Raw genomic sequence first — 134,100 nt, 5'->3', positions numbered from 1 at the left:
TATATTTTATCTTTCTACTGTGAATACTTCTAGTAGTTAACAGTACATATCACGCCAAGCTGCAAACACCTGAATAATCGCCTGCGAGTACTTATTCTTACAGTTAATGTCTAGATACACTGAAGACAGATCATGAAGATTGCACTTCAGAAGTGACTGTTGATTATATACTTGATATTATCACTGAGATATCTTTTTGTATTTTTCTGCCGGGGATGAGCCAGATTAGAAAGAGTGATACGAGGGTGAGACTTGGTGTTAGTGTTTTGAAACATCAAAGATGGACAGGGTTTTCATGAAGGTTGCTCCTCAGATATCTTCACAACTACAGATCAGAGATCTTCCAAAATCAAGAAGATTGATGCATATGGCTAGGTCTCTTCACCTTACAATTTGTATGGCAATTTGGCCCGGGGTTGTGGTGTGATAGGGGAGAATGGGGGATAATCCCACACAGGAGTTTTGAACAACATCTGGTTCATGTTTGACTGGATAACTCCACCACCACACGGGGTATGCAGTCGGCGATGGGGTCAAAATGCTCATATGATCGAGGGCTTTTCAATGAATCTATCGGCGGGTTCTTATTCGAAAGATTAAGCGAGTTCGTGGTGAAGCGGTTGTCTGTCATGATAATTAGAAGCTTCTTATAATAGTGAAATTCTTTCATCACTGATGTTACTACTTTAAGAGTCTCATGATAGTGATTACTGTTAGAACTGATTATAACAGCTTATAACAGTTTGCTTCAATTAAGAAACTCTCACAGTGATAGATTCACTGAGCTCAGAGACTGAGTAAGTTCTGATTCAAGATAGAACATATTAAGAGAACTAAGAACTCAGCAGACAGACTCTCTCACAGATCAGAATATGTTAAGAAGATCAGAGCAACAGATATAGAGAAATTAGAGAAGATAGAAAAGCTTCATAAAATACTCAGACTGAGTGTTGTAAAGAGATTGACTGAAGAGTCTCTCAATTCTCTATAAGAGAAGAGAGAAAAGAAAGAGAAGAAGTCTGTATAACTACTCTCTACAACACTGAGAGTTAACACTCTGAGAATCTCTGCAAGAATTCTTGAAGAGAGTATCTATAATCTGAAGAATTTATGAACTTTGAGAAGTACTGTAGAAGATCTGATATAAGAAGAAACAGAGTATAAGTCTTTATAAGATCTTCTATTCAGATTGTCTGAACTGCAACTGAAGAATGAATATACTCAGTATATTCAGAAACTGCTCACAGCAGAGATCAATTCTGCAAAAATAAAGAATTAAAGAGACTTAAATAATCTCTTATAAAGAGAGAGTCAGATTTATATATCTATAAATGAGTTTCTATATATAGAACTTATTAAAAGGTATTATGACTCTTCTCTAGCAGATCATTTTATAGACACTAAAACTTCTGAGTTACTTATAAGAAAATACTTCTGACTGAAGATGTGAGAACTTATGAAGAAGATAGTGAATTCTTATACTATTTATCAGAGTTCATAGATAGTGCAGTTCAGACTATATAAAGAACTTACTTCTCTACTCATTTCATAGAAACCTTGAAAACAGCTAGAAATAAATAATCTTATAAGCCTCTCTGAAAGTAAGAACATATATGATGCCTGTTTTAATAGTGTGCTGATAATAGTGAATTACTTTATTAAGATAACACACTTTATACTCATCTGCAAGAACTTGAAGTTAAAGAATTTAACTTATATCTTCATTTATGATGTAATCTGATTGCATGAATTGTCTGCAAATATTATCTCAGACAGAGAATTAATCTTCACAGAAGAGTTCTGATCTGATCTGATAACTATACTGAAGATCTCATAAGATCTAAGCATGACTTTTTATTAACAGACAGATGATCAGATAGAATATCTGATAAGTATATTAAAACAGTATCTGCAGTGCTTTATCAATTATAATCAGAATAACTGAGTGTATTAATTATCACTTACAAAGTTTATATACAATAACTTAAAGCATGTCAGCACAGATAAAACCCTCTTTGAGATACTCACTGAGACTTATTTATGAATAATCTTAATGAATCTGTAAGAGTATACTATAGAGTGTAATGATATCTGTGAACAGGCTGAGAGAATTCAGAATATTCAGAAGAAAGCTTATAAATTCTTGAGAAAGACTCAAGAGTATCAGAAGAGATACTATAACTTTAAGCACATTATAAAGAGTTTTAAGAAAGATAATAGAGTCTGACTGAGTCTAGAAAAGATTATTATATAAAGATTTAATAAGAAGCTGAATCTCTTACAGACAGAGTCTTATAAGATTATGAAGAAAATTAGCTTATAATTCTATAGATTGAAACTGTTATCTGAGTTATAGATATATAATATTTTTCATATCTCTTTACTTTATAAATATAAGAAATTCTCAGAAGAGAATTCTGTGACTTATCACTCTGTCTGTAAAGTACTAGAGAGTGAAAGAGAATATCAGATCAAAGAAATTATTAACTTAGAGAAGTAAGATTACAAGCTCTGATTCAAGATTCAGTGATAAGAATATTCTGATAAGATGAATAAGTTCACTTGAGAATTATCTGAGTAGATAAGATATCTACAGAAGCTGAAACATAACTTTTATACTATAAATTCTGATAAGTCAGAATGACACAGTCTTCACTAAAAACCTGATTGTGATAAAGATATTAACACTGTTATTTACAAGTTCTAATCTATAAGATAATAAGTTTCTACTGAAATGAACAGTCTGCAGTATATACAAGAGAAGAAGAAATCATACTCTTATTAAAGCTAAAAAATAAGAAAATAAAAACAGGGCTGTGAACATAATTTAGAGATTAATAAAGAAAAAACAAAGAAAATTCATACTTATATTCTTAATATCTGTAATACTTAATCTTCTTATAACTATCAATTTCTTTCTTCAAAGAAGCAGAAAGCATTATGCTTATAATACAGATAATTATTATATTTGATACAAAGATTATCAGAAATGTACAGACTTCAGAGAAGTTGAATATCAGAGTATACATAGTTATAGCAGAGTCTTGAGAACTGACTGTCTGTATATATGATCAGATATCTCTTATAAAGCTGTGTTCACTTTCTCAGTTATGCTGAAGTATTCAGTCTGAAAATAATTGAGATATAAAGAGAGAGCTCATCTACTCAGACTAACTCTCATTACAAATTCATGACATTCACATTGTCTTGATTATCTGAATTTTACAGATACTCAGAGACTTATCTCTTATTAATAATAAGATTACAGAAATGCACTGCAGTGTGAGAATCATTGATAGAGAATCTAGACATATTTATATATACCTGATCAGAGATTGTACAGATAGAGAAGAGATGATCATAGATCTGTAAAACTGCAGAAGATACTGATAACATTAGAAGCTTTACAAGAACTGTCAGCTAAAGTCTGTAAGAAATTACTTATAAGAAGACTTACAGCAAAGAAAGAGACTGCACTGCTTGAAGTCAGAGACTAATCTGAGAGAGATATGAGATTGACTACTGATCTGAAGATTGAATGCAGTGATAAGACTGAGAAGAGTGAAAACACAGTTGTAAGCAGTAGTATCTCTGCTTCATCAGCTGATAAAAAGCAATCAGAGAAGTTGCAGAGATACTTATAAGAAGCTCAGTAGTAGTTAGACATCATTTGTAAAGTTATTGAAATTAAAAAAATTTTTATTCTTGAGAAGTTCTTAAATTAATATACAGATATTATCAGAAACACTCTCTCTCTATTATCTGAGTAAAAACTCTTCACAGATGAATAAGAATACTCACAGTTTGTGAGAATAAAAGCTATTACAGAAAAAGAAAAAAGAAGATGAGATTCTGCAGACAGATCTGAAATATTTATACTACTTTAGAGAGATTTATTTATACTGTGAGTGATTCTATAAAACAGTCAGATTACTCTAGTAAATAAGAGTGATTATGAATTACAGGCCTGAATCTTTCTATATAACTATAAAGAGTAATTACAGACTGTAGATATCTTGATTCTACAATTCTACAGAGTTAATGAAAGAATGAAAAATTTCTCACAATTCTACAGTGTCAAAGAACAATGATTCATGAGAATGAGTGAAAGATTAATTCATGAATACTTCTCTTTAATAAGAATAATCTCACAGAGAGTGATTTATCTATGAGATAAATCTGTGTGATAATTATATAAGAATCTTATGAAAATGATTGAGAGTCAACTGAAACTCTTCTGTATAAAAGATGTGAGATGAATCTGTATAGTAGTCAGAGAAGAATCTGTAAATTATAAAGAATCTCATGAAATAAGAAACTGAGTAACAGACTCTTTTCTCTTTATAATAATAAGAGATTTTTCCTCACTGAGATTTTTTATAGATATAAAGAATTTTTAGTGAGTATTATTGCAGTGCTGAGCTGATTCTATGAAGTCACTCAGTGAAAGGCTTCACTGATGAAGCCTTAGAGAGAAAGAAGTATGTAAGAAATTTCACTTCTCACAGATTCTTTATCTCTATTTCTATCTCTTATATAACTAATAGAGCTAGTAGCTCTTGACTACACATAACTATATAGACTGAAGTTCACAAATACTATTTACAACTCAGCTTGAATACTATTATACATTTGATCTTTACATTTTATCTTTCTATCATGAATACTTCTAGTAGTTAACAGTATATATCACGTCAAGCTGCAAACACCCGAATAATCGCCTGTGAGCACTTATTCTTACAGAAAGAAAAAGATCAAGATATTAATTTAATCTGAGATTTGATATTATATCTGACTCTGACATTCTATTGAGTGACATTATAGATAAAGATAATGAGTTTAATACTATTCAACTTATAAATATCTATAATGAAAAATCATTGAAAGAAAACAATAATATCTGAACAATTGATAGAGAATTTTTGAATATAACTTTCTTAAAAAACTCTATAATTATAGAAGACTTCAATACACATCATCTCTGATAAAACTCAGAGTGCATAAGAGCAGTAAGAGCAGATAAACTGATTAAATGAACTTTTGAGCATTCAATGAATTTAGTTAACAAGTCTGATCAAGAAACATTCTTTAGAAAAGATATGAAACAGAAATCTATTATAGATCTAACTTTCATATCACAAAATCTAATTGAAAAAAGACTTATAAACTGATTTATTGATTCAAATGATACCTCAGAATTGAGTTATGAGATCATTCAATTTGATATTGAACTGAGTGAAAAATAAAGAAGTGAAAATCCTCTTCTCTCTAATCAGTATAACTTTGAAAAAGCTGATTGAAAAGCAGTTGAAGAAAGAGTAAAACAGCTAAAGTTTGAAAGACAGAGTGAGCTTTATTGAAATCAAAGTCAAGATATCTCAAATGAAATGCTTGAGAATAGAGTAAAGCTGATTACATCTATTCTTCTAATAAGTATTAAAGAAAATATTGCAAAGAAAAAGTCTTCTGAGTATTTCAAACCTTGATGAAATGAGAATATCACTTCTAAAAGAAAGCAATTAGTCACTGACTCACTACTAAGAGAGAGTGAAAGAATAACTTAATATCTAATGAAGAGTTCAAAGCTATTTAAAATGAATATTTTTCAGATATTAAAAAAGTTAAAACAGATTGCTGAAACAAATTTCTTGAAGAAGTATAAGAAAAAGAAGTTTTTAAAGCCTTCAACTATACTAAAACAAGAAGTGTAGCAAAGCTTTCAACCTTAGAATATAAATTTCAGAATGAATTGTATACAGTAAACTCTTTTGAGAAAAAATATCAAGCTTTTATAAGAATTCTCTTTCAAAACTCATCACATTTAGAAGAGAAGAATATGTCATTTCATGAATATATTGATGAAAATAACTGGGAATGATCTGAGCTTACAGGTGATGAACTAGAGTCAGTAATATTATCAAGTTCAATTAAAACTGCTGCAGGGCCTGATTCAATTAATCATTTAATTATTCAAAACATATATTTCTACTTGAAGAATGAATATTTTGAGCTCTTTTTCAATCTCTTAAGAAATAATTATCATTCTGAATGCTGAAGAGAAGCTACTGAAGTAATTCTTGTAAAATCTAATAGAAGAGCTTCAGTTTCTAAGTCATATAGAGTAATATCTCTGTTGAACTGTTTGAGAAAAGTTCTAGAAAAGATAATAGCTACTAAATTATCTTTTATAAGCTCTATTAGTGATTCTCTTCTATTTAATGAATAAATAACAGATAGAAAACAATGTTCTGCAATTAACACTGTTCTCTCAGTTCTTCATAATATTCAAGTAGCAAAGCATGAAGACCTGGTCTCAACTGCAGTTTTTATTGACATAAAGATGCATTTAATCATGTTTTAAAGTCTAAGATGATTCAAACTTTGAAGATGTTAAAACTGTCACTTTCTCTAATAAAATGAGTTGATTGTTTCATATCTAAAAGAATTATACAACTATTCTTTGATGAAAGAAAACAAGATAAAACTGAGATAAAAATAGAAGTATCATACGAATCTTCAATCTCACCTGTTTTATTTGTAATATACACTGCATATTTATTCAAGAATAGAGAGATGAAAATAGTGAGATCTTCAAGTTATATAGATGATATTGATCTTCTCTACAGTTCAAAGATAATCAAAGAGAATTTAGAAGTGATTGAGAAAGTAGTAAAGAAAATCTTTATTAGAGTAGATATCAATCTAATTCAATTTAATATGAATAAAACTGAGTTAATTCACTTTTTTTCAGATTTAATGAGAAAGAACTAAGTCTAACTCTTCTGAATAAAGAGATTAAACCCAGTTTGAATGTCAAATGACTAGAAGTATGATTAAACTTCAAGTTGAATTTTAAATATCATATTCAACAAAGAATTATCAAGGCAGAGAGACTACTGAATAGTATAATCAGACTATCAAATACTGAGAGAGATCTATCTTTTCAGACTATGAGACAGTTGTACACAGCCTGTATTATCTCAGTAGCTGATTATGAAGTTCAAGTTTGATGAAATAATCAAGATAACTTCACTGAACTGTTTCAAAGTCTATAAAATAGAGCTTTGAGAAGAATTCTGAGAGCATTCAAATCATCTTCTATTAAAGCAATGAAAATTGAAGCCTCAATTTCATCTTCTACTATTCAATTTGAAAAGACCTGTATAAACTATGCTCTGAGAGTCATAAAGATGAGCTCAAATCATATAATCAGAGAAAGAGTCTCTTCTTCATTTTCATCAGTTAACTCAGGAAATGAACTGAATTAAAATAGATTTCTTGATTGAAATGAGAATAATACTTTAAAGAAAATGTCCTCTCAACTGTATAGACTATGTTTACTTATTAAGAATCAATTTTCTTCATTAAATGTTGAGAAAATTGATCATGAAAAGATATCTCTCTGAAGAGAAAAGCTGAAATCTCTTATAGACTTATAAATAAGTGAACTATCTAAAGAGAGAGAATATGAACAGTATTTGAAGAAGATCTCTACAATTAATATAAAAGACTCTATTCTGATTTACTCAGATGACTCAAAAAATAAAAATTTGAATAGATTAGATGCAGACATTGCTTATACTGAAGATAATATCAATTTTATCTCAGATTTCTGAAATTTAAACTGTGAATCTGAAGTCTTTGATACTGAACTATTTATAATAGTGAAAGCTTTCAAACTCATTGAAATAAAATCTTATAAAAGAGGAAATAGTTTGAAAGAGACATGAATATTCTCTGATAGTCAAGCTGCTTTAAAAAGACTTAGAAATAGTCAGATTCATAATAATCAAATGTGTAAGAGGCCTGCACCGAATAGATCAGTATAATATTATAAGTCTTATATAACAAAGATAAAAACATTAGAGAAGGAAAGAAAGAGAAAGTGCAAGAATCAGTGATTGAGATGAATATTTATATGCGTATGTAGTGATGTACATGGTGGAGCTTCAGAGCAGAAGAATATACGCGCGTTTGTAGCAGCCAAGGATCAGTGATCAGAAATGGCCAAGAATCGGAGCATATGCTACGCGCGTTCATAGCAGCCGCAGATCAGCAATCAGGAGTGGCTGAGAATCAGAGTGTATACTACACACATTCATAGCAGCCACAAATCAGCGATTGGGAATGGAAGAATCTATGAAGTGTAATGAAATAGTCTATATAATTGATCAGGCACAGCCTGCCACATTAGCCCCCCCTTTCCAGAAGCAGTTCCCATTGATCAAGGGCTGCTGTTTCAGATAACACAGAACTCGGAGTCCAGGTCAGTTGATCATAGCCAATCCATTTCATCAGATATTGTCAGCCGCGGCCGCAGAATCTCTCATCAAGAATATCTTCAATCTCTCACTCAAGCTCATTATCTTCTCCTATGATGCCTGGCAGCTGCCAGTCAGAAGTCAGCTGAGAAGGAAACAGATCAGTGACAGCGCAGCAGAGCAAGCTCATGTGAAATACATCATGAATCTCTGATAATGTGTCAAGACAGTAGTTGTGACTATCTAGAACTTCTATCACTTTATACCTGACATAGTGGTAGTCTAGTGTACAAGATGAACATGTGGTTCATATGTTCTTGAGATTCAATCACACAAGATCTTCTATCTTATACTGCTCTGCAGAATCTTATCAAATATTGATTTAATCTTCTTAATCTTATTTCACAGTTGTTATGAAGGCCTCTGCTCAGTCATGAGTGTCTCAGAGCTTCATTACTATATTATCAGTGATCTGAATCAGACTGCAGAGGTTCAGTGTGCACTGTGTGATCTCTAGAAGATTCAACACTTTCATGTGATACTCATGTATAAAGAAGAACAGGCTTACATCTGTTGAAACAGCATCTCAATCATTGATAGCAACCTCTGCATGTAGAAGAAGATCATGTCAATCATCTTGTGAGTAGTTGCAGAACTTACAAAGATAATTCTTTACAGTCTGAATTGTTCATTTCAATACATCATCAGTCTCAGAGTGATAGACAGTTGACAGACAGCATATAATCTTGAGAACTTGACAGATTCTTGTCCAGAGAGTACTCACAAATTGACAGCTCTGATTCAATACTATCAATCTCAGTAATTCATGTATCTGATAGAATGAACTCTGTAAGAAGGCTTCAGTGACTTGTTCAGTATTCATCTTATCACAAGATTTTAATATTACATTCTTACTTAGTCAGTCAACAATGACCAGAATGTTTCTGCAGCTCTTGCTCTCAGATAGATCAACAGCAAAGTCAATCACTACATCTTATCAGATTCTATCAGAGACATCAAGTAGTTTCAGTAGATCTTTTCTACAGTTCTTTCATGAGATAACAGAAGAACAGTGATTGCAGTTTCAGACAAAGTATCTGATACTGTTTAATATCTCAGATCAGTAGAATTCTCAGAAGACTATTCTATACAGTTATTCACAGCTCAGATGATCAGTTATACATGAATCATACATCTCTTGCATTATTCAAGTGCATAAGAGTTCAGAGTGAGAGACTCAGTGTCATTCACAGAATTGTAGAGTGTTATTATCATTAATTAAGTATTCTGAGATATCAGTTCTGATATGTAGTTCTGAGGGAAATCAGAATGCTTCTTGATATACTGCTTCAGTGAGAATCTGAAGAAGTTCATCAGTCTGAGCTGTTATATATCATAGTTTGTTCAGTGTAGAGAAAGTGAAGATATCAATGTCAGTTCTAATTGAAGAAGCATGTATAATGCTGTGAGTCATTCTATCTTGATCAATTAATATCTTCAGATTCAAGAGCTGGTGCTCTTGATTCATTCAGTAAGTATCTGTTACATTAGATGGCATATCTTGCTCTCATTGTGAGAGGGCATCTGTCATTGAGTTCTGGCTGCCAGAACAGTAGTGTATTATAAAATGAAAGTGACTTAGAAACTCAGATCATCACATCTGTCATTCAGTAAGTTTACAGATAGTTGTGAAGTATTTGAGATTCTTATGATCTGTGACTATCTCAAATTCAGAGACACTTCAGAGTTCAGAGTTTCATTCTTCTAAACAGTGTACAATTGCAAGGAGTTTCTTGTCATAGATCTTATAATTGCATTCAGTGAGACTCAGTTTCTTAGACATGAAGACACATGATCATAGAACATCTTCATCATCATATTGCAATATCACTTCTTCTATCATGTAGCCAGAGAAATCAGCTTCAACAACTGTCTCACAATCAGAATCAAATGTTATCAGCAGAGAGGTATTAATGAACATCTTCTTCATCTGTGTAAATACAGCTTCAGTGTTCACTGATCATTGAAATATTGAGTCTTTCTTAGTGAGGTCTGTAAGTGATCTCACAATATCTGAGAAGTTTCATATAAATCACTGATAGAAGTTAACAAATCTGATGAAGCTTCATACATCTTTCACAGTACACAGAGCTTCTCATTCAAGAATAGCAGAGACTTTCTCAGGATTCATTTGAATCCCCTTACCAGCTTCTATAATAAAACCCAGATACTTGATACTCTTGACTTTAAAATCACACTTGTCAATATCTATCAGTAGTTCTGCTTCTCATAGCCATTGTAATACCTTTTGCACATGTTCTTGATATTCTTTTCTGAATTCATTGATAAAGATGAGAATGTCATCTAAATAAGTAGATGCAAACTCATCAAGAAAATCTCAGAGCACTCAGTTGATATACTTCTGAAATGTACTGAGAGCATTAGCCAGTTCAAAGAGTGTGACTATTCATTCAAAGAGGTCATAACATGTTCAGAATGCTATAAGTCATTCATCTCCTTCAGTGATACAAATCTTATGAAACACAGTGACAACATCTAGTTTTGTAAACTATTGAGCTTGCCTGATCCATGCTAGGGTTTCATTGATGAGAGATAAGAAATATCAATCTTTCTTTGTCAATCTGTTCAGATCTCAGTAGTTCACACAGAATCAAAATCCTTCATCTGATTTCTTTGCAAAGAGAATAGGGGCTGCAGTGAAAGAGTTGCTAATGTGTATGAATTCTTTATTCAACAGATTATTGAGTGTCTTTCAAAGAAGAAGAAGTTTATCTTGAGACATGCTATAAAGAGGGTCTCATGGCAGTTCAGAGTCCTTATCATTCTTTTTCTCTAACTTAATACTGTGATTCACTTCAGAACCTTATAAGAGAAGTATATTTGTAATATTATCTTATCAGAAGACATCTAGATATTCATGATATTGTTGAGAGAGTTTCATACAAGAATCTGTTGTTATAACACAGAATAACTTTTCTAGAGCCTTTTTGATATTGACCAGACTGACAGAATAGATTGACATATAATCTTGCTATCAGCAACTCTGTCAATGATTTTGATAATGACTTCTTTTTCAGAGTATTTTGTACATATTGGCAGAGATCTGTGTCAGGTTCATGATCTTGTGAATATCATTTTCATGGACTCTATCATTGTTAGAGAATATCAAGCTTCTGTTTCAAGTATTCAACAAGATGTCTTGTTCAGATAGCCAGACAAGTTCTAACATAAGATCATAATCAAGATTATCAACTTCATACACATAGACATCTTCACATTGATGTCCTTTTACATCTATGGTCAGCTTCATCATGTAACAGATACAAATGTCTTTTGAACCATCAAATTCTGCAAGGAGTCAGGGTTTTGATAGAGAGATACACTGAAGATTATGACATCTTATGACTGAAGATTTTATCATTGCATAGTAGCATAGATCACTGTCTATCATAGCCTTCATATTATACATATTATTAATCACAGTGAATACAAGAATCACATTCATTGTCATCTTCTCTTCAAATTGTTATCATCCAACCTCTTCAAGCTTCTGTTTGTGAATTTGAACAGAAGCTAATCTTTTCTCTATTTCACCAGAACATTCTCATAGTTATTCTCTGAATCTTCCTCTAATGCAATGTGGTTGGCGCGGACAGGCACTGATTCATTCTTTGAACAAGAAGGCACAAAGGTCAATCAGCAGTTGAAAGCAATGTGTCCTGATCAGTTACAGTTGATACACACTCTATGTTGATGTCAATCAGCGACTTCTTCAGGAGTGATCTCAGGGACTTGAAAGCCTGTTCAGACAGCAGAGACCCTTGCTTATATGTAGACATTTGAGTCTATTCAATTCATGGCATCTGCATCATTGTTATTCCTCAGTGCAGGTGTATGAGTCACTGAGGTGTAATGTCTTCTGCCACTGTTCTGTATATTCTTGAGCTTGATAAGACAGTCATTCATTGTTCAGAGCTGTGTGCAGAAGCCTTCATAAGTTGAGTCTTCATCTGTGCTTATAAGAGCCTGTAAGAGTTTGAAAGTCAATGTCTTCTTGAGCATGCTAATCTTCATTCAATTCTCTCAAGACTGATTATCTGCTTCTAGAATCTTGATGTTGAAGTCAGGAATGAATGTTATAAGAGAAGTGTTTCTCTGTCAGACACTCTGTAATCAATCTAATGCTTTCTATTATATAGCAGTGTCTCAGAACAGAACATCAAGATATTTTATAATGTTGTCAGGCATTCACAATGCTGATTTACATGCTTTCATCCATGAATGAAACTTCTGTTTCACACAATCCTTCAATTGTTCATTGATATACCAACCTTGATTGATTAATGAACTGATGAAATCTCCATCTACACTCAGTTTCACAAGCATTTCCATCCTCCATGATGAGTAGAGAGTGAGATCAAAAGCATCAAAATATGCAGAGACATCTAAGCATTCTTTCAGCACTTTTATATTCAATTCTGTAGATGTTGAGATTATGTGAGTTCCTTATTATGATAATCATTGAATCTCTTCATATTAGCATTATTGAGTTGCATGCATATCAGCTATTTATTATTGTTGTAGTTTCAACATTGCTCAGAGTCACTGTGACACTGTGTCTATGCTCATGTTCAAGGGTTTCATATTATTGTTAGACATGATTATATCAATTATCAGATATATGATATCTGTGAGATCTGAAGAAGTGTAATCATATTTTTATATATCTGAGTGTCAGAACTCTCAGGTCTTTTGCTGATATTCTCTTGTAAGATCTTATTCTCTTTGTAAGATCTTGTTACAGGGCCAGAGTGACTGATGAGCAAGCTTCTATCTGGGGACTATCTGGGAACTTGGTGTCTGCTTAACTGTTCAACTGTTTCTCTATTTCTTACACATTATTACATGTTCAGATATCTCTCAATGAATAATTGTTTCTAATAAGAAGATGATGAACATTTTTATAGTGTAAGGAACCTGCACCGAATAGATCAGTATAATATTATAGGTCTTATATAACAAAGATAAAAATGTTAGAGAAGAAAAGAAAGAGAAAGTGCAAGAATCAGTGATTGAGATGGATATTTATACGCGTATGTGGTGATGTACATGGTGGAGCTTCAGGGCGGAAGAATATACACGTGTTTGTAGTGACTGAGGATCAGTGATCAGGAATGGCTGAGAATCAGAGCATACACTACGCGCGTTCATAGCGGCCGCGGATCGGCAATCAGAAGTGGCCAAGAATCAGAGCATACGCTACGCGCGTTCGTAGCGGCCGCGGATCGGCGATCGGGAATGGAAGAATCTATGAAGTGTAATGGAATAGTCTATATGATTGATCGGGCGCAGCCCGCCACAAAATGAATCTTGATCTGATTTTAAACTCTGTTTTGAAAATTCAAAAGAGAAGAACATCTAAACTGATAATTTATCTGTATTGAGTTTCTGCTAATATAAATATTCATAGCAATGAATTGGCTGATTCAGCTGCAAAAAAGAGTTCAGAATTAAACAGATTTATTCAAAAAACAGTGTTCTGATCTTTCATAAAGAGAAAGATAAAAGAATCTTGTTTAAATAAGTGAAATGAAAGCTGGCAGAAACAAAAGAAGAGTATATATTATTCAAGATTTGAGATAAAATCAAAGTGAAAATCTTGTTCAATTAAATGCAAAAAGAAAATATTCTCATTCATAATTCAGCTAAAACTAGAACATGATTATTTCAAATTCTATATACAAAGATTTGATGATAGATTTAATTCAACAGAGTGCTCATTCTGCAATACAAATGAGAATTCTGAGTATATTGTAATGCATTGTATATTATACAATAGTCTCAGAGTCAGATTAAAAAAGAAGTATGATTTAAATCAATTAAATATAAGGTTCTTATTCTCAACTGAGATAGAACTTAAATACTTTAATAGACTTTCTATCAGAAACTCAAGCAGCTATAAGAAAATAGCTCAACTCAGAAGTATCTAAATATGAAGAGGTGAAAATTGATTAGATATAGTCTGTTAAAACAGCTATACACTATCTTTTAATAATTTTATTTTATTATAGTCTTTCTTTACTGTACTTGTTTCTTTCTGTTCTTTTCTATCTATCTATTTAATGTGTCTATCTTTAGAACTATGTTCTCTTTTCCTTTGTCATTATATTTTCAAATGATTTCAAAGTATTAATAGGTGTTAATATACTGCAATTTGTAAACAGTTTTTGTATTCTGAGCTGACATTTTCTGATTTTGCATATCTGAAATTGATAAGTGTATAATAGTTGACTCTATAGATATAGGAAAAACTCTGAGAACTAAAGATTCTCAGATAGATGTCATAGTCTCTGACTGCATACATCTATAATTGAAGAATAATAATAATAATAATAATAATAATAATAATTGTCACTTCTTTGTATTTTCTATGTTCTTGTTATCTTAATATAATCTTAATATCTGTATTTCCTTCTGTATAATCCACACTTGATCTGTATTTAACATCACGCAAGAACTCATTATAAGCTCCGCTTGCATATGAGTATAATGAAAGAATAATAATAATAACAGATTAATATAGTCTCACACACTTATACTGAGATCAATCTGACTTCACTCTCTGAAGAAAACTTCACATCATCTTCTAGAGTATATACATCTCTACTTTAGCAGAAATTCAAGATTTCTGAACTTACTGTATATTTTAATATGAGCTCTTTAATTACTCTATCATCACTGCAGCCTCTACACATCTACATCTATTATGAAAATAGAGAGATTAAGATCAGAGATTCTCTGAGATATAAGAGAAATACATTATCTGAATTTCACAGCTTTATCTGTACTCTTGAACAGAAATTTCATCTTAATCTGAGTCAGTATAATACTTATAAGATATAAGTAATATACACTGTCAATCTCCTTGAAGACATCTCTGCAACTACTTGAGCTATCAAGAAGAGAGAGTTTGAGTGTACTGATACTATAATAACTTGAGAAGAATTCAAAAACTTTCTACTGAATCAAATCAAAGATCACTGTAACTGCAGCTTTATAGCAGCACAGCAGTTTAACTTATTATATTAATGAGATGATGAGAATTCTTTCAATTTTAATACAAGATTTAAAGAATAGTGAGAGAAATTGATCAATGATTTAAATCAATTAAAAACACAGCTTTATCTTATAAAGCTGACTCACAAGATGCAGATAATAATATCACAGTATCAGAGTTTATCAATTAATCACACTGAGCTTGTAACATAGCGGAACTGAAGCGGTTACTAGTCAGCGGTGTCATGTAGAGATAGTTGTTGAGAAGCTGTATAAGTGAGCTTGACTATCTTGCTTAAATAGCGAGCTTATAGGCTACAGAGTTATTATGAGAATATCACAGATATAGTACTTAGACTGGCCGCTGAGATCATGAATTTCACATTTGATCTCATTTGATCTGATTTCATACATTTCTTGGCGTGAATTCTGCTGAGACTAGTCATTAAAAAAACATACAAAGTAACTATATATCAGATCTTAAAATGAAATCATGACTTGAAAAAAATGAGAAAGTGATCTCATTTGATTTCATTTAGTTTCATTCTTGACATAAAGTTACTATTTTTAGACATTTTAAGGTTTTTTTTAAACTATTTTTAATTTTTTAAAAAGTAACACTTTTTAATAACACTCAAATAAGATTTAAAGTTATTTAAAGTAATAAAAATAATTTAAATTGAGAAGTGAAAATCATGATCTTATTTGAAAAATATGATAAGAGTAGGCAGTAAGTCTCACTGAGATAGTATGAAACTACTATCTAATGTTAAAATCATGTAATAAGATCAGTTGATAATGAGACTATTAAAAAATCTGATTCTGATCTCAGACACGGTCACATGATTAGTCTAATTGTACTTAGTATACTAAGAAGATTGTATAAGAAATACAGTAACTCTTGTATATATTTCAGTAGAAGAAAAACAAATTACTGACTTCTTTAATGAAGAGTTAGTATCTAGCTATTCTATATAGATAATGAACAGATACTCTTCTCTCATCTCATAAGCAAGAATAGCTGAAGTGATACCTCAGCAGTGTCTTACTATTAAGAAAGAGTAATCTACTGACCTTGTATAGAAGCAGAATTCTCATATTCATTAATTGAATCTTTCTATGATATATTTAAATAATGTCATAGAGTGGTTGAAAACTGATTTAAACAGTCTGCAGAATAAATAAAATTATCTGTATGAAAGTGATAAGTTATATAGAACTGTAATAGAGTTTTAATACAGCTGAGAGTATGATAATACTCTTCTCTTTAAGAGTATAGTTCTGATGTTCTCAAGATTACTGAATTAGAAATTAGCTTTGTTATATAGTAACAGTTATTAACTGATTTAACAGTATATATACTGTATATAATATAAAGAAATAGATGAGTTTTTCTACTGACTGTGTAGATCTTTCTTTCTCATCTCTATTCAAATTAAACACATGATAAGTGAGTTTCTTATATATTAATTTAAAATATGAAAAATGTAGTTAATAAGTGACTTACAGATCTCTCATCATATTTCATTCTATATATGAAATTCTCTGTAAAAGTGATGTTATTATTATTATTATTATTCTTCAATTATAGATGTATGCAGTCAGAGACTATGATATCTATCTGAGAATTAAAAGTTCTCAGAGCTTTTTCTATATCTATAAAGTTAACTATTATACATTCACCAATTTCAGATATACAAAATCAGAAAATTTCAGCTCAGAATATAAAAACTGTTTACAAATTACAGTATTTTAACATCTTCTGATATTTTGAAATCATTTAACATGATAAAAGAAAAGAGAACACAGTCTTAAAGATAGACACATTAAATAGATAGATAGAAAAGAATAGAAAGAAAAAAGTAAAGTAAAATAAGAAGAGACTGTAATGAAACAAATTATTAAAAGATAGTATATAGCTGTTTTAACAGACTATATCTGATCAATTTCCTTCTCTTCATATTCAGATATTTCTGAATTCAGTCATTTTCTTATAGCTGCTTGAGTTTCTGATAGAAAGTCTATTAAGTATTTAATTCCTGTCTCAGTTGAGAATAAGAATCTCATATTTAATTAATTTAGATCATACTTCTCTTTCAATCTGACTCAGAGACTATTGTATAATGCACAGTGTATTATAATATACTCAGAATTCTCATTTATATTGCAGAATGAGCATTCTATTGAATTAAATCTATCATTAAATCTTTGTATATAAGATTTGAACTAATCATATTCTAATTTCAGCTGTATTATAGATGAGAATATTTTCTTTTTATATTTAATTGAACAAGATTTTCACTTGAGTTTTATTTCAAATCTTGAATAATGTATACTCTTCTTTGATTTCTGCTAGCTTTCATTTCACTTATCTAAACAAGATTCTTTTATTTTTCTCTTTATAAAAGACCAGAATATAATTTTTTGAATAGATCTGCTTAATTGTGAACCTTTTTTTGCAGCTGAATCAGTCAATTCATTGTCATGAATATTCATATGAGTAGAAACTCAGTGTAGATGAATTATCAGCTTTGATATTCTTCTCTTTTAAATTTTTAAAATGAAGTTTAAGATCAGTTCAAGATTTATTTGATTATTATAAATCTAACTATTTCTAAGTCTTTTTAAAGCAGCTTGACTATCAGAGAATATTCATGTCTCTTTCAAACTATTTTCTCTTTTATAAGATTTTATTTTAATAAGTTTAAAAAGCTTTCACTATTATAAATAGTTCAGTATCAAAGACTTCAGATTCACAGTTTAAATTTCAGAAATCTGAGATAAAATTAATATTATCTTTAGTATAAGCAATGTCTGTGTCTAATCTATTCAAATTCTCATTTTTTAAGTTATCTGAATAAATCAGAATAGAGTCTTTTATATTAATTGTAGAAATTCTCTTTAAATGCTGTTCATATTCTTTCTCTTTAGATAGTTCATTTATTTATAAGTCTATAGAAGATTCAAGCTTTTCTCTTCAGAGAGATAACTTCTCATAATCAACTTTTTCAATATTTAAAGAAGAAAATTGATTTTTAATCAGTGAGTATAGTCTGTACAGTTGAGAAGACATTTTCTTTGATGAATTATTTTCATTTCAATCAAGAAATCTATTTCAATTCATTTCATTTTCAGAGTTAATTGATGAAAATGAAGAAGAGACTTTTTCTCTGATTATATAATTTCAGCTCATCTTTATAACTCTCAGAGTATAGTTTATACAGGCCTTTTCAAATCTAATAGTAGAAGAGAGAATTGAAGTTTTAATTTTCATTACTTTAATAGAAGATGATTTGAATGCTCTCAGAATTCTTCTCAAGACTCTGTTTTACAGACTTTGAAAGAGTTCAGTGAAATTTTCTTGATTATTTTATCAAACTTAAACTTTATAATCAGCTACTGAGATAATACAGGCTATATATAACTGTCTTATAGCCTGGAAGAATATATCTCTCTCTGTATTTAATAGTCTGATAATGTTATTTAATAGTCTTTCTGCCTTGACAGTTCTTTGTTAAATATAATATTTAAAATTCAACTTGATGTTTAATCATACTTCTAATCATTTGATATTTAAACTGGGTTTAATCTCTCTATTTAAAAGAGTTAAAGATAGTTCTTTCTCATTGAATCTAGAAAAGAAATGAATTAACTCAGTTTTATTCATATTAAATTAAATTTAATTGATATCTGCTCTGACAAAGATTTTCTTTGCAGCTTTTTCAATTACTGTTAAATTCTCTTTGATAGTTTTTAAGCTGTAAACTAGATTAATATCATCTACATAACTCAGAGATTGTACTATTTTCATATTTCTATCTTTGAATAGATATGCAGTGTATATTATAAATAAAATGAGTGAGATTAAAGATTCTTACAGTACTTCTATTTTTATCTTAGTCTTGTCTTATTTCATTTCATCAAAGAAAAGTTGTATGATTCTTTTAGATATAAAACAGTTAACTCATTTTATTAGAGAAAGTAGCAGTTTTAATATCTTCAAAGTCTGAATTAACTTTGACTTTAAAATATAATCAAATGCTTCTTTTATATCAATAAAAACTGCAGTTGAGATCAGATATTCATACTTTGTTATTTAAATATTATGAATAACTGAGAGAACAGTGTCAATTGTAGAACATTATTTTCTATCTCTCATTTATTCACTGAATAAAAGAGAGTTATTAATAGAGCTAATAAATAATAGTTAAGTAGCTATTATCTTTTTCAAAACCTTTTCTAGACAGTTTAATAGAGATATTACTCTATATAACTTAGAAATTGAAGTTTTTCTATTAGATTTTGTATAAATCACTTCAGTGACTTCTCTTCAGCATTCAGAATAATATTTATTTTTCAAGAAATTGAAAAAGAGCTCAAAATATTCATTCTTTAAGTAGAAATATGTATTTTGAATAATCAAGTGATTAATTGAATCAGGCTCTGTAGCAGTTTTAACAGAACTTAAGAAGATAGCTAACTCTAATTCATCTTGTATAAGATCAGGTCATTCTCAGTCATTTTCATTAATGTAGTTGAGAAGTGATATATTCTCTTTCTCTGAATCTGAATCTGAATCTGATGAGTTCTGAAAGAGAATTCTCATAAAAGCTTGATATTTGTTCTCAAAAGAGTTTGCTGTATATAATTCATTATAAAACTTATATTCTAAGACTGGAAGTTTTGCTACACTTCTTATTTTAGTATAGTTAAAAGCTTTAAAAACTTTCTTTTCTTATACTTCTTCAAGAAATTTATTTCAGCAGTCTGTTTTAGCTCTTTTAATATCTGAAAAATATTCATTTCTGACAGCTTTAAACTCTTCATCAGATATTATATTATTCTTTCAATCTCTTCTAGCAGTAGCTAATTCTTTTCTTTTAGATGAGATATTCTCATTTCATCAAGATTTTAAATACTCAGAAGATTTTCTCTTTGAAATATTATCTCTAACACTTATTAGAATAATAGATGTAATAAGCTTCACTCTATTTTCAATCATTTCATTTGAGATATCTTGATCAGAATTTTAATATAGCTTACTCTATCTTTCAGATTTTAACAGTTTTATACTTTCTTTAACTGCTTTTCAATCAGCTTTTTCAAAGTTAAACTGATTAGAGAGAAGAGAATTTTCACTCATTTATCTTTCACTCAGTTTAATATTAAATTGAATAATTGTATGATCTGATTCTGATGTCTTATTTAAATTAATAAATCAGTTTATAAGTCTTTTTTTCATTAGATTTTATGATATGAAGATTAGATCTATAATAGATTTCTATTTCATATCTTTTCTAAAGAATGTTTGTTAATCAGATTTATTAATTAAATCTATTGAATACTTAAAAATTTATTTAATCAGATTATCAGCTCTTACTGCTCTTTTACATTCTGAATTTTATCAGAGATAATATGTATTGAAATCTTCTGTAATTATAGAGTTTCTTAATGAAGTTATGTTCAGAAATTCTCTATTAATTATTCAGATATTATTATTTTTCTTTAATAACTTTTCATTATAGATATTTATAAGCTGTATAATATTAAACTCATCTTCTTTATCTATAATATTACTCATTAGAATATCAAAATCAGATATAATATTAAATCTTAGATTAAATTCATATCTTAATCTCTTTCTTTCATAGATCACTACTCTTGACTTTATCTCAGACTTTTGAGATAGAAAGCAGTAGTAGCTTAAATGAGAAATAATGTATTTTTACTCAGTATTAAAATTCAGTTTCTGAAGCAGTATAAAATTAACTTTTTATTTAAATGCAATTTGAAGATAAGAATAAATATAATTTAGATTTCTATTCACATCATTTTAAATAAATTTGATTTTTGAAGAGTTTTTAAACTTTTTTTATTGTTTTTATTGTATATTCATACTAAAAGAGAGTAAAGATAGAGTAGAATCTAATCACTATCATCAGATAGTAGATTATAACTATTTTGAAAAGTAGGAATCTTAACAGCTTGTATTATATCTAGTTTATTATCAGAGTTATTTCTCAATTCTCTAATCTTAACAGAAGTTTGAGAATTTAAATTCTGTTTATATTTAGCTGAAGAATTGAAGTTTGAAGACTTAGATAGTTAAGAGTTTCTTCTTTTTAAGCTTATAGTTGTAAATTTACTGACTTGACTCTTCTCTTCAGTTTTAAATTAACTTTGAGCTTTATCTTTTCTTCAGTTCTTTTGAGTTCTTGAAGTAAATATACATTCTTTTGAGTTAAATGCATGTTTTTCTTTGCAATTAGAGTACTTAAGTAGAGTGTGTTGATATATTTCATCTGTTTTTAAGCATATTTCATATTTATACTCACTAGTTTTGTGATCTCTGATATAGAATGCACATTTTGAGTCTCTAAAATATGAGATTACAAAGTGTTCATATCTTTGACAGTTTAAACACTGTGTTTGAGCTTTGAGATTTATTCTTGAGTCTTTGTATTCATGAACTCTCATTTTCAAATCAGTTACTCTTACTTCAAAGATCTTTGACTGTTCAAGTGTTTTTATATATACTAGAACAGAGACATTTCTTCTACTTTATCTGAACTCAATTGAATTTAGTTATACAGACTCTTTTCTCAGTTGAATAGAGTTGTATTCTTTCAATTCATTTTTAAGAAGTAGTATTTCTTCTTCACAGTCAAAAATTTCAACTGAAATATTATAAAGAATGAATTTATCTTACTTTTCATCTCTCTTAGATAGAATTATTATATTCAGCAAAGATTCTACTGCTGACTTTCAGAGATTCTTATTCTGAATAAGGAATTCAGCACTGAATTCAGACATTATAGTCAGAATGATGAAGTTTTTAAAGAATAATAACTTAATTAAAGTTATAACTGATTTTTAAACTTTAATATCAGTTATTAACTGAGAAAAGAACTACTGATTGATTTCATTTCTAATTCTGAAAATGAGATTCAAGTTTAGCTTGTTTCTTTGCAGAATATTCTGATTTAAGACTTTGAGAATAAGTCTTCTATTTCTGAAGATTTGAAAGTTTTTCTCTTTTTATATTTTTTTCTTCACTTTTTCATGAATAGAAGTATGAGCAGTATTCTTCTCAGTTTTCTCAGAATTTTGAGCAGGTTTTGAGATAGCAGATTTAGAGACAGTAGATTCAGCTACTTAAGCATATATTTTCTTCTAATTCAAAGAAGAAGAAGAAGTAGGAAAAAAAGAAGAAGAGTAAGATAAAGAGTCAGTGATTATACTAGAAATTTTCAATATTTTTTAAACTGTGTTTGAAATTTCAAGTTTGAACTTGATCATCTTCTGTAGTTGTCTAGTCTGAGTATGAAGAATTAACAGAACTTCTTCATTCATCTCACTCAGACACTGCTTTTCAAGAATCTTGCTTACTTTTTCAAGTTTCTGTATTTTAAGAACTTGTTGTTTCTCTATTTCTTCTTTCTTTCTTCTCTTCAGAATTTCAATCTCAGAAATAGTATTTGAAAAAGCATCTTTTTTCACATCAACTGAGTGTATTTTTGAACTCATTGTTCTCACTCAATGAAAAGTTAATCAGACTGTTTCAATTAAGATATTTATTGAACTCTTTTGAAAAGTTGATCAGACTGTTTCAATTAAGAGATTTCTAAGTCTGTTTTCAATTGAAAAGTTGATCAGACTGTTTCAAAAGAAGAATATAAGACTTTTGTATATAAAATACCTGATTTTTTTCACACTAGTTCAGTAACTAGATTTAATTTTTGAAGAGAATCTAATAAACTAAAATTGATTTTTAAGATAAATTAATAAAATCTTTACAATCTCTTTCTTGAGATACAGTGAGAGAAAGTATGATATTAATTAATAATAAATCAGATAATATAACAGTTTTTAAGAGAAAAACTGATAAAAAATAAATTAATTTTTATTCTAAATCATTCAATTCTTCTCACACAACAAGTGTGCAACTCAAATCAGTTAATAAAGAGTGTAAAAAAGAATTAAGTATTAATAAAAGCTCTTCAGTCACTGAAAAAGTAATTCTTACTTAAAAGAATATAAAATTATAACAGAAAACAGCTCTGTTTTTAATTCTTGATAAGAATATTATATAAAATTCAGAGAAAAACATCTTACTTTTTCAAGAGAAGTAAAAAACTATTTCTAAGATCTTTTTTTTTGCATTAACTACTGTAGAAGAATGAGATAGAAACTGCTAAGATATGTACTACTGTATACTCTCTATCAAGACTTTTTCTCTTCAGAGTCTTGATATTATAGAGAATATAAGTCTGTTTCTATATAATAATATAAATATTGTCAGTAGAATATAGAGGAACTGATTATTTATATCTTAAAATAGAAGACTTTGTCAATGATTATATTAATATAGAGTTAATTCTTAAATTCAATAGAAATCTAGTATTACTGTTCTCAATCTCTTACAGAATCTATTGAATATTGAGATATTAAAACTAGATTTAATATATCTCACTGTGCAGAGATTAAAGGCTCAGTCAGATCTTGAAGTATACTGATTTTATAGTTGTTAATATGCTGTTGACTTGTTGTCTGCTGATTATGTATTGAATGCTGTTACTGAGGTATCTTTTTGTATTTTTCTGCTAGAAATGAGCCAGATTGGAAAGGGCGGTATGAGGGTGAGACTTGGTGTTGATGTTTTGGAACATCAAAGATGGACAGGGTTTTCGCGGAGATCCCTTCTCAGATATCTTCACAATTACAGATCAGGGATCTTTCAAAATCAAGAAGATTGGTGCATATGGCTAGGTCTCTTCATCTTACAATTTGTATGGCAATTTGGCCCGGGGTTGTGGTGTGGTAGGGGTGAACGGGGGATAATCCCACACAGGAGTTTTGAACAACGTCTGGTTCACGTTTGGCTAGATATCTCCACCACCACACGGGGTATGAGGTCGGCGATGGGGTCAAAATGCTCGTATGATCGAGGGCTTTTCGATGGATCTATCGGCGGGTTCTCACTCGAAAAATCGAGCGAGTTCGTGGTGGAGCGGTTGTCTTGTCATTACAGCTATTATTTATGATATTATTAAGAGAGTTTTATGTGAGAATCTGTTATTGTAGTACAGAATAACTTTTCTAGAGCTTTCTTGATATCAGTCAGACTGATGAAATAGATTGATACATGATTCTGCTGTTGATGACTTTGTTAATACCTCTGTTGATAATTTTGATAACTTTTTTTTTAAAGTATTTTGTAAGTGTTGACAGAGATCTGTGTCATGTTCATAGTCTTGTAAATATTATCTTCATGAATTCTATCATTATTAGGAAATATTAAACTTCTGTTTCAAGTATTCAATAAGATATCTTATTCAGATAGTCAGACAAGTTCTAATATTAGATTATAATTAAGATTATTAACTTTATATATATAGATGTCTTCACACTGATGTTCTCTGATATCTATGTTTAGTTTCATCATGTAACAGATGTAAACATCTTTTAAATCATCAAATTCTGCAAGAAGTCAGAGTTTTGATAAAAGAATATACTGAAGATTATAATATCTTATAACTGAAGATTTTATCATTGCATAGTAACATAGATCACTGTCTATCATGACTTTCATATTATACATATTATCAATTACAGTAGATATAAGAATTGCATTCATTGTTATTTTCTCTTCAAATTATTATTATCTGATCTCTTCAAGCTTCTATTTATAAATTTGAACAGAAGCTAATCTTTTCTCTGTTTCATTGAGATATTCTTATAGTTATCTTCTGAATCTTTCTCTAATATAATATGATTGATGCAGACAGATATTGATTCATTCTTTAAGTGAGAAGATATGTAAATTAATTGACAGTTAAAAGCAATGTGTTCTGATCAGTTACAGTTAATACACACTTTACATTGATATTGATTAATGACTTCTTTGAGAGTGATCTCAGAGACTTAAAAGCCTGTTTGAATAACAGAAACTCTTGCTTATGTATAGATATTTGAATCTATTCAGTTCATAACATCTGTATTATTACTGTTCTTTGATGTGAGTGTATGAGTTACTGAGATGTAATGTCTTCTGTTACTGTTCTATATACTCTTAAGCTTGATAAGATGATTATTCAATGTCTGAAGCTATGTAGAGAAGTCTTTATAAGTCTGGTCTTTGTCTATACTTATAAGAGTCTGTAAGAGTTTGAAAGTTAATATCTTCTTAAGCATGCTAATCTTTATTTGATTCTCTCGAGATTAATCATCTGCTTCTAGAATCTTGATATTGAAGTCAGAAATAAATGTTGTAAGAGAAGTGTTTCTCTGTCAGACACTCTGTAATCAATTTAATACTTTCTATTACATGACAGTGTCTTAAAACAGAATATCAAGATATTTAATGATATTATCAGATATTTGCAATGCTGATTTACATGCTTTTATTCATGAATGAAACTTCTTTTTCATATAATTCTTTAATTATTCATTGATATATCAATCTTGATTAATTAATGAACTGATGACATCTTCATCTATACTTAGTTTTGTAAGCATTTTCATTCTTCATGATGAGTAGAGAGTGAGATTAAAAGTATTAAAATATATAAGAGTATCTAAGTGTTCTTTTAATACTTTTGTATTCAATTCTGTAGATGTTGAAATTACATGAGTTAATTATTAAATCTCTTCATATTAAAGTTATTGAGTTGTGTGCATATCTGCTATCTGTTATTATTGTAATTTTAACATTACTTAGAGTCACTGTGATATTACTTCTATACTTGTATTCAAGAGTTCTCTTATATTATTGTTAGACATAATTATATTGTTTTATCAGATATATAATATCTGTGAAATCTGAAGAGATGTAATTGTATTCTCATATATCTGAATATCAAAACTCTCAGGTCTTTTACTGATATTCTCTTATAAAATCTTACTCTCTTCATAAGATCTTGTTATGAGATCAGAATAACTGATAAGTAAGCTTCTATTTAAGAACTCAGTGTTCACTTAACTGTTTAACTATTTCTCTATTTCTTACATATTGTTACATATTCAGATATCTCTTGATGAATAATCATTTCTAATAAGAAGATGATGAATGTTTTTCTAGTATAAGAGACCTATGCTGAATAGATTGATATAATATTGATAGATCTTATATAACAAAGAGAAAAATGTTAGAGAAGAAAAAGAAAGAGAAAGTATAAGAATTGATAATTAAAGTGAATATTTATACATGTATGTGATGATGTACACAGTGAAGCTTCAGAGTGAAAGAATTTATACACATTCATAGCAGCTGAGAATCAGTGATCAAGAATAGTCAAGAATTGAGATGTATGTATTCAAGAATGAAGCAGTTGAAATCTGTGAAGTATAACAGAATAGTCTATATAATTGATCGGGCGCAGCCTGTCACAATATCATATCAAGCTGTAAACATCTGAATAATCGCCTGCGAGTACTTATTCGTACAGAAATAATAATCTAGTGATTATACAGAGCTGTTATATTAAGAAGATTCTTGAAGATTTTAATATAAATAAGATGAATTCTGTGAGAATCTCAATGATAATAAGTATATAACTGAAATTTTCATCTGATGAGAATAATAAATTGAATAATAACTTTACAGCTATAAGATATTATCAAGAATTGAGATTATTACAGTATTTAGTCTTAAGTAGTCAGTCAGATCTGATGTTTATAGTCAACTATCTCTCACATTTTAACTTATATTTATATAAATATGTTAAGCAGTGTTGAAGCATATTCTACATTATATTAAAAAGATGAAAAATCACAGTATATTATATAGAAAGAAGATTAGTGATAAGAGTCTGAGTTCTATAATATACTGCAATTCAGACTGAGTAAGAGTGAATTCTCAATATAAATTAACTACTGACTATATTATATTGATTAATGAGTCACTAATCTCATAATAGTCATAGAGACAGACATCTATTACTAAATTAACTATAGAAGTTAAATATATTATAGCTAGTAAGACAGCTTATAAGATAATCTGATTGAATGATATGTTATATAATACTGAGTTAATAAATGATAAGATAGTAAAAATATACTTGTATTTATAAGTTAATAATAAGAGAGTAATCAATCTAGTAAAAGAGAAGTTCTTAATATAAAGATTATATTATATTGAAATTAAATATTATATTCTCTATAATCTGATTAAAAAAGAGAAAATTATAATAAAACATGTTAATTCTACAGTAAATATAGACTGACTATGTGATCATATCTGAGATCAGAATCAGAATATTTGATAATTTTATTATCAATTTAACTAATCTTATTACACTGTTTTAACATTAGATAGTAGTTTTATACTGTCTCAGTGAAACTTACTATCTACTCTTATTACATTTTTCAAATAAGATTATGATTTTCACTTCTCAATTTAAATTATTTTTATTACTTTAAATGACTTTAAATCTTATTTAAGTATTATCAAAAAGTGTTACTTTTTAAAAAATTAAAAATAGTCTAAAAAAAACCTTAAAATATCTAAAAATAGTAACTTTATGTCAAGAATGAGACTAAATGAGATTAAATGAGATAACTTTCTTATTTTTTCTAAGTTATGATCTTATTTTGAGATCTGATATATAGTTACTTTGCATGTTTTTTTCATGATTAGTCCCAGCGGGATTCACATCAAGAAATGTATAAAATCAGATTAAATAAGATTAAATGTGAAATTCATAATTCTGATGACCAGTCTAAGTGAACATAGCTGACAGCCTTATCAAGTCACTGGCGAAGCCTGCATTTGAAGATTTTATCAAAAGAATTGATTTGAAAAAGATCAGAAAAGAGTGATTGAATGATAATAATAATACAGCAGATCAATGAATTTTGCATGTATTTCTTGATTTTTACAGTTATTGCTGTACAGACGCCTTTTCTAATAAGAAAATCAGAGTCTGATTGATGTAATTAATTATTATTATGTTTTTGAAAGAATTGAGAATAAGAGAAGGCTCTGAGTGACGGCTTATTATAGAGATATTGATAATTACTACACCTACTCTAGTCACGTGTCACTTCAACCTATTTAGTGTAACTTCGCGCAGAAAGCAGAAAACTTGATCTCATTAAGTACATCACTTAATCTTATTATGTAAGCTGACCTTGTAAATGTGACCTGTGTTACTACCTGATCTCACTCAATACATCTTTTCTTGTAATTTGAAATCACTTAATTATTTATCATCAATTCTACAATCAATTCAAAATCAATTTAAAATTAATTTAATACTGAAATTATTCTTGAATTTAATAATAAAGTAAGTATTTATATAATTTACACTGAATTGATTATTAATTGATTTTCAATCAATTGTTAATTACTTAAATATATAGATTGAATTTATTTTTATTATTATAATTAATTAACAATCAATTCAGAATCAATTTAAAATCAATTTAAAATCAATTTAATACTGAAATTATTTTTGAATTTAATAATAAAGTAAGTATTTATATAATTTACACTGAATTGATTATCAATTGATTTTCAATCAATTGTTAATTACTTAAATATATAGATTGAATTTATTTTTATTATTATAATCAATTAATAATCAATTTAAAATTAATTATTAAATATTTTTATCTTAATATATTTTAAAATTCTGTAAAATATCTCTTTATATTCTATATGAATTTGTCTGTTCATTTAATTGATTATGAATCAGCTAATGCTTTGATTGATTGAGTGAATTGAAAGTGTAAGAAATCCCGCTTCTCGCGGATTCTTTACCTCTATTTCTATCTCTCACATAATCAATAGAGCTAGCAGCCCTTGACTATACACAACTATATAGACTGGAGTTCATGAATACTATTCATAACTCAGCTTGAATGCTATTATACATTTAATCTCTACATTTTATCTTTCTACTGTGAATACTTCTAGTAGTTAACAGTACATATCACACCAAGCTGCAAACACCCGAATAATCGCCTGCGAGCACTTATTCTTACAGAAAGATTGAGTGAATTGAAAGGTTGAAAGTCAATTACCAACTGATTATTACTGTATTGTGCGAGGTCGGGGTCATGATTATGTAACGAGGTCAAGTGGCGCACTTAGCGAGGTCAAGTTTTCTGTATACACAACTTCGCGTAGTTAGATTAACAACACAACGTTATCCTCTGTTGGCCGTTACGGCCGTTGCGGTTAGCGATCCCACTAGATCACGTGACCCACCACTATATTATGTTCTTGTAGATAGATCTATCAATACAACCTTCAACTATCCTACATCCTCCAAGACATTTTTTGACTTGAGTCAGCTCACTAGCACTTACGCGGTGACGTGTAACCTGTGGTAAAGCTGTGGCTTCGTACTGATATCACACGGAAAAGAATTTTGATGTTGTTAGTATAGATACTCAAAACCCTCTTTTATTATCGTATCTCTCTCGTCAATCTCAAATACAATTACACCCCCCCCAACTTCGTTTTGTAGACAGCCATGGGTTTGATAAAGTACTGTGCACGCATGCCATATGTTGGCCCTCTCCTGTCGGTACATCATCCCCTTCCCCTCCAAAAGAGGAAAAAAACCTCGACTTTCTTCCTTCTTGTCTCATTAATCCAGCGCTGCTCTGCTTGAGATATTTGCCGGGCAAATTAATTCCCTTTTACTATTGGAAGAGAATATTCCTTCAGCGCTTCGAGCTATGTATGTTTCCCAAAAACCCTGCTGAGTAGCTACCTATAGATGGTGGGCGTGGGCTGATTGGAGGCAACGGATAATCAGCTTTGTACAGTACATGTACAGTACATGTTGATGATATCCCATGCCCTCATTATCGGGCTCCCGACACTGCGAACGGGTTGCGAAATGTGGTAGGTAGGTGGTGTGATGCGTATAGTTCGATAGGTTACGGAACTGGTCGCTGGTCGCTGTAGAGCTGCACATCTGCACAGCGAGTCCTTGTAAAGCCCACCCCGCAACATCCCATCCCTAGCCACAATCCACTATTCCAATACTGTTTCCTCCTCTTTTTCACAGACATAAAAATTCACCTCTCCCCGTCATCCCTCCATCCCCAGCCCCAACTCCAACACCATCCTCAACCCCTTCCTCCCAGGCCCATAATAATCCTCCACCCCTTCCACCTCCACAAACCCACAGCCCGCATACAACGCCCTCGCCACCGCCCGCTTCTCATCAACCCACAGCTGCACAGCCACACACCCCCTCCCGCCCCCTCGCTGCGGACACAGCGACTGCTCAATCACATACGTGAGCAGCTGCCGGCCGACACCCTGGCCGCGGAAGGGTTCTGCCACGCAGACCTTGTGCAGGAGGGCGGTGCTCTTTTGGCGTACGTAGAGGGCGTAGGCTATTATTGGGGCTGGAGGCTGCGTTTGCGGTGTGGGAGTCGTGGTTGTGGGCGCGGGTGATCGCTCCTTGAGTATTTTTGAGGATACAGACACGGATATGGAGGTCGACCTGGCCGTATCGCCATCCGCGGCGGCGGTCGCGTATAAGATGTGAGTATTCGGCTTCCGGCGATAGAGGGATTGGTCGGAGAAATCGAAGGCTTCGGAGGCGGGGAAGGTTTTGCGCTCTATGTGGTTGATTTGGGAGAGGATTTCGAGGGCGAGGGTCCTTTGCGGGAGGGAGTTGAGGTCGTGGATTGTTAGGGTGGGGGGCATGGTTGTATATATATCTAGCCTACTTAGATACATGTACTGTACATATGTAGTAGGTAGTCTATAATCCCCAGCTATATATGCTTTGGGAGGAAATATTTGGAAGATCTAGCTAGTCCCTGGCGTTGGGACTGCAATTGTTGGCAATTATGTATATCTGGGCTATTTTCTACCCTTGGTGTGGAGAAGAAACACGCTAATCCTGTTACGTTACCAGCCTTTTTCATCTGACCTCATCGCTCAAGCCCTAAATGTTAATAATGTACTCCGTACTCCGTACTCCGTACAATAATTGAACGCAACCAGGGGAAGGAAACTCCAGAAAGAAACCAAAATTAAACAATCAAGCACGCACCGAATAAAGAAGATCCCTCTCTCATCGATACCATGCCCCCCCAACCACAACAACAAGATGACAAACGACAAGCCGCGCGCGAAGTCATTGATATCCTGCATGAAATCTCTACAATACTGGTATGTTGGCATATATACGCTTAACGTCCCCACGTGTAAATATAAATTTTATTTCTTAGAAGAAAGAAAGAAAGAAAGGAAGGAAAAATACAGACATATAAATATATATATATCCTCTCTCAAATAAAACCGTTTAAACTGATTTCATTTATACTCACCAAGTGCTTGTCACAGAACACCCACCTCGACCGCACCGAACTATCCCTCTGCGTTTCCCTAATCGAAAACGGCGTGAATCCTGAAGCTCTCGCTGTAGGTGCCTACGCTACGTACTATTTTCATTTTTATATGCCCAAAACCCCTCCCTCTCCCCAACCCCCTTAAAGACAACTTATGGACATTAAAAAAAAAAAAATAAATAAATAAATAAATAATGACAAAAGATACAACAAAAGATACAACGAGCTAACACACACCCCCGTCTTGCGCAGGCTGTCATCAAGGAATTGCGCAGAGAGGCAGTTGCTGCCGCCGCGACGACATCAGGGGCGGCGGCCGCGGTGGAGTAAAAGGGGAATTGTTCATTCAATGCCAACCTAGGTTACAATGTACATGTACATGTACATACATGCATCGAATGAGTGCTAGTTACTCGAAATCAGACCCCGTGTGCCTGTCTCGGGATATGATATGATATGATATGGATGATGGATGATGGATGATTTGGATTCGTGTGTTTTCTTCCCTCCCTCTCCGGTGGTGGGCGGCTGGGGTTGTTGGTCTTTCGTGCTCTGAATGATGGGAATTTGGGGGGCGGGGAATGAAATGTGAACTGGGTTTTTTTTTTTTTTTTTGGGGGGGGGGGGGTATTTATTGCTGACGGTTCTCTCTTTTACTGTCTGGTCTGGTTTCGCTTGATGCTTTTATTAAATATGGTGTTCCGCAAAGACCTTCAAGGCTTCAAAACGAGGTGGTACCCTTGTGCCAACATGCTTTTTCTATGCTTTTCCGCGTACTTTTTTTGAGGGGGAGTTTTAATAGATGGGATGGGGAAATCGTTTTCGTGTGCGGGAACGAGAGAGGGGGTGAGGGCGGAGGGGGTGTTCATCTGTCATCTCTATATACCAGATATGAGCTCATCGGGGTTTTTTTTTTTGTGCGAAGTTTTTGTCAGTTTTTCCACTCCTCCTTTGAAACCTTGAGTCATACTTAAGAGTATAGGTACCTACCTACCTACCTAGTTATGATTTTTTGATTTTCCTTTCCTGCTTGAGCGGTGTCCGTTTACGTTAGGTATATATACCGTCTGGCCGCTTGCTGTATGTGAAGAGGGACATGCGGACACGGTGTACTTGAAACTCTCTTGCAGGGTGGGTGGGAAGTGTAACTAGCTGGGGAATACAAAAAACCAATACTCACCAACCTTTCAACCTGCTTTAAGGAAGAGTGAAACTAACTAATCTTTGCTGAAGTGGATTCTGATGACATGGTCCCTGGATTCAATTAGCATTTTTAGAATATGGCCTGGGATAGCCAGGGAACTTTTCGAAAATCATCTGGAGATAAAGGGGGATATGATCTTGATTTCTTATGTTGCAGTTATGTACCGTACTATACATAGCAGAAAGAAACATGCCTAAAGATAAATTGACCACGCCATTTACTAGGTAAAGAGACTATGCTTGTGAGCGAGTGACACTAAGTGTTGCCATGCGAGGAGAAATGAAGAGGATTCAGGGGTAGAAAGATTGGGGGGGGTTGGGTGAGTGATTAAGAATTGAAATGCCCAGGCAAGGATCAATTTGAAACAAAAATAGTCAGCCCCGTTCCCATCAAATTGGTGAATTTAAGACCCAAATAATAGACAAGGAACCATAGTCGCTTCTAAGATGTTAACGGAAAATAACTACTCGAGCTCCGCAGGTAAGGCGCAAGGAGGCAATTTGAGGTAGAAGTCGAAGTGGAAGTAATGTGTAACCCAGCATACCATAACATATGCAGAGTAAAAAACAAGATGGAAAAGGAGTATACAGCAAGAAAACAAGAAGAAGTATGACGACCAAAAAAAAATTAAAAATATAAGCAACCCGAAGCTATGTCTGGCCTAAGTTCCGCCGGCGGGCTTGCTAGCATTGTTACTCCCAGCCTTTGCAGAATCACCCCCAATATCTCCCGCCATAGCTTCTGCGGTAGCCTCCTTCACCCTCTCAGCCTCATCGGGCTTGAGATCTTTATTATTACTCCTAAGCTCCCTCTCATCGTCGCTATCGCCTAGGCTGAATGGGTCGTTGTCTCCCACGGGTGAAGGCTCAACTGCGGAGAGTGGTTGCCATTTGCTGGACTTGTTGTTGCCGCCAGTGGACGGTGGCTGCCTGTTTCTATCAGACGCAGCGCGGGGGCCATATGCACCGTGTATTTCGTCCGGAGGACCCTCTTGGAAAGAGACTTTTCGTCGGTCTGGGGATGGTGAGCTGGATTTGAAGAGATCGGGGTTTGCGAGGGGTCGTGATGAGCGTGGTGGTTGGGCTGTGGTAGGTTAAAAATAGGTTCTGGAGTTTAGAGGGAAAACTTGCGCAGAACGGTAACTGAGCAACAAAATTTTAAAGTAAAAAGGACATACCTTCGGTGTCTCTCAACTCCAACGCAGAGAAATCATCGCCTAGGACCTGGGGGTCGGCATCATACCGCTCACGATCACCACTCCGTCTGGCCTCGCCGCTCCGCCTCGTGCGATAAGTCTGGGGCTCTCCGTATCCTTGAGCATACCCTTGCGCTGGACGAGGCGGGGTATTTCCATACTCATCCTCATCATCTTCGCCCTCGAGCTTCTTCTTGAAACTTTGAACCCAAGTGTTAACCTTTGTCTGCGTCTCCAAGAATCCCTTGCGAATGTTTTCTTTAATTATCGGTAAATCATCTGGTGCAGTGGCGCTTCTTCGTTAGCTTGGTACACAGCTAGGCCGTAGATATTTAGAAAATGTACAATAATGTACCTTCAAAAAAGTTATGTTCTCTATCATCATAGAGCTCATTGGGCTTTAATCCGGTCTCCCTGTGAGGTCTTGGCAAACGGGGCTCATGATCCCACGCAGAGTTCGGGCCTCGATGGCGCTGGCCCGTTCCGCTGTAATGCTCCGCAAGCTGGCGCGCATACATTTCATCGGCCTCGAGCTGTCGCTGAGTGGGAGAGTCCTTCCGGGGTGGTCGCGGGGGCATCATAGGAGGCAGTTCCACTTGCGCATCAGGGTCCGACATGCCTATAATAAGCAAAACATGAGTTATGACTTCTAGCCCCCTATCCGCATCGGGCGGGCTTCCATACCAAGCAGCGCATGGAATGATCTTTCCACATTCCCATCGCTCGCTACCAAAACGGCTTTTATAACGCTGGCATCGATACTGGGAAACGCTTCTTTTAAATTGATTTCGGCCTGTTGCATAGGGCTGAGTGGTCGGGGTGGTTTTGGCGGGGCACCTTCGTTGCCGCCTGTAGAAGATAGGTTGGGCGCTGAAGGTGTCTGCATTGGTATCACACCGGATTCTTGGGGTTCATCGTCAAAATCCAGAGGTCGAGCTGTAGTTGGAGACTCTGGGTGATTGCTCTGTGAAGCTAAAGCCTTCAGGGGCGTGTTCTATGGTCAAAATCAGTTGGATAGAGGGCGTGTGGGGCTGTACGCGGGAAGCACGAGACAGCAAGCACCTACAGTTTTTTCTCCGTCGGACATGGTGACGGTGTTTGTTTGAATGATGTAGTTGTAGGTATTGAGATCAAAATATCTATTAGAGTGCAAAAATTGGGAGAAGATAGCTGGTCATTTAGAGATATATGAATCGCAAGGCAGTGCAGTCGCTGTTCCCTGTCCATCTCGATTCCAACCTTATCTGACAACGTGTAGAACCAAGCTGAGATAAGCTAGTCTAATCAGGCCTAGCGTAGACTTCCCACCACAGCTGACGCCATTCCTTTTACGTCACCGCCAAGCCGCATAACTGAGCCACACCACACCGCGTCATCCGGAAAAACTATTAATCCTTCCGGCTGAAGTAAGCCGCGTTAGTTAACTATCTGACTAGTTACACCTCCTGGAGTAAAGTGGTAGGTACAGAGACGAGGACAGGGCAACATCTGAATACATATCTCCAGGTTTGGTGTAATAGAAGGGTTCTACCGTGCTCTGGTTACTGAAACATGGATCTGATGAATATATCCTGGCTAATTCTTTGAGTTGAGATGAGTTGGGACATCCAATTGCTTTCTCAATGGCCTCCGACTTTGATCTCTCGGCTTCGTTCATCCCGTCGCTGTATAAACCTGCCGCGCTACTACCCATAGCTCGCCACCGGCAATCTCTTCTGTACCTCATAGAAACATATCCTGTGACTGTTGTCGTGGGCCAAACAGGTAGTGGAAAGACTACCCAGTTGCCCCAATTTCTCGACCAGGCAGGATGGTGTTCAGACGGGAAGATCATTGCTGTCACTCAGGTGAGTTTTTATCCATAGCTTGTAATTTATTTTACCAATATCTTTTCTCTGGATGTTTGGTTAGCTGAAATATGTTATATATATCCAGCCTCGGCGAGTGGCGGCGACCACAGTAGCAACTAGGGTGGCAGAGGAAATGCGATGTAAGGTGGGCGAAGATGTAGGCTATTCGATACGTTTTGAAGATGTAACTTCTTCCTCAACGCGGATCAAGTTCCTGACCGACGGTTTACTATTACGAGAAGCGTTGGTCGACCCTTTATTGTCCCGGTATTCTGTTATCATGGTCGACGAGGCCCATGAACGCTCTATAAGCACCGATGTCTTGCTCGGTGTGCTTAAGAAAATTAGAAAACCGCGACCTGAATTACGCATCGTGATTAGCAGTGCTACGTTACAGGCAGAAGAATTTCTGCGCTTCTTTGCTGGGGATGAATTCAACCCTGAAAGTGAAGATGAGCTGGGTGGCTCTATTGGCAGAGTTATCACATTAGAAGGGAGGATGTATCCTGTGGACTGCCTATTTCTTGAAACACCAGTCGAAGATTATGTGGAGAGAGCAATCAAAACTGTATTTGATATCCACACCAGGGAACCGGACGGGGACATCTTGGTGTTCCTTACGGGAAGGGAGGAAATCGATACTGTAATTCAGCAAATCTCTGAACGCGCAAATTCGTTACATGCCAAAGCCCCCGGTCTGCTTCCATTACCCCTTTATGCTGGACTCACTACCGAACAGCAGCTCTACGTCTTTGAACCTGCCCCTGAAAAGACTCGAAAAGTCATTGTATCCACCAATATCGCAGAAGCTTCCGTCACAATTGACGGAATTGTATATGTTATTGATTGCGGATTTGCAAAGCTTCGTGCATACAATCCAAATACGGGAATAGAGACCTTGACGCCAACGCCTATCTCCAAAGCATCTGCGACCCAGCGAGCGGGACGTGCTGGACGGACCAAACCAGGAAAATGCTTCCGTCTTTACACTGAGCAGTCTTACCAATCACTTCCGGATGTCACGGTTCCGGAAATCCAGCGGTCCAATCTTGCACCTGTTATTCTGCAGCTCAAGGCTCTGGGTATTGACAATATCGTTCGCTTTGGCTTTCTTACGCCCCCTCCATCTGAGCTCGTTGTTCGCGGCTTTGAATTGCTCTATTCCCTCGGGGCAGTTGATGACTATGCAAAACTTACGCGGTCACTTGGGATTCAAATGGCTGAGCTTGCGGTGGAGCCTATGATGGCCAAGGTTCTGCTTGGTGCGCCATCCTTTGGCTGTCTGAGTGAAATTCTGTCAATTGCTGCGATGACGAGTCTGCAAGGAGCGGTCTGGTTTGAGAAAAGTGACGAAAAGAAGGCAGTCGAGAGCACTCGTCGAAAGTTTGCCGTGGATGAAGGAGACCACTTAACCTACTTAAATGTTTACCAAGCGTTTGTCACCAAGGGAAAAAAGGACTCAAAGTGGTGTCGGGATAACTATCTAAACTACAGGTCCATGCTAAAGGCTGTTAGCATTCGTGCGCAACTCAAGCGATATCTTGAGCGCTTTGGCATTCAGGTTGATGAAAGTCTCTCTTCATCCAGCCCCGCGCCACCAGAGCAAATCCAGCGCTGCCTTACAACCGGATATTTTGCACACGCGGCGAAGATGCAGCCAGATGGTAGCTTCAAGCCCATCAGTGGTGACATCACGCTACATGCCCACCCTAGTTCGTTGATGTTTGTAAGTAGCAATATGTCTCTTGCTTTTTCATTCCTTGCTCTTGTCCATGTATGTTTGCAATTTACGGATTTTGTGACGGCTGATAGTATACATGATAATATAGAACCGCAAAGCTGACTGGGTTATCTTCCATGAAATCCTGGAAACAGGGCAAAAGACGTTCATTCGAGATATTACCAAAATCGAGAAGTCTTGGCTGCTCGAGTATGCACCGGAATACTATCAAGTTAAAAAGTGATGCATATAAATAATAAATACACTTAGTTTTCTTCATCAGGATGCCGCCTATTATTGGACCGTTAACGTCGGGAACCATGATTTTTTTTTGGTGTACTATACATATATACCACCCAGCTTAAATAGAATTTCGAATTTTGAGAATCAATTGGACGAGATAGTACATATAATACCCTCCAAGTTAATTCTTTGCACTGGTTATTTGGAAATAAATATATTTGCAATTTCTGACGTCATCAGCAAACATCCCCTGCAAAAATTAACCTACCTTGGACCCGGTAACGAAGCCAACACAAAAGCTCATTAACATAATTTACGCTTCCTTCCAATGCCACATACTCCAGCTAGAGATCAAAATGTCCCATCACGATCACGATCACGATCATGGCCATAGTCATGGCCACGATGACCACCACGACCACGACCATTCCTCCGACATTACCCCCGCACTTCAATCGAATCTCTACCAGCAAATCGACTTCGATGGTATCATCACCCTCAACGAGACAGAGTCCAAATCTGGCGCGGCCATCGTGAAAAAGACATGGGCGCAACGGTTAGATGAGAAACCGGAGCTGGAGAGCGATGTCGATGAGCAATTGCTCATGTATATCCCGTGCGTTCGACTTCCTGTCCTACCTTCACCTTTTTTACCCCTCCACCCTCTCCAAAAATATGAAAAAGAAAAAAAGAAAAAGAGAAAAGAGAAAAGGAAAAAAAGAATGAACAGCGAGGGGAAATACATCCTTTCTCGAACCCCGAGCCAACAACCACAACCAAGAATGTATATATGAATTCCAAAACTAACCCCATCCTCCGCAGCTTCACCGGCCAAACAAAACTCCACTCCCTCATCCTCTACTCGGCCCCAACCCCCTCCGCCCCCAAAACCATAAAACTCTTCCGCAACAGACCAGATCTCGACTTCTCCACCGCCGCAGATCTAATCCCAGCCCAAACCCTCTCTGTCCCCCAAACACTCACCGGTCCAACCTCAGACGTGATCGAGATCCCTCTCAACAGAGCGCAGTTCAACACCACGACGTCCATCACGCTGTTCTTCGAGGACAACTGGAGCGATGGCGAGGAGGAGGTGACGCGCGTTTCGTACATTGGGTTTAAGGGGCAGCATATGGCACTGAATAGGGAGCCCGTGACGTTTTTGTATGAGGCTGCGGCGAATCCGAGGGATCATGTTGCTATTCAGGGCGTGCAGGGCGTGGGAAGGACGATTGGGCCTGGGAGATAAGGACTTTTAATCCCAGTGAATTTTGGATGTCAGTGGGACTGAAGGGAAGGCTTTTGCGTGATTTCTAATGACGTTATGTGGTATATGATTGTATGTATATCTGGCACGTCTTCTTCTCTTCTTGCAGTTATGAGTACTAGTTATTGTATTCTTTCTTGTGCAGAGGAAGTGTAGCAATGTATATGTCCTGCAAATCACCTATGGGTGATTGTTTATGTATGATGCGGAATCATCTCCGGGTAAAATAAGGTTGAAATGCCAGACATGAAGAACACATAGAACCTGCTGAGCTGTGAGCCATTTCAGCACATATAAGAACCAAATACTAAAAATAAAAATTTAAATTTAAATTATCAGCCATCAGCAATATATGAAGAATGTTCCCAAACATATGCCGCTCTATAATAATCTAGAAAATACCCCCAAAGTCACAGAAAAGGGGTTGAACTATGTAGATAAATGCCATATGACGCCTAGGTGAAATCGCTATGCACGACCAAAAGTGAACAATGAGACGAAGTAAAAGCAAAAAAAAACAAAAACAACTAAGCCTCCATTGGCACAGCCGCTCTTGCCTTTGCCCTGGCTTTAGCACGCTGTTTGGCTTTCTCTTGCTTTTCCTGCTCTGTCTCCTCGGGCAGCGCTGACGTGGGCACATTCGGAAGACTGATTGGCCCAGAAATCTCCTGCTCCATCGCCTCGAGCTCGTCTTCTACCTCGTCCTCGTCTTGGTTGGACATTTGGCCACCCAACATGCGGCTGACTTCCTGGTGATAGTTCACATGTATTAGCAAAATATGGGCCACACCCGACAAAATAGGGAATAAATCAGATATATATTAAAGAAGTACAAAAAACAAACCTCCTGATACGCTCTGGCCTCCTCTGTATCGCCCATCAGCTTCTCCACCGCTTCCAGGCCCCCCATCTCCTTATGGATGGTCTGTAGCACCTTGGTCCCCTGACTCAGCCCAAAGAGCACATCCTTCTGCACTAGGGCAAACTCGACACTTCCTGTTAACCGCTCGAGTTGATCGAGTTGCGCATCTGTTTTTGCCAATAGGGACTGTTGATACTTCTTACGGCGGAGAGCGAGCAAGGCGCGTGGCCGGTCGTTGCGGGCAAGGCATTCTCGCGCGATTTGGGTTTCGCGGTCTGTCAGAGTGGTGATGCGCTTTTGGTATTGGTGGAGTTTGTCGCGTTGGTTTTTTAGGTCGAGGATTGCTCTGCAGGGTGGTGGGTTAGGTTAACTTCATAGATCAGGGGGTTGTATATCTGGAGTGCTGGGAGGCTTGGAATCTGCGGGGAAGCCCCTGTTCATTGAGGGAGTAATGCGGGTGTATGTTCGGGAAGGCAATGACATACCTATCCTGAGCGGATATTTTATGAGAACTGGAGGTGTTACCCATTGTCGTAGCATTCTCCTTGCTGTGGTAAAGAAGATCTTTTGGCCTTGTTCGATTGAGGTCAGTTGCCCAAGCTGCAACCTGTTGGATGACATACCTCATACGGCGATACTGTTGGTAATACTAATACAGAGCATAATACATAGCGTGCTTAAACAAGGCAAAACTAGTGTAATTGGACGTATTTTTCATTTTGTCTGTCAGATTGATAAGATAAGATCGCAATTATAATCATGTGATAGTAATCGTAGATTGTCCGATATGTGGCTCAAAATCAATTAAAATATAAATATCAATATAGATATAGATAAGTCTCATATGCTTATTGTCTCAAAGTAATAAAAATACAAGTGCTTCTCCAGACGAAAGCCATAGAAGTGTGAAAATGCACGTCACGTGACTGAGCCATTGATACCGGGCTATCATTCTTCCACAATCATCGAAATCCCTACCGAGATCTTATTTTATAGGCACATTTCAGCGGGCGACGACGAGCTCTTCGCGAGAAAAATAAGAAGGAAGAACCTAGGACCGCCTCGTTCTTGTAGGATGGCTCCGAGAAATCGTGGCAGCAGACCAACGCTCGGACATGGTCTTGACAAGGAGGTGTGTTCGGGAGGCTCCCAAATATCCTTTTTTGTCACCCTAACAGCTGTATATACATATATATATATGTGACCCGCAAGTGCTGATTCGACTCACCTGTCGCAAACAAGGTTTACCAAATAGTGCGCAAGATTGCCGATGATCTCCAATTGGAAGGGGAAAATGTACGCTTAACCCTGCCGTTTGTCTACGACCGGATAAAACGGTCAAATTCTAGTCTCAATCGGAGAGGGAAAAAATTGCTAGAAGACAGTATCGAACGGGTACTGGAGGTAGTCAAAACAGATGTGCTTGGTGATGGGGATTCAGATTCGGTTAATGGAGATTTCGAAGGACTCGAAGAGAAGGATGCCATTTTGGTAGGCTTCCTTGTGCTTTAAAAAAAAAAAAGTTCTACCGGAGCGGTATAGGAGGGGATTGCTGACAGCATCAAGGATTCTAATCGCATGAATAAGAGTATCGTGGGAATGTGGGGCACACAAGCAAAGATGCCAACAATACCGAAGAAAATAACGGATATGGCGGAGGTTGATTCAGCATCGTCAGCCCCCACCGCTGCGGCAAGTAAGAGACGACAGGCTGGAGGGGAATCACAGGCTAAGAGAAGAAAGGCGGAAAGCAGCATTGACAGGTCACCTCCTACCCACGTAAATTTGGCGGACCTAGGCGGAGTAGACGATGTAATTCAGGAACTCGAAGACCTTATTGTTTTACCCATGACTCGCCCTCAAGTCTACTCCTCGTCGAAGGTGCAACCTCCGCGCGGGGTATTACTTCACGGCCCGCCTGGTTGCGGTAAAACCATGATTGCCAATGCTTTTGCAGCGGAGTTAGGTGTGCCGTTTATCGCAATATCCGCGCCGTCGATAGTTTCGGGTATGTCTGGAGAATCCGAGAAGGCGCTACGGGAACATTTCGATGAGGCAAAGAAAGTTGCGCCGTGCCTCATCTTTATTGATGAAATCGATGCAATCACCCCCAAGCGCGAGAGCGCTCAGAGGGAAATGGAAAAACGTATCGTTGCGCAGCTACTTACTTGCATGGATGACTTGGCTCTGGAAAAAACGGACGGGAAACCTGTGATTGTATTAGCAGCTACGAATCGACCTGACAGCCTGGATGCTGCACTGCGACGAGGCGGGAGATTTGACAAGGAGATCAATCTTACCGTTCCCAGCGAGCCTGTGAGAGAGCAGATTCTACGGGCTCTCACAAAGGATATGAACCTTGCAGATGATCTGGACTTCAAACTCCTGGCAAAGAGAACTCCTGGATTTGTCGGTGCTGACCTAAACGACCTCGTTTCCACAGCAGGAGCGGCTGCTATAAAACGATACATTGAACTCCTGAAATCACATACAGGCGACGAAATGGAAATAGAAAACACAGCAAATGACGCTGATGGTGACAAGAGTACGAAGATCAGCCCTAAAATCCTTGAACTCCGCCGCCTCATCAAACACGCCCGAGAAACCCCTCTTCACTCCGAATCCCAAACCATATCTGTCTCCAACACGGATTTCTTCACCGCCCTTCCTAAAATTCAACCCTCCTCCAAGCGCGAAGGCTTCGCCACCATCCCAGACACAACATGGGCAGACATCGGCGCCCTAGGCGGCATCCGTGACGAACTCGCCACCGCGATTGTCGAACCAATCCGCAACCCAGACATCTACGCCCGCGTCGGCATCACTGCCCCAACAGGCGTCCTACTTTGGGGCCCGCCAGGCTGCGGAAAGACCCTCCTCGCCAAAGCAGTCGCCAACGAGTCTCGCGCCAATTTCATCAGCGTTAAGGGCCCCGAACTGCTGAATAAATACGTAGGTGAATCCGAACGCGCCGTGCGCCAGGTCTTCGTGCGCGCTCGCTCCTCGGTCCCCTGCGTCATTTTCTTCGATGAGCTCGACGCTCTCGTGCCGCGCCGTGACGATACGCTCTCCGAAGCCTCCGCGCGCGTCGTCAATACCCTTCTCACCGAGCTCGATGGGCTGGGCAGCGCGCGACAGGGCATTTATGTCATCGCTGCTACGAATCGGCCGGATATCATTGACCCGGCTATGCTACGGCCTGGCCGCTTGGAGACGCTGCTGTTTGTAAATCTGCCTACTGCAGATGAGCGGGTTGAGATTCTGCAGACGCTGTTGCGGAAAATGCCGATTGAGTTCTCTGATGATATCAAAGAGTTGGCGAGGTCGTGTGAAGGGTTTAGCGGTGCTGATCTGGGGTCGTTGCTGCGCAGAGCTGGTTATTCTGCTATCAAGCGGCGGGATACGATACGTTTCGAAGACTTTGTGGCGGCGAAGGCTGGTATTAGGCCGAGTGTGTCGGATCTGAAGAAATATGAGAGGTTAAGGAGAGATTGGGAAGGTGGGAATGTTCTTTAGATATTGAAAACTTTGCTGGAAAGGCTTCACTTCTGCTTGAATTGATGAACCCATATTCCCCGATGGAGATTACCATTGTGAGTTTCACTTGTCAGGCAGTAATATATAGAAATGTAAATAGAAGGATAGGTCTGGTCTGGGAAGATTCCGGTTTGTAATTAAAATGATTTTTCATTCGCGGGACTCTAAAAACATTTTATTGTATCTATATTAGAAGGACATGAAAACTAGCCAAAACAAGAAAAAACAAAAAAAAGATGGCTTGCTTCGTGGAAAAACCGGAACCCAATAACACAAGGAGCTCGAGGGCCATATCATGCATGATACACAACAGAATCTCCTACATCCACAACCGACATGTTCCATCCGCGCCCGCACTGACACACCATGCTTCCCTTGGATGCCAATCTAGATCCAAAACTCCCAATTCTCCCGTGACCTTATGGCCACGGAGAACCTTCAACGGAACAATGCTTGCATTACTCAAAAGATCACCCGTGACACTTCCATGGAAAATCTGGAGAGAGCCGTCATCACTTGCATCCGCAAATAGCGGATGGTGGGCATGATAGCGCACAGCACGGATGGCTTTCTGGTGATAACGGAGCGTTTTGTACGGACGTTGGGAGAGGTCGACGTCATGCCAGAGGAGGCGTCGATCGTAGGAGCCAACAATTAGATTGTCGCCACCAGAGGTGGTAGAGGAGGTTGGATGGATGTCAAATGAAGAAATCCACCGGGCACCTGGCTGGAGGATCTTGACGAGGGTCTGGCGCGAAAGATCGTACGCGCGGATGGTGCGCTGGTTTGCGACGAAGAGGATGGGTTTGGACGGGTGGAAATGGGCAGTTTGAGGTGGCCCGCCGCCCTTCAGACGACGGCGGAAAGGGTGCTGGGTAAGGTGTTTGGAAAGGGTGTGAATTGCTATCGCGAGAGAAACGGGGGTGGCTGTGCCTGGGCATACGGTCACGAAATAATCACCGCGGCGGTGCCAGGAGAGAGACTTGGCTGTGTAACCAAGCGAGATAACTGCCTGGACCCCGGAGTCGAGAAGGGAGGGTGAAGGGCGAGTCCACTGGACAGGCGTCTTCTTCGTGCTACCGGCGGAGGCTGACGTAACTGTCTTCGCATATCCCCATCCGGCATCAACAATCTCAAGGCTGGACTTCTCCAGCTCTGGGTCAAGTATAGGAGGTACAATAAGGTGAATGCTGTCTCCCGTGGCAGCCGCTAAAACAACGGCATCTTTCCCAGGTCTCCATCGGACAACGTTGATAGGGTCCTCATCGCTCAACTTCACAGACCAGACCTGGCGGCCAGTAAGAAGTTCCCACACACGGACGGTACTGTCATCACCACCGCTCGCAAGCCACACTCCAGTTGGGTCAACAGCCAGGGTCCGAACCCGTCCCCGGTGTCCACGGAATAAAGTGGAGCAGGTAGAAGGGAAAGGTTTCAGCTCTTCCGGGCTAGGTAGCTTGGGAAGTAAACTTTCGGGGTCGATATTCAGCTTACTCCTCCTAACTCTGGGGGCCAAATACAAATCAAGACAGCGCTCGAATTTCTCCTTGACAAATGACTCATAACCAGGAACTTTTCGAAGGGCATCATGATCAGTCGGTAGGTACTCTCTCTCACGATCCTCTGGGTCTGTATTCAACCATTCGGCCTTCTCCTTTGCATCAGGTAGGTACTCCGGTGGTGGATGGTAGCTTTCTTCATAACCAGGGGGAGGAAGCTTAGGGGCAGGTATATGCATGGGATGGTCTGCCCGTGGGGTCTCATTGGCCCAGAGGTCGTACGTCTGCACCCCTTCCTCCGCTTCATCTTCTTCGGCTGGTGGCTTATAGGGAAGTATCCGTCCTTCCCTAATTGCCTTGACTAACTTCATCACCCGCTTAGCCTCATGTTTCGAAGGGACAAATCGCCTTTTCGGCTCTGGTGCGGCGCTCAGTGGCATAACTTCCAACTTGCTAGTGAAGTACTCGATAGTTGGCTGGTAAGGGTCGTAGCCATCTTCGGTGATTTCGTTCATTTGCACCTTGCGCAGCAGCTCCAATTCATCTTGACTCAATTCCAAAGGTTTTCCGGTAGAAGGGTCAGTTAGGCCAGTAAAGCCTTTGGGAAGCTCAATGCTATCCAGTAACACATCAAGAGCCTGTCCCTTTGCCGGTCGCATTATTCTTTTGCCATTGATGTTATAGCCAATGTGTGGGTATTGGTCGTAGAAGGAGAGCGGGATATTCCCAATGGTATTTGCATTTTCGTCCGCTTCAGAGTAATCTGAGTTATCGTCTGGGTTGATTTCATCGTAGATATACCGCTCGTTTCCATTGGCATCCTTCGTAACTCGGTAATTGGGTTTATCGTCATCGTCTTCATCACCCTCAAACGCAAAGCCTCCGTCCGATGCGGCATGCTCGCCCCGAACAACGATGTCGACGCCTCGGTCTGGCTTTGATTTTCCACTAACAGGCTTGGACTCAATATCCGAGGGAACTTCATCGCTGTCAAATTCATCTTCATCTTCCTCGTCATCGTCACTGGTGAGGTCGTCGATCAATTCTATCTCCGAATCGCTACTCTGCTCAAGATCAGAGTCGCCGGAGATCCCATCCAGAGTGTCCAGATTGAGCTCGTCCCCAGAGACCACTCCAGGCTCCTCACCTAGATCTCTAGTGACTGCCTTGCGCTTTCTGGAACCTTTGGAGCCGTCCATTGTGAACAATTGCTATCGATATGTGAACGTGTGAAGCAGCGTCGCAAGGCTCATGCAATGGAGCTTGTTTGAACTTTTTTTTGTTAGCGCGAGAAATCAAGCGCCAATGAGTTTTTGTATCGGTAGATAATAATTCCGGTTCCGGTTACCCAGGGATGATTATATAAGGAAACCTCGAATCCCTTAATTAAGTTAACTAACTTAACTATAACTAGTTACTTATATTAACCACGGATTAATGTTAGCTTAATAATAATAATATACAAGTCGAGTCATCCACCGGCCCCGCTAGCAGCCGACGGGATAATAAATACTATTGCATTGTTAGTCCCGTTTCCTCTGTCGCTGGTTTGCCTATTGCCTAACCCTTCTGAAATCCTGGGAAGGGCTGTGCGGCTGGCGGCGGTCACGTGGCTCGCCGTGTTCCACATTTAGATTTCAGCATTTCCTCATCGGGCGCTCCTTAACCCTAACGCCAGGGGGCCAAACCAACCGCGACATTATTAACTAAGTTATTTATTTAACTATTATTATTATTTTGTCCAGGCTCTTTTAATAATAACGAGTTGGCGAGTGAATCCCTCCTCTCCTCTCCTCTCCTCAACCAGGTATTTTTAAGCTATTCTTAATTTAGCCTGTTTCGGGGCCGTTATTGGAAAGCAATCAAGTTCGAGTTCCATTAATAGGATATAGAGCAACGGTTGCATTTGCGCTTCTCCAGTCCGGCAGTGGATCCCAGGGATCCCAGGGATAATATATGGCTAGCACAGCACCTACATGGTTTACTCAACTGATGGAATGCAGGGGAGATGTTCCACCCTGGCATTGCTCATTCGCTATCATCGTGATGAAACTGAACCCTCGGGACGAAATTCATTGCAGAGACGAATATCGTGCCATATTGTGAACAGGGCCAAGACACCTTGCTTACATACATTACACATTATTACACCTTCCTTGACTGATGGCTGGAAACCTCGTCCCGGCAAATTCAAGTGAAGACGGTAATGATATCGGTACAGCTGAGTTTAGGCAAACCAGGTCGATCCTTAATGATGTGGCTTATTAGGAAGGGTAAGGCGCAAACCTCTAGCCGGCGAACAACTTGGCGAGTTTCTCCAGAGTAAGTTTACTGGCTGGAGCCCTAGATTTGAAATATCTTTCTTCATTTTTAGAGAGTAAGGCTTTGGGATGTCACAAAACTGTATATAATCCGTCGCCTTCCCTTTAGTTTTGATTCGGGATTTTCCTTTTCCTCCATAATGGCAGCCATTGCAGAAATAAGAATGTCGCTCTCACGTAATCCTTCAGCCGGCCCTATGACGAAATCAAGCGTTTCTCGCAAGAGGCATGCCGCTTGTGATGAATGTAGTAAGTCTTACAAATCGCCCTACAACAGCATATTGATGTTTCCTCATTAATGATGAGAGATATCAGGACAGCGGAAGTTGAAATGCTCTGGCGAAGCCGGCGGCTGTAGTCGATGCGTGAAGCAGAACCTATACTGCCATTACTCTATCCAGAAACCGATGGGCCGCCCGCCAAAGTCCAGGGTGCGACAGGAAGATGCACATACCGCAGTTATTGCACCACAATTTCCTGATTATTCACGATTTGTTCCTGGGATGGTACAGGCGCCGCCAGTCCCTGGAGCTGCCATGGACACTCCATATACCTCATATATGATGTCACCAAGCCTAAGTGTCTCTAGCAACCCGATGTACGGGGAACAGGGTGACGGACAGGCTTCCATCCAAGTACCATCTTCGCCTTATCCAACACCACCATCTTACTCGCACTCCTCCAGCATCGACGTGTTCACCCCACCAACGACGTCAACTCCTTTCCCGCTAGGTTCGGTCCCCGTAACAAGCCCTGAAGTGTACCGGCAAGTACAACCTCTCGCGCCATGCTCATGTGTCTCCTATATGTATCTATGTCTCAACTCTCTGTCCACGATCACTTGCTTTCCGCCCTCATCGCAAACCTTATCTACGCTTTACAACGCAGCACGTAATGCCAGAGGGGTCATATACTGTGAAATATGCCCCCAGGCCTTCCACAGCTCCGTGCAGAATCTGATGATACTTGGAAGCCTTCTCAACGTGATCGGGGACACCTGGTTCAAGATCTCCCAAATGGACGCGGAGCAATTGGGTAGAGACGTCCTCTCCCCATCCTTCATTGCCTCTCTACCTTCAGACCCCGGCGAGCGACAGCGGCGGTGGAAGCGATGGCTGCGCCATGTTGTCAGGCATGCAGTAATCGGCAGCGCTGTTACTCCTATGGTTGATTCTGTTCAAGAGGAGAGCGCAGAAAGCCCTAGCCTGCTCACTCTGATCGAGGAGCTGGAGACTAGGCAGCGGTTGTGGCACGCCCAGCCCAGACCCCCGTCTGCGTGCCGAGGGGGAACAGGAGCGGGAGCGGGAGTGTTCAGGACGAGCGGTGACCAGCCCGCAGGTGAGGCTGACCGACAGCAAGATGCCGAATATTGGTGTACCCGCACAGCAGGTACAGCCAGGCAGGTGATAGAGCGGTTTGAGTTCAGTGACGAAGAGATGATGGGATGATTTTGTGCTTTCGTGGTTTTTCTCTCTTACTTTACTTTCTATTTGTTTTCCTTCATATTACTTTATTCTGGGCATTTATTTCTCTTGCTTCTGAGCTCCTGCTACGAAAGATTATTGGTAGATAGGCATTTCCTGGGCATTTGATGTTTTCTTGTTTCTCTTTTTCTTTGCCCTTTTTTTCTTTCCTTTATCCATTTCCCTCCGAGCTTTTACCTGATAACCCGCCAAAAACATAGACGGCATGCGTATGTTTTCTTTTGTTCGCGTTTTCCTCTTCCCTCGTCTACCCTTGGTTTTCAGAAGGATCTTCTGTAGCTATTTTCTCCCTACCTTGACGTACATATAGTTAGTAAGTGACCTTTGTATCGTGTGCAACCTAGCGAATCTATAAATCTACTTTGCCATGGAACTTTAGCCACATAATTTATGTACATGTAGCATACAACAGAGCCGAAAGATAAGGGGAAGTTCGGCGAAACTGTAAAAACAAGGCTCCCTCGGCCTTACAGAGGGCTCACTGGACAGCGTCCATACCCTCGCCCAGGGAATATCAGTCAATGACGCCGAGTAAGGATAAAGATATGGCACTTCCATGGCCGTTCCAGAAGACCATGCAATCTTAGCGCCGCCATGCGTGTGTTTCTTCACAGTTAAGAGGCTAAATAAGTTAACCCTCTCTCTCCGTACGATATCTCCGACCTTCTAGCGCGATCACACTAGCTGCTACCCACAGACAGACACAAATAATAATAATAATAATACACACACGTATACACAACACTCCCTCTCCCCCCCACCCCCTGGGTCAGGAAGCTAACCCTTGTTTTCCCGGCCGCCAACGAGCTAGCAAGGCTCTTCGCTGGAAACCCACTTTGACAAGCTATTCATAGTGCCACAGCTTTAGCGGATCCATATAGGAGCAACAGCAACTCTGGTATCTCACTAAGCCGAGGAAAGTATGGAATGGACATACCAATCTGCCTATCTCCTAGGCTTCTTTCTGGAGAAGCGAATCGTGGCGGCGTTCAGGCCTCGTGCCACCTCTTCGATTCTTGAAACCCTAGCGAAAGTGGGAACCAACACCGTCAAGCCCCCCCCCCCCCCCAGAATCATGTCATGTCCGTGGACAAAATTTATCGAGCACCGAATGGCCGAATAGCCCGCGGATCCTGGCCGTTCGGACAAAGATACAGAGTAGATCAACCATGAATCGGACCCCGAATTCCGGAGTCCAGCAGCCGTTTGGCAAGCGTGAACTTTGTACAGTATATAATTAGTTAGCATTTTACTGCCGTACGTGAAACCCACGGCTATCCCGACGTAGCTCACGCCTGCTATACTCCGTAGTTCTGACAGTGTGAGATCTTGATCGGGGAGCTGGGAAAAATACGAGTGGCCCTAAGCTCCGAGGCCCGCCCAGCCGATCCGGCTTCCATTGAACTACCGGTATGGAATACGCTATACAGAGTATATGTATCTACATACATACCTCCGCCGTGGATAGATCTCCCGAACCTGCAAACCCGTTAACTCCATACCATATACGGAGTAGTAATAACTTAAATAGGCAGATCAATCTCACCGCTGAACCAAAACGGTGGCTTGCTTTTTTTTTTTTTTTTTTTTTTTTTTTTTTTTTTTTTTTGCGGCCCCCAAACTTTTTCGAAAACTCGCTCAAGGCTACCCTGATATCATTATGTTACCTCCTTTCCCTTGTTCTAAATGCCGGACATAAGGGGAGGTACCCGGTATTGCCGCTGTTGCGAGCTTTAATGCTAACGGCGTAAATATATTCTCATGATATTGCACTGAGTGGGGGGCGCCCGGATAGGTAGCGAGTCGGAGCAGCTCCTGACAGCAACTCCGAGATTGGCGGATAGAAAATAATTATAGCAACACAACATCTTCTCAACCCCCCCGCAATCAGGATCATTTACCTCTGTTTCTTTCCAAATCATTTGAGTGCTAATCGGTTGAGTAATAATAAGTAGTTATAGCGTTACGAGATTGGATCCTGCAAACGCCAACAAAAGAGCCTGTTCGGTGCACAAGTCAGTCATACACTTGTTTTGATCAATACAAGCAAAAATACAGATGATATTTTTGAAAATGAAAGAGTAATCAAGATTTGACTTTTCTAGTGTTTTTAGTGTCAATCAGAGGTGAAAAGTGAAGCTTCTCTAAAACTAAATGAGGTAAAAAGAATAGCTCTATTATTCTGCCCGTTCTTTTTGAACACGGCCAGAACTCTGTTCAAAAAGAACCGACTATCATTTCCTGTCAAGAACTGACTTATCGACTATCCGTAAAATAATTTCTATCTAGGCTTAAAAATGCCCAGATTGTGGCTGTTTATAGTTAGTTAACTAATCAGATTCAGATTATGTAATAATCAGGTTTAACAAGTTAGTTGAGGTCTAACCATATAAGGAAGGCCCTGCGGCTCTAAGTTCATGCCAAGCTTCGCACTGACCGGTTGCGGAAACGTTGCACGAACAGAGCGTAGTGGCTTATAATGGCTTACATCCATCAACTTACTGCGTACTACTAACGGACGGAGTACAGCGGAAGTGATTTCATTCCCAATGCAACTTCTTTCAAACCACAAATGATGACAGGGATAAGTTCACTCCAAGGGTCTGTCATTCTTCCTGCATATTCGCTCCGATATACGCCACTCATATTGTGGCCCTATGGCGGATATTTTACACTGAATTTAGATTTATGCTTTTTGTCGAACCCCCCTCCCCCACCCCAAAAGAGCCCCTGCATTGGCTTGTCCCGTCGCGTTTAAAATATTGTAGCTTGCTGCTCGTCTTTCCTCGAATCAGACGCTGAGATTGAGATTCACAACCTCGGTCTGGTCTTGCTTATCCGAACCGGGGTGGGTGAGGAGAGCCCTTCCTCCCTATCAGTCCAGTAAGCATCATCAGGGAGGAGGACGCCTGGACGTATTCAGCCCGATTATCCGCACAAAGCGAAGGTGGTTTGGCCTCCTTTGGTTGAAGGGTATTGCAGCTTTTAGTGCATGGCATGTTGAGAGGGGATGAAGAACTGACTAACTGGTTTTGCAAAAAGAAGCACATAAACAGGGGGATATGAATCTGATTTTGCAGCTCGATTCGATGCAGTGTAACAAGTCAAACCGGCCCGTTTGCAACAGACAGGCAACCTGTGTGCCGCTATACTATGTATGTATGTACGATTTGGTTCCACACTTGCGGGGTAAATGGTATGCAAGAGAAGGGCACGGTAAAACAGACCAGGTGATTTTGCTGCTAGTGAAAATCTAGCAGGAAGCTGAAATTCAAGTCTGCAAGATTCCGCTGCATCTCGAGTTGAAATGTTCTCAGAGAACAAACAAATACTTGCAGTCATGCATTCCACATGAACGCCCGTCCCAAGGTTCTTCCACACAATTAAAACATGGGAAAGGAGTCACAATGGCATTGATAGAGGTAGGGGGCCCCCAGGGAGAATATGTACTTTCTCCAATCCTGCGAATATCACAACTCTTAGATATCTACAGAGCTACATGTACATTATTACGTACATGTCATGAGAACGCGCTTCTTGCAAATGTAAGGTTGCAACCTTTTTCCCGAGTCGAAACTTGACATATGGACGTCAGAGCGCTAATTTTCTATCTAGATTGGAAAAACCAAAAATCCCCCCAATTGCTCAGAATTCCGTCGGACTGCTTTGAACAGGCATCTCAAAAGCACGCGTGTATCAGCCTAGAAATTCTGCAGTGTAAGCAGCTAGTGCCCAACTCCGCGATGATTCCGAAAAGAATCTCCACATCTTGCATCTAACCGTCTGTCAATAAATATTTATGGGACACCGAGGACTTCCTTTTGACACCCTTACCAGGATAGCTTGCTAACAAGCTCCAAACGCAAAAAAGTGAAAAGCCCCAAAACCAACCCAACATAAACCAGCCAAATAACCCCCCAGCATGAAATTCTCCCTGGTCGTCCTCTGCGTCCTTTCCACCGCCATAACGACAGCAACAGCTAAGAAGCGGTGGTATGGCACAGCCCCCTTCTGTAATGCCCGATGTCCCCGCGATGAGAAGCCATTTTGCGCGTCTACTTCCAACGATGACGGAACATGCCATGATCCGGAGTGTGCCCGCATGTCATCTGGGCAGTTCTGCGCCTTTGGGACTGTGAAACTGTGCTGTGAGGAGTGAAGAAGTTGGAGTTCCCGGGGTATAGGGATTGGGGTCGTATGATCTTTCCCGTCTGGTGGGATGTGTTTTGATAGTGGGGGGGATGGGAGGGGGGCAAGAGGTTGGAAGGGGGACGCGAGGGACATGAGCTGCCGGTTTGTTTGGCACATTCGGATCATCGAGGATAACTACTGCCTTGCCTTGTTCAATAGTCCAAAGCTAGCCTGACTTGTATGCAGGTATGATTATTAATGAATTGACCGCTATGTCGCAAGCAAAGATGAGAGGCGATTAAGAAAAGGCAAATGAAAATATCTCATGACTTGTTCTGAAATGGAGTGAAAATAACCACCAAGCAGTTTCTTCTAGCTAAAACTTTTTTTTTTTAAAGCCCCATTGTTACTATATATGACCGGATCGCCATGGATTTGTGTGCTGCGCTAAAAGTTTATTCTTTCCTTACAGGTCTTCCTCCACTGCCTAGATCAAATAAGCATGACCCTTGGTGATAGTTGCTTTTGTTTTTCAGCTGTCTTTCCAGTATATGTATGTATGGAAAACAATTAAAAACTAAATGAGAGTAACAACGAAAATAAGTAACTTAGCCCTAGTTTTTGGCTAAGAAAACTTGGGAACGAAGCAAGAAAAACAAAAAGGGTTACATGCGTGTTCTTCATCCGAGGGACTCGAGGATACTAGGAGCTACTATGGTGGTATCCAGATGCGAACGAAGCTAATGCAAAGCCCTCTTGAGAACGCGGGGATGTTATGGCTGATACCTCAAAGCCCGATTTTATTATTTCCATTTTACTAGTTATTCCAACAAATTTCATGATGTGGGGTTTGAAACTGGGTGGCTTCTAGCCTTTCTACGAGTTGGGTGGGGGCCAGAAAAGAAAAGGGAGGAAGAATGCTAGTTGGGTTTGAGTGCTAGCTCTGTTCTTTGCTTTTCTTTTTCCATCTATTTCTTGGCTTGTAGGGGAGTAAGGCTTTGAGGGGAAATAATGCCCTGGCGTTGAAAGGGAGGGATGGTGAGGACTGAGGGTTCAGGCTCCTTGTCGGGGTTGTTATCAGATTTTCCACCAATGCCAAGTGAAAACAACGAAGCATAATTCTTGCAAGTATTGAGAGATTGCTGATTTGACACACATCAAGGGTTGTGGCGAAGAACCTTGTCACAATATATTTGCAAAGAGAATGCTCTTATCTTAGGAATTTCAAGAGGGTTTTAGAATAAAACTGGAAAGGGCAAAGGGGATCTCATTGTTGAACAGTTTGTATTGTCATTTTAATTTTTGGTTTCCATTTCCGCATGATCACAATACCCGAAGTCTAGACGTCATGCGTGGGATATGCGCCAAGTTTCGTAGTGTCCAAGTAAAGGGTGAAAAATTATGCAGGCGAACAAAAATATTGTACAAGGCCGGTTGACACCCCCAAGCATAGATCTGCCGCGGGGCTGTCAAGGGGTTTTGCGCTTCTGTAGCGCTCGGGAAGTGGGACGCGAGTTTTATTGGGGGCCAAGTATCATTTCGGGTTCCGCTTTTATATTAATTCCCATAAAATATTATTATTAGAAGCAAAATACGGCGTCAGTGGTTGTGCTGCCAACGGCCAGAGAGGAAGGAGAGGCGAAGAGGGCATTATTGTTGTTCCAGGCACAAGATCTGCCCTCCTTACTCATCATCTTCATCATCATCAACGACATATCGATTTTTCTTCCTGGCAGGCGGTGATCCAACTTCAGGTTCAGCACTCTTCCGAAGGGTCTCCACTGGTGACCTTTTTGGTGAGGGCTCTCTCTTTGATGGTTTCTGTGGCGCTTCCTCATCAACTTCTCCTTCGGCATCGGCATCTCCGTCTTCAAATTCTTCTTCCTCTTCGTCTTCATCCTCCATAATCTCTGGTTCTTCATCGCTACCAACCAGGAAACCGTCATCTTCGTCATACTCATCTTCCCTTGTCCGTCCTCTTCGATCGTACTCATCTTCCTCATCGGAATATATCTCCCCGCGACGATTAGGTCTCCGTTTGGGTTTCTTTGCGCCACGGGCTCTGGTGGTCAACATATCATCGTCGCCTTCTAATCCAGCAACAGTGAGCCCACCTCCTCCGGTTCTATAGGAAATACCGACACGCCTTCCTCGGTCAAGATCACGGTCTGCGGCCAGCTGACGCTTACGATCTGCTCGCAATTTCTCACGCTCTGCAAGCTCAGCACGTTTCTTGGCCAATTCTGGGTCTTCAGCGACGTCAAACATGGTGACAGTGCCATCCGGGTTCTTTTTTGCACCCCTCGCAGCAGCTTCCAATGACTCTTTGAGCCGTTGGACAGCGTCGTCGGTTTCCACCGTTGTTGGGAGGACGCTTAGCGACGACGTAAGGTGAGAGGTAATACGGAACACTGAAGAAGCTTCAGCAGCTGCGCCGAGATAAGCGTGTGCATCCAACTCAGAATCGTAGTCAGTAGCTTTTCGCGCCTTGTTAGAACGAGCGAGCCTTTTAGATGGCATTCGATATTGCTCCTTTGGATTCGATGCAAGTTGGAGGGTCAATGAACCGTCTGACCAGCGGACAATCCGAGCATTCGATTGAAGCATCTCACCATCGTTTGGATCATAGCGCCAACAGAGGGATGTAGATGCTGAGTTAAAGGGCGGAGCAACATATGTTTCTGGGTTGAAGTCTTCGGACTCAATAGCGAGGAAATTTGGTATGGCCAAAGTGTAGACCTGCAGGAGCTGGTTTTAGTACAACATCTCACGGAAATAATATCTGATACAGAAAAGCACAGTACCTCTCCGTCTGTAGATTCTGGTTCTGGTACACGACTGAGACTCAGGTCCATGACGTTTAACGACTCCGTATAGTCCATTCCATCCTCATCCATGGGGGAGCCAAGCCGGTCATAGCGACCTTCGTCATCGCCAGAATCCAGTTCCTCATCATCGAGTCTCCGCGGCTTGTGCCTAATATATAGTTAGCTGCCGTTTCCTTTTCCTGGTAGTAAAACACAAGGGGAAAAAAATAAACGTACTCGTCAGGCTCTGATTCAGAACCAAAAAGGTCTGCGTCGTCGTCTCCGTTAATTTGCTCATCGTCAAAGTTCAAGGCGTCATTAGCTCCCCTTTCGGAGGCATCAGAAGCATGTTTTCGCTCGTTCTCCTCCGAAAGTTGACTTTGGTGATCGTCATCCGAAGACATGGCGAGGAAGCTAAAGGATAGCTCCTGCAGAGCTGAGTAGCTCTAACCCCTCTGCTTGCTGGAATATTTCAGATCCGAAAGAAAATTCAGGATCGCGGGTGTATTAGTCCACAATGTAGACTGTATTGACGCGAAAAAACGTTGTTTCAAAGGGAGAAGCAAGCTCGGATTGACTTATCCCCATCCCCGTCGTCAACTTGCGACAGAGAGAAAGTTGAGGTCAGGGGCGCTAAACCCGATATAGAAAGTCCCTTATCAATATCGGAAATAAGATAATCCGCCATGTTCGCGATGACATAAGCGGTTTGGATGTTCCAGCTGTCTCTCCAACCAAAAGTTGCAGCCAAACAATCCGCTGTATCCAACTCTCCAGCAACGGCTTTTTGTCCCCCTCTTTGAGTGTGCATCGGCTGTGTTAGCCATCTGTCATTGCTAACCTGGGATGCTCTGACTGCCATTTGTTTGTGTCGTGACTAGAGTTTCCCTGGCTGCGTGTGATCTGAATCATGGCGACGTTCTTCCAGAGTGTGTAGGTATCCCGCCTCTTTCTCTTCCCCCGCCAGCCAGGCCTCAGGGATGCTGCAGCGCTGTCTTTGTCTTGTTACTGCCCACAGTTCTGGTTCTTTGTTGCTACTTTACATCCCTCCTCCATACCACCTCGTGCTGCCAAACTCTACTACGATGCTTGTCTCTGGCCCCCTGAATTTGAAACCTATTTATTTAAAGCCTCACCTGCTGACTTGACCACTGTGCGACAATAGCCGCCAGGGGTTTGGCCGGGGGTCGAACAAAAACAACAACAACAATAACAACAATAACAACAATAACAACAATAACCCCCCGAGGCTGAATAACGGTGCTCAGAATCAACCGCCAGCAGGGTATTCTCATTCGTCCGGTCTCATGAATTCTCCCTCAATTTCTTCCACTTTCAGCGTCGACAGCGTTACGAACGACAATGATTCGACCAAGTACTTCTTCCAGGAGAAGTATGCTATGCTTAACGTCAAAGGCAATTTTCTGACTCTCTGCGCTTGTCCCAAGAACGTCGAGCTTGGCGAATGGTTGGCACATCAGAGTATGTCGGGCCTTTGGGGTTATTTTTGGTGTCGTTCCCTGAAACACCTGCTAATTGAAACTCAATATTCTAGTTGTGGAGCAAAATCGTCTTCTCCATGGCATGCTTCAAGTTATTCAGGAAATAAATGGCCTAACCGGCCTCCCTATATGCAATGAAAACACTTGTCCTACCATGTCTGCAGGCCGGTAAGCTGAATTAGCCTTCCCCGCAATCTACTACTACCCCGATTATACTGACTTGACCTCTTTTCTTTGTTAGCCTGACCTACACCTGGCTGGTCGATGGCAGAGCGGCTAGGATATCTGCCCCCAAATTCATCAACAGAGTTGAAAAATGGATCGTCAGTAAAATCCATGACCCAGTGATGTTTCCCACAGAGAGCACTCCTGTAGGAACAACACCAATTGTGTCATCGAGTGATCCGAGCGGCACAAGTTCTACCCCACCTACCAACCCATCTACCCAAGATTGGATTGGCAAGAGCAGTGGATTCCCCCAAACCTTCTACAAAGATTGCCAGGGAATCATGAAGCAAATGTTCCGTTGTTATGCGCATTTGTACCATGGTCATTGGGAAAATCCCTTCTTCCACATCAACAAGCATGAAGTTCTTAATATGTGCTTCGTGCATTTCGTGACTGTCGCGAAGTACTACAAACTTGTTGCAGACAAGGAAATGGAGCCCATGCAACCTTTGATCGACATCTACATCAAGCAAGAGAAGATCCCTCCAGAAGCACTCGCTGGCCATTGGGCTCAACAGACGTCGTTGTCGACGCCTACACCTGCTGGCCCTCCTGCTCCTACCACTGCACCTTCCAATTAGAGACCTAACTATGGATTGCAATGTGGGGATGGAGACGCATATCATAAAGTCAAGGGCGTTAATCATATTTGTCACTCAGGGGAGAGAAGGCCAAACTGGGCATATCCCGTTTCATTATTCTTATCGGCGATTTTTTTTAAAGCTATTGAAGCCCTCGACCCAGATATCTTATGTTTATTGGGCCTTGTTTCTTTTCGTTTGTTATTTCATTTTGTTCTTCGGGAATGGGCATATGTCTGCATGGATTTTCTTTTTTACACTTTGATTCCCATTTTTCCGTTTCTCCCTCCATTTTAAAGTCTCATTTTGAAACTGCCCTGCTCGCTTTTTCTTCGCATAAATATTGATTTTGCATGTCTCCAGCAACCAGCCAATCAATTTCTCAGGTAGCTAGCGGGCAATTTAAAATTAAACAATTGTTTTCGAGGGAGCTGCGCTTCGGCGAGGACGGCAATCACTGACTTAGTTACATTCAACCAAAATCCTGCAATAAACCCTGCAACGGTTGTTTTCTTTTTAATGTCTCAAGGCTTCTCAATGTATTAAGTTTAAGCTTTCTACAAGCCTTTTTAAGTCACTGCGGCTTCCGGCTCATTTCGTTGTCCCGACGGAAACATTACGCAGTCCGGCCGTTTCTTTAAGTATAAATAAATAGGTGGCATGGGTAGATCCTGTTCTTCACTTTCTGCTAGCCCCGGATACATTTCCTCGCCCTACCAGGCTATTATAACTTTCCGATAAACCAAACCCTAAAGCACACTTCCTTGCGAAAGCGAAGCGACATCACACAACTCCCCTGACCCTCCAACCCAACTCTTCGTTCAACCTTCCTGGCACCCCGTTCTCAAATAGGGCTGATGGCTGAAGGCATGTTTCAGACGCCTCATAAGGCCAGGCAGCCACAGAGCCAGGGTCCGTATTTCCTCGGCAGGATAGTTGACAAATAAATAGGGGGCCAAAAGCGACACATCGGGAATCGACGGCGAATAATAGAATATCAAACCCCGTAACATGTCTCGGCCATGTTATCGATATTGACCCTAAAAACAAGGGAAAGGCGAAGTGGGCCGAGACATCCAATCGACAGCAATATAACGATGAAATGATGAGCAACGTAGCTCATAAATACACACCAGCCTCACTTCCCTGCATCTCATCATCACCACCAGAACCATTCCGCCCCGCGCTAGCAGCGCTATTATTTTGATTACTGAGGGGCTGAGCATGTTGCCCCGTCGTTGTTTGGGCATCTCCATTTAGGATATTGTTACCGGCATTTATCCCACTCCCCGTTTCCGTTTCCGTTTCCGTTCCCGTTCCCGTTCCCGTAGGCCCGCTGTCAGCAACCCCAACGCCCACGCCCACATCCCCTTCAGCCCCACCATTCATATCCCCGTCCCCGTCTATGTCTATGTCCATCTCCATCTCCTCACTCCATCTCTTCCCCCTACGCTCCACTTCAACCTTCAAAAGATCAATTCTCTCCTGCATACGAACAATAACCACCTCATTCTCCTTAATGGCATCTTCGCAGTCCTTATCGTGGCCGTCCGGTGACTCTTCCGCTATGTACCGGGCCAACTCATCGTTTGAGCGCTGGAGGTGGGCGATGGAGTTGCGAAGCTCGGAGCCTTTGGCGTAGAGGGAAGAGAGGGGAAGGGATTTTAGCGCTTCGGCGAAGGCTTGTGGGGTTATCGGGGTGGAGGCGGCGGACATTGTTTTAGAAATTGATTTTGTTTTGTCCTGTGGTGATGGTCGGGGTCGTAACTATAGGAATAGAATGAAGACGCTTGGATTTGAGGTGGGGTGACAACTCAAGTAGGCTTAATGGGCCCAACAGCCTTAAGGGTGAAGCAAAACTGTGTTTTCAAGATAAAGAAGAGAGGTGTGAGGTTGTTGATATTTGGAAGTAAGCTATGTAGAAGGCGGGATGACATAAGACGTTTTTGAGGCTCAACACCAGTGCAAGTTGTGAAAATTGTGTAAGAAGCTCCACCTCAGGTTCTAATACAATGTAATTAGCCATGAGATCCAATTAATAGCTTAGTTATGCATAAATGAGCATAACAATGTCGGCGTAGCTATGATATTTTGCCCTTTTGGTGCTATAATTGAACATCATATCAAAGGCAAACCTGGCGCTAATCGCGCTTAATAAGCGGCACATAGGCGCCGGCGGAGCCGCATTTCCGCGCTAAAGTTCTCCCGCCAAAAAATTCAGACTCCTACAATTACAACTCACGATATTGAAAGCCGTTTCTGTAGCCAGATGAGATCTCTCTTGAGCTGTGGGAGATGAACAATGTTTTCTCGGTGGCATGGCGAAGACCGTGCATGGGCATTCGCTCCTCGCCATCTCCCCAAGCAGCTCCCCTCGCCCTTCTCCAGATGATATGGCCTGACGGCTGGAATTTTGCAACCCGCTCTATGAGTAGCCTGCAGAATATTTCCAATCCCTTCCAGAATATACTATCTCCAACTAAACCTACAGGCATATTCCAATCGTGTCATTCCCGTCGAATCTCCTTTCCGTCCCGCACATTCTCCTCTTCCGCTACCTTCGCCGCCAGAGCACCCCGATCTCCTCCGCCCCTCAAGAGACGCGAAGATGGCGCTCGGTTCAGAGCCCGCGATCTCTCTGCTCTGGAGCTCTCCCAAATATTTGGTTCAGAGTCGCAGATCTCAGTACCGCTGGGCAACAGAATGCTACGAATACTCCAAGCACGTCGTATCTCCGGTACCATCGATGTCGATCTCCCCGCTGATATAAAGAATGTTGTGGCGGAGGATACGATAATAGCAGGACTAGAATGGCTGCGGAAAAGATACCCCGTGGACGAAGATGCTGCGATTCTAAAGCGTATTGAACGAGAAGAAATTGCAGAGGAGCAGAAGCTGATCAAGCGTGGTCAAGCGCTTGGCCTGTATAAACCGCAGAGTGGGAAGTTCGATAAACCCATAGAGAAGGAAGGGGATGTTTATGGCAAAAGTATCCTGCAGGAAACGAGGGAGGCGAACGAGCGAAAGAATAAGTTGGAGGATGAACGGCGGAGACGCGAGTGGCTGGAAGGCGAGGCGAAGGATCGGGAAAAGTTGAAGCGGAGCATTCAGAAAAATATGGAGTTGCGGAAGTTCGAGGAAGCCGCGGTTATGGAAGGTATTTCTATATTCTGCACATTCCACATTTAATTTTTATCTGCCGTGATGGTTTTGCTGGGCTTTTTCTAACCGGTACCCCCCTTCTAGCTAAACCTCGTGCGGATCCGGATGTCCGTCCTGCGTTGGCTTGGGTGCAGAAACATCATCTTCGGGCAACAGCAAAGGATTTGGATACCTCAAAACTCTCGAAGGTATGTCTCAAGCCGCAATCAGAACCTTACTAGAGAAGAATGGAATTAAAGGAACTAAAAACCAACCAGGCCAGCCGAATCCTCCCCTCTCTCTGTATAACACTCCTTACCATAGGCCTCTGCTGTGTCCTCGCCGAAAATTATGAGCCAGCACCTCGTCAGGAGCGCCTGATGCCCAATACACCCCCCGCCGCAGCAACCGTGATCGGTCTCATTGGGGCAAACGTCCTCATCTTTGCCATGTGGCGAGCCGTCCCGCCCGCCTGGAGAATGTTGAATCGATATTTCATCAGCGTGCCGTTGTATCCGTACTCAATTAGCATTGTCGGCAGCATATTCAGCCACCAACAATTCCGACATCTAGGTGCCAATATGTTGATTTTGTGGTTCATCGGGACAAGACGTAAGTGACGTTTTACCTTTATTGCCAATGATTCTCTATTATTCATATCCTATTACCTCCCACCTTTCCTTTAATTCAACTCCCAAAGTCTAGTAAATTTTAAAAGGAAACGCTGGCTCTAACAAACCTTCAAAAATAGTCCACGAAGAACTCGGCCGCGCCGACTTCCTCTCCCTCTATTTCTCTGCCGGCGTCATCGCCTCCCTAACCTCCCTAACCGCCCACGTCCTCCAAAATAAACTAACCGTAACCTCCCTCGGCGCCTCAGGCGCCATTGCCGGCCTCGTCGCCGCCTGGTGCATGATACATGCAAAGTTCGTCCTCCCCTCTCTCCATTCCCTTTACAATTTGATCTACCGCTAACATTAACCCCTCCCATAAAACAGCGACAAACTAACCATTGCCCTCCTCCCGCAATCCTGGCAAGAGACCTTCTCCGCCAAGGGCTCGACATTCCTGAGTGTCATCGTGTTTATCGAAATTGCGTCATTGGTGGTGTTGCCGTTTCGGCTGCGGATGCCCGTGATGGATCATTGGAGTCATTTGGGTGGCTATGCAGCTGGCACGGTGGCCGGGTGGTGGTGGAAGGGGAAAAAGGAGCAGGAGAAGAGACGGAAGAAGGAAAAGGAAGGGTTGTGGGGATGGTTTAGTGGTGGGAAGTAGCTTTGGTTTTGGTTGGGGGAAAAGGGTGGGGTAAGGAGGGCTGGCTGGTGGCGGTGTTGATTGAGGGAAGTTAACTAGTACGGTTCTCTTTTAGATTTTGGAACGGGGTGTTTTATTTTTGTTGCATCTTCCTTTTATGTATGAGTAATTAGAAGAATTCCTTGTTGGCTGGATATTCAGGCATGTACTTTTATATAATTTTTGCTTGTGAACTCCATTTTTCAGAAAGCTTTGAGAAATATACAACTTTTTACAATGCCATAAGTGTATCAAAACGTCCCATTCCCAGTAGTCAAAGAATAGAAATTCCCAGTAAACAGAAGTAAAAAAAAAAAAAGGAAAAAAATATTAGAGTAAGCCAATATCTGACTGAGATTTGCAGTTGAAGAAAAGCAATCCAAAACCAAAATCACTTTTCTGCCGCCGGTCCCAGGGGTCATTTCCCTCCTGCTTTCTCTCCTGCATTTTAGGTACCCCTTAAACTCGATCCTAGGACATAAGGGAGCAGATGAGAAATAAAATGCGGAAATGGAAGGGGAAAAGGATCAAATGCATGTAGGATAGGAAGACAGATATAAAAATAAATATGCGACGAAGGGTACGAACTCAATAAACATAAAATATTAAAAATAAAATATGAATAGAGTAGGTAAATATGATATTAAATGTGAGAAGCCATTCGAAATCCCCCCCCAAAAATCCGTCATAGATAGATCGTCATTCCATCCATTCATTTGGGCCGGATATCATCAAATGGGGAAATGGGTATTATTATAAGCAAAATGAGAAAAAAATGTAGGAAATCAAGAAGGATATAGGTACTCTCCCGCCAAAAGAAGAGATGAGAGAGAGATCAAAATCAAAGATATCCATCCATCCATTCAATATTAGATAGCGGGGAATTAAAAGAAAAGCAGATGGATAGATAGATGGATAGGTTCAATATCCCACCTCCATGAAAAAAAAAAAAAAAAAAAGAAAATCCAAACCGAAGAAAGCCTTCCTTACCTACCTACCCAAAAACCAACCGGTATAAAATTTTCTTTTGCCCTTTCTGGCCCCCTTTTTTTCCCTATTCATATCATTACATACGCCCTACTATTCAAAATCTCATATTTTTGCTATTTCCATCTCTTATCTGTCTGTGGTTAGCTACCTTGCTCCCTCCACTATGGCAGTAGCGGGACGAGGTAGAGGGGCCACATTATCTGACTCTGGAGCAGAGGTCGCGGCCATGTTGGTGGTAGGCGGTGCAGATGTATTGCTGTGGGAGGAATGTAGATGGCGGTGAATTCGATGGAAGCGTCGGGAACGAGTCGTCTCCTGGCTTACCCGATCGTTCCGCGGGATAGCTAGTGGAGGTACTGTTTTATAGGAATGCAATGAGTATCAGTCAAATAAAAGAAGCGTAAAGTAAGATGAATGGAAAGGAAAGAAAAGGAAGGAAATCCACATAAATCCAGTCCCAAATGACAAAGAAAGAAAAGAAAAGAAAAGAAAAGAAAAACTCACTGCTAAACCCATACCCCTCCGTCGTCCCATTCCGATCCGATCCATCGATTTCAACCCGTATGGCAACATCGAGCCCGCCAATCATGCCGCTGACATTACTAACTCCATCAGCCGCCCGATGTGTCGTTCCCGCATTCTCCTCGCCAGCATGCAACGGTTGATGCCCATCCTTCGGTATCACCACGGGCGTCGTCTGAGCTACATCGGCGGAGCCATTCACCGCCCCATCCATCGACACCTCCATGATACACGCAAAGTTCCGCGACGGCATCGTCACTTTATTGAACGCGGCGCCCTTCTCCTTGCCGCCGGGCTGCTTATCGAAAACTTTCATCAGTGTCTCGTCTGTGTCATGGTCGAGGTGGTGGATCTTGTTGCGGCGCGCGAGCAGGTTGGCGACGGCTTTCGGGGGTGGTTTGTTGGTGATGGCGCTGCTGATAACGTTGGCCATGTAGCGGAAGTCGAGCTCGGCGGGGACGTTGAGGCGTGGTTTTGAGTAGAAGCGGCCCAAAGCGGCGAGGTGCACGTCGCCGCCGAGAATGGTGACGCGGACGGAGTACTTTCGCGATAACTGCTGTAGGCGCTGGATCATCTCGCGGCGCTCGCGTTTGTGTTGGCGCGCGGTATAGTGGTCGTCCAAGTCGTCGAGGAGGTCCACTTGGCCGTCGAATTTGTTGAAGAAGTCCCCGCCGACGCCGAAGCGTTTGTTCAACAGGCGGATTGGCGCGATCAGGGGGGACTTGATGATGTTTTCCAGCCAGGCGAGGCGGGGGTAGGCGATTGGGACGCCTAGGAGAAGGATCAAATGCTTGATGTCGCCGTTGGCTTGGGCTAGCTCCTGGTCTAGTCGGTTAAATACCATTTCATAGGTTTCCGGGTAGTTGATTTGGTGCCGGGTACGCTCTGTGCGGGCATCCAGTCCGACAAAAGTCATGCGCCGTCCCAGACGCATGTATAGATTTCTGCTGCGCTCTTCCACGTAAGGTCCGTGGGTTTTGCCGGTGATGAAACTCGAGTCTTCCTCCTGTTCGTTATATACATATGTGTGCTCTAGCTGCCTAGGGTCAGCGCCCGAGGTACCGTTGACTGCGGACATAGTTGCGGGCGCATCGGTGGTATATGTAGACATGGGCGGGGCCACATGGTGCTGGAAGAGCAGGTAATACTTGAAAGCAACACCTCCAATACCGCGGAAGACGGCGCATTTCATGAAATGATCGGTATATGAGCCGAATCCATCAATGATATCATGATCATCCCAAATATTGATTTGGGCGATTTGTGAGTTTGCGGTCGCGAACGGCTCCATCCCGTACCATTTGATATAGTTTTCGTAGTAGAAACGATCGCATTCGTCTCTCATCTTGTTGGTAAACGGATGCGCTCTTCTTTTATGCGGATTCGAAATATCGGTCCACGGTTTCAATGGACCGTCAACCCTTACGCTATCGTTATAGATTTGATCGCCGCCCCCGATCATGACATGAAAAGGCCGCTTCTCATGGATGCGAAGCACCTCGTTCCACAAAGTGGGACCCTGCCAGTAATCAAGATCTGTACCAATGGAGAAACCATTGCATGAATAGAACATAATGCGCATCGAGTCGTTTGCAGCGGGGACAACGAAATTCCAGCGACCCAGCGCCTCCTTATTATTAAAATAGCGGAATCGTGGAAACGAATATTCCCAGCGCGTCTCCTTGGCTCGTAGCGGCACCGTAATCGGAAACCGCCAGAAAGCCTTGATCGGGTCCGCGAACAGCTTGAGCCCCTCCACGGTTGTTACCTGGCTATCATTTTGTGACATATCGCCGTTGACGAGGTTGGAGCGCCCTGCGCCAGTGCCGGTAGGAAAGGGAGGGGTTGCGCCCAACGAGCGCAATTCCAGAACTGGCTGCCTCTGGCCTGGCTTTGTGACAAGCAACACGCTGCCCTGCCATGTGGGGAACTCTTGGTTCGCATCCCGGAGGCCCTTGTAGTTCAGGAAGGGACCGCAGACGACTTCGAGATGATCGCTGAGACTGATGAGGCCTGGGCCGTTCCCATAGCCGTTCGAGGTGTCGCGCACATGTTCATAGCCTTCAGGGACGGCTGGACAGGTTTCATTGAGGACAACCTCGGCGGTTGCGGCAGCTGAAGGAAGACGACTTCTCAGTCAATTTCAATGCTCGGAGATAAGGCATCCGCAAGGCACGGCGCATGTATCGGATGGGGGGCTGGTAAAAGGACAATGGTGGGATATTGCTTACCATCTATCGGCTGGCCATCGTGTCTCTGGGTTATGGCTGGCGGGAGCGAATTTTCCATGCTACCATGAACAACTTGTTGCTGAATTTTCAGAGCTGCGCTGTGGCGATTCCCGAAGCGCCCTGAGGCGGCTGTATGTTACTATTATAATGATTAGACAGAAAGCCTGGGAGCCAAAATAATGGCGCGCAGTGAGTTATGGTCGATGCAGTAATAGTAATAGATACTATAATAATGATAAATACATGAATATATATAAACATATATATATATATATATATAGGAAGGAAAATGAAGAAGAAAAGGACAAGCACCAGGAGATCCAAACAGAACAGAGCTTGGAGGCGACTCAGCTCTGTAGTTATTTCATCTTGGCCGAGGAGGGGGACCCGGGACCGGCGTTGGTTTAATAGTTAGGGCTCGCTTCTGATTAAGGTACAAACCCCATACCGACGGGTCCAATCCAGGGAACCTCTATTCCTCCCCCACCACTAAGAAGCCTCTAAGCCCCTAAGCTCTTGGCTGTTCCAGTTAAAGAGAGCCCTGCAGCTTGGTTATGATTTAGCCTCCCGCTACTCCACGATCATGTACCCACACTTGGGCCCATGGGATCGATCAGATAGGATAGGGTCTTGCGATGTGTTGCACAAATAATATTCATGATGATTTCCCAATGAATACAGATCGATCTGCCAGCACAGGAAGGGATTTATCGTGCAAAGAAAAGAACAGGCAGTGACAGGTACAAAAAATAAATTCGTTACTCTACGCAGATGCATAGTAATTCATTGATTGTCCCACCCGCCTTGGAAATTGTATGTACATGTACATGTACATTACATTACATGCATGTATGAGCATGTGTAAATCCTGCTTTTCTTAGCCCCTGATCAGCCATGTTAGTTACAGAGCTTTTTACAGGGATAGTTATGTCATTGTTGTGGTAGTACAGTACACACAGGGGGAAGCTCTTGAAATGGATGAAAAGCTTGATATCCTGTTCAGTACAGGGTAATATGCTCCGTACCCCTGTTTATGAACAAGTAGAAAATAGCCCTGATTGTTAGACATTTTCATCTCATGTCAGCTATTTCTACAGTAATAGTTGGCAATTCAAGAAAACGCCAGTTATCCCTCTCACAACTTCTCACAAAGAAAATATAAGAAAATACAAAAGAATTTATGGTCAGCCTGCATGTCAGTAACTTACACCAATTATCTCCATATTATTCATCTTGAAATGGCTAACCAATGTATGTATAAATGCATTACATGCAGAGTAACTGGCTCTGTGGCGTGGGATTGGAGCTGAAATTCCAGAGAAAGCTACAGGGGCATCAACACACAGGGGAAGATGGACTGTGAAGGGCCCCGGAATCGCCACGCCCCCCGGAGAAAAAGAAAAAAAAGATCATTCCAATAATAAGGCATTATGTAGAGAAATAAATTAAAAAAAGAATCTTATTCGTCTAAATTGCGCTCCCCTTCTTGTTTGCGCGCTTCCAGATCTCTACCTCTGCCCCTCCGGGTATCACACCTACTCGCATCGTTAGACAGTAAGTTATGCGCTGCGTTACTCAGTAGAATGATTGTATACGCCTCCATTAAAAATAGCCGTGGCATGCTTGCCGATCCCCGACTGGATCATCGCCTTGCCGCCGGGATGCTCCTTAATGAACCCAGTCACATCATGAACAACCCCAGCAATGGCAACGAGGCCACGCTTCTTGGCCCGATCGACATACTCCTCCCACTCCATGACCGGCAGCTCCTCGAGAGACCGCCCCCAGTCCAACTGGATCCGTCTCCTATCTACTTGCTTCTGCAGCTGTTGCAGCTGTTGCAGGCGCCCCCTTTCAATCTCATTGGCACGGAATTGTTTCAGATGATGGGCGAGACCGACTTGTTTCCAGAGCCAGATTGTCCATTTGGTAGGATAATACTGGTACCATTCGATCGCGTTGCGGTAGTCGGAAGGGAACTCATGGTGGAAGTTATGATAGCCCTCGCCCAGCGTGACGAGGGCTGTAACAACATGATCGCGCGGTGAATTGCGGTCATCAAACGGCTGCTCGCCCAGCAAGTGGGCCAGCGAGTTCACGCAGAATGTAGCCTGCTGAATGAAAAATATGCGCAGGATTCCTGAATAGATGAACCCACCTCACCAGTCTCCCCAGCCAAGTCCGGCAACGAGCATTGGGATAGACAATCCCATCGTGACCACTGTTAACAGATAGTGGCGATGCTGCCACATCACTACTGGATCTTGCTTCAGGTCAGAGACGTCTGTCCGCCCAGTGAGTTTTGGATTCTGCTTCATGATCATCCATCGAAAGTGAGAATACACGAAGCCCTTGCGCACCGAATATGGGTCCTTTTTCAGTGTCCGTATAGCGATGATGAGCTCGGTGGCCCCGAGCCCAGAGGATCGAGCCTTGGACGGAACCCCCACCAGCGGCTGCCAGCCAGATCCGGAGCGGGAGTGTGGCGGAGTAACAGCGGTGGGCCCAGAGGCGATGGGCGATGGTATCCTATTGCGGTGCTGCAAGTAACCCCTGATCATGAAAGAAAAAAAAAAAAAAAAAAAAAAAAAAAAAAAAGAGAGGCAAGGAAACTAAAGAAAGTGGATTTTGGCTTGAGCGAAAAGGCAGAAAAAAAACTACGGACTAGCAGTGATTCCTAGGCTAGTGAAGAGGTAGTATATAACAGCCCATATGATTGTCTTCAACTGCATCAACTGCAGGGGTACCCAGAACGCTTGGATGCAGCCATACACAGGAACCTTGAGGATAAGACAGTGTTCAGCCAGCTGACATGTTATACCAGTTTCGCACGGTATCAGGGGTATATTTGTTGCGCGTCGGCGACGGCATGAGGGGTTTCAGGGGGTTTTGGCTTTCCGTCTAGCGGGTTGTGTTGGGTGATGATAAGGACGAGGGACAACGAAATGGAATTCATGACAGAAGGAGGAAAGGAGAGATAGGTTGGAACGTGACATGACAATATTAATAGATATCCCCCTTGTTAGGGGGGTGCAGGTAAACGTTGAGTATTTAGGCGTCGGGATTCAACCCCCCACCAGCTGCTTAGTTGGTTGTGGGGGGGGTAGAATTGCTTGCCATTGGGATGATGAGCAAGACAAGGGTGTGTGTTCGGGATGTATCAACGCCGAAGAGCACCACATCTCAAATGCATCCCTTGGAGGTATGAAAGCCAAGAATCCAAGTATCTCTCTCAAGTTAGTTGGTTGACCGGGTCAAGATGACACTGAGAGGAAAAAACTTTTGTGGAGAAAATGGTCGTAATTAATCATAGCATAGGGAGAAAATTGAGGTTTGCATAATGGAAAATATTTCCTGCAAACCCCCCCCCCCCGCCCCCGCGGACATTAACTAGTGGATAACACAAAAAATGGTATCGAAATAGATTTCCAACAGAAGGGAGCCACGCATCCCTCGTACATATGCTTTGCTCTATTTGCTCCTCCTCAGATCCTTGAGTCAAAAATAGTCACGGCTCCAACAACTCACGCACATCCCCTTTCTCACCCTTCCGCATCAACCCATACCAAAATTCCCTTCTTATCTCCCCTCATCCCCTCCGTAGGCAACACCCTCAACGTCTTATTAAAATACGAATCCACCACCACCAGTTGCGGCTGTATCCACGTGCCAGTCACATTTGCTAGCAAGTTATATCGCACCGTATGTCTGCTTAGCGGTACCAGCTGCACTGTGGTGGACTTGGGTCCGTGGAACGCAAACTGGTCGCTGGCTTCCATTGTCAGGTTGAAGGTGAGGAAGTGCATGGACGGGTTTTCGAGGGTGTAGTCGAGGTGTAGGAAGCCGGGGAAGGTTGGGGAGGGTGTTGCGCTAGCGAGGACACGCGGTTCGCCGAGAGGGAGGAGGAAGCGGGGGATCGGAAGTGTTGATGTTGTTGATGAGGATTGCGGACCACCGTCGTCATCGTCGGGTCGGCGCCATCGTATATCCAGTGAAAGGTTTAGCGTCGACGCTTGCCGGTCATCAAGCGCATGACGTTGGATTTCAATGGCGAATTCGGATTCTCGAAGCTCTTCAGGTCCAATTGTAGGAGTTTCAGGGCTTTTGAGAGTTTCCGGGCCGATTTTACAAACATTGCCAGCCGTGATCCCAAGTAGTGTCACGTTGACTTCTTCGATGATAAGTGGTTCTAAAGCAAATGACACCATTTTCGAGTTTAGGCACCACAGTTGCTGAAGGCCATTGAGTTTCTGTTCCTTCGCTTCGCTATCTTCCGATGGTGAATCATCACAATGGAAGAAATCTGGCCACGGTGCCGGATGGATGCGAGGTAAGAATTCATAATTTGCCTCGAATGGTCTGATGAAGGATAAGTCCAAGGACACGGTTTTGAATATTTGAGTTTCAATATCGGAAACCAAGTGGTAGAAGGCGGATATTTCAACCTCATAATCTAGCGGTTGGGTTGTATTTGTGAACAACACTGAAAGGGTGCGACTGGCTCCACGCCCCAATGTCCCAACTGTACATTGTTTTGACAGGGCCGAGGAGTCACCCTCAATAGGGGTACTGGGGGTGCTCGAGCCTGCATCCTCAGATGCTTCTGAGTCAGCAGCCGTCTCATTAATCCATGAAAACGTCGCCGAGGTTCCAGTATGCCCAAACAGTTTCATCTCAACATCAATCTCAGCTGCCTCGTCTTCGTCATTATCAATATGGACGTCAAACACGACCTTCTCATCCGTGTAATAGTGATTCCGTAAATTGGGCGTCGTGATGCGGACTTTCGGAGGTTTCGGCAAGATCTGTGCCACTGAAGTATCCCTATCCTTTCCTGTCCTTCGGGAAATGGGCCCTTGCTTCCCCATTCTCCACCAGACTGACTCCTCTCGGTTCTGTTCACTAATAATGCAGGCCAGATCGAAATTTTCTTCCTCGATTCGTAATGTAATTGACGCCACTCGTGCCTCGCCTGGTTCTCGTGGCACCGACACAAGGTTGAACGCCCGTGTCTGCTTCGGGTTAAATGAGAGGTTGGTGAACCCGGCCATCAAGGACAACCCAGCAGTTGGTGATCGCACGGAAGAAGCGTCCACCTTTGCAGAATCTTGTAACGGAACGGATATAATCTCACAACTGGTAGAAGAGCTCGACGTGGCGTCCTCGCTCGGTAGAAGCTTGATAGGCCGAATGCTGCCTTCAAAAACAACTTTTACCTCCGTCAAGCGAATTGGCGACGATCCAGCCTGCGCACACGACCTGATAACAAGCTGGGATTGTAGAGGCTCTCCCACATTGCCTTCTGATTTCGCGAAGACAAAAGAGGCCGCAACTATGAGCAGAAATTCAACAAATGATTAGCTCAGTATTCTGATTCCAAAACAACGCTAGGGCATGGGGGAGCGTACGACATGAAACCGAATCTTCCCCTTTAAGAATCACAACCGGTTTCGGTTTCACTGGTGGCAACTTTTCGATACTTTTATGGATATCGTAACACCACCCTTGCCGCACGGCGAAAGCTAAAATCAGAAAGTAAAGTAAAATTAGCAAACTTGGAAAACCGATCCAAATTGAGTGAGGAAGGAGGATCTTACTATGGTTCATTAGCTCCCAATCTGCTCTCAAAACGGTTTCTCTATCTTCGGCCTGAAAAGCACATTCCCGCAATGTCCAGGCAAAATCTTCCATTAGCTTCCACCAGCCATTCCGCCGCCATGATAGCTGCGGCCATAGAGGTCGTAGGATAGCCAATGCATCCTTCCATTGTCCAATTCTCATATGCTCCTTCGCCATCTTTAGCTTTAGCTGTTCTACCATGCGGTTTTGTTGCCTTTTGGAGAACTCCTCTATTGATGATTCAAGAAAACTGATAATTAACTTAGAATGAGTGAGCCCTGGATGGTCAGACATGGGGTATTCATTGTAAGGTTCAGGAGAAAGATAGGTGTCGTAGACGGTAGTTCGACTCAGTGATGACGAGCTAGTAGGTTGGGTGGAAGCCACCCGGTCTTCATCCGGAATATTCTCTGCAAGCTGTCTCCTACGCTCGGTGTGTTGGGCAGCGCAGCGCAGCCAGTAGCCCTCATGGTGGAGGTACTCCCATGGACGTATTCTCCCACCAATGGGAACTGCTTTCTCGGGCATGGCGTATATTGTTTTGTGGAGATCAGGTACCGACCCCAGAAGATCGGGAACTATTAGTGATGATATTTCCGCCTGATGCATAATTTGTGCCATCACCAGAGACCATCTGGCTTCCCATGCCTCCCACCCGTAATTATTCGTCCCTTTACCTCGACGATCTACAATGTCTTTGACGCGATTCTTGTGGTTTATCCATATGTGGACTGCGGATGAAGTCTGTTCAGTCCATAACAAACAACGAATGATCCGAATAGCGAGAATGTCCGCAAGCATTCTGGCATCGTTAAACCTAGGGCTCCATCCAGCAATCATCTCGAACACTTCTTCGCCAAAGAGCCCCTCATAAGCAGCCTCGTAACTTCGACACGCAGCGTCCATTTCTTGACGAAATTCAGCAAAGGCGCCCAGTTTAAAGTCATACCGAACATTCCAGCCCTGGAGCGGCAGAGTTTGTGAGGTCCCGCTGGTAGGTGGTGCAGTTGGTGGAGGGATGGTGCCTCGGTTTTTCTTCCGCCTAGCATGTTTCGAGAGATCCCTATAGTACTCAACACTTGGGCTTTGCAGATTGACGAAGAGAGATTTGATAAATTCACTAATATCTAACTGCGATGGCTCGGGTTGGAGAACGAAAATACTTTTCGGATCCAGGTTTGTCGCCACCCTGATGCTAGCGATCCGATCATTTGCGTCTTCTGGTAACGGTCCATCTTCACAAAGCAAAGCAACAATGAATCGTGTCTTGTATCCGGATGCCGCCCATTGCTTCCGTAAACTATTAATTTCTATCTTCAACTGATTATCACCAAGGGAGGCCATGTTGGAATCGGTCGTGAATGGGAAGAAGTTGACAAAGGCTGCGGGGACCAATGCCTGGTGCTTCATGACCCACAGCGGTGTCATGATTCCGTCAGGAAATGTTGGGGAACTTGGTGTCAGAGGAGATATCGGTGAGTGAAGCATGGCGGGAGAAGCTGTATGATTACTTGGCCTGCCGGAAACGTTGCTCGGTGGGGGCGATTTGGGAATAGCGGGACCTTTACGGGGAGGGAGAGTATAAGTCTATATCATGTAGTCAGTATGCCGCAAGGTCTTCATAATTGGATTTCATGCAAGGTAAGCCAGATGCATCAAAGTCCACCAGAATGAAGTGTAGCACATGCTTGCACATTGGCATAGGCGGGACAACATATAAATCGCCCAAGGAGCGCTGACCTACCCGCCCAACCCTCTTAATTTTATACCCAACAGCCCCCGCCCTTGCTCCATCATTTTTAGAATTCCATGGTCTGCGCGTCGCATCCTGGCTAAGGAGAGCATTCAACACCCTCTCCGCCGTGGAATCGGTCAGGAGGGGAAAATCAGAAAATATCTGGACGCCGCCTTCCCCCAGATGAGGGTACTCAGCACCATCGACTGGGATAATCTTTTCCTGAGCATCAGGCTCAGGGTCAGATCCAACACCAGACAGGAGGATGAGTGGGAGGTTGTGGTCAACGTAGTCTGGCGGGTAAGCGTCCATTGCTCCAAGGCGTGTGTGGGAGCGGTTTATGGCGCAGGATGGGTGATAGCCAATGAATGCATTTCCGAGACCATCGACGTTCCTAACTCAGAACAGATAGGCACTTTGTCAGAAGTATTTTGTAGTAGGGCCGAGCTGTGCTCCTGCGGCGGTGTAGATGCGGAAATGTTGAGGATCGGGTCCGTTTGGGAGAGCTGTGACGTGGAATTAAATATGCAAGCTGTGATGGACGTTGGGGATCGCAGTCTTAAACGCACGCACTAGTCCATTTCTTCCACACCAATGTCACTGTTATATCATCTGGGAAATACATTAAAGAACTTATGATTGTGCTATAGAGTAGAGTACATGTCTACATTCTTCTACATTATGATGTGCTCAAGCATTCTCTACATGCGCTGGAGTCAATTATGCCATCACCAAAGTAAATCATACAAGCCATATTTTTTAAGGCACTGATAATGGAAAGGACCTCAAAGCGCATTTAGTTACACGAGAAAAAAAAAAGGGAAAAGCGGATGTGTATTTCTATCACGTCTACACGATTTGCCTTTGCTGTTTCTATACCGTACACGCGCACGTACAAGACCAGCAGCCGCCCCATTCAAATCGCACTCAACTCCAGTCACCAATCAGAACTGGGATCCTTCTTTATAGTGAGCAAAAAGTGATTGATACCTGTATTCCCGACTGCCCTCGTAAGCCGAAAGTAGCTGGGGTGGTCTGACAATGGTCTCCAGCGGGAATCCGCACGACCCACTAGGGTAACCTTGGGGGCTTCGCGGGGTCCGTGTACTAAATAAGATTCCGAGACAGATATTGACATCATTAATAAATACGTAAGTAAGCCTGGTAAATGAAGGGTCATGCATTCTGGAGTCAGGAACGGGGAGTCATTGTGAGATACAAGAATCCAATAATGTGCGGACAAACTGGTCCGTTTGAGGAGGTTGTACACGGGATGCAATATTCGAGTTTCACGCGGGCGTCGGAAGCCACAGGGAAACCCGATATAGATATTCGGCTTTCATTATTTGCGAAGATTAAAGCCAAATTTGACAATTTCAAGGGGGCCATGTTTGAGATGGCACAGGAGTTTTGGGTAACTATAGCTGATTTTGGCTGTATATACTCAGTATGAAACCCTCAATGTGACAAAACCCGTCGCCTCGATGATATCCTCGATTTGTCCATTTCTCGGACGGGCCTCTCTAGATGGCGTCAGTGGTCAGGGGTGTGTTAAAATAAATCAAGCATGCAACTTACAAAATCTCATTCATGTATCCTAACTACATACGCTGTCGGAGATCCTATTGTATATAAGGCCGGGTCGTTCTTGTCAGTACATAATCCCATGTCTAGTTGTACTTCCATGGTGGTAACCCAAACGGCCAAACGGGAGTAAATAGAATAGTTAAAGGAAACCAATGGACCAGGCCGAAAATCCAAGATCCAAGGTTTCTTGTTATAGTTGGGTCATTGTGTCAATATAAATAGACAACGGCGCAGACCCATCGAATACAGCAAATAAATGCATTACACGCAGGCGCGCAATTATCGATACCTAGCAGAATAAATGAAAATGCGAATTGGCGTATTAAAAGAGAAAAAAAGCGTGGTAATCGGGAGGAGGGCGAAACCTGTACAGTTCTTCGCCATAAGTATTCGACGGAGTAGATGATGAAATACGGAGTACAGAATGTCAAGATTGCATGCAATATGGGGTTTTTTCTGCCCAGAGACATACTGGCTGGTTGGCTGTAGATAATATCTCACATATGAGGAGATGACTCCTTTCCACACTGAGACTTGGGATTTATACGGGCTATAGAGGCATTCTGAGCATGGAGAGTTAGTTGAGGAATGTAGGGAGACGCGTTTATGTCAGCAGACGACGTGTTGTTTACACAAGCTGGGACACATTGTTCGATATAATAAAATAGTTATTACTACTCCATACAACCCCGGCGCATTGCTTCCCAGCTCTCTGGACTCCGGATTCTGTAGGCTGAGATATTCAAATCTAGCTGGTGGCGTAAATAGGTTTGTCCGTCCCTCCTATCAGTGGTCGTATTTATTGCCCTCGTCGCCTGCTCCTCCATCTCGGCTCAATCTCGCTTTGTCCAAACATAATCGCGCCGTCTGGGCAGTCGTTGCTTTTTGCTAGCCTACGACCCCCACTACCAGTCATCTTGCTCGAGATCAGTCTGTTGAGAATATCCTGATGCTGGGGTTGCATCTCCCTGAGCCAGTCCTGGCACAGATAGAGTCCCTGCATATCTCGATTTCTTGATTGGGCCTGCAGACTCATTCTTTGCTGACCCCGGGCCAGGAAAGGAAAACGACTGGCAACAAGGAAGCGCAGGAAAAAGAAACGAAAAGGGAGCTAAATAAACCAGCACGGGATCAGCATTTGTTTTTTTTTTTCGCCTCGGATTTTTTTTAGAACCCCAGTTCGAGTTCTCCTTATCGTCGTGAGATCATACCACGTCCTCCTCCTGCATAACTACTGCGACCAATCGCCCATGCAACGACTGCTACGAATTGCTAAAATTTTGATTGTTCTTAATTGTCTACATTGATAATAACTTGGGATTCTTTGAGCCGCCTCCATTAATCCGTCAGTACCTACAAGGACGAAAAATAGGGGGGGAATAACCCGTCAATACGGAACTAGAGCATGTTAGCGTCTGCTGAAGAAAGTGATCGCATCCAAATTCTCCTGAGCCCTGCGATTTCGTGACTGCGCTTCACAGACGCATGCCCTGTAACCTACTGTCGTTCGCAGCATTTATGCAAATCCTGCAGCCATGAAAGACACAATGGGCTCTCAGCATCGAGCAGACTCCCAGGCAGACCTTGCCCACCGCCGAAAAAGTCTGCCCGCTCGGTCTGCCAATGCCTCTGCCCACAAGCACATCCCACCAGCCTCTCCTGAAGTGATCTCGTCCCTGATCTCGTCCCTCTCCGCCATTTCAACGCCAGCCCAGTCTCACTTCGATAATTTTCCCGAAATCGGCCCTCGCACCGCTCCCTCGTCCCCTGGTTTCCGGCAGACGGAGTTTCCCCGCGATGGCTGGGATGCAAATGTGCCTACCACCCCAGGTTTTGGAATGGATTATGGCGCCTACAACAAGCCTGTAGTCGACGAGGAGGAAAATTCGTTTTTACACCCAGACGATGCGGCGATCTCCCCCGTCGTACGAATGGCAAAGGCTCCCGCATCCCCCCGTTCACCGCGGTCTCCTTGCTCCCCACGCAGTCCTCCTGGCGATACCTCACTGATGCGATCAGGCTCTAGAGCCTCGATGGCTTCCTCAATTACCGGCCCAGAGGATGGGTTAGGTTTTGGCGTGCCCAGTTTGGAACCAGGCCCTCGAATGTCTACCGCAAGTATCGCCTCTTCCAGCAGTGGCGGTCGAAGAAGTTTGAAGCATCAGCTTAATATCCTGAAGAGGGCCTCGAGGGAGTTTCCCAAGGATAAGGACAGTGATCGATTTCATAAGGGTGGAGATGGGAGATTGAACAGCTCGCGTAGCCGGCTAAGCTTGCGTTCTACCCCTTCAATGGCTGATTTGGCGGAAGAAGTGAGTCTGAACAACGGTGTTTTCCAGTTGCTCGAGAAACAATTAAATGAGGACAATCGTCGCGAGTCTGCTCCAACCCTTGGTACACAGAGGTCAATTCCTGACACAGGCAATGGTAGTCCTGGTGGAATTGGAAGCGGCAGAGTCATTCCCACTCGCGAATCCTCTTTGCGCCACAGCTACCATGGGAATTCAAATAAAAAACGTCGCTCAGGTCGCCATAGCGTGTATTCGAATCGGGATTTTACTATTGATCGTGATATCGCGGAGGTAAATGCGGAAGACGATCAAGTTTCGAAACGGATACAAGAGCTCAAGGAGCAGCAGAAGAAGATTAAGGACGAATTGCAGACGGACGGAACGCCAGAAGGCAATCCGCAGTCCCGGACACCCAGGCCGAGCCCCAAACAGCCAGCAACTCAGCAGACGACGGTAACAAAAGAAACAGTTTTGGTCCGACAATCTGTTCATACAGTGTCCGACCAGCCACTAAAAGAAGTTGATGAGACGCAACATGAAAGTGCACCCTCACCCGCTATTCTCACACGGAAATCACACGTAACCCAAAAACGCAACAGCGGACCTCTCTCCTTGAAAACTACGAATATCCAGCCTGCATCAGGGAAGCAATCATTCGAAAAGCCCGATCGCAATGAATCAGGCGTGCTACGGCGAAAGTCGACGCAGAACAGTAATTCAGAATCAAACCACCGACGGACATTGTCAGGCGCAGTATCGCCCGGTCCTCGTTTGTCTCTAGGGCAGGAAGACCGGCCGTCCAGTTCGGATTCCATTGACGATGCTGTTCACGACTATCTATCATCTCGGAGACTGACTCAGAAGGTCAGACATCCACATACGGGACGAGTAATTGCGTTCTCAGAAGTTGGTGACCCGAAAGGCCATGTGGTATTCTGCTGCGTGGGCATGGGTTTAACGAGATATTTAACTGCCTTTTACGACGAGCTGGCTCGGACGCTGAAACTAAGGTTAATCACGCCAGATCGACCTGGTGTTGGGGAGAGTGAGCCCTGTGTTGATGGATCGGGGACGCCACTTAGCTGGCCAGGTATGATTGACTCATTCCATTTTCCTCCAACATTTCTTTGCACACTCTCTATGTTTACGGAGAAAGTGCTTGTGCTAAATTATTGATAGATGACGTCGCCATTATTTGCAATTTCCTTAAAATCACAAAATTCTCTATGATGGCCCATTCCGCTGGGGCGATATATGCTCTTGCGACCGCGTTGCGAATGCCGCAACATATCCGAGGACGGCTACATCTACTTGCTCCATGGATACCTCCATCTCAGATGACCAGCATGGGTTCTCACAAAGAACCCCTTCCAGCCAGCGCCGTTCCATACTCCCAGAGAATCCTTCGTGCCTTACCCACCCCCTTCCTCAAAGTCGCCAATTCCAGTTTCATGACAACAACCAGCGCGAGCATCACCAGCAGCCTGCCCAAAAACTCAAGGCGGACCAAACGCCGCAGCACAACCATAGCCGGCACCAGCGATGCCGGCTTCAATAATTTCATTTCACAACAACGCCGGAGTTCCGTATCCATGCCTCGCGGCCCAACCAAACGTGATTCCCAAGAAGTTGTCTCCCGCGTGACCGCGAACCCATCAGATCCTAAGGCAGAGTCCGCCATCATCGCCGCAGCGGCCGCCATCGACAAGGAGCGCCAGTCAGATTACGACAACCGCCTCACCCACGCCATCTGGGAACTAGCCACCACCAACGCGAACCCAGCCGTCGATCTGCTCGTCTGCCTCGAACGGCGCCAGACAATAGGATTCCGCTACGTCGACATCAACCGCGCCGTAGTTATTCACCACGGTACAAGGGACACGCGGGTCCCCGTTGACAACGTGCGGTGGCTGGGCAAGACGATGCGGCGGTGTGAGGTGCGGGTGCTCGAAGGAGAGGGCCATGGGCTTATGGCTTCCGCGCTTGTTATGGGGAATGTGATGATGGAGGTTGCGAAGGAGTGGGAGGATTGGACGACTGTTGTCCAGGGGAGGAGGGAGGGGGGTCGACGGGGAACAGTGACTAACAGACACTGAAAAAAGAAACAAATTTATTACTATTTTCTTTGAGTGCTTGCTTCGCTTTTTTTATGCAAACACTTTCCCTCCTATCACCGCCGCCGCCGCCACCGACTTACCTTTCTATGCCTCTATCTAATTTACTTTACTTTGCTCCAAAGGCATTTGATCTGACCAATCCCCGATATTTTGACATTTTGATCCCCTCGTAATCTCTTTTCTTGCCGCCGGCTACCCAATCTCCACCCACGATTTGCCGTGTTCCCCGCCTTTCCAAGAGAAGGGGGTAACGTGGGAAAAAGGGCAATAAGGGAAAGAAACTAATGAAGTGTGAATTTTTTGCCTGAAACTTGTTCTGGATTTTTTGTTTTCTAACACCCTCTCATCTCGTAATATTTATATCTTCCACCCCTCTCCCCCAAACGTATACTCAATTTCCATCCCTTTTTGCGTTATACCTCAATTTTTTAATATCTAAATTTTCTTTAAAAAGATCCCCATTTCTTACACCTTCTAAAGACCTGTCTATCTTATATTTTTTTTTTTTTATGTGCCATACCCCTCCGACTAATATCGATCTACCCCCTACCTAGCCTTTTCGCGATTACGTTGAACGCTCTCCTCACATTTTCGATTGATAATCCGTCTCTAGTTCTCCCTTTCATGTCTTTCTCCTGTTTCCTTTTTCCTTTTTCCGATTATTTTTCTGGCATCTTCTTTCAATTTCGTATCTCATCATGTCTCTCCACGCATTATTCCTGATGTCGTGTTATCTTTTTTTTTTTTTTTTTATGTTTTCTATCTCTATTTCCTTTGTCTCTCTCTCTCTCTTTTTTATTTTTATTTTCGTTAATACCCCCTTTTACATTTTGCCTTTGTTTTAAAATCTTCGTGGCATTTTTCATTTCTCCTCAGACTAGCTACCCCCCATTTTTTCTGTATTTTTTCTGTATTTTTTCTTTTTTTTCTTTTTTTTTCTTTTTTTTTCGGCTTTTCTTGTGAATTATTGTATTAGTTTTTATTGCTCTTGTAAAAGAAAAAGAAAAAAAGGAGGAAAGGAAAGAAAGGGGAAAGAAGGCTGGTCCTGGCTGGAGATAAAAAGGAGAGAAAAAGGTCCCTTAATTTATTATATTCCTCTTATGGCACCATTATTTTTTTTATATGTACATACATACATCATGGCACTTGGCGACACAAATAAATGTAGACATCCATCTCACGACAACGCCATGTACGTGACTGACCCCTCACGTCTCCCCCCTCTTGTACATGTACCAACCTCAGAAACCGTTCAACAAACAAACCTCTTTCTTCCCCGCGCTCTTCAATATGTCGCGTTATAGTTCGTTGATACCAAAAGTTACTTACTCCCTATCGATATTGTCCGCATCCGTGGAAAAAAAAATACTCCTCCTCCTTTCTTCTCAAGACGCTCGAATCGAATGCGCACCCACTAAAACACATAATACTCTGGCCGTTCCAGGTCGTTGCGGGTTGAAGACATCGTAAACCAAGGCTTTCTGGATCCCCCTTGATCCACAGGACCGACTTTATTACAATACCGAAAAGCGTGTGCTGTTGTGGTGTTCTTTAAAATGGTATTTCTAAGCCTTTGGGGTTCTTAGCTGTGTGCTCATGCGCGGAAACAAAATGCCTGCAGGGAAGCAGGAGAGCAAGCCGGCGGCAATTAGGATCATCCTATCGCAATGCGCAATGATGACGATTTTTAGTTGGCTTCCAATTTCCGATTTGGACACACAAACGCGGCCCTTCATGATACGAAAAATAAGGAGGGAGGGCGAAGGGGGAACATACACTGATTCCATAGCAATGAATGAGGGTTCGTCTCGCATAATGGGATTTCTGGAGCTCTGTTAGCACCAGCACAGACATTTCTATGCCACTTTTTGTGAGTACTCACCCCCAACCTCCAGCCATCTCTGCAATACTGTTCACAGTCAGTGTCTCTGTCGCACTCGAGAAAATGGAAACACAGCATTAATCTACTCACCGGTATACGCATCTGGAGTAGATGGTTAGATAGGCCATGGACACAGCACCAGCAAAAATGTGGAACTTCCTATCCCTCCATGCCGCTCGTTCCTCATCGGTGGCCAGCAATTTGCGATGATAACGGGATACGCGCCAATAGTAGTCCAGGGCGGCCGTTCCAAAAAGCGAGAGTACGGCAACCTGAAGACCGATGCCTGCCATGATTATGCGATTTCCGTTATCCAGGAGGCCCTTATCTTTCTTCTGGTCGCCACTTGCGGCCACGCCGCCGCCAATCCCTTGCAGGACAAGGCAGAGAATATCACATGGGATAAAGATCCATGTGTACAGATAAGGCGGTATGCGGGATATCTCACGGCCCACGGCCAGAGCGACGTGTTTTAGGGTCAGGTAGATAGCAGCACAGAGGAACGTTGGCCCAAGGATGATGGTGATGATTTGTAGGGTGAACCCTGTCCCCCACGGATTTTGGTATATCAAAACCCTGCCTGCATACCCTAGAGAGCAAAAGTGGATGTTAGAGACAACAGGCCCATACCATACTGTACATGCGCAAAATTAAACATACCGACGGATTCTAACGCGCATGCTCCCGTAACAGCAAAGGTGAATGTCCATGTCTTCTTCCACACTCCTACCACGAGGGCGACAAAGAAGAAAACCCCGAAACAAGCACAGAAAAAGCTGTTTGCGCCTAAGTTTGGGAAGTACCCTAGTGTGGTGAACTCAACAGGGCATTGCGGAGTTATCTCTGTACAGAGAGCCCTGGCTCTCGCCGCCATTTCATCACTAAATTGGACAGCCATGAGCATTTGATTCTAGAACTGAATGTGTACATGTACATGACAGCTAAAAGCCACCAGCCGAGCGGTGCTCGTAGTGGGCTCTCTACACATTTATATATGAGACGAAATGATGGTCGGTCACATATCCGGATCCGCCTGGCATAACTGACTAGTTGGTCTGCTATGCAACATCACTTCGAAGCGAGGGAATAGACGACATTGGAAAACGCAGTGCAATGCGGCATAGAGTCTGAAGCCTAGGGCTCTTGGGCTCATGATTATTATTAATGACCCTCCAGACGTCGTGGACGACTGTTTGACTCTAAACGCGCCCGCACGGCGATTGGCTAGATCGCACTACATCCCAGAAGGAGCTTAGATGCCAAGCTGAAGAGTCAAAATCTCCACAAGTCCATTGGTGAGCATGGCATGGCCCGTTATCGGTGTGGGGGAGCCATCGACATACAAAACGGAACCAGGGGTCGTGGAAGCTAACATCATACCAGGAATTGATCGCACTCTCATCGACATCTCGTCGGCAATGTGCAGTGTGATAGGAACTAACCTAGTTACCCATAGAGTTATTGTAATTCTCTTTTTCGAAACAGAACTTTAACTACATTTTCTTGCAGGCTTGCTACCTGAGAATGATGGTACCTGGAATAAAAAGCCGCCGTGGATGCGGCAATTGTAAGAAACGGCGCATAAAGGTGCGTATCCAGAGAGACTGATTCCTATCCGGGAAAGAACGCTGAACTGGCCTTAGTGCGATGAAAGAACTCCTCAATGCTATCGGTGCGTTCGGAGTGGGTGGAAATGCCCAGGCTATCCACTGAAGATGACTGTTAAAGATCAAACCTCCTACAGCCCAATTCATGTTCAGTCTTCAGATGTGGCACCCCGGGTCTCAACAGAGATCACTACCAAGCAATTTAATTCACTCCATGAATACCAACACATTCCTAACCATCTAAGTTTCCCAGCGGAACAGCTTGCCGTTCAATTTTTCTTTTCTATTTTCCATAGTCCGGACGATGCACGGGTGCGTACAGCATATTTGGATTTCTTCCCTTCTGCATTTTTAAAGTCAAGTCCAAACTCTGTCATCTATCTTTCTACCTTATCGGTTGCGTGCTCCGCTGTCGGTTCGCTATGTGGCTCACCTAGGGAGAAGTGGCTTGGAGATATGTACTTTTACAGAGCCATTTCGGCAGTGAGGAAGGCACTTGAAGATGAAACAACAAGAGAGAATGACGAAACACTTATCGGCATATTACTGCTGAGGATATACGAAGTACGCCTCCCTCTTTCTCTCCCCCAATTCGAGACGCCTTACCGGAACCAAGCCAAAATGTGATCTCAGCAGAATCATCCATGATATTTCCTATTTTCCTACTCACACGGACTCTATCAGGTACTGCAAGCAGTTAAACAAGCGAAGCAGCCAGAATCAATACATGCGCGCGGTGCGGCAGCTTTGGTTCAACTCCGTAGCCAGAGGAATGCTATAAATAGGTTATCTGTCGATTTGACGAACACAGCTCGAGTTGAGCTTGTAAGTCTGCCTCGGCCCCTTAAAAACTTCTCAAGCGGCCAGAATCACAATCTAATGAGAAACCAGATGGCAATGTCCATATGGAATGGGGAGCCAACGGTAAATGTCGTAACCGATAACTTGCTACTACCCTTTGATCACCATCCTTTGACGCTATTGATCTCCCTAGCGTCAAGGGCACTGGATCTACAGAACCTTTTCAAAAGGCTTCGCCCTGCCACTGCGAAAAGGGATGATATTCTCCGGCTCCTACAACAAGCACTCGTGGTCGACAACGATATCCATAACTGGCTTATTTCGCTATCCGAAATATGTTTCCCAGGAAGGGTCAGCTCGTCTCCCAATAGCGACGAACCGATATTCCTGGGCGAGGGCCACGATGACCTCACGAAAAAGGAGTCCTTTGCCCACATATTAAACCGTTACCGCACATCACGGCTCATGGCACAATACGTGATTGCGGGCTGCATATCCCAACTCGACCAGCTGGAGCTAAGCGCACAACTTGAGTCATCAAGAGCGACTATTCAGGACCTCGCTGATGGCATCTGCGCTACGCTCAAGCTATATAAGTCGGATGATTACCAGACTTTCCACGATTTCGGTGTAGCTCTTCAGTCGCCCGACCGTGTGCTTCGGTATCGACTTAGGATGGTGACGGAAACGTGGACCCTGTTGCCCTACCTTACCTTCGTTGTGAGTCAGGGGTTTATCTTGCGCGAAGGGCAGGTTGAATGGATTCAAAACAAGATAGATCAGATCTACTCTTTCTATCAGGAGTGTGAGTCGACTCCGATTACCTAGGGCACATCCTCCTCGAGAAAGGCGATTGGTAAGAATCCGAAGGCTCAAAATCGGAATTTGGATTGAGCATGAACGTGATTGTGCATGCTCCGTGTTTCAAGCATAGACTACTCCCCGTCAAATCGAACACGAAAATGTCAATCACTCTAGGATGCAAAACGGAGTGGCATACATTCCAGGGCCAAATGGTTTGAGAGCAACTTGATGGACAACTGCCAACAAGATTCATGCCGTAGTGGGAAATACTTGGATAGGAGTCATAGCAACATGACATTTCGCTACAACATGTTTTTTGGAAGATAAGGCAGCCTGAAACATGCCTTTTCACCTGTGGATTTTTGTGAAATGGTTTTACTAATTGGACAGAACACTGGAATGACATATCTCTTGTCCATAAAATATACCACCTTCTGAGGTACTTCTTCGCCAATATGGCCCAGCTGATAAGGCAGCTTCCCCAAACGCCGGATCGGAATGCCACTAACATGACCCCCTTTCAGCCCCCTCAAACCTGAACTCCACCCCTATTTCCCTGGTACATTTCGAACCGTGCTTCACAAATCAACCGAGCAATGCTCGTTATTACATTCACTATTAACGCGGCTATTACTCCGAATCAGCCACCTTCGACCTTCCACCCTCCTTCCCATCCTCCACCCTCTCATCATGACCAGGCCGCGAGAATACAGCGCCAAACAACGAAAGGACACTATTAGTCCGGAGCACCATGCAATAGAACAGCGTCAGCGCCGTAACGACAATCTCCTCCCTCACCGCGTCGCTGACGGCGCCAGGGATATTCGATCCCAGAAAAGTGATGGTCCCGATCTTCTTGACCGCCCAGATATTTGCCGAAAACTTCGCCACGGGCATCTGCTTCTCGTCGAGGCAGATATAATCCCAGGTCTTGAGGCCGCAGGAGCCGGTCCAGGTCAAGCACGCGGGCTCAGCGCCGCCGTTGGTGGCGAAGGTGTGTGAGCGGTACATGTATTCTGTCTTGAAGCGCTTGAGTGCCTTGAGGGTGGTGGAGCGCCCGCGAATCTCGCATTCGGCATCGATGGAGAAAGTGTGGAGACTGCCTGTGGCAAAAGCCGTGTTGTCTGCGGCCGACTTGAAGGTGAGATGCGGTTTGGTGACTTTGTGATGGACGATGTAGATGGGGGATGATGCTTGCGGGTCGTCTTTGTTGGTGATGAGGCTTTTGAATCGTCGCCAGGAAAAGTCGACTTGCAGTGTGAGATCTTCTGCTATGTTCTGATGGTGATGTTGCAGGGGTTGGGGGGGTTCGGGGGAGGCTCCCCTATTGTCATCTTGGGATGATGGTTCGAGTGTTGACATTTTATTTTCCGAGTTTACTCGTGTCTGATTTTGACCTTGCACCTCGCCCTTCACGGCTAGAGAGCTTCTTGAACGAACCAAGTCAAGCCGTATATATGTTTTTTGTTTTTTGGAGGAATTGTAAACGTTGTAGATAACACGCAATGTATCAACCAATTGAGGAAGGATAGATCTGAATTATTTTCGACACAGAAATAAATATTTTACGGAGAACGAAGAGTCTTTTATAACCCATTATTGATCCTAAAAGTATTTACTATGTAATGTACTGGGAAGAGGGGATTGATTCTTTTTCTCTCGTATCCGCCCCTTCAAATACGCGCATATGTTGTGGAACATCACGTTCGCCTTGCGGAACACAAGGCAAGGCGTCTTTTGAGAAAATGCCTACCCTACCATACATAACCAGAACCAGCGAAATCTGTCTCGAATAAAAAGTCAAAAGAATAGTTAATAAGAATGGAAAAGAATGAGTCATCCAGTGCGCATGCACAGCCGATATTTTGACAAGAGATCACAATATAAAGGTAGTTAGTTACAAGCGATGACAGTAAGTAACTCAATGAAATCCCCGAAATGAAAAAAGGGAAGAAAAAGGAGAACGAACTATAGGCACCGCATCTGTCGCAGTGGCCTTTGTTGTTTTGCATCTTGTATGTAAATGCTCGAGTTAGAGAGGGAAAAAAAAAAAAAAAAAAAAAAAAAAAAACGAAAAAGAACTAACTAAACTCTCCCTAGCAGGGAATCGAACCCTGGGCTGCTGTGTGAAAGACAGCGATGTTAGCCACTACACCACTAGGGACGGCTTACGTGCCGAACTCAGACCCCCAGCTCCTACAGAAACGAAAACACTATCCACACTTGTAATCATGTCTCATAATTTTTCCAACATTTTATATATCACGATTCACTTCTCTATCTATCACGCAGTCACAATTTGACATTGTAATAGAACGAAATCTGTGAGAAGAATTTAATAAGCGCATTTACGTGTCATGTGACACTATAACTTCAACTAATTAATATGCATCAAACTACTTTGAGACTAGTGCAATTTGCCTGGAAGTCGCAAAAGTTCAGCCCAAGCTCGCGGGAACCGAAGGTTGGAAGCGCTTACGCCGCTTAGTATAGGCGCCCGCGAGCTTGGGACCCGGACCGGGACTTCATCGTAATAATGTACTCTGTACACACAGTACGGTACATGTACTCATGTATAGTACATACATTATTAGAGGGATCCTGTAGCGCCAAGTTGCATGAAATATTTAGTACGCACAGCCTTTCTATAGTTATATAGGCATAGATGCCACGATTCGGCGCTGCTATGGCATAGGTCTTGTAAATATTGTATTAATCTAATTGAAAAGCTCTTGTATGCCAGGTAAAAGAATAAAATAATAATTCATCACTATAATTAACATTAATTGAGTGAATATAAATGCAAATCAGAGAATATAATGTGAATAGAGAAAGATCTAGATGAAGTTGATAGTCAATCTGTCTCACTGACTTACACTGCAATAATATGATTGAATAATAAGACTAACTTTTTAATATTAAGATTGATGAGGTTGATGCCTCACAGTAGATGATGAATATCAATTATTATAACTAACTGAATAAGGAAGGCTGTACAGCACTAATTACATGCAGATACTATATATGAATTCATGCTGAAACATCACATGTACAGATCCATCTGTGTGATAGTGGTGTTAATTAAAAATGCCACTGAATGTTAATTTATGTGACATTAAACCATATAAGGAAGGCTATTACTACGAAAGGTGCTTGCAGGATCCCTCTATCTAACATTATTATGTACAGTACATATCGCATTCGCGCCAAGGGGGAGGATGAGGGGCGATCACCAAATCGAAGGAAAAGAGGGCTTTTCCCTTATGTTTACCAAAAAGGAAAACAAAAGTCTCACTGCATTGATTGATTTGATTATGTACAGCGTATGCTAAAGTTACCTGACTGGATTTGAGGTATGTTCAGTGTGCCTCACCCTGACTACATCGATGTAAAGATACCTTTTTATTTACTCAAGAGCGAGCTATCTACCTCTATGTCGAAGGAGCATGTTGTATCAATTTTATTTATATACACGGGATGGAGGACCGGTCTTATCTAGTATTGTGATAACAACAACAAGAGACAAACAAGTCTCTTTTTCTCCGCTTACCCACGCCATCGACTGAACACTTCTGTGCATATACATACAACCCGCCAAACCAAACTTTTGCTTCTCCAACCAAAGGGGGCACAGTACCAAACAAAATAAAGCACCGCCCTCTCCCAACACTCTCGAGACGATCCCCGTCTCTTTGTATCTAACCCTTCCTATACCAGCAAGAACGCGGATAGAAGAATGTCCCGCAGAAAATTTGGCTCAAATCTGACACCCTACGTGAGCAATCTTGATCCCTCCTACAATCCCAATCGGTGTAGCAAACCAAGCCCGGAGCGCACCAGTCTCGCCGGGGAGGGTGTGGGCCATCCTCGTCCGGCAGCGCATTCGGTGGTGCATTCGGTGGTGCACTCGATGGCGCATTCGGTCCCGCGTTCAATCCCGGTCCCGTATCAACAGCTGCGCCCATCACGACTGGGGCGAGCATGGATGTTCCGAACAGGGTGAGGGTGAGAGCGAGCAGCTTCATGTTCGACGCGGCTTTTCTTTTCGGCCTTTTATTCGAGGAGGGAGAGGTCTTTATGTTTTCATAGGTAAGAAGAGGATTTTAGGGTATAGGAACAGGTGCCTTGGGTTGGAGTTTCGATTGATTGATAAGATTGAATCGAATCTCGGGGGGGGGGGGGGGGGGGGGGGTGGAAGGGAGCATATTATACCACGTAACATCCGTTGTGGGAGAGCGAGGATAACCCGCCCTTCCCGAGATCAGATAGCTCGAACTTTAGGTGCATCGACATGTGGCAGGCATTGCGTCGTCACTCCGCATCTCAAAGCAATATTGTTTCACTTACCCGGAATCTCCTCCGATGCTATCAACTATCGATACAGCGTCCGTGGCAAATCACGCTGAGGCTATTTGCCGATTGCCGGGCGTGTCTTTGTAGTTGCTTGCGTCAACAAAGTTTACTTACATCTAGATGTAAGTTTAGGCAGGCCAATAACTCTTAACGCGTATTTGAGCATTCGGGACATGGGTAGGGTAGCCCTTAAGGGATTGCTCAAAGAAAAGAAAGAAAGATATACGATAGCATACAAAACTGTTTCATCAAAGTCTAGATGAATGTGTCCCAATTGGCCGCTTTTCAGGAGTACAGCCAAACCTTGACGAAAAAAAAAAAAGAAAAAAAAATCACGCAGCATTTTGCGGTGCTTGTACAATGACTGGTAAGGGTAAGTTAACCTTTCCATCTCTCGGGTACCTATGTATGTAGATTAGATATTGATAAGCAATTTGAACGCCACCCCATCATTTAACTAGTTACCTACCACAAGCCATGCTTGCTGGTTCATGATGAAAGTCAAAATCCAATCTGATAATCGGTGCCGAGCCTCTCTTGCTGCGCTCCAGGGCACCGAACACGTATCCTAGGTTCATCTTCGGCCCGATGCCAGGTGTTTGAAAGGGCGGCCATGTTAAGCAACGTAACGGTTCTTCAAACCCAAATCGTAGGGCTTCCATGGACCACGGATGGTTTCGACCGAGCGGCTATAGTACCCTAAGGTTGTATAACTGACATAGTTACTTCTACTACTCGATCCCAGGAATGTGGGGTAGCTATTTTATAAGGTATCATCTGCCCTGAAACAAATTAATTCTTGCCCCGCAAAGAAAGAACTCTCGACTCTTCGCATGCCATGCCCATTTGACCGTGGACGGTGGGACGAGGGCCGATCTTGTGTGCAAGGCGTTTCCGAAGCCTTCCGGCAGACAGCTGCGGCTGGGGTAATAAACATAGAATATTATTGAGTGAGACCTGTTGCTGATATTTTCGCGCATCCCTCATGTTCATGAAGAGAACACCATCACGGTTGATTACACCGTGGAGCTCTTTTCTCAGGACCTGGTTCATAGCTATGTCGCTCCCCAATCCAGAAAACTCGTTGTGCACTGGCTGAGGGGATGTTGCTGCCCCCCATTTCACAGGCAAGGAGAGACTCAATAATAATAATAATAATAATAATAATAATGCATGAATGCATGAGAGAACCATCTCTATCCATTTTTTTTGCAGGCAAGCAAGCAAGCTCACATATCAGATTCTTTAATAAAAGCCCGAGAATGTGGGTTGGGTTGGGGCGGGGCTTCGGGCGGGGCTTCGGGCGGGCCAGTTCGACGCCAATTCCGATTGGTTGATCGGTTTGTTCGTGTGGCGATCGGTAACTAGGTTTAACAACAGCTATCCATGGAATGTTCTTCTCAAACACATCGAAGGAGGTGATGAGATTTTCATTTTTTGATAAGGTTCTTTTCAGGTACATGTACTTTCCCGTATTCCCAGTCGTGTGTAGCTCCGAGCGGGACCTTGGTCTGCCCGTCGTGGTGGTTGGGTGGAGTGGGATTATCAGTTGCAATATGTAATACCCCGTAATAATAATGAGTTCGAAATCAGACACATGTACTCCGTATAGTTTTGCACGATGCACGCACAGGAGATAGATAATACATACATACACATTTGAAGGCGCGAGAAAGAATAAAGTATATTAAAAAAATATAAAAAATAAAAAATAAAAAAGAGCATCTCCCTAGCAGGGAATCGAACCCTGGGCTGCTGTGTGAAAGACAGCGATGTTAGCCACTACACCACTAGGGACGGTATTCACGAGTGGGCTCCGGCTCTCGTGACCATACAAGCAACCAAGATATGTCGGCATAGATACAGCAAAGAGGAACGAACATACATAACTAGCAGGCAAGCGAAGGATTCAAAGGATCCCAGCACATTAATAGATTTTTTACCAGGAGCTTTCCTCGGAGGTGATTGTATTCATGCAAGCGTACTCCGCTAACTTATCATAGCGTCGCCAGGAAAGGAGAAGCGCCGTACTCCGTACTCCGTACCATGAGCACCAACCGAGCACCAAAAATAGCCACTACCTTAACTACCCTTCAAGGAGAGCAGAAATGAAAGGGTACATAGAGACAGGAAACAACCGTTGATAATCTCCGGGAAAGTTTCCGGGAGTTAGATCAGTTATTATTATTATGTATGTACCACCAGCCTCTTCTTTTTAAACTACATACCATACCATACCACCCTAGTAACTCCTCCCAAGCGATGAAAGCATCCAGCCAGACCAGGGTAGGGTAGGGCAGGGCAGGGCAGGATTTTGTTATTGCTTGACTCCTCATTTCTTTCTTTAAGTTACCCCTGAGTGACTGACTGGGAGTGGATGGACTGGACTGGACTGGCCCTGGTCTGAACTGTTGATTTTTAGTGGCAGGGAGGCATGGTCTCGATAGGCCTAAAATGTCATGGGCTGCTTTGCTGGTTGTCTTCTCTTGTTTTCGCTTTTTTCCTCCTCTCCTTCCCAAGGGACATCGTATATGGATAGATACATTCAGGAGACGCAAGTTCATGGATTCATGTTTCCAATCCTCCGTGGGACTTCTGTTTCGCTGTCTATGGCTGCGTAGATTGATGTATAAGTTAGTCCATCCCAACTTACACGGGTCCTCAGTTTGTAGTAGGAACTAGTTAGAATTATTAGTTAAGTTAGCATCGGACATTGATTCAGCCTCATGTGGGAACCTGGTCAGGAGTGAAATAATGAATACGGACGAGATACAAAAAACATAACTTCAGGTACCGGGTTACAAATAATGGGAAACATGGGAAGTATTCTTGTGATAATATAATAATATAATATATAGTAATATAGTAATATCACTCAATCAAAAGAAGAACAGACCTGACGGAATGAATGATAGATAATCATGGCTTTGCCTTCCTTCAACCCCGTGAGTTGTATAAACTAGAAATGGTAGAATAGAATGGGATTGATTATTTATGGCCCTCGAGCAACATGTACGGATGTCTGGCGATAGCGGCGATCATATATGAAAAACTGATGTCCAGACTCTAGACCCAATACCCTCTAGTTAATAATAATAATAATAATAATCATCCAGGCCACGAATTGAATTGACACAGGAGGACGGAGTAAGTTAAAGGTGTAACAATGGAAGGGGTGGAGGTATTTATGTACTGTACTACTTGCATATTTCTTTTTCACAGAAAAGTTGGCGAACAGACAGACAGTCTGTAGTTGGTTGGTTGGTTGGTTGGTTGCATGTTGCTGTTTTCTGCCCTCTTTTTTGCCTCCGCATGTCAATTTTATCTTTTTATCTTTTTCTCTTTCTTTTTCTAGTCCTTTTGATGCTTGATGATTCATGCTTGTGCTTTGCCTGGTTCTGTGACCTGGATGGTTGCATATTATTATTACCTTACCTGCATCGTAAAAGATACCGTCACGTTGGACAAGCTTTGACAAAGGTTGTTGCAGGGAGGAGGGAGAAAAAGAAAAAAAAAAGAAAAAAAAAAAAGAAAAAGAAAAACACCTCCCGACGACGACGACGAGAACTAAATAATAATAATAATAGATCATAATAGATCATAAATCCTGATCCTTCTCCCGCCCGCCAGCGTCTCCTTCCCAGTTGCTAGTAATAGTCAGCTACTAATAACTAACTAAGTTATTGACATTTTTATTATTTTCTATTTTGTATCTTTCCCACCTAACTAAATAACTTCCTACTTATTATTCCCTTTCCACTCCACCAAACTTCTTCTACTCCTACTGACTCCTACTGCTGCTTCGTCGAACATCTCCCTGCCCTCTTTCTTCCCTCCAAAATTCCATGATTAACCATCCCATTACTTCCCCCCCCATCTCCCGTGGCTGTGGTTGCGTGAGAGTCGTGTGCTCTCGTCGGCACCCCGTTATCCGCCCTCCATAATGAAGCGCTCATCCCCAGCTTTCCCTACCCGACACGCCTCCTTCCCCACTGCCAGTGGTCACCGAATCATGCTGCCGTCTGCCCGCCGTAGCATGAGGTTATTGATGATGGCCGTGCTTGGGGTGGTGTTTTTAATATGTTACTTGAGTGTAAGTACGATACCTATCTAACTTCTGGGGAGGGAGGGCGCGGGGGGCGGGCCGCACGCGCGATGATCGGGATATAATTAATTGAGGCTGCCCCGCCCGCGCCGCCCGCCCAACCGTCCCGTCCAACAAAGAATTTGTTTAACTACTCTACATACACTGCCACGCATGCATGGACACGATAACTGATCAACTGCGCGGCATGACGACATTATATATAAAACATAACAGGCCAACGCAACTCGAATCCAGAATGAAGAATTCTACCAACAAACCGTCGAGGCGATAGATGCCAGAGCCTCGCGGAGACTCGGCCAGATGAGCGGCGGCGGCGACGACGACGAGAACCTCTTCCAGAAGCTGCGGACGACCAAATTGGCGCCGGAGGATAGGCAGGCGATCGCGGTTGAGCGGCAGAGATATGAGAGCCCGCTAAAGATGACGCCTCCTGGTAGTGGTGGTGATGGTGGTGATGGTGGTGATGGTGGTAGTGGTGTTGGATCAAATGAGAAGTCTATCGCGGGGAGGAAGAAGATGCCTGCCGTCTCGCAGCCTGCATCATCGGAGAGTAATCATGAGGAGAATCTGGAGGTGGAGGCGGAACTTAATGCTATTCTTAAGAGGTCGCCTGGTATGTTTCCCGCCCCCTTCTTTGCCCGTTATCACAAGCCATGCCAGTACTTTGCTCTCTTTCTTTCTTTCTTTCTTTCTTTCTTTCTCTCCGCGAAATACAACCGGAAAAAAAAAGAAAAGTACCATACCTAACAAATCCCACCACCACCATCCAACAGTCATAATATTCTCCAAATCCTACTGCCCCTACAGCCACAAAGCTAAATCCATCCTCCAATCCAAATACACCATCACCCCCGGCCCCTTCGTCGTCGAGCTCGATATGCACCCTCTCGGCCCGCAGCTGCAGGAGGTCCTTGGGCGCAACACCGGCCGCAGAACCGTGCCAAACGTCCTCGTCAATGGCATGACCATCGGCGGCGGAGATGATATCGAGGACCTCGATGTTACGGGCCAGTTGGCGGCGAAGATAAAGACTCTGGGCGGGAAGAGGGTTATGGAGATGCGGGTGAGGGATCAGGGGACGTCGCTTTGATTTTGGATGAATTCTCTCTCTCTTTCCTTCCTTCCTTCCTTCCTTCCTTCCTTCCTTCTTTCTTTCTTTCTTTTCTCTTTTCTTTCGGTCTTCCCTTTTAACGGATGGACAGAAGGTAGAACATGGTTTCTCCCTCCCTTAGTTTCATTTCTCCCCCTTCCAGCCCTAAATCCCGCCCCCTCCAAAGGCCCCAACCCCAACACTAGGAGCCTCCACGCAATGATTGGCATGCCATGAGTCTATAATATGCGACACACCACGATACGAGGGATAAGAACGAGATTCGCATGAAAGAGGAATTTCAGATATATTTGCTTTTATCTGTTGTTTTTTATGTTGTTTTTTTTTCTTTTTTGGTTTTATATCCGCAGTCTAGTTTTATCCGCGTTACGGTTTCACGGCGTTCTGGGAAATTTTCTTCCTCTTCTTCTCCTCCTCCTCCTCGCTCTCCTTCTAAAACGAAGAAAATAGAGGGCAGCGAGATTCATGACATAAACTTGAGCTTAGTGGACAGTTCGGTATGGCCTGGTTCTGGTTCTTGTTCTGATTTAAAGAGCTTTATATTGTTACTGCATGCATTTTTATTGCAGCTATCGTATAATGTATATGGGTACCTATGTGTACTCGATTAGATATATATCAGTATTATTGGGTTTATGATTGTTTTGAAAAGGGAGAAGGTTCTCTGAGACGGTGGAGAGTAGTGTCCAGACGAGAAAAACTGGACTCTACGCTGTGCCGAGAGATGTATATAGAGATGCCAATTTGAAGGTAGGTACGCGATTGATTGATCTGTCTAGGAACAACTACATTGGGGCATATTCTCTAATTTCTCGAGACTCTCCAAAAGCATATGGCACCTCAGTCCCTTTATAACTGGATGATGACGATGATGATTCTGGTATCTCAGGGCTTGTTCACAATGGATTGATCCAACCCAACCCTAGCCACCACCCACGCTAAACCCAAAACGCAACCTAAGCGACACACCCGAGGACCAACCCGCACAACGCTGACATAATCAACCCTCCTCCGAACCCAACTTCCCACCAGCAAAATATCGCAAGGGCGAAACTAACTGTGTGTGAGTTTTGCTGCAAGAGAATTGTGCGTATCTCGAAGACGAACAACGCCGACGACGACGACCAACGACCACCACCACCAACCCCCCCCCCTTCCCTCGCCTCCTTCTTTTTTTTTTTCTTCTTCTTTCTTTCTTCCCTCAACCAACTCGGCCTATTTTCCCCCGCGAGAGACGCCCCCGTCGTCGTTACAGATTCAAGATGTACTACGTCTACTCCCAAGAGACACTGCCGATTCCGGATGACGGTGAGAGATTTGGATTGTTTTTTTTTTTTTCTTTAGTCTTCGTTTTTTATGGTTCTGGCTTTTAGAAACCCCCCCCCCCAGGTCTCCCCGTCTTCTGTCCACCTACCCAATCCTAGCTTTGCGCGCGTGTGTGTGTGTGTATATGTGTGCGTGCGCTTGAGTGCATAGCCTGTGGGCTGGAGCGGATATGGGACGAAGGCGGATACGAATTGAGAGGAGGGGGGCGTATGTGTGTGTGTGTGTGTGTGAAGAGGGACACATTTGCTACCGTTGGGGAGAACAGGGGATGAGGTGGATGATTGGATGGAGGGGGTATGTTGCGAATGGGGATCAGGCACAGAATTCAATGGCGAAATTTTTTTTTTTTTTTTTCGCGCGCGCGGCTACGATTTCACGATCTACGATGGACGGGATTGATGATTTTAAAAAAAAGCAAACTTGATATATTCGATGATTTTTTCGATATTCTTTTGGGCGGCTGGAAACAAATAAGGGGAAAAAAGTTATATTCTGGGCAAATTCGATTCGATAACAGACACAGAACAGACACAGACATAGCACCTACGCACCACACACACGTACACACATACGCAAACAACGCTACACACGTCGCTTTTGTATATTGCTTTGTCTAGAGGAGGCAGGGAATCTGAGAACATGATGTGCTGACCAGCTGTTTTTGCTTCGATGATTTATAGTGAAGGTGCACATCCGCTCGCGGGTCGTCACCGTTGAGGGACCACGAGGTATGCATCTCTCCTCCTCTCTACGTGTGGTTTGCGAAGGGATATTCTGGAGCATACCATATAAAATCACTCCCGTCTCAAAAAAAAAAAAAAAAAAAAAAAAAAAAAAAGAAAAAAGAAAAAAATCTAACCCAAACCAAACAGGCAAACTCGTCAAGGACCTCTCGCACGTCTCCGTCTCCTTCAGCATGCCCAAGAAGAACGTGCTGGCCATCGAGATCCACCATGGCTCGCGCAAGGCCGTTGCCTCCCTCAGAACAGTCCGCACCGTGATCAACAACCTTATTATCGGCGTCACCCGCGGCTTTAAATACAAGATGCGCTACGTCTATGCCCATTTCCCCATCAACGTCAACATTGAGAATAACAAGGAGACGGGACTTGCTGAGGTTGAGATTCGGTATGTATTTGTCTCTTTCCTTTTCTTTTATATATATATATATATATATATATTTCTTTTCTTTTCTTTCTTTTCGTCTTTTTATGAATGTTTTTGCTTTTCTTCGCTTGCGATTGGTTGGTGGGGGGTTTGCTGCTATATATGTCTTTTCAAAGACCATGCTGCAGATATAGGTTGAGCAGATTCAGGGTCAGGGAAAAAAGAAACGAGCAAAACGTGATGCCGTTAGACGAAGGATGGGATCGAACAACATGGAAAACACACGAAAATAGCTAATCTCTTCCTGCCAAAACAAATAGAAACTTCCTGGGCGAGAAGAGAGTCCGCCGCGTCATCTGCCAGCCCGGTGTCGAGATCATTACCTCCGCCAACGTCAAGGATGAGATCCAACTTTCTGGAAACTCGCTGGAGGGTGTTTCACAGAGCGCTGCTGATATCCAACAAATTTGCCGGGTTAGAAATAAGGATATCCGAAAAGTAAGGAAACCAACCAACCAGTCCCATCTCTTCCTCTGTCTGCTATGGGACGGTAACCCCGACATCCATGACTTCCCAATCCCCATATACTAACTATGTCCTTTCCAATAGTTCTTGGACGGTGTGTACGTTTCGGAGAAGGGTAATGTCATTGAGGAATAAAGGGGCGGGTTCACTATCTAGATGATATAGCGATCGGGAACAGGAAAAAAAAGGGGAAAAAAAAACTACAAAAAACAAAAAGGGCAGAGGAATGAAACCTATTTTTTCAAACAAAATTGAAAAGAAGTCCAAGAAAGAAAAACCAAACAAGGCGGATCATCAGGCCCGTTTTTCTGTTCTTTCTTTTCCTCCTTTTTTTAAACATGAAAATGGGACATGTCCTCTTTCTTTTTTCTTTTTTCTTTTTTTTTTTTTCCCCTTCCTTTTTTTCTAATTGGCCTTTTTTTTTCCTTTTAAGTTTTACCTACTTTTTCCCCGTGCAGGAGTTTTTTTAATTGACGTTCCTATTTTACTTTAACGACATGCGCTTCTTCCATTTCCCCCCATTTCTCCGTTCCACTCATAAAGGCAACCTTTGAACATAACGTGCCAAGACCTGATGCCAAGAACCAGTTAATGGTAAAAAAGCATGTGACAACGCTTGAGCCTCCGATGACCTCACCGATCTCTCTTTTCCTCATGAACCATTTGAAGAAGCTGTACTCCGTATACATATATGACAATTGCTGTCCCAACGATTGCTTCCGGGATTTAGGGGCAGGCTACCGGGCGCCAAACTATGCCTGTTATATTCATAACATCGCTTTTTCCACTGCTCAAACGGAGAGGCACTAGTGTCACTGCCTTGGTTGAGGGGACCAAAACAGGGCGGGCTGCACATGAAGCTTCCAAGCTACTGCCCTTTATACCTGCCCCTCTGCTGAAATGCTAATTCTTGAATTTGTAGAGTGTTCTATTATTGTCTAGATCTTTTTGGAAAGAGAAAAACAAAAAGGGAAAAGAAAAGGAACCAGAAATCTTACAGATAAAATCCCCCTTGGTGCGTAAGTCTAATGCCAATATCCACCAAACCCCCTCAATGCTCCCTCCCTTCAAAATAAAAGCTAAACACAGGTAAAGGAGCGGACGTTGATCAGTCAGTCATCTAACAGGCGAAAACAAGCCTCTCGGCTCGGCAGTCCTTTCCAGTTTGTTTAAACTCAAACAACACCATGCCCGCACCCATCCCAACAGCACGCACGACCACAGCACAGACGGCGCCGCAGAAAGACAACAAATAACACAACACCCCACAGCCACGCACCAAAGCCATGTCCATCCTCCTCACCAGCATCCTCCTCCATAGCTGGGATATCATCTTCTCCACCCTCGCCGCCCTCGTGCACATCTTCCAGACCTGCAAACATGTACGCTCACCCTCTCTTCCGTAGGCGGAAGGGACAAACAAACCATGCTGTTGCCTCCGCTACTCTTGCTGTTACTATTTTTGATATCCTACGACACACTATTTTCTCTCTTCTCTCGCAGTTACTGCTTGTATTATTTTCCGCGTTGGTATATCTCGCTTACATTGGCTGGTGTCTGCTGCAGAGATTGTATGTCTGGTGGTTTAGGAAGTCGCCGGAAGACCTTGCAAGGAAGCGCGTAGCGACCGCTGAAAGCTTCGAGGAGTGGCAGGCTGGGGCGGTTGCGTTGGATGAGGCGTTGGGGAATGATGTTTGGTTTGTTTTTCTTGTCTTCTTTTAAGCTTGAATCCTTTTTTTTTTTTTTTTTTTATCCCTTATCGGCCAGGTTTACTGATCCTTTTGTTTACTTCTTCTTCTTGCTTTTGTCTACGTTACAGGCGTGAAAGCAACCATAGCTTCCACTATGACCACCGCGTCATTAAACGGCGATTACAAAGTATCCGACAAGCGAAAAATGACAACGATGTCTGGACCATCGTCCATCTTATCCGGTCTGGGTTGGTGAGGAATCTAGTCAACATCATCTCGCCGCAGCTCTATGATCGTGCCCACTCGGGGACCAAACTTTTAATCGAAGAGTATATCTCGGAACTCGGACGCGCCATTGAATACATCACTGCTCTTGAAACCGTGCCCCGCGACCCCAAGGCCTTTGATTCACAGGATAAATTTCAATTGCTCTATGACACCCGACAGGCGTTCGGCAGGTCGACGTTGATCCTGCAGGGAGGTGCCGTATATGGGACCTGCCATTTAGGTGTTGTTAAAGCACTGTATCTGAGGGGATTGTTACCTCGAATCATCACCGGTACCGCCACCGGAGCTCTGGTTGCGGCACTCGTGGCGGTACATACTGATGATGAACTTATACCAGTGTTGAACGGAGAAGGGATCGGTGGGGCTGTTTCCGATCAGTCGATTGAGCAGAAGCGATCCAAGGGATTCAAGATTCTTAGGCTTCTCTCGCGTGAAAATGGATACGGATGGTTGTCTTCATTGGTCCGACGGGCTGAGGAGTATATTCGAGATTGTTATTTCCCAGATCTGAAACTTCTAGAGGGGTATGTGAAGTCCACTGTTGGTGAAATGACCTTCGAGGAGGCATTTGCGAAGACAAAGCGTTCCCTGAACATTACCATCCCAACTGCTGGGGGAGCAGGGACTCCAAATCTTCTCAACTACCTGACAGCGCCCAGTGTGGTAAGATACTTGTTTCCACTCCTTAGTTGGATGTTTATTGGGAACTCATTCTGTAATTAACATTATTTCAGTTGATATGGTCGGCTGTAGCCGCGTCGAACGTTTCATCCGCAACGGCTTCACGGGTAACTCTATACTGCAAGGACGAGACGGGAGCTATCGTCCCGTGGCCCGACGCAGAAGGTCTCCTCTTCAGGTCATGGCGTCAACTCGGTTACAACGAGCGCGAGTGTCCGCTTTCCCGCCTATCAGAACTGTTCAACGTGAACCATTTCATCGTTGCACAAGCTAGACCATTCCGGGTGCCCATATACTTACTAGAGGTCGAGCAGCCCGGAAAAGTGGTCTCCCGCCGCTGGGTCATCCTCGAGCGCACCTGCCACATTATAGGTCTGGAAATCCGGCACCGTTTGCGCCAGCTTGATAGTCTGGGTCTCCTGCCAACGCCACTCCGCCGCCTATTAATCTATGAGGATATACCGGGTCCACATATGACGATTCTGCCAGAGCTGGGGTGGATGGATTTGCTGAAGGTATTCAAGGCACCGCCTATGAGGGACGAAGAGCTTAGGGGATGGATATTGAAAGGGGAGCGGGGGACGTGGCCTGCTATTGCTGCTGTTCGGGTTCGGTGCACTGTGGAACTGGCGCTTGAGAAGGGGTATCAGGTTGTGAGGCCGCGGTCGAAGCCTGGGTTTGGGTTTGGGGATGAATGAGGGGTGGAAAGGGGTTTCTTTTTTTCTTTTTCTTTTTCTTTTCTTTTTTTTTTTTTTTTTTTTTTTTTTTTTTTTTTTTTTTGCATTGGTGGTTACGGCTTTGGTCTGGGTAAGTTACTGGTTACTGTTTTGTCTGGTATTAAGAGCGTAGTTTTTCGTGCTGTTTTAGACAGCGTAAGGCCATGGATAGTTACTTTGGTGCTATTTTTAATTCTTGTTCTTTTTAGTGGTTCATATCACTGTAGAATTTTCCTTTATACTGGATAGACGCGTGGATCCTCCCTATGCTGTGGTCGATATATGGCCATATTACTCTGTATGCTCTACTCCGTTATCAAACCGCGGATAAAGAGATGACGGCATTATTTTATGCACGATGACATAAAGTGAACAGCCGGGACGCTAAACCCGTTCAGGAGATGGGCAGCACCGGCACAGCTGGCGGCATTAACTTTAATCCGGGCAGGTAACGGCGGTACCTCTGCCTTGGCCCAGCGGCACTGCCAACGCCAGGTACTTACTTGCTTGCTTCTATCTCGATCCTGCTCTCTCCTCTGCGTTTCTCCTCTCTCCGCCTTTTACATATCCTCACCACTCACCAGGCGCCGTGACTATACACCATCTCAATCACTCACACGCTCTCCCATCTATTCTTATATTAAATCCCCCCATGTGAGCAGGTCGCAGCTATTTCTCCTCCCGCTTGAGAATCACCAACAATCGTTTTTTTTTTTTTTTTTTTGTTTTTTGCTTCTTATTACAATACCACCAGACGGACACGGGACACGGACACGGACACAGGCAAGCTTCCGCAAAACTCATCCCACAACCACCAGCAAGCACCATACACCGTACACCGTACACCGTACACGCTTCCGGTTCTCGAACCCATCCCCGTGCCGGAAACAGGTGTTTTCGAAGGGGACTCGAGAAACAGCGGGTCTTTCCTGTTTCCCTTTACTTTTCGAAAAACCTACCCTTACTCACTCACTTGCGCATTATACAATCCTGCCGCTTTTTCAGAGCGGACCGACCCCCAGTAGTCTTTATTTTGGCGCGCGCGCGTGGGAGCCGGGACAGGATAACCAGCCCATCATCAATTCAGCATCATCTATATATTCCCGCTGCCTTTCTCCCTCCCCACCCCCCCCCCCCCCCCTTTTCAGTGAAGATGGCGGTTCAAGCAGCTATGATCGCGGACACCATCACCGCGATGAAGAGGGCGCTTGAGCGGCAGCGGTCAGGTTTGTGGTTTTCTTCCTCTCTCGCTTTTCCGCTTGTGTATTTTGTATTTTTTTTTTTTTTTCTTGTTAACCTCTTTTACTTCTGCTCATATCTGGATCTGGCTGACATATGATTTTTTTTCTTCCCTTCTGTTAGTTACTGGCGTCGACGACCCCCATCACACAACCCACGAATCGCGGAAATAAACTTAGGATAAATGCGGAATATGTTCATGAGGGAGCTCTTGGGTTCATGGATGGGCTGGAGTTTTATAGAAAGGTATGGGAGAAAGAATAAAAGAGAAAAAATTCTTTGTGTTTTGCGCTTCGAAGAGCGAGAAAGCTAATACGGGATGTCATCATTTTTGTTCATTTGATAGAGGATCAATCATGCCGGTTATACGAGGGATATATTAGAACGCAATCCGCCCAAATATGACTCTGAGGGCGATGAATTGGATGAAGAAGACGCGGAGGAACACGCCGATCCTGAATTGGCGGACGAAAATCCGTTCGGGGAGATACACCTGGAAGGTAGGTTGCTGTATCCGATACAAAACCCCGCGGGATTTTGTTATTCCTCTTCAATACGGATCAGATATGTCCTAACTCCATTTTTTTCATTCGTTCATAGAACTCCTCGGCCCTCTGAAACATCCTTCCCAACTCGCGACCCACCCATCCATGTCCCATCCGTATACCTCCAAAAGCCTACAAAAGATGGTGGACAATGCCAACGCAAAGCTTCGACAGGAGCAGGAGATCCTCCATAAGGCCAAGAGACTACACAGGGAGCTGCTGGGCGATGCACCTTGGATGCCTTGCGGCTTTTTGGAGACCATGGACGATAGAAATATATTTGACCCGAATTACGGATTTAATAGCCATCCCTCGTCAAAACACGGGAATGGGAGGGGTAAATCGGGCCAATCCTCGCGCAGAGGATCGGCTGTGGATCAGGCTCTCCAGACAGGGAATAAGTTCGCAACAAGCGTGCCGAATCACGACGCCTTGGATTACGCAGTCAATGGCGTGTCTGCCGCGCAGCGCAATGCTGGTCATGATGTTGAGATGGGTGATGCCTCGGAGGAGCCGCTGGAGAAGAAGGACCCAGTTGATCCCGAGAAGAAGGTTATGAATGAGCCCACCAAACCAAATGGGCAGGCTGTATCTCCTCCAGAGTCTATAAATGGAGATGACATATCGAAGAACGCGGAGGCAAAAGGACAATCGTCGAAAGCAACTACCGACGAAGATCCTCTCAAAACCAAAGAAGAACCTAAGGATAGCACCCCCGTTGATGCTACCGCCACTGCCAACGGAGATGACATAAACATGGATAAAGATAAAGACGGTGACCGCACAGAAGACGAAGCAGCCGACGGCAACGACGAAGGAATCTCCTCTCCCGAACCCCCACGCCGCATGACCACCCGCGCCCGCGCAAACCAAGCCGCAAACCAACCCACAACCCCAACCTCTTCAGACACCGCCCGCTCCGACACCCCTTCCTCCTCCACAGCCAACGACCCCTTAACCATGCACCCCATCTTCGTCCTCCCTCCCACCCACCTCGACCGCACCTGCGGCCTTCCCCCCACTGAAGCCGACGAAGTCCGCCGTATGCTCTGGTCCTATATCCAGAAGCAGGAAGAGACGGTGCGTGCGTCGCAGCGCATGTACCAGATGCTGCTGGGCGCGTATCGGAAGAAGCAGCTGGTGTGGGAGGGGTGTAAAGCGGGGGGCCATGGGGGGGATTTGGGGGATGGGGGGGATTGGTATGATCGGGGCCAGGGGGGGTTGGGGGATGGGGGGGATTTGGGGAAGGGGGCTGATGAGGATGGGGTTGATGGTGGGGTGGATAAAGGGAGGGGGGGGGGGGGTGGGTCAGGGACGGGGACGGGGACGGGGTCGGGGAAGAGGGGGAGGGGACGGAGGACGTGATTGATTTTTTTTTTTCTTTTTGTCTTTTATTTTCTTTTATTTTCTTCGATTTTGAGGTTGGGATTTTTGGACTTTTTTTTAGCTGGATTCGATTGGATAAGATTGAACTGGGATGGCATTGAAGGATGGATGGATGGATTGGTTGACTGATTGATGAAATATGAACGTGCAAAACATCTGAGATATAGGCAGATAGGGCGGAGCCTCTCATTTTTTTTATTTTATTTTTTTTTTTTTGATTTTTCTTCCCCGTCTCGCTTTTCCCCTGTTGGTATTCTTCTGCTCATCGTCGGTGATTTAGGGATTTAGCGAACCGTTTTTTATTCTTTTTGTTCTTTTCCCCTCCTCTGTACCCTACCATTCTCTCTCCCTCTTCATCATTGTTATCTTTATCTCGCCGTCTCCTTTCCTAAGTCTCTATTCCTATTCCCTCTTCCCTTTCTATCTAATCTTCCACCCACCCAAGGCGGCTTTGGCTTTTATTAATGTAGGTCGATTGGGTGCTTTTTGCTTTGGCTTTTGCGTTGTTCATCTTCCCGGTGACCTCCCATTTTCTTCCTGCTGGTCCACCAGAGGAGAGGACCTTGTAACGATAAAAACTGAATGCTTTTTCTTTCTATATCCTTCATATACTTCATCAATCTCAGCGTGAAGATTCCCAGTTACGTTGGTAAAAAGGCAAAAACTCAATGACTTCTCTTCTATTCTCATTTTGAATTAAATGTAACCCCTCTCTCTATACGGTATATCGCCCGCCGCTTACCTAGGTGCTCCCATCTCTCCTAGGATAGCTATAGTTATGTGTACACATGGGTAACTGTAAGTTAGCAGAAGATGCTCGCGTTGATGAAAGAGTATCAATTAGCTTGGAAAGTGGTAAATTATTTTCTCCTTTCCATTGACACTAGCATAACTCTACCTTTCATCTTTTTTATGTATTTACAGATGGTAACCAGGGGATATACATATAAGCCCACAACCACGTTTCCCTATTCCATTTCTCGTAACATTATCATTCATTTAATAACCCATCCCATCCCGCCCGATCATCCGTATACCTCCATCTATATTTGCTAAATAAGAATAATGAAAAAAAAAAAAAAAGAAGAAGAAGAAGGAAGAAGGCTCTCTACCCCTTTCCCACCCTCCTCTCTCCCTCGCGTCCCCTGCTCCGCACCATCCAGCCCACCCCACATCTCAAATAAAAAAAGAGCGCAATTGATCGTTGAAGATACATATATATAATAATAAGAAAAAAAAAATTCGTTCCACATCTCTTCTACTACGGGAACCCTATATCCCACCCCCTGCTTCTCGCCTCCTGAACATGAAAATAAAATAGCAAAACACACGGGCGCTCGATACAAAAACAAAACATAAAACATTCGAACCGCATGAAGATTTTATGTACCTTGAGTATAATTATATCCCAGCCCTATCCATATACGTATATATATATGTTGCATAGCCGTAGTAAGTATATAACAAGAGCGATCACAGATAAACAAAGAGAAGACGGCGTAGGGTGTTAGGCGAGTCAGACAGATATTTTGATCCATCATCGACAGGGATGGAACGTTGAAGTCCTTAGTCGATGATCAGGGTTCGGGGGTTGCCAGAAAAAAGCTGTTTTTTTTGGGCATTATTTCTTTCCAATCCTCTTCCTTCCAGCAGCGGATGGGATGGAAGTGAGGGCGACTCAAGCGCGCTTGCCGCCTTTCTTGGACTTGGCGCGGTCTCGTTCGCGCTGTGCGTAGATTTCGGCGGTGAAGGGACTGTGTTGGGTGACGGTTATTAGCTGTTAATTCTGATCCGGGGATAAAATTTGTAGATGGGAAGGCAGCATAATAAGGGGTAAAAAAAAGGGGGGGAGGAGGAGGGGGAGGAGGAGGAGGAGGAGGAGGAGAGGGGGGCACTCACTCTTCCCACTTCAATGCAATCCAGTAGCACACAAACACCTCAAGCGTCAGTAGCAAACCGGCCACTTTCCCTTTATACAACGCCACGGCCAAAAAGCTCATGGTGCTACCCCAGTACATTGGCGAACCAGTGACATTGAAGGGGAACCCGGTCACAGGCGCATCCATCAGGATCCCAAAGTAATCGCCCAGATACGTGCCCGTGAGGCCCAGGGCCCACATGCTGGAGAGCACGAGCGTGTTCCCCGCGGCAAAGAGGCCATAGGCGAGATACGGCTGGGTGACGGGCTGGTAGAAAGGTTGGTCGGCCAGCGCCTGGTTGTAGAGGTGGTCGCGGAATATGCCGAGGGAGAAGATGGCGAAGGCGAGGGCGTAGCAGCCGTTGTAGGCACTGCCGAAGATGCGGGTTAGGAAGTGGTTGCGGTATTCTGTTGTTTCGTTGTTATTTTTATATTCTCTCATTTATGAAGTGGAGTACATGTATATGCGCTGCTCTAGGCAGATGAGTTTTGAATATTTTGTTACTTGGGGGGCCGCAGGACGGACCTTGACGGGCGACGATGCTGTGGTTGGCACATTGGTTAGCTCTATATAACTCTTACGGCATACCTCTTTTCTTTTTGTCTGCTCGATCAGGGAGGTTCTTACTTCCAGAAGATGGGATTGAACGCTATGGCGACGGCAGCCACTGTTGTTGGGGCCAGGTTTCAGAGGTTAGTCTTAGTATGATATGATATGGATGAAAGTGGGTACAAATTCTTACAATGTAGGCTTTTTTGGGAGAAATCGACATAATCTGAGAGGGAGGACATTTTCGGGATAACCGTCCTTGGGATCAAGGTGAGGTAAGTAGAGAGGGGATTCGGTTAGGAGGAATTACTTTGTCGGAGGATTGGAAAATTACTGATGTTTTTGTTGTTTTGTTTTTTCTTTTTTTGTGTTGTGCCTGGGAAGTTAACTAGGTACAAACAGGGCAGCGTACTTCTGCAGAGGTTTTGACTGGGGCTGGGTAGAGAGATATATGACTTCGATTAATTATTTTTAAAATATCTTCTATTTTGCATCGCATTTCTCACCAGATATATATAATAATATTATCATCTATACAAAGACATCTCGGCGATCTGATAAGCAGAACTTACATAAGCAGCGTCTTCTCTCCACGGCCCAAAGAGGAAATGCCAGACTCCCGGACTTCAACTTCAACTTTTATAATTTGGTTAAGGGAAGTTAATTAAGTTAGTGCTTCACATGCCACAGTCACTTTCTTAGCCTTGGACCATTAGTCCCCTTCTGCTGCTACTACTAGCCGGGCTAATTCATGTTTTAATTCTGCTACCTAGGAATGCTGCCACGCTCCCATGTGCTGACCGCTATCCATACGTAACTGAGCATTCACCGCACTATCCAAGCTAACTAGCGTCGTCGTCGTCGTTGTTGTTGTTGTTGTTGAGGGTCCGAGAAAAAAGGAGAAGAGAGAACACAAAGAAAAAGCGAGCGAGGAATGCCTCTGCTGCATTATTCCCTTTCATGAAGTTGTCAAATTGACAGCATGGGGTCAGCTTGTGCTGGGGAGAATGGCCCTAAGTCGCCGTGACCTTACCATCGCCAGCTTGAGCGGCTTTATCGCATGGGGTTTGGCCGTGCGCTGGCTCCCCGTGCTTCGCTACATCGGATACGCCTTCGTCGTTGGTCTCTCTATCGCCGCCGCTTGCCTGGGTGCCGTTGTCCTTTTGACCGTGCGAAGTGGAAATGAGTGGAGAGCAAATAAAGCCAGTTTGGCTGGCACTTCCGTCGCCTTCCTCTCCCCCGATAAATGGGAACAAGATGTCAGGATATACGAGAAGAGCGTGGATTATCGCCCCGACCCGTTGTACCCTCGGTCGTTCCTTGTTTCCGAAGCGCTTAGTGAGCTCCTCGACCTCGCGCTAAGGGATTTTGTTTCATCATGGTATCAGGATATAAGCGGCAATCCAAGATTTATCAGTGAAGTTGATCGAGGGATAAGAGCTGTGCTAGGAAATTTAAGGGACAGGCTGCTCAGGGAAGACCTGGTGGAAATCCTAGTATCCCGGATTGTCCCGATTTTGACGAGCCACTTCAGGGATTTCGACAAAGCTGAGAGGGCAGTTCGAGGTAGAAACCTGTCGCGCACCGTGACTGAATCGGAGGAGCTGGAGATTGCAATTGCGAGTAGATACAGAGATGGAAATCTACATCCTGCCATATCTCTATCCTCGTTCTCGGACCCAAAACAGGTTCAGCAAGAGCACCTCCGCAAGCTAGTTGTCACACTTCTCCCACAACTGCTGCCAGAAGGTTTAATGAACAGCCGGGCGGTTGCCGTTTTGATCAGGGAGATTGTCACCTGTGCCGTGCTATACCCGTTGATGTCGCTGCTCTCCGACCCTGATACTTGGAACCAGCTGATGGAAGCCTATGCGCGCACAGCATTGCAAGACCGCAAGACAGTGCGGAAACTGCGTGCAGCCCTGGACCAACATGCCTCGCCGGCTCCAAAGACTAAACAAAACCAAACATTCCCCAGGCTAAGGCCGGGCGATAGTGAAAGAGAATTTGAGCGGTTTGTCCGAGTTATTCGGCGATGCAACATCTTGTCAGATGCGAGGAGGTTCAGAAGCCAAATTGCCAGCCAACTGAAACGGGAGAGCATGGTCGAAGGCCAAGACCAGGTTTATCTACGCCGCCTGGAAACAGGGAAGCGGGTTTTAGATCAGAAGGTTTCGAAGCTTTCAGCGCTCTCTGGCCAGTCAAAGACTACTCCCGTAAATCCAGTTGATCTCCGCTACAGTTACATTTCGAATCCTCAAGAAGTATCGTTGGTGGATGTTATGCACAATGCAGCCGGGCTTTCATACTTTATGGAGTATATGGATCGTCTGAACCTCATGTCCCTAGTCCAGTTTTGGGTCGTCGTTGACGGGGTCCGAAATCCTCTTGAAGATGACTTTGGTGATGACACCCCCTCTAACGCTGTGACATGGACAACGGCCGATAGGAACGATGTCGTGCTGATCAGCGAGCAGCATCTGTCGAAGCCTGAGTTACGGGTTCCCCCTGAATCTAGACAGGCCGTGAAAGACTTCATCAACGCTGGAAAGCGAGCTACCCCAGCACAATACCGCAAAGCACGAACGGTCATTCTCACGACACAAACATCTGTTTTACTTGAAATGCAAAATAAATACTATCCTGACTTTAAAAAGTCGGATCTCTACTATAAATACTTGGCTTCTGATGAAGCTGCTTCCGCCTCCGCCTCTATCCCCCACCCGGAACGGCCGACTATCAACCGATCAGCAGGCTCCGAAGGCTCTGAACGGCGCCCGCTTCCGCCCCTTATAGGCCGCGCAGCTTCCCCGCAGTCAAACACAAAACCAAACGATCTATTACGAGCGGCTGTTTCTACAACCGATTTATTGAAATCCTCTAAACATCTAAATGACTCTCACTTCCTCCGGCGATCACTAGACTCGGATCGAGCTCCGTTGTTCGATGATGACCCGGAAACCGACCCTCTAGTAGCATCGACCCAGAGTATCGGAAAAGATTCTCAGAATGGGGATGGAGGGGACGGTCACTCCCGTCGTGTAATAGAAACTATGGAAGCCGCTTTGAATGATATTATTACCAACGAGCCGAATGATTCGAGACTAGAAGACACAAAAAGCTCCCTTTTACATCCGAGCAGAGATCAAGATTCATCAAGGAGTTCATTGGAGTCTCCACAACTTGACAACGGTCCAGCGGGGGAGAAGGGAAAACCAAGTATTGCTTCATTGGGCCTTGTTAATACCTCGTCTAGGATTGGAGTATTTGCCGATAACGACCTATTTTCAGACGAGGAAAAGTTTATCGAGGATGAATATGCAGACCCAGAGACACAAGAGGATGAAAAAGATCCTGCGGAAGAGATCCATGAAGCGGCGCCTGGCGATCTTGGTTTGGCTGAAGCTATATCTGCTTTGACATCTGATATAGAAAAGCTCATCGCTCAAGAGGCTGTTGTTGACACTCTCACCAGAAAGGCGGAATTAACTAATAATACCGCGGAGTTGCGTATATTAAGGAAATCCAAGTCGAGTCTTCAGCGTGAACTTCGCCGGAAGGAGATGCAGAGGCAGCAATACATTATCCAGGAAAGCGATAATAGTCTGTACGGGCGGTCCACTGTCCAAATCAAATCCATAATGGTTGGGAAGGAGGAGGATGGAAGGGAATACGCATTGTGTATGTCAGCCTTTAGGATTCGCACTCTACTGAAATTGACATAAAATTGCTAACCAAACCCAGACCTTATCGAGGTACAGAGGAATTCGGGAGACCAGATGTCCGCTGCGTCCTGGGCAATTCCTCGCCGTTATAGCGAATTCCATGAACTCCACCACCGACTACGAATGAGATACCCCTCCGTCCGCAACCTAGAATTCCCCCGCCGACGCATGGTAATGAAACTCCAAAAGGATTTCCTCCACAAACGCCGTCTCGCCCTCGAAGCCTACCTCCAGCAACTTCTCCTCCTCCCCGAGGTATGTCGAAGCCGTGATCTGCGTGCATTCCTATCCCAACGCGCCATCATCGCCTCCGATGATTCCAACCACCACCCTCCCCACCATGATCTCCACGAAGAAAACAAAGACCTCGTCACGCGGATCTACAACTCCGTCGCCGATGGCATGGACGATTTCCTAGGAAACATCACCGTCCTCGACCAGCTCTCAACAGCAGGTCAAAACCTCATCTCCGCCGCCACAAACCAACTTGCGACCACCAACACCAACACCCCCACCACGCAACCCGACCACCTCCTCATAAACCCCGAAGACTCCGTCACCGCTGCCGAAGCCGAAGCCGAACTTAACGCCTTCGAAGACCGCGAACTAGAACCCTTTGTGAAACCCATTTGCGACATGTTTCTCGAAATCTTCGAGCTGAACAGGGGCAACAACTGGCTGCGCGGGCGTGCTGTCGTCGTCGTCCTCCACCAGCTTCTCGGCGGCACCGTGGAGCGCAAGGTGCGCGAGTCCGCCCGCGCGCTCGTGCATGATTCGTCGTTGCTGCGCTATATCAATCTGGCGAAGGACACGTTGTGGCCTATTACCGCTCCTGCCCCTGCTCCTGCTGGCGATGGTGCTGCCGGTGCAGTTGCAGGCGGTGATGGATTTCGTAAGTTACGCGAAGCGAAGCCGCGGAGTTTAGCAGAGAAGATGAAAAGTCGTACGGAGGCGAGTGTTATGCTTGCGACGCTGGTGCCGGATCTTGCGGCGAGCGTGGTTGGGAGGGCGAATGCGCAAGCGGCAGCGAGGAGGCTGTTTGCAACGACGAATAATCAGAGGTTGAATGCGCATTTGGTTTTCACGATTTTGGATGAGGTTGTGTTTGTGTTGTTTGGGGGTGGGGGTGGGGGAGTTAGATGAGATTACAATTATTGTAGAGGAAGAGAGGGGGAGCTTTTGGTAGTGTAGGAGGTTGTGTTTGTATGAGAAAATGTGATAATGCCATGAGTAATGTGTGAATGTGGATACATATAACTGACAAGTCCTGGACTTAATTCTTTTATTTTTATTTTTATATTTTTTTTTCCCCGTTCGCGTCTATTTTTGCAGCGGTGGTTTCCATCTATCTGAACAATGTCTTTATTTTCTTCCCTTCTTCATTTTTCTTTTCCTTAATTCACTTTCGCCCTAGGCCCTCCTTGCCAGGCTTCGATTTCCGTCCCAATTTATACTCACTTCTCCATAGTTAAGAATTCATATGAGAAACTCCTTTCTCACTAAATCCCATTACAACTAAATAGGTGCAGTAAGGTTCCCTCCGCCACCCCCTTTTTTCCCGAAGATTGGAAAAATAGATGCGCAATAGCTTGAAGCTCTGGAAGTTAGATATGACTCCAAATATATTCTTTCTTATCCCCGAGCAAGTTTAAAACCTTCATTTAAGGTAAGTAGGTAGGTAGGTACCTTGTCGGGGCCTTTCGCTGTCAGAATTTGATTCTCCACTCTAGTCCCTCTCCAGCTAACAGCGGAATCAAAAACAACCAAAGCCCAGGCCAGACATAGCTTGTTAAACGATGATTGAGCCATCCGCTTTTCACTCTTGATGACACATGTGGCTGCAAGGTTATCACACATATCACTTTACATTAAAGTCCCCAATCAATCATTTTGCTACATGTACTATACATGTATGTACATTGACCCCCACATTTGGTTCTGTGGCGAGCTACAGTCACCTCGCGCATGCGCATGTAGCAGTGTCTTCTCTTCTGCCAGCCGCCCCCCTTCTCAGACCTTACCTCCAGCGGACACCATTTTAAGCCAAATCATCCAACTGTCGTGAGTAAGTGATTTGAATTGGTGTACACCGGTGCTAAATGGCCTCAGGTATAGTGAGCTGCTACAAAATTGCTAAGCTGAGCCTCACATCAGGCTTTTTGCCTGCGCATAATGGCCTCCGTGAAGGCCTTAGAAAGCCGCTACCACTAGACCAAAGGATGGATCGCAGCACTTCCACTGGAACTTGCAGCGGCAACTGCGATGCTTGATGAGTAGCACGGAAAGACGCTCGATTTCGCGCAGTCTCCGTCGGACAGGAACTCCTACACCTGGGGGGCCGAGTTGGGGAGCACAACGTGGTTATGGCATCGCATGCAGCGGGGGTGTATGGCAGCACCTCAGCGACAACTACTGCAATGTCCATGCTGTCTTCCTTTCCGCAGGTCCAGTTCGGGCTCATGGTAGGCATTGGGGCTGAGGTCCCAAGGCTGGAATGCGGCTATGATATCCGACTTGGTGACATTGTCGTTAGCCAGCCTGATGGGCAAAACGGCGGAGTCCAGTATGATCTTAAAAAGGCAAAGAAAGGAGGTCTTTTCGAGCGCAAGGAAATTCTCAACATGCCGCCGGAAGTCCTCCTCAACGCACTGGCTAAGCTGCAGGCTCAGCATGAAATCTGACCGTCGAAAGTTGCTGAATTTCTTGAAGAGATGGGGGGCAGGAATCATCGCATGTCCAAGTCGACACCCGGTTGACCTGGTTATGTACACCAGGGAAAAGAGAATGACCGGTTCTTCAAAGCATCCTATTCACATATTGATGGCTTCGGCTGCAGCAACTGCGATTCCGACCAGGAAATCCAGCGAGATAATCGGGATTCCACCGAGCCAGAGATTCACTACGGCATCATTGGAGCTGCTTTCTGTCATTCCAGCACAGATGATAGCCACGACGACTAAAGCAACGGACGCTCTTAAGGAGTTCTACTTCTGTGGCCGGGTGAACGTGCTCGAAAGTATCCAAACGATCCTGAATCTGACGATGCTAGAGAACAAAAATCATCCGTGCCGTCGGACAATGGTTATTTTTCAAGGCATTGGTGGAATTGGAAAGACCCAGACAGCCCTTGAATACGTCCGTCGCAACAGAAATATCTATAGCACAGTCTTCTGGGTTGATATCAGCAACGCAAGTAGATTGACGTCAGTGCCAATCGAATCATGGACGAAATTGATAACTCATTATGCGAAGAAGTACCCCGGGGAAGAGAAGTTTGGTAGTATTGCAGCAGACCTTCAGATTCCGGGGCAAATCGATCGTCAGGGCCAGCTGAGAGGAAATGCTGCCAAATCTCCGTGGCAGTGTGTACGTAAATGGCTCGCGAGGGATGCGAATATCGGGTGGTGTCTTGTCGTCGACGGAATCAACGACGAGGCAGACGGGGACCGTATGCTGGAATTGCTTCCCGCTTGCGATCATGGACACATCATTGCTACGTCTAGGGTACGTTTATCCGACTTCAAGATCATTGAAATCCCAGAGCTGGAGGAGCAGTTTTCTGTGAAGATGCTTCTAGATCGCCGGGTAGATTCTCTTAAAGATGAAGACGAAGGTAGTTCTCCCCCGCGGGTTGGTGGCCCCCCCCTATTTATTTTCTTTGGAATCATTGTCCCCATGGAGTGGTTAAAGTCACTCACCATCAATAGCAAAACCCGCAGCAGAACAAGTTGCAGAAATGATCGGATACCTTCCACTTGCCCTTTCCCAAGCAGCGGCCTACATTAAGAAGAAAGCCCTCAGGCTAGTGCAATACCTAGGCAGACTTCGCAACAACATTGCTCGGCTCATCGGCGAGAAATTCTTGAAGTTCTCCGGCGGTGTTTTCTCGTGCTGGGAATTATCTATCCAGGAACTCGTCAAATCGTACGCTCACGCCTTTGACTTGCTTCGGCTCTGCTCGTTTTTAAGCCCAAATGGAATTTCGGAAGAATTACTCTACCGCGGTCTCGAGGCCATCGAGTGCGCTCAAAACGGTAATATAGCCTTCTTCTTCTGTCATAAGTCGAGAAGCATACACCTCCCCGCCCCGCCCTGCCCCTTTTATTTAAGGATCTTTGTCTTTGATATCACTGACATGTTGTGGAAATAGAACAGTTTCACCTAGAAACGCTATAGACGGGCTAGTCACATACTCCTTGATGAAGATAAAAGCCTAGCGGCACTTTATAGAGATGGCGCACGATTGGTCACTTGCTTAGTAGGGTTGGATAAAACGGCGACACGCGCGAGTCATGCGAATGGATATACGAACAGGAAATCAGGGCCCAACTGGACCTGTGTTTCAATAAATATGTTCAGAAAGACATTGTCACGAGTGACGCTGTTGCGGCGGATGACAATCTTGCCTGGGCGATTCGCCAGCTGGGGGTGCTTAAGGTTTGGCGGTCAGACAGACGATTGTGTCGCAGCAGCCCTTCTCAAGCTTTCAATCAGCTTGTATACAAAGAATAAGGGGAAGGAGAAGCTGCCCAACGTTGATGGCCACCCTGACATTGAACTCAGGTTGCTGTATGCCATGCCATGCGTAGCTTGGCGAAGCTGTTGGTCCTGCACGATGGACTTGGTAGGAGCCCTGAAGAAATCACCCGCTTGCTCGATACCGTTGAGCGTGGGTACAACAAATTCCGCTAGATGCTCAGCTTCTGAAAATCCAAAACCTGAAGGCATCGCATCTCCGGAACCTGGACGACTTCGACGGGGCGCTGACGCTGTATCAAATATGCATGGAGAACTGCGCCAGGGTTAACTTATTGAATATTAGCAGCTATGAGTCTGTCTGACCGCATTATTGTTTCTGAACAGTTCCCTTCAGACCCTTATTTCGAAGGTAGTCAGATTGTGTTGATGTGGTTAGTTTTTATGTAGTCAGTGATTGAACTCTGAATTGTGGTTTTGCGAAAAATCGCTTATTCAGCCACACTAGTTAGTGATAGTTAACTAACTAGCTCTAGTAAATAATAGACCCTGAAAACTATTTTCTATAAAAATTGAATTTCAAACCAACCCACTCCACTTCCACTAGATTGCGGGCGCTCTATGGGTTGGGTATTATTTTGTTTAGTTAGTTAGAGCCGGCAACTAACTAACCATAGATCTAAATTAAATATCATCTTCTTGAAAGAGATTCTTCAATGGATGCATGAACATTAGAATAAATATACTGAAATAGTTAACTACATACCCACACCTCACAAACACAAATCACAAAATACGATTTCTTGGAAAGTCAGGGAGTGATATAGCAACTTCAATACTAGCTAGGCTAGGTCCCAAGTTTGATTGACCCGATGTACTGAAACCCCCCCGTCTTCGTCCCTTCTATTACACGAACATAGAATAGTAATGGAGAGAGATAACCACGACAACGAAGAGAACGACGATGTTGAATAAAGCTGGAGAGTAGAAAAATTCAGGAAAGTAAAGTAAATATGAAAGAATATATACATGTAAAAAAAAGGGGGAAAGAAAGAACGTTTTCAAAAGACCGCAAGACCTCTCCCTCTATATAGACCCTTTCTACATTCATACATTCATAAACCAAAAACCCGCTCCCTCTTCCATGCAAGCGGACCACACGATGCAAGTGGTTCAGTGAAGAAAGAGTGGTGGATGAGATAAGAGAGGTGTGATGGAAGTCTAGTTAGTTAGTAGTTATCTTTTGAGATACCGAGACAGGGTAAAGAAATGATTAAAACATAGCATCAATGAATGACTACCTCAACTTAAATTCCTAGCAAAACTAGCAAAATACTAACTAGAACTAAACCGACGACAAAACAAGAATATGTCTAGCAAATCGAACACATTCATTTCTCAAGAACTAGTACGGCATAAGTGGGGAGAGAGAGAGAGATGGGTGTATGTTAATAGTTAAAATAAAAAGTAGAAAAAGATAAACTCTTTTACCTCTACTTTACGTCTTTGTGGTAGCTCATTCATCGCCGCCTTTCTTCTTGGATTTCTTCGAGCTGACGGGGGCGCCTTGTTTCTTCTGGTGGACGATGAGGCGGGTCCATGACTCCTCCTTATCCCACTCGAAGCCTGCGAGGATGGGGTTGTCGAGTTCGTCGTCGGCCTGTTGGGTTTTTTCCATATGTGGTTAGCTAGGTATATGGTATACACACTATATATATAAATATACATGTATGTATGGCGTGTTCTGTTTAGGAAAGAGGAGATATACCTTCTTCTTGAACTGCTTGTGGATAGCGTCTAGCGCGTCCTTGATGGTGACGCCCTTGAGGTTTCTGGCGGTGACTTCGAGGCCTAGGGGGAAGTGCAGGTCTATCCGCTTGACGGGCGGGGTGGTGAGGAGTTTCTTGAGGACTTCTTTGTCGTCGAGTGATGAAGGGGGGGTATTGAGTTTCCTGTGGGTGTCCCAAAGGTTAATACACATATACATACTGCATATGTAACGATAGGATTCCTATATGCTTACCAGCCGAGCTTTTGTGTCTCGGGGGCAATGGCTAGTTCGATTCCTTCCTTTTCTATATAGGATGTCAGTATGGATTCTTATTTTATTCTATGCATGAAGGATAGACATACCTAGGTCATTGATGTTCCGGACGCCTTCCGACGTCGAGGTCGCACGCTTGTGAGCCTTTTCCTTCTTTTGGGCGTCTTTGGAGTCCTTGGGAGGGGATATTGAGAGACCAGCTACGGCGGAATCGACCTTGGAGAGCTCTTCCGACATGATGAATTGGGATGTGTGTTTGTTGGGTAGTGCTTGAGGGTTCAGGGGTAGAGGTTAGTTTAAGAGGACAGAGAGAGTACCTGGAAGATGCCAAGTGAAGGGGTAAAAAGGAGGAGAGTGTGCAGGTATATATGAAGGTATACTGTAGCACATGAGAGATATGGGAGAGGTTATGGATAAGTGAGCCAGTCAGTGACATCTACGTACTGTGAGAGTTGACTATAGGCACGGATAGCACGTATACAGCGATAGGCAGTAGCAGCAGGTAGCAGCTAGCAAGTAGCAAGTAGCAAATAGTAGTAGGTGATAGTCAGATGATTCAGGATAGAAACCAGGCACAGGCACAGGCACGGCACGGCACGAATGGCGATGAGACAAGGAGGAGGAGGAGGAGGAGGATGAGGAGGAGGAGGAGGAGGAGGAGGAGAAAGAAGAGGAGAGAAGGGGGAAGCACAACAGAGTAAGGGAGCAAGGGGAGGCTGAGTCAGGTGGTCACACTGCCAGAAAGCGGGGATGGCAGCAAGGCCCATCTGGGGTGACCCCGGGGTGACCGGCTGCTGCTATACTCCTGCCGCTTGTCAATGACGTACCATCCAAGTACCCGGCTATGGTTTCCCCTAATGCAAAGTAGCCTGGGGAAGTAACCTAATTATTAATTGCGGCTAGGTCTGGATCAAGCCGTCCATGGATCTGTGCATTTGTAGAGCCCGTGTACCCGCGGCGTGTTCCCAGCGGCGAAAGGGTACCTCCCGGGTACATCTGGGCTAGACCAAATGTTATTAAATGAAATTTGTTCCTTGGTGTGAGTACCTATACTATTCTTTATGATTGTATATATATAACTATATATAGTTATACAATATAATAACTTATAATTCCCCCTACTCCGTACATTTCACCACAATAACAAATCCAATATATCTCTCCTCTCACCATCCTGCTCACGCCACCCATTTCTATTTCCATAACAAATGCTGTCGCCGTTTAGGTTAGTTAGTTCAAACGCTAGTCCTTTGTCTCCTCTTTTTGCCTGGCCCGCTTGGCGCTAACCCTGCACCCCGCATTTTTTGTATGGAGCAAGTTCCACTCTCAAGTCTCAGGTCTCGCGGTGGTTGGGTTCTGGACCAAGAAGTTGTGTTGTGGTCCTGAATGGGCCGCTGTATTAAACGGGAAGTTGCTGTTGTAACTACTTTGTACTCTGTATGCACCTTTCCACTACATTTCAATTACTCCGTACTATATTATTAGAGTTTTGCAGAGAGTATAGAGAGGGGACATGACATATCAGATAATATTTTACTCCGAACAATCAACAATGTATAGCAGCTTATCACCTCTTCTCCAACAATGGTAAACTGCAACAAGAGAAAGCTGAGACAAATCTCCTACCTCCTCCTTCTCATTTGAGCCAATCAATCACCCAGCATCAAACCGATTTATTGACATGTTTTTTTTTTTCAATCTCAACAAATCAATCCGGACAAGCATAGAAGCCCATCTTTGAAACACAGCATGTTCAGATCCTGGCTCAGGTATATATCTCCTATTCTAAGCATGTCTGAGAACACACTTCTATGAACTCTCATTTAATGAGATTGTACTCACTCAACCATCTAGAGAATAAAATTAATATAGCTAGCTATCCGAGAGTAAGTCTTGATTCTAATAACAAAACATAGCGCAAATCAAGAAAGAAAGAAAGAGAAGGAAGAAAAACTATCAAGCATCTCATAGTCCCAAGCTCTAACAGTTTATCTACACATGTTCAAAGCTCTAATAAGAGATTCTTCTATTCTTCTCTCAGGTCTAGCACCTTGTACATGTACATGTGCATAGTCTTTTGATAGTTCCAATTGAGCTTCCTTACACACAGCTATGTCAGGCCTCGGCCCTGCAAGTCCATGATAAATATCTTCGAAAATATCTTCAAGAACCACATCACGTCATATCAAACTACACTGTCAGGCTTCGGACCGCTATCTAAGCCTTAGAAATAATCTATCAATGTCTAAAAAAATATCCTTTAAGATAAACTTTGTGTGTTTGGACCCATCGCAAGGCAATTGGTACAATTGGAATTTAGGAGATATGCAAAGATACCAGCATTCCAAATACTCACTCTCAAGGATCTCAGGCACAGTCAAGCGTGCATCCAGATCAGGGTTTAAGACCTCAGCTAGGAATTGAATGTCTTCACCCAGCAACCCCCTTCTCAACCATTTCATTTGCCCACATATACGCCTCATCTGCCTGTGGTGTAGGTAACTTTTTGCCACACTACACTCCCTGTCCTCGGCATAGAATGGAATGGAGGCCATGCCAAAGTTGATTGCAAGTTTTTCGCGGACGGCCTTCGTTTTGTCCCCCAAGGCTCCTGTGGAGATCGAATCGTACATTCAAAGGAGGACTAGCGCGTGGTTGTTCAGCGGCTATTCTGTAGCAAAACACATAGCGCGTTCTAGATGACCTCAATATTCGAAATTTGGATTTGTACTGTACGTCGGCTTCCTCACGCTTTTTACGTTTGCTTGCCAGGTTGGCAGGGATTACTCAGCCGGCCATTCTGTTATTGGATAGTCAATTCGAAAGCACCAGTATATCTTCTATTCCACATAATACTCATTATTATAGAGATCCCTCCAGGTATAGAGACCCCTGACTATAGAGATCTCTGAGTATAGAGACTCTCAGATATAGAAACCCCCTGGATAGAGTCTCCTCTGAGTATAGAGCCCCCTGAGTATAGAGACTGTCCCAGGGTCTACGGAGTAGAGCTCTCTACTGATGTGAGTCACTATTTCATAAAACCTTCAATGAGGAGATCTTGATTACTGTTGAACCTGAGAATGGATCCAAATGTGAAGGATCTGCGTGCGGGTGAGAATCATGAGTCCGCCAAATATCGCGTGTAACTTAATTAGGCAAACATACCAGGTCGCGGCACGAGTGCTGAGCATAGGGGACTTGTGAAATGGTATCCAATCTCAGAGTGAGCAGCTGAATCCTGACATTAAAACACGCTATCTTCACTCAGCCAATTGCGAGCCTGTTCAGCGGACTCGAAACTTTCTTGATGAGTTGATTTGAACTCACATTACTCTTCATGTTGAATGTGTGTCGGATTGGGTGTCACGGATGAATATGTTGAAGACATATGAATCTTATCTGTATCAAGATCTGCTTGTTATATTATCCGTACACTATCTAATATATCTATTTCATACAAAAGATGGAGCTATTTATAGTAAAATATATGTGCGAGCCAAGAGAGCTAGCATAAGCGAGTATTAGATGAGCGTTGTAGTAAGCTGATGATGATGAGAAATATTGTAGTAATACGATGTTGGTGGTGTTCAGTAGTGTATAACCTCTTTTTCCTGACACACCCCCTTCAGCGAATGTAACATGTAAATGAAAGTGTAAATGAAGCTGCAACAAAAAGAGTGTAGATGAATCTGTAACAAAAAGAGTGTAGATGAATCTGTAGAGATTACATCAAGATAGACCATTTATTCTGCTTGCGCCTCGATGATATTTGATATATCAACTAGGCCTAGCATCTTGACGAATTCTGTATGTTTCTGGCGTGGCAGAGCCTTAGTGAGGCCATCCGCTGGCATCTGGGCCGTAGGCACCCAATCAACTGTAATATCGCCGGATTGAACACGTTCTCGGATTGATATCTTTCATCTGAATCCTCCCATCGGGATAGGATGACGATATCATCCACATAGAAGAAGACAATTAATCGATCATTTGAGAAGAGGCAGCAATCCTCTGGCATAGAGGTGAAGCCTAGCGTTCTCGGATTCTTCGCGATGTGGGTGTTTTTCAACATCTGCCCAGTGGTTCGGTGGATCTGGCAGTTGAGATCTATGGATCCTTGAAGTCGGTATGGATGCTGTTGATGTAGCTGTATTGTTGATAACTGTGAAAACAGTATTTGGAAATAAATATTGAGACTTGTTGAAGTCTGTGTGTGAATGTGAATGAGAGAATGCATCTTTGATCATTTGAAAAGGATTGGCTTTGGCATTTGCAACTGTCACAAGGTGGGCAGCTCTGTGATTTCGGGCTCGTGTACGATTATCTATCGCAGCTGTATGTGTATTGATATCAACATTGCTGTTCCGTGTACGATTATCTATCACAGCTGGATGAGTATTAATATCAATATTGGGACCTGTATCAACATTAGGACCTGTTGGCTCTGGCGTTGGATCTGGTGTAGGAAGGATCGAAACGTTATTTTCCTCCCCTATTTTTTCAGAGCTTTGAGCATTTTCTTCGGGGCGGAAAACATCAATATCTGCATCTATAATCTCTTCCAATTGATTGATAGTAGTCATTGATGGTTCTTGAACTTCCATATGTAGAAGCTCCACCTTCTTAGATACCCAATCTCTTAGTTGTCTTTTGATGTAGGGGTCTTCTGAGTTGAATTTTCTATTCTCATCAAACATCACATCTCTTGCTCTTATCACCCATTCTAAGTGTGGAATCCAAATTTAATAGATGTTTATTGAATCATATCCAACTAGATATTCAATATGTGCTCAGGGATCTAGCTTCTGAGAGCAGTTTCTATTGAGGACTTCATCTGGTATCTTTGCATAGGTGCAACATCTGTAGATTTGAAGATGAGCACAGAAGTGCAGTTTGATTTGTAGGAATTCTTTCAATACTTGTAGAGATGACTTCCAATCTAGGATTCTAGTTGAGATTCAATTTGCTAGATAGATGACAGCAAGTGCAATCTCAGAGAATAGTGATTATGACAGAAGAGATTCTATCTGTAGAGTTCTTGTCTTTGTTATTAATATTACTCCTGCTCACTCTGCTGCATCATTTTATTCATGAATATACTCTGAAGAATACTTCATCTCTAGATTCTCATTATTCACTTAATTTATGAAATCATCTGCTTTCTTGATTGCAGTATTATTATTGATATGAATGATCTTTATAGTACAGTTGAATTGATGTTTAATTCAATTAATAGCTTATCTAAGAGCTTTTCAGATATCTGATTTTCAAATAGCTGTTATAGTTATATGAAAATGTAGATAATCACACATAAAATGTATGAGATAACACTTATCATTATAGCACTGTGTAGAGCCATGTATGATATCTATGTGTAGGTGTTTGAATGATATTTGAGATCTAATGTGAGAATATCTAGATATTTGATTTTTTGCATTAGATAGATGACAGAGTTTGCAAAGCTCAGTGATAAGCTCATCTGCAGCATCTTCTAGTTTGATGATTTGAACATCAGTTGCATCATTTACAAGCTTTTGTATGATGATTTTCAATGAATGTTCTAATCTCTTATATCATATTAATTGAGTAGCTATAGAGATCTTAGGTTTTTGAGAAGATTTTATGTGTATTGACAGGTTGAAAGAAGAATTTGTAGAAGTTGAAGAATTTAAAGATATTGTTTTTTCAGATATAGTGATATTAGATGTGTGTGATATGATAACTGCATCAGCTTCAGTAGTGAATTTTTCTGAGATAGTTGAGAAAACAGCTGTTTCACTATTATATTCTGTAACTAGCAATCTCTCAAATACTTCAATATATACAAAGATTGTATTATCTGTGTATTTTCACAATCTGAAGTCTTTTTCATTATAATAGATGCCTTCTATATGAAAACACAGTTTCCATGCAATGATATTTGTATGGAAATTCAGAATATAAGCTGTATTTGCAGCATACATCATCTGTAGTGTATGCCGATCACGTATCATACATGTAAAAAGGTAAATCTTGTCTTATTCTTCAAGATGGAGATGAGCGGACGCCCCTATATATATATATATACATGCTTGTTTGTTTATTGTGATTGACTTTTACAGAAGAAAGGAGTGAAAGTCTCAGAAAGGAAGAGACAGAAGCCTCAGAAAGAAAGAGACAGAAGCCTCAGAAAGAGAGAGACAGAAGTCTCAGAAAGAAAGAGATGAAAGCCTCAGAAAGAGATGAAAGCCTCAGAAAGAAAGAGGTGAAAGCCTCAGAAAGTAGCAAGAATGAATACCACAGTCCCCCTGTCTGAAAAGAGGCAGACACCTGAAAATGAGATGACAGGAAAAAAAGCTAAACCTAATAAGAAATGAGTTAGGCATTTTTCAGATGCAGGTTAATATCCTTCTTGTGTGAAGAGTGGATAAAGAAAGGGATTGAAACAATGAGATGATAATGACACAGTGATAAAGAATCTGAGACAACAAGATGATAGATATCATAGAGAATCTTTGTCTTTCGCGAATATCATACGGGTACAATGAGGTGATAATGAAATAATGACTATAAATGAGATAAAGAGTCTGGAACAACAAGATAATAGAAGTCATAAGAATGAATAAATAGATGAAAGATGAAGAACTGTAAAATGCAGAGTGAACACAGATGAAAGAGAACAAGAGAATTGAGAATGATAAAGAGACAGATCTTCTGTCAGAAGGCTGAGAGTGATATAAGTGAATAATTCATAAGCATATAATGCAATCAGTTGTCTCTCTCTTCTTATTTTCCTTTTCTCTTTCTTATTATCTTTTCATCATCATTCTCATTATCATAAAAAAAATTTTCATTGAAATCTAGAGAACTTGTGGCAATGAGTCCAAGAAAGATATTCAGAACATCAGATGTGAGAGAAGTAATTGATCAGATTAATCATCTCAACAGAAGTGATACAAGAAGAGTGTTGAAAAAGTTATTTCAGTCATTGAGTCAGAAAGAGTGTAACACCCTCCTTGAGACTGCAGAGAAGACAAATGAAATTGAAGAGTCAGAACCTCATTCTTCAATGTCTAAGGTAGTTTCAAGAAGTGATGAGAAAAAGACAGTTGTGCCTCATCATCAGTCAGCTAGGTTACATGGCCAGAAAGCTGTGGATGAGTCAGTGAAGAAATCTGAGAGTGAAAGCTCAAAAGGTTCAGATGTGACTGCAGAGGGGTTTAAACAGAAGTTTATTACACCATTCACTGAGCTGAAGAAGTCATGGCCTTCAAATACATGTGAGTTCTCTGACAGAGATACAGATGCAGAGACAGCAACTGAAGACAAGGTGAAGTCAATAGCTCAGATGAAAGTGAAAGTGAAGCCAGCAGTGAAAGACATTCATGAGAAGAATGATGAAGAGAAATCAGAGCTGACTGAAGCAGATAAACAGTGATGAAGAGATAGTCAGAAGCAATGTAGCACATTAGAGGATAATGTGTCAGAGAGGACAGGGTGGAAGAGAGTTGTTGAAGGTGACCAGGTGCCTTGGCTGTGGGGCGTGGCTTGTATGCGCTGTCTGCATCATGATGACAAAACTGATCTATGCTTTCAGAAGGATGGGAAGCCAGCCTGGCTGAGTGTATTGATAATGCAGGATCCGACTGTAGAAGGACTTGCAGACGCCATGTCAATCATTGAAAGACTCGCGGGATGCAGCAAGGAAATGTCATTCATGAATCATGAATTTTTTGTCCTGCTCAGTCAGCAGTTGATCAAGCAGCTGAGATGAATGCCTGCACAATGAAAGTTGCGGTGACGGATGACAAATGATGACTTGATTATCTCAAGAACAGTCAATCTCAAAGGTTCAGCTAATCAGAATGTTGTCATCCTTCAAACTTGCAGAGAAGTAGCTCCCATGCCTTGTCAGTCTTGTACAGTGAGTCACAGGTGATTCAAAGAGTGTGTGATTACTCCTCCAGATGATAACTGAACTTGGCAGAGACATGGCACTTGTGTCAACTGTCAGTGAGATAACAAGAGTGCTCACTGTTCTTTAAATTGTCATAGCTGGTACAGGTTTGGAAAAAACACTGACAATCTGCTGTTTGAAGAAAGTGTGCTGGGGTTTGAGAAGACTGTGAATGCAGACAAGAATGACACTATCAAAGATAGTGATGCAGATGAAAATGATTTGATCTTTATCTCTGCTGAGAAGACCCTCACTTTCTTAAAATGAAAGACCTTGAGTCTGATCACTCTGAAACCTACCAAGCACATCTGAATTAGTGAGGGGGATACTAGTTCAACTCCTGTCAGAGTGGTTGAGAACATCAAGATGAGCAGCAGACAGCAGTCATCAATTTTATCTTCCAGGAATCAGACTATCAACTGTATGACACAGGATCTGAAGATGTTGAGACAGCCACCTAATCTTGATAAATATAATCTGAATATCATGCAGGCTGCTTGAAAGAAGTTAGACAAGATCAGGGAATTTACTAATGTGATCTCAGCTGCAGGTGACATCATCAACAACAATCATTTCTTCAAGCTGTCTAGTGAGACACACTTCAGCAATCTCATAAATAACAGCCTGTCAGTGGACATTGCATTCTGAGATGCACAGCTCACTAAACAGGAGGCGAAGCTGTAACATGAGCTTGAGAATGATTGATGAGAGGCTTGAGATGAATGTGACAGATGAAAGATCTCTGATTTTGCTTTTCTTTATCCTGTTTTCTTCTTTTTTCTTTTCCTTCTACAGTCAGTAGTTAAAAATAGTGATAATGAATTTTCTTTCCTTTTCTTTTTCCCCTCTTTTACTTCTACTCATGACATTCTCTTTCTTGCCTATTCTTCTTAGGCTTGATGTGGTCGCCCGTGAGGCCTCTTAGCCATGAAGACTTTGACAAGATCTGGAGTATTCTTCACAATCATGTCAAGGAGTTCCCAGGTCAGGTCTTCATATTCTCTTCACTTAATCTGAAGATATGTTTTTCCCCTCTCTGTGCATTTGCTGATGATCTTTTCAATTTCAAATTGAGACTGATTAGTCATGATGACTGACTCTGAGAATGAATGTTCAAGGTCTGCAGGACATAGAAGTGTTTTTTCCAAATGAATGACAGAAATGACAGAGTGCATGCGCCACTTGAGGGGAAGTAGTAGGCAGAAGACAACATCAGAGACTTTCATCACAACCTCAAACAGGCCAGTTCACAGAGATGAGATCTTTGAAGATTCTCAAACAGTATATTCTTTTTCATTCTTGCAGGCCAGGTTAAGAAAGACAAAGTCACTCATCTTGATAACTGATTGAGCGTGGAAGTGGTTGAAGAATTCCATCATTTTGATCTTTGTGAGGACATATAAATCTAGAGTGTCTCACTGTATGATGTCACAGATCACAATGAATTCAGCCACATCTGCTGAGGCTTCTTTATTCCTCAGCAGCAGTCATCTCAGCTTGACTCCTATGAGCAATTCAAATGAAGAGACTACTGCTGAGTGAGCAGCTACTGAGTTCAGAGCTCTTTTCACCTGATTGAGTAGAGTTCTTCAAGATGATTTGTACTTGTCTATGAGAAGCGCTCACAAGGTGATTTCAACAGTGAGATTGATTTGCTTACTCTGGCCATTTGAATGAGAATTGTAGGCAGTTATCATTCAGCTCTTGATTTTCATCTGTTGAAGAATGCTCTTTCAAAATTGCAATGTGAATTTGAAATCCCTATCTGAGATAATGATCAGTGAGAGCTGTCAGTGACAGACTACTTCTCTATAGAACTCTTTCACTCATCACAGAGTGTCCCATTTCTCTTGCCCAGCAATCAGAATGACAGCTTTTGAGAATTTATCTGTGACTGTCAGTATTATGTTGCAGCTGTCGCTTATCAGCAATCCTGTAATGAAATTGATTGACAGAACCTCAAATAATTCTTTCAGAGATGAGATGAGATGTGATTTCCCCCACTGAGAGTGATTTGGCAGCTTAGACAGTTGACAATTGAGACAATGTGAGATGTAATCAAGAATTCATTTACAAGCATGAGATAAGAAGAAGAATTGGTGCACAATGTCTTCTGTTTGATGAAGACCCAGGTGTTCAGCAGCATCATGACACATGCAGATGAGATCTCCTGCTAAGGTCTGTGTAATACAGAGACAGTCATTGACAAAGAACAGGAGATTATCTTGAAGTGTGAATGAATGATATTTTCTCTCTCACATCACTTTACAATAGATCTTTCTCAAGGTTGAATCAGCCAGTAGATCCTTACACAATTGATCTTTGATATCATTTGAGAGGGTGATGCCTACATTGAATACAGCAGTGACAAACTCATTCTTGATTCCATCAGCTTGCTAAGCGAGTGCTTGGTGTATCTTTTCTTGATCATCTTGAGAAATCTCTTTCAAATTGTCTGTGAGAGTGCATAATCAGAAGAGAGCATTAACATTGTGATGTGAAGTGTCTTTACAATAGCAGATTTTCATGCATGAGATATACATGCTAAGGGTCAGAGCTCAATTCATCAATCAATTGCTTCAATGACCTGTGGTGAGTGACTGAAGAGCAGATATGAGTGCAATGTGATCAGTCACAACAATGAATTCATCATCAAGGTATTGAGAAAGCTTTTTCAGAGCCCACATCAATCTCAAGCACTCTAATTTGATCACTCAATACCATCTCTCTGCCGGGTTCAATCATCGCGATAGAAATAGAATGAGCCTCTCAATCTCATCAGTGCCCACCTGATGCAGCGCGATCTCTATCCCATGCTGTTTGCTAGAATCCATGTACACAATGAACAGTCACTTAAAGTCAGGGTATACTCTCATGGAAGCATCCATTAAGGCCTGTTTGACAGTATTGAAGAAAAGTTGAGCCTCTGTGAGTAGGACTTGAAATTGCAAGAATGCTTCAAACTCAACCAATTTGATTCTTACTGTATACAATGCTCTTTTCTGACCTGTTCAGAGGCTGTTGCACAGCATTCTGATTTTGAGTGTTTTCAGTGCTTCTATCTTATCTGTGTAGAAGTCCATGAAGTCATGATAGTAGTTGAAGAGGCTGATGACCCCCTCCAGCTCCCTGAGGATTATAGAGAAGGCCAGGTTCATAATAGTGACTATCTTCTCCTCCTGAGTGAATATTCCCAGTCAGTCAACATGGTGGCCCAGTAAACACACAGAGGGGTAGATGAAATGACATTTGAATAAGAACATCATCACTTCAGACACCTTGAGAGCAGTGAATACTGTCTGCATGTGATGAAGATGATCATTTAGTGAACACAAGAAGATGATGATGTCATTGACATAGATCAAGGCAAACTGCCACAAGAATTGTGCCAGTATCTCTTCCATACATTGCTGGAAGAATTCAGGTGAGGTTGCCAATCTCATTGTAGTAACTGTAAAGCATTCAAGCTCTCAGTGTGGTGTGATAAAGGTGATTTTGAAGTGATTGAAATCTTCTATGAGCTGTTAAAAGAAGCCTTGATGAATATTCATTGATGAGAATACTATGAAACCGCTCAACAACTGCAGGACATTCTGCTGTGTCAGTAAAGAATACACATTTGAAAGCAATCATAGATTGATCTTCTGCAAGTTCACAATCATGCATGGTTTCTCTTTATATCAGATCACAAATGTGAGGGAAGCAATAGAGTTCTTGATCTCAAGAGAAACTCTCTCAATCCTCTCATTTCAAACAAGCAGATTCAAGATTTGATCAGCTGCTTTCTGATCTCTCTGTGAGAGAGGATATGATCACTGCTTCAGTTCAGAAAAATCATCTTCATTAATGAACTGTAGCAGCATCCTCACATTGTCTGAAAATAATCCCAGATTGAGATCAAAAAGTTTGTGATGTCAGTCAATGATCTTCTGAATTGCCTTATAATCACTCACTACTCAGTGATCTGATATCTGTGCTTCAACTCACTCAGCAAGAGTGTTCACTGTGAAAATCTGAAGAGGATTGTCATGATCTTCTGTGTCTGTCAATAGAAATAATTCTGCATGTGAGGTAGAAAACAGAGATGACTTCTCAATTGAATTATTATTGACAACATTGACATCTGTGAAGCAGATGGCAATTCTTTTTTGCTTTCATAATGAGAGAGAGTTTCTATCCACACAGATAGTGTCTCTGATGACCTTGGCATTTATAGCATGTTTTCCATGAAATATAATACACTCATCATGAACATCAATGATGGCTCTCACTGATGATAATATATCATTTGCTATAATCATATTGCACCTGAGGTACTGCACCAGATGGAATTCACTCTTCAGGTGGAAAAGAGCCTCATCATTCATCTTTAGAGTGAGAGCTGTTGATATGAATAGGTTCAATTCATTTGTATCTGAACCAACTCCTTGAATGCGCACATGTCAGTCATGTGACAGAGCAGCCAGCTGGCATTGAGAGAAGAATAAGCTTGCTATCACTGCATCAATAAGCAATATACCTGCATCTGTATCAATGCAAACTGAGAGATTGCCTCAAGAGGTATCAATGAGAATAGTAAGAAAGGTGTAGAATAAGTACTGCAGTTCACTAACATATTCTCAATCACTTGTGAGGACATCACGCGCTGTGATAGCATATATGTCAGTGTTAAACATACTCAGATAATTGTCTGAGAGAGCATCTGTGAACAAGACAGGCCTCTCAGTGCCTGACTCATTGTCTATTTTTTCAACTCATCATCAGAATCTAGACTGAGGTCTAGTTGTAATAGGTCATCATCCTCTTCTTCATCACTCTTTCATTCAACTTGATTCACTAGGTTCTCTTTCCTGAGGCAGCAGTTGGTGTAATGAGGGCCTCTGCACACATAGCACTCTGCTATAAGCACTGGTGATTTGCCCTCTGCATGCCTAATCAGCAGCCTGCTCACTGCAGGGGCGCTTGCAGGGGGAGTCACCATGAGATCCACAGCAGGCACAGGTGGCTTGATAGTTTTCATATATGACCTGGTCAAGAGAGCCTGATAAGAATGGCAGTCATTATTTTGATCAAATCATCTGAAGCCTCATATATATTCAGTGAATTGAGTTCTTCAATCAGTTCAAGCACATCAGACAGCTGACTCATTGTCTCTAATTCTTCTTCAGAAGTCATTCAGGCACTTAGTGAGAACAAGGGATGTGATCAGAGATAGATTCAACTTCAACCCTTCTCATAGAAGTCTCTTCACCATTGTGGAGTCAGAGATTGAGATAGCTCACAGCAAGTTAATCTTCCGCAAGATATACAGTGTCAATGACAGCTTGTTCAACTTCTTAAAGAAGAAATGCAGTTCTTGAGCTTTCATCCAGGCTTCTTCCTCAGATAGCTGGAATTCTCACCTCAGCTCACTGATTGTGATGAGGAGAGAAGTGCTCATATCCTTTCTCATTTTCATAGACAGGCTGTTGTGTCATTCTAACATCTGTCTCTTCAAGCATAATGAAAAGATCTGGAGTACTGCATCTTCTCCCTCCTGCATGACAATAAACTCTAGATGACTGATGAATGCTATTACATCTGCTTCCACCAGATCAAACAGCATAACATCACCTGCTCTCAGTCACATTGAACATTCTCATTCATCATCTTCAGTGTAGCAGACCGCACCACCAATCTGCCATGAGAATGAATGAGATCTATTGTCTAGCAGGAAGTCACCATGATCACAGGTGAGACAGGTCTCCTTCTTTAAGAATACTGCGGGCGCTTGCTCTCTGCAGACTCAATTCTCTTCTGTGTTATAGATGAAGCACAGAATGTCTGTCTCTCATGCAAAATTGAATCTACTTCTCATCATGTTTGAGCAGTGAGTCCTGCCCCTGAACACACCTCACTCAGCACCATGCAGCCCCCTTGAGATTGTGAGTGTTCACAGGGCCCTAGGGGGTGATTCAAAGCCTTCATCAAATAAGGCATTCAGTTGCTGAGAGGATTCAGTGAGAGAATCATCATTCTCAACTTGAGTCAGTTGTTCCTGCTGCTGTTGATTTTCACACTACTGCTCTTGCCTCTGAGCAGCAAGCACTGCTTTCTTCATACAGAAGTTGCTTCATACCTCTGTCAGTCAGCTTCTTCTGTCTGTCAAACACTGAAGATTGTTCTGAAGCTTGTTGACACACTCATTAACAAGAGCAATACACTTATTCAGCTGATTCTGCTGCTGATTGAGCTAGCACTCACACTCATCTAGTTCACTTTCTCACTGAGCCAGCTGAGACTTCAGTTGCTTCAACTCTTCAATTATATCTAATACAGCAGCTTCATTGAGAGAGGCATGACTCTGGCCATTAAACTCAATATAGCTTGAAGCTATTGACTCCCTTTCTTTCATATACTTTGTGACCTCTGTACAGAAAGTCTGTAGCCAAGGACCAATAACATTCTTTCATTCTGTGACAGAAACTGAGTCAAGAGTTGTCTTAACATTATTATAACACCTGGTGAACACTTTCATAAGAATGCCCTCTGCCTTAACACAGTTGTATGATGTGACTTGATCCTTGACACTATCATATCATTCATTTGTGTTCTGTCAGACCTCTGTGATCATGACAGTGTGTTTCTCCACTGCTGCCTGTGAGTAGACATGCCCAGTGTCAGATCCCTGAGCAGGTTCACAGGAAGCTCACTTCTCAGTGAACTCATCCGGCCCGGCGGAGCGGAGCGGCTGGCAGGAGCCACTTCTAGTGAGACATCTGTCCTGCTCCATTGCAGTGTGTAACAGACATGTATAGAGTGAGTCTATCATAACTGAACTGATTATCAGCTGCAGTGATGAAAAAGGTAGAGTAGTCAACCAGATCAATCATCAGTTGACTGAACTTCATCATCTGCAACTCAGACCAATCACCAGTGTTGCATCTTCTTGAAGATGAGAAGAATGTAGAGAAATCAACCAGATCAATCATCAGTTGACTGAACTTCATCATTTGCAATCCAGACCAATCACCAGTGTTGCATCTTTTGAAGACAGAGCAGAATCTAAGAGGACTGAGAATCTTATTCTTAATGAGATATGCTATCAAATTGCAGTATACATCACCTGTAGTGTATGCTGATCACATATCATACATGTAAAAAGGTAAATCTTGTCTTATTCTTCAAGATGGAGATGAGTGGACGCCTCTATATATATATATATATATGCTTGTTTGTTTATTGTGATTGACTTTTACAGAAGAAAGGAGCAGAAGCCTCAGAAAGAAAGAGACAGAAGCCTCAGAAAGGAAGAGACAGAAGCCTCAGAAAGGGAGAGACAGAAGCCTCAGAAAGAAAGAGGTGAAAGCCTTAGAAAGAAGCAGAAGCCTCAGAAAGGAAGAGGCAGAAGCCTCAGAAAGTAGCAAGAGTGAATGCCACAGTATTGATAAGTTTGACATTGAACTGCTTTTCTGCTTCATTTATCATGATAGTTCTAACAGTTTCATAATCTTCAACTTTAGTGCTGAAATTGTCTGTATAGACTTTCACATTCTCATTTACAGATTTAAAGAATAAGAAATGTGTTTGATTATTGCATATATACTGTTTCACATCAGTATCAAAGATTCAGAAGTTTCAGAGATAGAAGTGAGAATATGAAGAGTTTATTAATATTTTTCAGATTTGCTGATCAATAGATTAATGATTGATAGATTGAGAAACTAATTACTTCAGAATCATTTCTTCTATAACTGCTTCATTGACATCTATTATATCTGTATTCATGAATGAATCTCTAGATATCACATAATTAATATATCTCTTCAATTCTTGATTTTTAAGAGCTTGATTGATCTGAGTTCTCTTCTCCTCATTTTTCTTTCATTCAGATGACTTTCTTAATGAATTGAGATAGTAGCACTGAGTGTATCAGTGACAGGCTCTGCAGATGCAGTTTCTGAATATTACTGATGATAATTACTGAGATCTTTCATTAAGAGTAGCAAAGTTCATAGATTTATCTTCTTTAAGAATACTTATTTCTCTATACTGTTTCTTGAAGTTCTTAACTAACTCTATCAAAGATATAATATCTTTATCATATTAGATGTTCTTTATTCATGCTTGTATATATTCTGCATCAATAGCTAGATTCACATTTAAGAAGTCTTTCTTCAAGTTGAACTGTTCAGCTATATCTGTCTCTTTGATATTATCTTCAATGAGTGATCAGTCATTTAATCACTTTTCTATATCTCTGTTTTTCAGTGCTTTGCAGAGATCATGATATCAGATTCTCACATTATCTTAATAATTCACAGTTATGAGTGAGAGTTAATCTCTTAATAAATGAATAATCTTCTTCACATCATCATTCTCACTGTGTATATGTCATAGCTCTGTGACATTCACTGTTCTTCATATAACATCTTATATCTTTGTCATACCTTCATTCAATTTCTCATATTTCATATATTTGATTTTCCACACAGTGATCTTGATATCATATGCTATCTTGACCTTCACAGTGACTTCTTCTGAACACTCAGGTTTCAGAGATTCTTCTAGTTCAGAGAAGATATCAGGTTTATTAAGATTGATAAAGTCTGATATCTTCTTATTCTTTGCATATTCTAGCATACACTTGTATCAAAGTTTCCAATCTTCAGAAACACTAAGGTGAACTATCACACTAGATATTGTCTTATCTGTCATATCAGTTATATTGAATGAATTGAGGAATCAGTTCAAGTATTTGTGAATATGATCAGAATTCAGAGTGTATATCAGTTGAGTATTTCAGAACATATATGAGTGAGAATCTATTATCTCAGTTCAAATGATAGTTATCAGTTTGAATGAGGATGAGAATCAGGTATGATATAACAGTCAAGTTGATCAGACTGTATATGAATGAGAATCAATCATCTCAGTTCAAATGATTGTTGTTAAATTTGAATGAGAATTGAGATTGATGTATTGCGCTTCTCTTCAGATGCTGCTTACTGGGCTCATAACTGTCGGATTGAGTGTCATGAATGAATATGTTGAAGACATATGAATCTTATCTGTATCAAGATCTGCTTGTTATATTATCCGTACACTATCTAATATATCTATTTCATACAAAAGATGGAGCTATTTATAGTAAAATATATGTGCGAGCCAAGAGAGCTAGCATAAGCGAGTATTAGATGAGCATTGTAGTAAGCTGATGATGATGAGAAATATTGTAGTAATACGATGTTGGTGGCGTTCAGTAGTGTATAACCTCTTTTTCCTGACAATGTGCTCCTCCGTACGGAGTACAGTAGAACTTACTCTGGCCCTCTAGCCTCTTTGCAGAATGATGTAAGATTTGCAGGTCATCCTTGTAAACTTCTGTGAGAAAGTGATCTGAAGAAACAGCTTCCCAAGAATCAAGATATGAAGAAATTAAGTAACATGTAACATTAGTGTCTTCTTCTTCTTCTTCTTCTTCTTTGACAACTAGATGTACGGAGTATATAGTGCGAGACTAAAGATTGTATGGCCGGTTTCAAGGTCAGATTAAGGTTGAGCCGCCGCCGCCTCGGGTCTAGTGTGTTCGGATGCGGTCTAGCGTAAGTCAGCCTGATGCGGTTTGGCGCCAATCCTAGATGTTAGAAGCATCGGATTTCCATCAGCGCTTATCTTTCT

At 42.5% G+C, this 134,100-nt stretch overlaps 33 protein-coding genes and 2 non-coding genes across 40 annotated transcripts; 17 read left to right on the top strand and 18 right to left on the bottom strand.

Moving 5' to 3' along the window:
• Positions 1–29,494: 29,494 nt before the first annotated feature.
• BDCG_01998 lies at positions 29,495–32,259 on the top strand. 2 transcript variants are annotated; one of them, XM_045417550.1, is made up of 5 exons: positions 29,601–29,868; positions 29,945–30,028; positions 30,107–31,482; positions 31,645–31,734; positions 31,914–32,259. In XM_045417550.1, the coding sequence occupies exons 3-5, from the start codon at positions 31,396–31,398 to the stop codon at positions 31,989–31,991; spliced, it is 255 nt and encodes an 84-aa protein (XP_045279870.1). In that variant the 5' UTR covers positions 29,601–29,868; positions 29,945–30,028; positions 30,107–31,395; the 3' UTR covers positions 31,992–32,259. The 2 variants fall into 2 exon arrangements, with proteins under 2 accessions (XP_045279869.1, XP_045279870.1); XM_045417551.1 differs by having other exon boundaries at positions 29,495–30,028; positions 31,657–31,734.
• On the bottom strand, positions 29,497–31,179 carry BDCG_01999 (acetyltransferase). Its single transcript, XM_045417552.1, has one exon. It carries the CDS (start codon positions 31,042–31,044, stop codon positions 30,385–30,387), a length of 660 nt encoding a protein of 219 aa, XP_045274331.1. The 5' UTR covers positions 31,045–31,179; the 3' UTR covers positions 29,497–30,384.
• Positions 32,260–32,813: 554 nt separating the features above from the next.
• On the bottom strand, positions 32,814–35,330 carry BDCG_01997. Of its 2 annotated transcripts, none has more exons than XM_045417549.1 (5): positions 35,127–35,330; positions 34,745–35,039; positions 34,416–34,679; positions 34,043–34,339; positions 32,814–33,948 (listed from the first exon to the last, which is right to left on the bottom strand). In XM_045417549.1, the coding sequence occupies exons 1-5, from the start codon at positions 35,145–35,147 to the stop codon at positions 33,527–33,529; spliced, it is 1,299 nt and encodes a 432-aa protein (XP_045279868.1). In that variant the 5' UTR covers positions 35,148–35,330; the 3' UTR covers positions 32,814–33,526. The 2 variants fall into 2 exon arrangements, with proteins under 2 accessions (XP_045279868.1, XP_045279867.1); XM_045417548.1 differs by having other exon boundaries at positions 32,916–33,948; positions 34,745–35,054; positions 35,127–35,298.
• Positions 35,331–35,682: 352 nt separating this feature from the next.
• Positions 35,683–37,874, top strand: BDCG_01996 (ATP dependent RNA helicase; the record flags this gene model as incomplete). Its single annotated transcript, XM_045417547.1, has 3 exons — positions 35,683–35,907; positions 35,996–37,636; positions 37,740–37,874. The coding sequence occupies 3 exons, from the start codon at positions 35,683–35,685 to the stop codon at positions 37,872–37,874; spliced, it is 2,001 nt and encodes a 666-aa protein (XP_045274330.1).
• Positions 37,875–38,229: 355 nt separating this feature from the next.
• Positions 38,230–39,122, top strand: BDCG_01995 (uncharacterized protein; the record flags this gene model as incomplete). The annotated part of the gene is made up of 2 exons (XM_045417546.1): positions 38,230–38,489; positions 38,696–39,122. 2 exons carry the CDS (start codon positions 38,230–38,232, stop codon positions 39,120–39,122), a joined length of 687 nt encoding a protein of 228 aa, XP_045274329.1.
• Positions 38,777–40,845, bottom strand: BDCG_01994 (SNF7 family protein). Its single transcript, XM_045417545.1, has 3 exons — positions 40,488–40,845; positions 39,985–40,348; positions 38,777–39,889 (listed from the first exon to the last, which is right to left on the bottom strand). Exons 1-3 carry the CDS (start codon positions 40,628–40,630, stop codon positions 39,668–39,670), a joined length of 729 nt encoding a protein of 242 aa, XP_045274328.1. The 5' UTR covers positions 40,631–40,845; the 3' UTR covers positions 38,777–39,667.
• A 34-nt stretch (positions 40,846–40,879) lies between these two features.
• BDCG_01993 (ribosome biogenesis ATPase RIX7) lies at positions 40,880–43,870 on the top strand. The gene is made up of 3 exons (XM_045417544.1): positions 40,880–41,134; positions 41,245–41,493; positions 41,569–43,870. The coding sequence occupies exons 1-3, from the start codon at positions 41,078–41,080 to the stop codon at positions 43,516–43,518; spliced, it is 2,256 nt and encodes a 751-aa protein (XP_045274327.1). The 5' UTR covers positions 40,880–41,077; the 3' UTR covers positions 43,519–43,870.
• BDCG_01992 (ribosome biogenesis protein ERB1) lies at positions 42,308–46,331 on the bottom strand. The gene has a single exon (XM_045417543.1). The coding sequence runs from the start codon at positions 46,235–46,237 to the stop codon at positions 43,859–43,861; it is 2,379 nt and encodes a 792-aa protein (XP_045274326.1). The 5' UTR covers positions 46,238–46,331; the 3' UTR covers positions 42,308–43,858.
• Positions 46,332–46,362: 31 nt separating this feature from the next.
• On the top strand, positions 46,363–49,259 carry BDCG_01991 (C6 finger domain-containing protein). The gene is made up of 3 exons (XM_045417542.1): positions 46,363–46,560; positions 46,624–47,608; positions 47,675–49,259. Exons 2-3 carry the CDS (start codon positions 47,500–47,502, stop codon positions 48,805–48,807), a joined length of 1,242 nt encoding a protein of 413 aa, XP_045274325.1. The 5' UTR covers positions 46,363–46,560; positions 46,624–47,499; the 3' UTR covers positions 48,808–49,259.
• Positions 49,260–51,321: 2,062 nt separating this feature from the next.
• Positions 51,322–55,840, top strand: BDCG_01990 (uncharacterized protein). Its single transcript, XM_045417541.1, has 3 exons — positions 51,322–52,388; positions 52,459–52,560; positions 52,715–55,840. Exon 3 carries the CDS (start codon positions 52,766–52,768, stop codon positions 53,000–53,002), a length of 237 nt encoding a protein of 78 aa, XP_045274324.1. The 5' UTR covers positions 51,322–52,388; positions 52,459–52,560; positions 52,715–52,765; the 3' UTR covers positions 53,003–55,840.
• Positions 51,583–56,392, bottom strand: BDCG_01989 (uncharacterized protein). The gene is made up of 3 exons (XM_045417540.1): positions 56,019–56,392; positions 55,779–55,950; positions 51,583–55,713 (listed from the first exon to the last, which is right to left on the bottom strand). The coding sequence occupies exons 1-3, from the start codon at positions 56,183–56,185 to the stop codon at positions 54,658–54,660; spliced, it is 1,395 nt and encodes a 464-aa protein (XP_045274323.1). The 5' UTR covers positions 56,186–56,392; the 3' UTR covers positions 51,583–54,657.
• A 97-nt stretch (positions 56,393–56,489) lies between these two features.
• On the top strand, positions 56,490–59,901 carry BDCG_01988 (protein kinase activator). The gene is made up of 4 exons (XM_045417539.1): positions 56,490–56,714; positions 56,947–57,263; positions 57,337–57,451; positions 57,525–59,901. Exons 1-4 carry the CDS (start codon positions 56,692–56,694, stop codon positions 58,090–58,092), a joined length of 1,023 nt encoding a protein of 340 aa, XP_045274322.1. The 5' UTR covers positions 56,490–56,691; the 3' UTR covers positions 58,093–59,901.
• Positions 58,146–62,685, bottom strand: BDCG_01987 (uncharacterized protein). Its single transcript, XM_045417538.1, has 2 exons — positions 61,509–62,685; positions 58,146–61,448 (listed from the first exon to the last, which is right to left on the bottom strand). The coding sequence occupies exon 2, from the start codon at positions 59,806–59,808 to the stop codon at positions 59,212–59,214; it is 597 nt and encodes a 198-aa protein (XP_045274321.1). The 5' UTR covers positions 59,809–61,448; positions 61,509–62,685; the 3' UTR covers positions 58,146–59,211.
• Positions 59,903–63,237, top strand: BDCG_01986 (rhomboid family protein). Its single transcript, XM_045417537.1, has 5 exons — positions 59,903–61,249; positions 61,339–61,442; positions 61,512–61,845; positions 61,985–62,159; positions 62,232–63,237. Exons 1-5 carry the CDS (start codon positions 60,388–60,390, stop codon positions 62,506–62,508), a joined length of 1,752 nt encoding a protein of 583 aa, XP_045274320.1. The 5' UTR covers positions 59,903–60,387; the 3' UTR covers positions 62,509–63,237.
• Positions 63,238–63,660: 423 nt separating this feature from the next.
• BDCG_01985 (uncharacterized protein) lies at positions 63,661–66,821 on the bottom strand (the record flags this gene model as incomplete). The annotated part of the gene is made up of 3 exons (XM_045417536.1): positions 66,270–66,821; positions 64,021–66,153; positions 63,661–63,872 (listed from the first exon to the last, which is right to left on the bottom strand). The coding sequence occupies exons 1-3, from the start codon at positions 66,325–66,327 to the stop codon at positions 63,661–63,663; spliced, it is 2,403 nt and encodes an 800-aa protein (XP_045274319.1). The 5' UTR covers positions 66,328–66,821.
• Positions 66,822–67,840: 1,019 nt separating this feature from the next.
• BDCG_01984 (stearoyl-CoA desaturase (delta-9 desaturase)) lies at positions 67,841–69,140 on the bottom strand (the record flags this gene model as incomplete). Its single annotated transcript, XM_045417535.1, has 4 exons — positions 67,841–68,380; positions 68,428–68,490; positions 68,525–68,822; positions 69,082–69,140. The coding sequence occupies 4 exons, from the start codon at positions 69,138–69,140 to the stop codon at positions 67,841–67,843; spliced, it is 960 nt and encodes a 319-aa protein (XP_045274318.1).
• A 671-nt stretch (positions 69,141–69,811) lies between these two features.
• Positions 69,812–73,935, bottom strand: BDCG_01983 (uncharacterized protein; the record flags this gene model as incomplete). Its single annotated transcript, XM_045417534.1, has 4 exons — positions 69,812–71,601; positions 71,678–71,791; positions 71,867–73,475; positions 73,633–73,935. The coding sequence occupies 4 exons, from the start codon at positions 73,933–73,935 to the stop codon at positions 69,812–69,814; spliced, it is 3,816 nt and encodes a 1,271-aa protein (XP_045274317.1).
• A 224-nt stretch (positions 73,936–74,159) lies between these two features.
• On the bottom strand, positions 74,160–76,276 carry BDCG_01982 (uncharacterized protein). Its single transcript, XM_045417533.1, has 3 exons — positions 76,065–76,276; positions 75,202–75,760; positions 74,160–75,146 (listed from the first exon to the last, which is right to left on the bottom strand). Exons 1-2 carry the CDS (start codon positions 76,244–76,246, stop codon positions 75,490–75,492), a joined length of 453 nt encoding a protein of 150 aa, XP_045274316.1. The 5' UTR covers positions 76,247–76,276; the 3' UTR covers positions 74,160–75,146; positions 75,202–75,489.
• Positions 75,883–80,950, top strand: BDCG_01981 (hydrolase). Its single transcript, XM_045417532.1, has 2 exons — positions 75,883–78,591; positions 78,681–80,950. The coding sequence occupies exons 1-2, from the start codon at positions 76,746–76,748 to the stop codon at positions 79,595–79,597; spliced, it is 2,763 nt and encodes a 920-aa protein (XP_045274315.1). The 5' UTR covers positions 75,883–76,745; the 3' UTR covers positions 79,598–80,950.
• Positions 80,510–82,675, bottom strand: BDCG_01980. Of its 2 annotated transcripts, XM_045417530.1 has the most exons (5): positions 82,161–82,675; positions 81,591–82,089; positions 81,501–81,527; positions 81,395–81,442; positions 80,510–81,277 (listed from the first exon to the last, which is right to left on the bottom strand). In XM_045417530.1, exons 1-5 carry the CDS (start codon positions 82,402–82,404, stop codon positions 81,184–81,186), a joined length of 912 nt encoding a protein of 303 aa, XP_045279865.1. In that variant the 5' UTR covers positions 82,405–82,675; the 3' UTR covers positions 80,510–81,183. The 2 variants fall into 2 exon arrangements, with proteins under 2 accessions (XP_045279865.1, XP_045279866.1); XM_045417531.1 differs by having other exon boundaries at positions 81,395–81,519; positions 82,161–82,671.
• Positions 82,676–82,860: 185 nt separating this feature from the next.
• BDCG_01979 lies at positions 82,861–86,559 on the top strand. 2 transcript variants are annotated; one of them, XM_045417529.1, is made up of 5 exons: positions 82,861–83,087; positions 83,144–83,671; positions 83,792–83,932; positions 83,999–85,151; positions 85,237–86,559. In XM_045417529.1, exons 1-4 carry the CDS (start codon positions 83,025–83,027, stop codon positions 84,734–84,736), a joined length of 1,470 nt encoding a protein of 489 aa, XP_045279864.1. In that variant the 5' UTR covers positions 82,861–83,024; the 3' UTR covers positions 84,737–85,151; positions 85,237–86,559. The 2 variants fall into 2 exon arrangements, with proteins under 2 accessions (XP_045279864.1, XP_045279863.1); XM_045417528.1 differs by having other exon boundaries at positions 82,881–83,087; positions 83,999–86,559.
• On the bottom strand, positions 85,066–86,736 carry BDCG_01978 (uncharacterized protein). The gene has a single exon (XM_045417527.1). The coding sequence runs from the start codon at positions 86,072–86,074 to the stop codon at positions 85,343–85,345; it is 732 nt and encodes a 243-aa protein (XP_045274314.1). The 5' UTR covers positions 86,075–86,736; the 3' UTR covers positions 85,066–85,342.
• Positions 86,737–86,804: 68 nt separating this feature from the next.
• On the bottom strand, positions 86,805–86,876 carry BDCG_16489. Its single transcript has one exon. It is a non-coding gene; the product is annotated as a tRNA-Glu (tRNA).
• Positions 86,877–87,649: 773 nt separating this feature from the next.
• Positions 87,650–88,904, bottom strand: BDCG_01977 (uncharacterized protein). The gene has a single exon (XM_045417526.1). The coding sequence runs from the start codon at positions 88,735–88,737 to the stop codon at positions 88,411–88,413; it is 327 nt and encodes a 108-aa protein (XP_045274313.1). The 5' UTR covers positions 88,738–88,904; the 3' UTR covers positions 87,650–88,410.
• Positions 88,905–89,451: 547 nt separating this feature from the next.
• BDCG_01976 (uncharacterized protein) lies at positions 89,452–90,202 on the bottom strand. The gene is made up of 2 exons (XM_045417525.1): positions 89,531–90,202; positions 89,452–89,467 (listed from the first exon to the last, which is right to left on the bottom strand). The coding sequence occupies exon 1, from the start codon at positions 90,116–90,118 to the stop codon at positions 89,858–89,860; it is 261 nt and encodes an 86-aa protein (XP_045274312.1). The 5' UTR covers positions 90,119–90,202; the 3' UTR covers positions 89,452–89,467; positions 89,531–89,857.
• Positions 90,203–90,790: 588 nt separating this feature from the next.
• Positions 90,791–90,862, bottom strand: BDCG_16488. The gene has a single exon. It is a non-coding gene; the product is annotated as a tRNA-Glu (tRNA).
• Positions 90,863–92,433: 1,571 nt separating this feature from the next.
• BDCG_01975 (glutaredoxin domain-containing protein) lies at positions 92,434–95,311 on the top strand. Its single transcript, XM_045417524.1, has 3 exons — positions 92,434–93,158; positions 93,387–93,786; positions 93,947–95,311. Exons 1-3 carry the CDS (start codon positions 93,009–93,011, stop codon positions 94,261–94,263), a joined length of 867 nt encoding a protein of 288 aa, XP_045274311.1. The 5' UTR covers positions 92,434–93,008; the 3' UTR covers positions 94,264–95,311.
• A 235-nt stretch (positions 95,312–95,546) lies between these two features.
• BDCG_01974 (50S ribosomal protein L9e) lies at positions 95,547–97,377 on the top strand (the record flags this gene model as incomplete). The annotated part of the gene is made up of 5 exons (XM_045417523.1): positions 95,547–95,592; positions 96,291–96,338; positions 96,483–96,738; positions 97,038–97,215; positions 97,327–97,377. 5 exons carry the CDS (start codon positions 95,547–95,549, stop codon positions 97,375–97,377), a joined length of 579 nt encoding a protein of 192 aa, XP_045274310.1.
• Positions 97,378–98,528: 1,151 nt separating this feature from the next.
• On the top strand, positions 98,529–100,600 carry BDCG_01973 (triacylglycerol lipase; the record flags this gene model as incomplete). The annotated part of the gene is made up of 4 exons (XM_045417522.1): positions 98,529–98,624; positions 98,809–98,939; positions 99,062–99,884; positions 99,956–100,600. 4 exons carry the CDS (start codon positions 98,529–98,531, stop codon positions 100,598–100,600), a joined length of 1,695 nt encoding a protein of 564 aa, XP_045274309.1.
• Positions 100,601–100,659: 59 nt separating this feature from the next.
• Positions 100,660–104,571, top strand: BDCG_01972 (uncharacterized protein). The gene is made up of 4 exons (XM_045417521.1): positions 100,660–101,844; positions 101,981–102,103; positions 102,204–102,357; positions 102,458–104,571. Exons 2-4 carry the CDS (start codon positions 102,077–102,079, stop codon positions 103,765–103,767), a joined length of 1,491 nt encoding a protein of 496 aa, XP_045274308.1. The 5' UTR covers positions 100,660–101,844; positions 101,981–102,076; the 3' UTR covers positions 103,768–104,571.
• Positions 104,466–106,803, bottom strand: BDCG_01971 (methylene-fatty-acyl-phospholipid synthase). The gene is made up of 5 exons (XM_045417520.1): positions 106,450–106,803; positions 106,335–106,374; positions 106,233–106,249; positions 105,688–106,114; positions 104,466–105,542 (listed from the first exon to the last, which is right to left on the bottom strand). Exons 1-5 carry the CDS (start codon positions 106,496–106,498, stop codon positions 105,467–105,469), a joined length of 609 nt encoding a protein of 202 aa, XP_045274307.1. The 5' UTR covers positions 106,499–106,803; the 3' UTR covers positions 104,466–105,466.
• Positions 106,804–106,984: 181 nt separating this feature from the next.
• On the top strand, positions 106,985–111,995 carry BDCG_01970 (intermediate filament protein). The gene is made up of 3 exons (XM_045417519.1): positions 106,985–109,937; positions 110,001–111,647; positions 111,751–111,995. Exons 1-2 carry the CDS (start codon positions 107,264–107,266, stop codon positions 111,122–111,124), a joined length of 3,798 nt encoding a protein of 1,265 aa, XP_045274306.1. The 5' UTR covers positions 106,985–107,263; the 3' UTR covers positions 111,125–111,647; positions 111,751–111,995.
• A 198-nt stretch (positions 111,996–112,193) lies between these two features.
• Positions 112,194–112,662, top strand: BDCG_16487 (uncharacterized protein; the record flags this gene model as incomplete). The annotated part of the gene is made up of 1 exon (XM_045425714.1): positions 112,194–112,662. The coding sequence occupies exon 1, from the start codon at positions 112,345–112,347 to the stop codon at positions 112,660–112,662; it is 318 nt and encodes a 105-aa protein (XP_045279862.1). The 5' UTR covers positions 112,194–112,344.
• A 139-nt stretch (positions 112,663–112,801) lies between these two features.
• On the top strand, positions 112,802–114,788 carry BDCG_16486 (uncharacterized protein; the record flags this gene model as incomplete). Its single annotated transcript, XM_045425713.1, has 3 exons — positions 112,802–113,594; positions 113,689–114,001; positions 114,212–114,788. 3 exons carry the CDS (start codon positions 112,802–112,804, stop codon positions 114,786–114,788), a joined length of 1,683 nt encoding a protein of 560 aa, XP_045279861.1.
• A 206-nt stretch (positions 114,789–114,994) lies between these two features.
• Positions 114,995–117,161, bottom strand: BDCG_01968. Of its 2 annotated transcripts, XM_045417518.1 has the most exons (6): positions 116,946–117,161; positions 116,591–116,770; positions 116,481–116,532; positions 116,226–116,409; positions 115,949–116,117; positions 114,995–115,678 (listed from the first exon to the last, which is right to left on the bottom strand). In XM_045417518.1, exons 2-5 carry the CDS (start codon positions 116,736–116,738, stop codon positions 115,974–115,976), a joined length of 528 nt encoding a protein of 175 aa, XP_045274305.1. In that variant the 5' UTR covers positions 116,739–116,770; positions 116,946–117,161; the 3' UTR covers positions 114,995–115,678; positions 115,949–115,973. The 2 variants fall into 2 exon arrangements, with proteins under 2 accessions (XP_045274305.1, XP_045279860.1); XM_045417517.1 differs by having other exon boundaries at positions 114,995–116,117.
• Between the last annotated feature and the right edge of the window lie 16,939 nt (positions 117,162–134,100).

This window comes from Blastomyces dermatitidis (genome assembly GCF_000003525.1).
Source record: "Blastomyces dermatitidis ER-3 genomic scaffold supercont1.2, whole genome shotgun sequence".
NCBI classification, from domain to species: domain Eukaryota; kingdom Fungi; phylum Ascomycota; class Eurotiomycetes; order Onygenales; family Ajellomycetaceae; genus Blastomyces; species Blastomyces dermatitidis.
The sequence above is the reverse complement of the archived record's forward strand: the minus strand, read 5'-3'. Positions and strand labels throughout refer to the sequence as shown.

Coding starts and splice junctions, on each gene's coding strand:
- BDCG_01978 (XM_045417527.1), bottom strand. CDS start 86,074: ATGTCAACACTCGAACCATCATCCCAAGATGACAATAGGGGAGCCTCC.
- BDCG_01970 (XM_045417519.1), top strand. CDS start 107,264: ATGGCCCTAAGTCGCCGTGACCTTACCATCGCCAGCTTGAGCGGCTTT. Junction 109,938..110,000: donor TGGAAGGGAATACGCATTGT/GTATGTCAGCCT, acceptor AACCAAACCCAG/ACCTTATCGAGGTACAGAGG.
- BDCG_01980 (XM_045417530.1), bottom strand. CDS start 82,404: ATGCTCATGGCTGTCCAATTTAGTGATGAAATGGCGGCGAGAGCCAGG. Junction 82,090..82,160: donor ATGCGCGTTAGAATCCGTCG/GTATGTTTAATT, acceptor TTTGCTCTCTAG/GGTATGCAGGCAGGGTTTTG. Junction 81,528..81,590: donor TACTCCAGATGCGTATACCG/GTGAGTAGATTA, acceptor GACTGTGAACAG/TATTGCAGAGATGGCTGGAG.
- BDCG_01977 (XM_045417526.1), bottom strand. CDS start 88,737: ATGAAGCTGCTCGCTCTCACCCTCACCCTGTTCGGAACATCCATGCTC.
- BDCG_01972 (XM_045417521.1), top strand. CDS start 102,077: ATGGATGGGCTGGAGTTTTATAGAAAG. Junction 102,104..102,203: donor GGCTGGAGTTTTATAGAAAG/GTATGGGAGAAA, acceptor TTCATTTGATAG/AGGATCAATCATGCCGGTTA. Junction 102,358..102,457: donor CGGGGAGATACACCTGGAAG/GTAGGTTGCTGT, acceptor ATTCGTTCATAG/AACTCCTCGGCCCTCTGAAA.
- BDCG_01999 (XM_045417552.1), bottom strand. CDS start 31,044: ATGTATCTAAGTAGGCTAGATATATATACAACCATGCCCCCCACCCTA.
- BDCG_01989 (XM_045417540.1), bottom strand. CDS start 56,185: ATGTCTTCGGATGACGATCACCAAAGTCAACTTTCGGAGGAGAACGAG. Junction 55,951..56,018: donor TCTGAATCAGAGCCTGACGA/GTACGTTTATTT, acceptor ACTATATATTAG/GCACAAGCCGCGGAGACTCG. Junction 55,714..55,778: donor CAGAATCTACAGACGGAGAG/GTACTGTGCTTT, acceptor CAGCTCCTGCAG/GTCTACACTTTGGCCATACC.
- BDCG_01968 (XM_045417517.1), bottom strand. CDS start 116,738: ATGTCGGAAGAGCTCTCCAAGGTCGATTCCGCCGTAGCTGGTCTCTCA. Junction 116,410..116,480: donor GAGACACAAAAGCTCGGCTG/GTAAGCATATAG, acceptor GGACACCCACAG/GAAACTCAATACCCCCCCTT. Junction 116,118..116,225: donor ACAAGCAGTTCAAGAAGAAG/GTATATCTCCTC, acceptor AAAACCCAACAG/GCCGACGACGAACTCGACAA.
- BDCG_01981 (XM_045417532.1), top strand. CDS start 76,746: ATGAAAGACACAATGGGCTCTCAGCATCGAGCAGACTCCCAGGCAGAC. Junction 78,592..78,680: donor GACGCCACTTAGCTGGCCAG/GTATGATTGACT, acceptor AATTATTGATAG/ATGACGTCGCCATTATTTGC.
- BDCG_01998 (XM_045417550.1), top strand. CDS start 31,396: ATGCCCCCCCAACCACAACAACAAGATGACAAACGACAAGCCGCGCGC. Junction 31,483..31,644: donor ATGAAATCTCTACAATACTG/GTATGTTGGCAT, acceptor ATACTCACCAAG/TGCTTGTCACAGAACACCCA. Junction 31,735..31,913: donor TGAATCCTGAAGCTCTCGCT/GTAGGTGCCTAC, acceptor CGTCTTGCGCAG/GCTGTCATCAAGGAATTGCG.
- BDCG_01992 (XM_045417543.1), bottom strand. CDS start 46,237: ATGGACGGCTCCAAAGGTTCCAGAAAGCGCAAGGCAGTCACTAGAGAT.
- BDCG_01987 (XM_045417538.1), bottom strand. CDS start 59,808: ATGTCCGCCGCCTCCACCCCGATAACCCCACAAGCCTTCGCCGAAGCG.
- BDCG_01994 (XM_045417545.1), bottom strand. CDS start 40,630: ATGAGGTATGTCATCCAACAGGTTGCAGCTTGGGCAACTGACCTCAAT. Junction 40,349..40,487: donor AAAATATCCGCTCAGGATAG/GTATGTCATTGC, acceptor ACCACCCTGCAG/AGCAATCCTCGACCTAAAAA. Junction 39,890..39,984: donor AGGCCAGAGCGTATCAGGAG/GTTTGTTTTTTG, acceptor AACTATCACCAG/GAAGTCAGCCGCATGTTGGG.
- BDCG_01988 (XM_045417539.1), top strand. CDS start 56,692: ATGGCGACGTTCTTCCAGAGTGT. Junction 56,715..56,946: donor GCGACGTTCTTCCAGAGTGT/GTAGGTATCCCG, acceptor GTGCGACAATAG/CCGCCAGGGGTTTGGCCGGG. Junction 57,452..57,524: donor CCTACCATGTCTGCAGGCCG/GTAAGCTGAATT, acceptor TTTCTTTGTTAG/CCTGACCTACACCTGGCTGG.
- BDCG_01991 (XM_045417542.1), top strand. CDS start 47,500: ATGGCAGCCATTGCAGAAATAAGAATGTCGCTCTCACGTAATCCTTCA. Junction 47,609..47,674: donor TGCCGCTTGTGATGAATGTA/GTAAGTCTTACA, acceptor GAGAGATATCAG/GACAGCGGAAGTTGAAATGC.
- BDCG_01993 (XM_045417544.1), top strand. CDS start 41,078: ATGGCTCCGAGAAATCGTGGCAGCAGACCAACGCTCGGACATGGTCTT. Junction 41,135..41,244: donor GACATGGTCTTGACAAGGAG/GTGTGTTCGGGA, acceptor GTCGCAAACAAG/GTTTACCAAATAGTGCGCAA. Junction 41,494..41,568: donor AAGAGAAGGATGCCATTTTG/GTAGGCTTCCTT, acceptor GACAGCATCAAG/GATTCTAATCGCATGAATAA.
- BDCG_01997 (XM_045417548.1), bottom strand. CDS start 35,147: ATGTCCGACGGAGAAAAAACT. Junction 35,055..35,126: donor TGTCCGACGGAGAAAAAACT/GTAGGTGCTTGC, acceptor TTTTGACCATAG/AACACGCCCCTGAAGGCTTT. Junction 33,949..34,042: donor GGAGTTGAGAGACACCGAAG/GTATGTCCTTTT, acceptor AACCTACCACAG/CCCAACCACCACGCTCATCA.
- BDCG_01979 (XM_045417529.1), top strand. CDS start 83,025: ATGATGGTACCTGGAATAAAAAGCCGCCGTGGATGCGGCAATTGTAAG. Junction 83,088..83,143: donor GTAAGAAACGGCGCATAAAG/GTGCGTATCCAG, acceptor AACTGGCCTTAG/TGCGATGAAAGAACTCCTCA. Junction 83,672..83,791: donor TACTGCTGAGGATATACGAA/GTACGCCTCCCT, acceptor GGACTCTATCAG/GTACTGCAAGCAGTTAAACA.
- BDCG_01975 (XM_045417524.1), top strand. CDS start 93,009: ATGAAGCGCTCATCCCCAGCTTTCCCTACCCGACACGCCTCCTTCCCC. Junction 93,159..93,386: donor TTTTAATATGTTACTTGAGT/GTAAGTACGATA, acceptor AAAACATAACAG/GCCAACGCAACTCGAATCCA. Junction 93,787..93,946: donor TATTCTTAAGAGGTCGCCTG/GTATGTTTCCCG, acceptor ACCATCCAACAG/TCATAATATTCTCCAAATCC.
- BDCG_01971 (XM_045417520.1), bottom strand. CDS start 106,498: ATGTCCTCCCTCTCAGATTATGTCGATTTCTCCCAAAAAAGCCTACAT. Junction 106,375..106,449: donor CTCCCAAAAAAGCCTACATT/GTAAGAATTTGT, acceptor CCCCAACAACAG/TGGCTGCCGTCGCCATAGCG. Junction 105,543..105,687: donor ATTGCATTGAAGTGGGAAGA/GTGAGTGCCCCC, acceptor CACCCAACACAG/TCCCTTCACCGCCGAAATCT.
- BDCG_01982 (XM_045417533.1), bottom strand. CDS start 76,246: ATGAGTCTGCAGGCCCAATCAAGAAATCGAGATATGCAGGGACTCTAT. Junction 75,761..76,064: donor TGCCCAGACGGCGCGATTAT/GTTTGGACAAAG, acceptor ATGCCTCTATAG/CCCGTATAAATCCCAAGTCT.
- BDCG_01986 (XM_045417537.1), top strand. CDS start 60,388: ATGAACAATGTTTTCTCGGTGGCATGGCGAAGACCGTGCATGGGCATT. Junction 61,250..61,338: donor GGAAGCCGCGGTTATGGAAG/GTATTTCTATAT, acceptor CCCCCCTTCTAG/CTAAACCTCGTGCGGATCCG. Junction 61,443..61,511: donor ATACCTCAAAACTCTCGAAG/GTATGTCTCAAG, acceptor AAAACCAACCAG/GCCAGCCGAATCCTCCCCTC.
- BDCG_01990 (XM_045417541.1), top strand. CDS start 52,766: ATGAAATTCTCCCTGGTCGTCCTCTGCGTCCTTTCCACCGCCATAACG.
- BDCG_01976 (XM_045417525.1), bottom strand. CDS start 90,118: ATGAACCAGGTCCTGAGAAAAGAGCTCCACGGTGTAATCAACCGTGAT.